The sequence below is a fragment of the Leguminivora glycinivorella genome, chromosome 2 (genome assembly GCF_023078275.1).
Source record: "Leguminivora glycinivorella isolate SPB_JAAS2020 chromosome 2, LegGlyc_1.1, whole genome shotgun sequence".
NCBI lineage: Eukaryota > Metazoa > Arthropoda > Insecta > Lepidoptera > Tortricidae > Leguminivora > Leguminivora glycinivorella.
This window is the reverse complement of record NC_062972.1, coordinates 21,826,711-21,970,889: the sequence shown is the minus strand read 5'-3', so window position 1 is coordinate 21,970,889 and position 144,179 is coordinate 21,826,711. Positions and strand designations below refer to the sequence as shown.

Genomic DNA, 144,179 nt, shown 5'->3' with positions numbered 1-144,179 from the left:
TTGCCCTTGCGTGTTATACAATATTATTATTAGACAACGTCCAAAAAAAATCAAGACAATTCAACTTCAATAGTTTACGACATATCGTAAGGACGTTTTAAATCAGGAAACCGCGATGTAGCAAATGAGCGTTCAACGTACAGTGACATCTATTGGCAACTTAAGTTAACTAATGTGCGAGAGCTTAAAGTATGGAAGATGATTTTTAAGGGATAATAGGCTAGTTTCCTACTAGTCAAATCAGCTTCTTTTTAAGAACTGTCAAAACGATTTGCTAATAAGGAATTAGGTATTTATGAAATACTGAGGAGTGACGTCACGGGAGGGGGTAGAGCAGGGAGAATTTTCAGAATCTGTCAAATTACCCCATTACACACACAAACACCCTTCACTCACACTACCTCAATTTACTGTGAAAGGTCAGTGACCCTTAATTTTTTTCAAGAGTGTTATTTTGAGTTTGTAGTCAACTACTGACCTCCTTTGAGAAATTAAAACTGTAAAAAGGGTAGCATACAAGAAGACAGAGAAAAAATACACGTCATCTAGCTTTCCTTCTCTGTTCATGTCTCATGTGACTTAAATTTACCTAAATATGTAGATAACGTTCCTTACTCAGTTGATTGTTTATCTAGGTGTATTTCAAATTACTTTGCACTTCATTCTGCGTTACTTTTCTATAAGTACTTAGATTAAAAATCATCAGCCTGCCTATCCTCGCAAACATTATTCAAAGTCGTCTGTGAAGGCCGATACCTCCAGGCAGACAATTATGGTCGCGTGATAAATGATAAAACATCAGGCTGTCCCTATCGCACTATTTGTAAGTACGATAGGGACGGCCCGATGTTTTATCATTTATCGCGCGACCATGATTGCCCTGCAGGTCTTCAGAGGCCTGTGCTGCGCATTACGTATATACGGGTTGTATTAAAGACTATCAAATATTTTCTTTATTCTTTTTGGTCGTTAGGTTTTTTTTATCATTTATTTTAATACAAAAATAAAGTATGTGTATAAAATAAAAAACCTAATGAATAGAGTACAGAGCTAGCAGCAGTCAAGTCAGAGACACAAAGATAGACAGGGAATATCGACGCATATCTTATCAAATACCGCCATTGCCATCTGCATCAGACTCTTGATCTTACCCAATTTCCGAGTCTCTTCTCTTAATTTCAGTTCCTTGAGTTGAAAATGTTGAAACTCATACTTAGTATTAAATAAAACACAAATACATATAAAAATCACAATATAATTTTAAATTATGGCTTAGGCCCTGTACCAGTTGCAGTCGCCACGTCTGTAAAGCACCTTGTAGTTTCTTTTAAATGGCTAAATCCCTAGATGTCATGTCATAAACATCTGTGATGTAACTGAAAATTAAAAAACATCGCTCAAAGATAAGGTTCAAATTAGCATGGCAAAAAATACAGTGCAGTCAAAATACCATCAAAATACGAAAAAGCATATATTATGTCAATGTCAATATCACTGCCGTACACCTGCCGTATGCCGTATTTCAGGCCATAAGGGCTGTTTTCTTAAATATGAAAAAATCTCAAAAGCAGAACTTTAAAAAGACTTTCTTGGAAAATTATTTTGAACTTGATAGGTAGAACAATTTTTAAAAGTTGTACAAAAAAAATCTGAACTAAGTTTGTAACTATATGAAAAGCATTTTTTATCTTAGATTGCATATTTTAGTATCGTAACGAATTTTCTTTCAAATAAAAAGAGAATTATTAGAATAGGTTGACTGTGTCTACCGTAAACTGGGGTTACATTGACCAATTTGGGAATTTAAACTTCTCTAGCTTCTACATTTAATGGGTATTTTTACCTATTAAATGTAGGAGTTAGAGAAGTATAAATTCCAAAATTGGTCAACGTAACGTAAGTAAGAAAGAAAAAATTGGGACCATCAACTTTTTAAGTCTTTTCCTGCTAAAAATCTAAAAAGGTAACAAAATAAGTGATATCAGGATTATTGTTTTCTGTCACGATGCCTGCACGTATCAAATGTTTCTTTTTAACCCAGTGGTTGACTGGTAGAGAATGCCTTAAGGCATTATGTCCACTGTTTGTACTTATTTTTTTATGTGTAATAAAGCATAAATAAATAAATAAAATGTACGCAAAAAAAAAACGATGTAATCAAACTTAAACTGACATTGGGGTTACTTTGATACACTATTTTTTTTGTAACGATAATCGAATGTAATCCCTTACAAAAGTATTTTATCTCAAGAAAAAAAAAATGGTTCGCAGAGTCAAATATTACAACTCTTTAACGCTATTTTGGGGTTACTTTGATCAAGAATAAAAATTACCATCTTCGAAAAACCAACTTTATTTTCAATTGTTTCAATATTTATTACAAGAAGAGATCAAATTATCAGCCTCAACAAGTACCGTGACATAATCAACTATGTGTCATTATGGTCAATGTTACCCCATGCAAGTGATCAAAGACACCCCAAAGAGTAAATCATTAGTAGTAAATACCTAGTTTGACTTTATGATACAAAATTCAATACAATGGTATAGCTAAACACATTTCTGGCGAGCTAATATTCACTGTGAACCTTTTACTTTAATACCCACTACGTTAGTTTAGAAGTTTAGTTAAACATGAAAAATAGCAACAAACTATGCTTTTATTTTGACACGTTATCCGCACTGCCCAAGACCATACTTACTTATTCACCGCGTCAGAGCACCATCTAACTATAAAGGTTGGTTAAGGGTTATTATATGTGTAGATTTCATTACCGACTACTCATACATAACATATTAAATCCTTATTTTTTTGGTCAAATAAATATAATATGCTCGTGACAGGTCATATTTTGTTCGCAATCCGAAAGAGTCAACCCTAGCACTTTTCCCTATTCACCCCCTTCCCGACCCTATTCACCCCAACGTTAGAGTGAGCAAAAATTACTAAATGAAACGACATATTTTCAAAGACAAACCGAAGTTCACACTGCCAGAAGATTTTTTGTGTAAAAAATTTGCACGGCATATATAAAAAAACTGCTATCGACGTTCAAAAGTCGGTTTTGGCTCTATTCACCATAAATTACGTTAGTTTATACCCGTTCCGACCCCATGAACCCAAAATCTTTAGAAAACGATGTACTATGTAGCCCAATTTTATTTGGTATTTTGGAGGTAACTAGTAAAAATAATTTAGTTTTACAATTGTGCGAAAATAGATTCTCATTTGGCCGGTTTTTTTTACCTGGTCTGGTGGCCTAGTGGTAATAACGTTAGCTGCGTAAGCTGAAGACCCGTGTATGATATCTATTTCAATATATGTATAAATGTATGTGGACAGTTGGACACTTTATTGTACATAAGACAAGTTAGGACATAAAAATACAGTATAGTTATGATGTACAAAGGCGACCTTATCCCTATAAGGGATCTCTTCCAACCTTTGAGCGAATTGAAAATTTATTATTCATATAAACTTGAAAAGGAACAAATCAAAAATTATTTAATAAAATAATTTTATTTCTTCCCTAGTTGTATAGTTTCATACTTATGATTTTTATTTTAAAGTAATCCGTTTATATTATAGCAACCATGGATGATTTTTGCGGACAAGTAGAAACGTAGAGGTTGACAGAAGTGTGATTAATATTTCTAAGTGTTAATTTCTTGTATCTAGTCTAACTACGAAGCAATACATTGACGTATAAATTGCGTCCATATACAGAGAGGTCAATCATAAAAATATCACTTTAGGTAAGTTATATATCTTTTATACAATGTGACAAGCATTGACCACACATCCCAATTCACCCTCTTCCGACCCTAATCACCCCCTTCGTAAACCTATTCACCCCTTTGCGACCCAATTTCCCCCATTCCTGATCCCATTCACCCCTCAGGCCGCGGATATTTATTCATCCCGTAAAAATTCCCTAACACAGTTGCATCGCTTTCTTCATGAAAACCATTATAAAAATGAAAATATGTCTTATGATTTTCTGTTATACATAAACTTTAGAAGTGTATACACATTCAAAAGGATAATGAACGATTAAAATGAGTAAAAATCCAATAAATTTGAACGTCAACTTTGACAGACATGAAACTGTAAATATATTATTTTCCTACTTTGATTGCGGAAAATAGAAGGAATATGTCAAGAAATATAATAACATTATATACCCCGGAACCGTTTTCACCCCAAATGACGGTATTTATTAAATTGTCATTATGTATAATGTCGGGAAATACGGAACCCTACACTGACGCGCTCTTGGTCGGTTTTTCTTCTTAATGCTATTTAAGAGATAATAAAAAATTACACCTCCCAATTTATACTTAATAAGTTTTTTATGCAAAAATTTCATTTTTGGCACAAGCTATTATCGCCGACTGTACCTTTCTTTCAACAATCATCTATTGCTCTCCGAGACATTTCTAAAAACCCCTGACTCAATGGGGATACGACGTTTCATAACAGAGTTCCTATGATCACCTTTCTGCTTCATCATCAGATTAGCTCCATGATACCATAATATTACATTGTCACTTGATTTACATATGTGTGCAAAATTTCAGCTCAATCGGAAACCAGAAAGTGGGTCAAATTTAGCTTCTACGTTTTGACTCAAACTAACATACCTAGTAACAAGGCAAGTTGAATAAAAGCTTGTATAAAGGCTTCTGATACTAGATTTGCAATAAGTTTACTTGTCATAATTTAAGAACAAATGAGACAGACATCCAATGAAAAGTCTACACCGTTTTCGTGAACTGTCAAATCACCTCATACAATTTACGGCTGTAAGGCAACCAGGCCCCGTAGCCGAATGGCATTTCTCCGACGCCAAACGAAAGCGATACGCCGCTGGCTCTGTCGCGCCAATACGCAAGCGCGATAGAGATAGATATCTACTAGCGCTTCGTTTCGTGAGCGTTTCGTGAGCGATTGTGCCATTCGGCTAGCCACCCAGGTAGGGTTTGTTATTGCACTTTAATTACATATTAATGATTTCTAGCCCGTAAGATATATATTTGCTTTAACAATGGATAGATATTTATGCGGGTGAGAGTGTAATTTAGGTTTTTATAAGGAATCAAATATTTTTAAGCGACCCGATCAGATATTTATGCGGATAAGGACTCTCCCACATCTACCGTCTTGCGATCGTAGTGTCGGGCCAACTGTATGGCTAAGCCGCGCTGACGCGGCGTCTTTTTCCATACAGTTGGCCCGAAACTACGCTCGCGAGACGCTAGAAAGAGAGACGATGTTTTTGCCGGTCACGGAGCATCACAAATTTTTGCCGGGAACATCTAAATATATAAAAGAAGAAGCTGACTGACTGACTGACTGACTGACTGACTGACATATCAACGCACAGCCGAAACCGCTGGTCCTAGAGATTTCAAATTTGGCACGTAGGTTCCTTATATAGTCTAGAGGAGCACTAAGAAAGGATTTTCCAAAATTCACCTCCTAAGGGGGTCAAATGGGGGTTCAAAGTTTGTATGGGGAAACAAGATTAGTTTGACTATTTTATTCGAAACTTCACAGAAAGATTCCTTAAGACATATGACTGAATACGTGTTTCAGGTTTTTTGAAAATTCAACCCCTAAAAGGGTGAAAAGGGGGTGATAAAGTCAAAAAAAACCGGCCAAGAGCGTGTCGGGCCACGCTCAGTGTAGGGTTCCGTAGTTTTCCGTAATTTACTCAAAAACTACTGAACCTATCAAGTTCAAAACAATTTTCCTAGAAAGTCTTTATAAAGTTCTACTTTTGTGATTTTTTCCATATTTTTTAAATATATGGTTCAAAAGTTAGAGGGGGGGGGACGCCCTTTTTTTTCCTTTAGGAGCGATTATTTCCGAAAGTACTAATATTATCAAAAAATGATCTTAGTAAACCCTTATTTATTTTTAAATACCTATCCAACAATATATCACACGTTGGGGTTGGAATGAAAAAAAAAATCAGCCTCCACTTTACATGTAGGGGGGGTACCCTAATAAAACATTTTTTCCATTTTTTATTTTTGCACTTTGTTGGCGTGATTGATATACATATTGGTACTAAATTTCAGCTTTCTAGTGCTTACGGTTACTGAGATTATCCGCGGACGGACGGACGGACGGACGGACGGACGGACGGACGGACGGACGGACGGACGGACGGACGGACGGACAGACAGACATGGCGAAACTATAAGGGTTCCTAGTTGACTACGGAACCCTAAAAATCAATATGGGTATCGTTTTTATGGTTTATCGGGTCGCTGATCACGATAAATACAACGTTTTAAAAATCTAACGAGGCGGAAGTTAAATACCTTCTCCCCTGTTGTGGTGCAATGGGGTTTAAATATCAAAAAAATATATAAAAGAAGATATTGACTGACTTACTGACATATCAACGCACAGCCGAAACCGCTGGTCCTAGAGATGTCAAATTTGGCATGTAGGTTCCTTATATAGTGTAGAGGAGCATTAAGAAAGGATTTTTCAAAATTCGCCTCCTAAGGGGGTCAAATGGGGGTTCAAAGTTTGTATGGGGAAACAATGTTAGATTCACTGTTTTATTCGAAACTTCACAGGAGGGATCCTAAAAATATATGACTAAAGACGTGTTTCAGGTTTTTTGAAAATGTAACCCCTAAACGGGTGAAAAGGGGGTGATAAAGTCAAAAAACTATTATGGGTATCGTTTTTACGGTTTATTGGGTCGCTGATCACGATAAATACAACGTTTTTAAAATCTAACGAGGCGGAAGTGAAATACCTTCTCCCCTGTTGTAGTGCAATGGGGTTTAAATATCAAAAACTATATAAAAGAAGAAACTGACTAACTGACATAATATATCAACGCACAGCCGAAACCGCTGGTCCTAGAGATTTCAAATTTGGCACATAGGTTCCTTATAGGGCGTAGAGGTGCTCCTCTACGCCAAGGATTTTTCAAAATTCACCTCTTAAAAGGGTGAAATGGGGGTTCAAAGTTTGTATGGGGAAACAAGATTAGTTTGACTATTTTATTCGAAACTTTACAGGAGGATTCCTAAAGACATAGGACTAAATATATGTTTCAGGTTTTTGAAAAAATTTGACCCCTAAAGGGGTCCAAAGGGGGTAAAGTCAAAAACACAATATGGGTATCGTTTTTATGGTTTATCGGGTCCCTGATCACGATAAATACAACGATTCTAAAATCTAATGAGGTGGAAATGAAATTTTCTCCCCTGTTGTTGTGCAATGGGGTTAAAATATCCAAAATAGCCATGTATAGGTTTAGTTTTTATCTTTACTTGTGGTTCAAAAGATTTAAAATTGACACGGCAGTGAACAGGAACGGGATAGGGATAGGGATAGGGATAGGGATAGGGATAGGGATAGGGATAGGGATAGGGATAGGGATAGGGATAGGGATAGGGATAGGGATAGGGATAGGGATAGGGATAGGGATAGGGATAGGGATAGGGATAGGGATAGGGATAGGGATAGGGATAGGGATAGGGGATAGGGATAGGGATAGGGATAGGGATAGGGATAGGGATAGGGATAGGGATAGGGATAGGGATAGGGATAGGGATAGGGATAGGGATAGGGATAGGGATAGGGATAGGGATAGGGATAGGGATAGGGACGGGACGGGACGGGGACGGGGACAACGATAGAGATAGGGACGGGGATAAGAATAGGGATTGGGGTCGGAATAATCGGTCGGCAATCGATATCTAGGCAGTGTAAAATGCAGGTGGCTCAGTGGGAAGGGATTAGTAAGTAGGAATCGGCGAGTATCCTGCATCCGTAATAACTTTTACATTCAATGTGCTGTAAGAAGATCGTTGTTTGCTTGCCTTTTATATGTTTACGTTTGCAATAAGTATAAGCAAAATGGAAAAAATTGTAAGCGATAATGCAAGGAAGTACTTTTTACCTTACCGACCATAGCGTCGAGATACTGGCTATGTGGGTTGTATGAAGTTTCCCAGTATAAATATTTATATAGGTAAATTACAAACATATTCGTACCTACTACCTAAGCTGTGGTCGCTGTGTAACAATTCTACAATCCTTGCAAGAATTTCTTTTAAAACAATAGTAATATGTGTAAGGTACAGTCAGCCAAAAAAGTGGTTTACCACTTTTCGATCAATAGAGTCGAAAAGTGGTAAATCACTTTCTTGGCTGACCGTACAGCAAATAGATCAGTTACAATGGCCCCCCAGTCGAGAATTGCCCCGCTTTACCTTAATCGAAATAATCGCGGACAGATGTACTTACAAAGAAACCTACGGATCCAAATGAAAATCTTATTTTTTGTAAACGTTTCAATAAGAATACTTTTATTACGCGGGCGAAGCCGCGGGTAAAAGCTAGTGTCGTCATATACCTACTTATGGCCCCCTATAGAAAATCAGATATTTTTGCACGGCCGTTCATAGACATTTATGCTGGTCACCAGCTGGTATTCCATGAATATTTGGTCTAGTTGAGTGGAGAAGTACCATTCAAAACAAGCGCTTTCTAAACAACGATGTATTTTCGTAGTTTATAATTATTATTGTTTTCAACTTACGATTACGTGTTCGCGGTATGCACAGAGTAAATCTTTAATGAGATTGAGACATTTTTTTATATATACAATTAAATTTGAACCAGAAGCACTATACCTATACCCGTTCGCATTCCCCTTTTTTCTATTCTAAGTAAGAATCGATTAATAAGTATCTGAATATGTATGGATAAATTAAATTGTAATTGTTTACATAGAACCTGTGAAGTTTGGTTGACAACATTTGACGTAGGTGCTGTCATATATATTTTTAAAATGACGTACTGTTAATACCAGCGTAATGAAAATGTATTCCAATGAGTAAAAGAAAACATGAAACTTTTTTCAATTTAACCGAACTAGAATGAAATAATTTATACTCATTCGGTTGTGTTCGTTATTTTCTTTAATAATGTGATATATTTTTATTTATTTTTTATGCACAAGCCATGCACCTTTAAACTTTAAATGAGATTGGATCTCCACCTGACATATTTGATTTACCCTATTTATTTTGAGCACAGTTTTACACTGGTATGGTTTTTCGTGTACGTACACTATTTTCTGTCAAAATATTTGTCAAATTTAATTGTCAACGCGGAGCGACCGGCGACACGTCTGCCTCCGATGAGCCGCTCACGGCATCTAATCGAAAGGAGAATTCTGACAGCAATGGCGAATGTATGGAAATTTTACGATAGTTTAAATTTAAGGTAAAATTTCTTTGTTGCCTTTGAGAGGAAAAATATAAAAAACGTCAAAACTTCTAGTCCATTTATCTGGCTTTTAGAATCACTTAATGTTATAACTAAAGTATTGAATTTTTTTAACAAAGTTTACTAAACGGCAACATACGTTTTTCTCATTTTAGGTCAACTTTGCGTGGGTTTATTTATTATACCTTTAATAATTAGAGATTCTGAATAGTCAAAAGTTGTAGACACACTCTTTAAGATAATAACTACATTTATTTTATTTCATTTAATTTAGAAATGTGAGCAGCATTTGTTAAACGCCGAATGCACTTTTCGAGGATTTCGTACGACCCCCTCTTAAATAGAAATTATGTTTAAACGTAACTACTGTCCTGTGTGGTGACGGGTTAAGAATTTCACCATCCCATTTCTTCCCGTGGGTGTCGTAGAAGGCGACTATGGGATATGGGTTAAATTGTGGCGTAGGCGAGAGGCTGGCAACCTGTCACTGCAATGTCACAGTTTCGTTTTCTTTCAACCCCCTTATTTGCCAGGAGTGGCACTGAAGCTTTGGTAGTTTCGTGTGCTCTGCCTACCCCTTTATGGGATACAGGCGTGATTGTATATATGTATGATTGTATGTAACTACTGTCAAAATTTTTCTTCTAATTATGTGGTGCTTTATTTCGTGCAGAAACTAGCCTATTATTTAAGTATTGCTTAAACGGATTTTATCCACTTTTCCCTTATTTGAAAGCAAGTATTTTCATTGTTATTTAGAAAATACAGGTACAATGAACATCCGCAAGGGTGGTAAAATTAATAAGAATGTAAATCTGAAAGGTTTTTTTATAAATAAAAAAAAGTTTTCAAAGTGCGTGTACGATTTTATTTTCCTGTAATATTTATTATAATACACTTGTTTGGTAAAAAGATTCGAAAATTTTCAATTTTCGGCTTTTTCTAACGATACCCCCCTTGACCCAGTCATTTGACATTTACAGTTTGCCCCCCTTTCATTTACACCATTTTCTATAATGAATATTAAAAAATTAGAAAAAAAATCTCAATTTGTAGAGGTTAACGATGTTCATAACTATTCCAAATTTCTAAGTGATAGCATATTTAGTAGTTTTTGAGATATTTTGTAATGTGACAGACAGACAGACGGACAGCGTCGCATCATCATAGTCATAAGTAGTGTAATTTTTATCACACTATATTAATTATGTAAATATGTTCATGTAAATAAAGACTTTGAACCAATTTTTATTATGAAATAAAGTAATCTAAGCGTTCCTTTTGTACCTTTTTGGTACGCAACCCTAAAAATACACGATGTTCACGTAAAAAAAAATATTGTCTAAAATACGTGTACCTATATTATTTAATGTTGGCAAATAATAGTATCCGCAATTCGGACCAAGCGTTTTTGAAAAAAGTTTAACGGTCGAACTGTCCATTGAGGATACTTTCAAATAATATCTGTAAAATTTTCTGCGTTACGTATGCGTGGTGTGTTAATAAATATTTGTTGTTAAGTGTTAATAAATGAGTTATGAAACTTATGAAGAAGGATTATACTTTTCCTCCTAATATGTTCTCACTGCTGAGGTCAAAAATTATATGTGCTACTCGACAGTCTCGAGGCCAAGCAGGCAAACATGGTCGCATAAGCGATATAACGTAATGTAAAATACCCTATAATGGACGGTGATGCCATTATGGACAAAATAAACACAAATCCTTAAAAATAAGTATCTAAAATTAATTTCTAAAAACTGACGACATTGTACCATAAACAAGAGTCTTATAAGTAGAGCTGCTTAATTTTGAAGTTTCATTTAATTCGGTTATTTCTGAAGGATTTGGCAGCAAGATAAAAGTCATCAGTTTACTGAAAAAAATATCACGACGAATTCTTAGTAATGTTGCTAAGAGAATTGAGTTCATGTACTTATAAAATAATGAAAAAATAATACTCGGTGTAAACTTGAATGAGTTTTACTTACTGCATTAACCATGAGATGGTAAAAAACATACTAGTTTGTTACTCCAAAGATGTAAAGATAGTGTTATTTTGCGAGTATCCATAACTGGAACCGGAAAACTGCCTACTTCCTATGATGGTCAAGGAACAATTTACGAAACCAAAATTTACAAGAAACAATACTATGTTAAAATAACCCAAACTAATTTTATTTGGGGTATATAAAATTGACTAATTAAGTAACAGTTGGCTTTAAAAATAAAATTTTAAACTTATTTCACTGTCCATAATGGGGCATCCATTACTGGAGAACTGCCGTCCATGATTGGCGAAAAAACAGCTCATTTTAAGTAGTTATCTATGAAGAAACCAATAGGAGTATCTATTCTGCAATATGCTTAAAATGTAAAAGAAGGATAAGACATTCAAGTTTTAACACGCTTAGCGGTAAAATTTATACATGTATCAGTGAAATATCAAAAATAGGTAAAATTTTATCTTAAACTGTCCATGATTGGGTCCGTTACCTTATGGCGTCCTTTTTGCACTATTTGTAAGTGCCATAGGGACGCACCGATGTCATAAAGTTTATCCAACTAATGTGCTACGCCCGCAAGTTTCGTGACTTTAGAGCCTCTTTACGCTCGTGATTCTATTATGGAATCTTTCGCTTCCTCCCGACTCATACTTGTCACTTAATGCAAATATTAACTTTGTTTGCTTGATGCTCAAAAAACAAAAAATATGCTTTAATTAAGTAGTTGGACCTCTACGATTCTTTTAGGCAAAAAATGCGGTAGTCTTTATTCAAACCACATCGGTAAGAATAAATCAATAAACCTATCGTATTAAAGTAGATATACACCCGCTTGCTTTCTAAAGACTTCAATAAACATAATAATTAAGTGACTTACTAGATAGGTAGGTAATAAATATCTATTCGTAACTTTTAGTGCAAAATAAGGTCATTTTATCAATATTATTCACTTTAATGTTGTGTTATTTTTAGTACCTTATGATAGTGAGCCATCTTAAGCTTAAAGTCAATATTGATAACATACAGACAAAGGTAAAAAAAATCTATATTCTCATAGAGATTTTAGCTCTCAACCGTAAGTAGACCTACTTATAATTTGTACTTGAGTAGGTATGTAGTTGTAGGTAGGTACTATTATAGTTATAGATTATAGTGTTGTGTTGCTTAACGGGGCTGTACTAAGAAACGCTATTGAATCCTTAACAATAATAAGTGAATTTGATTTTAAAATATTACACTTATAAATAGTGAACTAGGGCCTTTCAACCCAGAGTGCAGAGGTAGGGCTCGAACCCCAGCTCGGATCAATGAGTTCTTCGGTCATTTGAAATATTTTGAAAGTCGCTTTTCAGGATACCGGACTAAACCGAACAAGACCTACCTACGCGGGATTTGTTCGTTAATTCTGGGGATCATAGTTGCCAAAGCGGAAAGCGGACCCATTCCATTAAGCTGTATAATGGAATAACACAAGGAAGACGATGATGACAAACATAAATTCTACAGTAAAAATATTTGTAAAATTAAATTCCGATGTCGACTAAGTATTACATGTGTATCTATTTAGGTACCCAGGTTTTTTCCTCGTGTATGGTGCTTAAATTTTTGTTCCTCTATAAAGCAATAAAGTACATTATTATGCATCGTAATGAGCAGTATGTTTGCTCTGCCGATAATGTCTGAAGCACATTTACTTATTTGTGCTGCACTTGATATCGTATCTCCGTCCGGGTCACAGACGAGCGGCCAAAGATCACACTTTTCTCTCATGGAAAAAATATTCATAGTTAAGCTTTAGGATTAGTTATAACTAGCAATAATTATACATATAAAATGTAGTTTGTGTGTAGTTTAATTATACATATAAATTGTAGTTGCAGAACATTCTCAAAATTTCCGACTTTCTTCACTTCTCAAGTAATTATCACAGTAACTCACGGACACGACGGTCTTAAGAGGGCTCTCGTGTGAAAAACAGTGAAATCGCAACCGAGCGCTTGATCATACCGTGTGTGGTATCAAATTAAAGGGCTTTGCGAGTATCTTACAAATTTATATCACATTATAGGACTTTTCACCACACCAACTGATAAATGCTTACTTTGCTATTCGAAAACAGATAGCAAAATTGCATTTTATCCACAAGAGTGCAAAGTAATTTCATACAAATTTTTACTTGGTGTCTTTAGCTAAATATTGAATAGATTGATGGATTTGATTTAATTTGATGTTTTATAGTCAGTATTTTGTTCGTGTTGGTGTGGTGAAAAATTTTGTGTTTCACTAGGTGGCAAAGTTGTTTAACCTTCGTGCTTTGAAACCCTCGCAACGATCAAGATTCCACTTTTTGAACCACTCGCTACGCTAGCGATTCAATATTGGAATCTTTCGCTTGCTCGGGTATCAATATTGGCACGTGCGGTTAAACAACAACTTTTCCCCCTTGTAAAACAAATAACTATGTTCTACTTGGTCTAACAAAATATGAGAAAATGTCCAAAAGTGGTAATAATTGTACCGGTGAAGGCTCGTTTTCAAAAAACCGGCCAAGTGCGAGTCGGACTCGCCCACCGAGGGTTCCGTACAAACTTTCAATGGTTAAAATAATCATACTACACTCATACTCATATTCATTTATTCATATTTGTAACGCCATTTTACACGTCAAGATTTGATTTAAAAAAATAATATTCATACAACAATAATACTTATTAGAGAATAAATAGACAGAAGATTGAAATTACAAAAAGTTAGGCAATATTCACATAAAAAATGCACAAAAATATTTTTCTAATTAGGTAATAAAAGTATTGTCATAAGTGTAGAACGGGTGCTCGACCAGCCAATTTTTTTAAGCGATAGGTACTTAAAGTTCGACATACTAGGCGCTTCAACCACATATTGCGGCAATTTATTATAGACGGCAGGGTCCATCACATGTGTTAATTTGACCGTAAATTGGATTTCGCCAATTTACGGTCGATACCTACTAACTTTCCGGCATTTCGAATGTTGTACTTGGAACATATGTTGTTAGTTTTGTCACAGAATATATGTATGTTCACAAAATGACGCCATTCTAAATTCTTACCTACATTAACAAACGGACCTCACTAGCTCAGTAACACGTGTTTTGTCCTTTAATACCAGCGGGTAAAAACGCATTTTATCCACTAGTGGGTAAAGTGATTTGACCTTGAATAAAGTCAAATTAATTGCTTTAAAATTGATAAAAGTAGGTGAATCTAGTAATAAAGATCATTTACCACCTGTGCAACTACTGGAAGCAGTGATAAACGTATTTTTTGCGTTATAGTTTCCTCGCTACAGTGAGGGGAAAAGTTTTGTGTTACACTCGGGTGCAAATAATGTATTTTACTTCTCGTGTGTTAAAAAACTCGCAAGTTCAGGATTCTATAAATAACTCGCAAGTTCATGATTCTATAAATAACTATTAGGCCGTTTTCACATTATCCGATCCGACATCGGGTGTCGGACCGACATCCTACACCCGATAAACGCTTCCGATAGCGTCGGATGTCGGTCCGATAAAACGCATTGTTCCAAATCAATGAAGTATATTTTACATTTAACTATATCTACTAAAACATGAAAAAATTAGTATCCGCAATTCGGACCGAATGAATTACAATCTTTTTTTTCAACAGAAATTCATCATTAACAGCTGTTTAATAGACGCCATTTTTGTCACGCACACTACTACAAACGTATACCTACATTATATACGCACACATACAAATATTATCGGCCGACAGCTGGCGGGGGGTCCGGCATGCCAAAAATGTCAGAAGCGTCCTGCCGATATCGGCACTTCGATGGTGCCTCGGACAAAAACTGTTGTACGAAAGTGCCATCTGCATTAAATCCGCAATTTTTGCGTTTTATATCGTTTTTTAGTAATAATGATCTATCAAATACATAAATAAAAACCTGGAAGCGCATAAATCTTACATTTTACATCCTACCTACATCCGATATCGGATCGGATAATGTGAAAACGGCCTTATACAAATAACTATTATTGCGCCGCGCGAAGGTCGTCGCCAATGAATGGGCCGCGAACTCGCGGCCGCTGACATGTACTTGTAGCGCGGCGATAGAATCGCGGAGTGAGCCGCCCCTGGTTTTGTATGCTGCCAAGTTATCTCTTACATAAATGGCTACCTGCATGATAACTATTGCAGGCAGTGTAATGAGTGTAAGGATTCTTATTTTTTAAAGAGTTATTTGGCCGGAGTGTCTACTGTCTACAGGTACCTGAGCAACGAAATAGCATGTCCGGGCTACTTCTGGAGCCACAGACTTTGCAACTCGACCTAAGGCAAAGCACGCACTGCCCCGACTACCACACGGTTTATCTACTTGCTGGTCCCATTTTAAGCCCTGATCAATCTTTAAACCTAGGAAAGTAGTCGTGGATGCCTTTCAAGTATTTTCCCATTAATTATGAACTATCAACGGCGTGGTCATGCGGCCCGAAAGATTAAAATGCACAAAGTGAGTCTTTTTGAGATTTAAAGCTAAGCCATTCCATGCGAACCATTGAGACAGCTGAGTTGTCGTTTCATTCAAGGCTCGCTGAAGACTTTCAGACGTTGGTGCAGTAACTATGGCAGCAACATCATCGGCGTACATTAAAATGTTGGCAGCCTGTATCGCAACCGGTAGGTCGTTAAGGAGAAGTGAAAAAAGTATGTTAAATACTGACGATTCTTGCGCTACGCCCATATTAGTTGCCTCTGAGGGATCTGATCTTATTTTTTCACTATCCCCTACCACAATTGGTACTCATATAAGACTTGTCTAGAAGCACAGTATAATAAAGAGTACTATCGTACAGTATGGCCACCCCCACTCCCCGCTGAAAGTGCCGCCAACCCCCTCTCGGCTACCTCACAGTTACCGCCTGTCAATAACACGAACAGTCGACCTGTCATATTAAATTTCACGCATACAAGCATAGTACGTTCACCTACACGATCTAAGACTGTGTGCTAGGAATGCGCCTCTTTCAAATATTTGATCCCCAGTGTCCGAGGTGTGCTAAGAAGCAAAGAAGATCGAGTATTATAGAGTTAGAATCAAAGTAAAATGTGTAATCCCAGTGCATAGACTGCCATCTCTCGACGTAGGCTTAAGACTTTTGAACCTCAGTTTTGACAATTTGGCCCATATTGTTAGCTTAATATGTTTTAAAATTTCAAATATTAATATTAGCGCCATCTAGCTGAGCCCTTCTTCTGTGTGGTACTGAGGTAAGTAAGTTTTATTCTTAGACTTTATCTGTCTATACGGAGTTATATATGTCTTTGACTAGAAGTATAGGTACTCTAATGAGTATTATTGTATTTAGCGCCGTCTCTCGGCAAAATTTACTAAGTAATTTACGCGACTTGAGACTTGTGCGAACCTTTAGGCATGGAAAGTCACATGAAAAGTTGTCGAAACTAATAATAGATGGCGCTGCATTTGAATTTCTTGACTGATAACTCTAATACTAAATTGAATATACTCTAAGGTAGAGCAGAGTCTAACTGGGGAATTACCTCCGCTTTACAAAAGACCGCAGTCAAGTAGCACTAGACTTTACTCATTGTTGTAGTCCTGCCGGTGAGTAAGGCAGCCAGAGCTCAACGAGGGTGCGGTATGCTGACGACTGGAGGACCTACGGAAGTAATTAGGACAAAAGATCCTTCCTCCTCCTTCCTTCGGTCCTTTGAGTCGTCAGCACCCAGGCCCCTTCTAAGTACAGGTTTGTACAAGTTTCTAATGAGTTGAGTCGGCAACGCACATGTGCCACTCCTTGAGTGGCAGGCGTCCATATGTAACAGTGACCGCTTTCCATCAGGCGGACCGTATGCATGTTTGCCACCTACGTGGTACAAAAAAAACTCTCGACGAATTCACCTTAAACATTAAAAACTAAATCAAAATCGATTGATTCGTTCGGGAGTATGATGCCAGACAGACATGTCAAGCGTCAAACCTATTATTATTATAACACTCCGTCGTTTTTGCGTTGGTAGTTAAAAACATGAAACCTCCTTCAAAACTATAATAAAACACAACTTTCTATGCTTCTTGTCAAGTGCGAGTCGGATTTCGACATTTCCATACAAAAAGGTCATGAGCGCCTGACGACATGTGATAGCAACGTACACTAGATTTGTACTTTCAAAAATTTGCGTACATTTTGGAAACTATAAGAGATAGAGCAAATAGACTTCAGATTTTGGTTGTCGGTGGCACAATTTTTTTGTTTTGGTATATATACACCATTTTTTGGACCTATTAGGGCAATATTATGGTCAGTGCAATTCTAAACAGTCTTAAGCGCCTCTTTTTTAGTAGGAACTTAAGTCATTTTGGCAAATGATTAAAATTTTTAACAATTTCTAAACAGAAATGAATTTCTTTCTATCTGTCCATGGCGCTCACAAAATTTCAAAACATTTAGTATGTACTTGCAGCGGCAGTGAGTGAAATCTCAATTTGAGTTTTTTTCTCTTAAGTCCGACTTACGCTTGACTGTAGATTTCTAATAGGTTTTCCTGTAATCTACAGGTAGAGGGCTATCTCGTGTATTTTTTTGAAAATTTTACGCTAAGTAGTTTCGGAGATAAGGGGGGGGGAATGGTCATTTTTTGCTTATTTTCTTAAATTACTTCTAAATTACCAAAATAAAAACTATAAAAAAAATATATTTGAGATGCTTATAAAATGCTCTTTCATTTGATATGTAACACAATATAGTTCTAATAACTTTGATTTTTAATTTTCAATTTTACCCCCCAAAAGTGCCCCCTATGATTTAATTTTGTTTAATTTCATTTAATTATATTACATGTCCGTCTTTGGGCCACAGGTTTACATGCGTGTGCCAAATTTCAAGTAAATCGGTCTAGTAGTTTCGGAGAAATCGGCTGTGACAGAGGGACAGACAGACACGCGAGTGATCCTATAAGGGTTCCGTTTTTCCTCTGAGGTACGGAACCCTAATATAAGGGTTCCGTTTTTCCTCTGAGGTACGGAACCCTAAAAATTGCCAAAAATAAATAGTAACAATTTATAATCACTGAGGCATAACAGCAATTTAAGTAAACGTTGCAGTTCAAAGAAATTGTCACTTAATTTTAGGTAATTTCTGAAAAAAATTGAATTCGTCTTAGCCTCGATTACTCTTTTTCAAAACCTTATAATAAATATGTAGTCTGAGAAGATTGTAGTACAGGATATACGAATTATAAATTTACCTGTTTTAGTATTCTAAATTGTCCAAATTTTACAAATAAGATCGACTAATTCAGCTCTATGTACGTGAGTTTTTCTAAACGTGCATTAGAAAAAAATTCATAATTAATTTAGTGAGTTAGTTTTCAAAAATCCAGTCTTATAAAAATCAAGATAATAAGATCTTCTAACTGAAACATGAATTAAATAAATCTATTGGATAACGGAAAGTGTAGTATTTCACCGACTAAAACTATCACTTTTACATTCTTTTGACGTTTTTTTTTAAAGCACCCTTAAGAGTGATATACGTTTGTTGTATTTATTTTATGGCAATTTTCGCATTTTGAAAATTTTGCGTAAACTGGGTCGACAAAAAAATGTCAAAACAGACTCACGAAATTCGCCGTTCGAAAGTCTGCGGAAAACAACGTAATGCTATTTTTGAAAAAAAGACTGCTAGTAATGTTAAATCTAGTGGTAATGACCACTCGTTTTTGATCCCATTAGTAGAATTTAAATCGCTAGTAGTGGAGATATTATTGAACGAAATTCACGAAATCGAATAGTCGACATTCAAAAATCGGCCCCCAGTTCGATCTAAAAAAGCTGTTTCGATTTTGGTCATGCACCAATACATATTGTGCAAAACTCAAATCAATACTATGATTCCGCAAAAATTTGAAACTCCGCGGACAGGACTCGAGCCTGTCGGTACTTTTTCGAATAATGGTCAAATTGATTCTGCCGACGGGGCCTTTCGTTTCCTTTAATTTAAAGATATATTTATATACGTAATATGGAACGTAGACGTTTATATTTTAAAAAAATCAAGTAGGTAAGTACCTACCTTAGTATTTATTTAAGCTCAATCTTTGTTAAAACAAAGTGCACAGGTGCAACAATATGTAGATGCCTGTTTACATAACCCCAAGTCGAGTTGCCCTTGCCTTATCAAGAAATAATCAGTTCGGGAGCAAATTCCACGTTTTTGCAGAATAGTAAGATGTAGGTAATATCCGGTAGCCTCACCTTTGGCCCAGTCCTCAAGTCTGCGTTATTATTTGCTGGGCCCGTCTAGACGATAGGGGACGGCGAAGTAGCAATGATACCAAGAATTGCGCGTTGTTGTTTTAAAATTGAGTTAAAGTCTGCCAATATGGCTAGCATTAGCACTAATAAGTTAAAGTCCGCCTTAAGTCTGATTATGATAGCAGTGCCTTACTGCGAGCATCCCTTTATCCGTGATTAGTTTGTGCTTAGCTACAATAGTATATTATACCTAGGTCATACTAATATTATTTCGTATTCTAATGTTACAATAAACTGAAATCTAAGGATATTAAATCTTTGTTTAAGGTACCACAGCACACTATTTTTCACTTTAATCTAGTGTTAGTGTCCGCGACTGATGCATTTTATCCCCGAATTAATACCTAGGGAGGGAGACCCCTACAAAAATACAATGGCGGCCGATGGAACTAGATTCCATATGATTTGAAATAGAACAGTGTCACCAAGCAAAGCAGGAAGTGGTTTGAGTTTAGAAATTAATATAATTAAGAGTTAATTTTATTTACCAATACATATTTGTATATTTTACTGTTTAAATTCAATAACTGATTATTAAGTAAATATTGCTTAATCTTATAGATAATACAATCGTCAGATCTTAAATAATGTAACATACCTAATTCGCCTTGATAAGTGATCACATTTTACCGCATTAGATTTACAGGAAACAATATGTATTAAATAACTGTTCAACATACCTTTAGGTAATCGATGGTGATAAGGCCACGGCGCAGTTTTAGCCCAGACAGCCCTTTGAAGGTCGCGATAAACATGATATACCTATCTAATAATATTCCGATTTCCGATGTGCCCTTACGTATTATAAATAAATAAATAAATAAATATTATAGGACATTCTTACACAGATTGGCTGAGGTATTGTCATTATATAAGTACGTATACTTTAGTATCTAGTTCAACTAAGGACTAGGTCTGCGGAAAGATACCGTGACCAAGGATAAATAGGGATAAGACATATACCTAAATAAATTAATATTATGTGCCATTTTTACTCAGATTGACAGCTCGTTTTTAGGATAGCGGTTCCGTCATATAATTAATCGATTGTTGTATCCAAATATTGGGTTAACACATGTTAACTTAACTTCCATGGATCCCCTCGCGATTGATCAAATGTTTCCGGGGGCCGATTTTTGAGTCTCACGGCGTTCGAATTCAGAAAATTGACCACCAGTAATCCGAAATCTTCATCATTTATTACTGGTACTTTATTTTAAGATAATCCGCATAATAACATTCATTGAGCGAAATAAAGCATAAAGAAATGATTTGAAAACTTGTTTGAAAACATCAATTGACAGTTCACCGTCAAATTTTTTTAACCGTCGCCTCATATCTCTCAAGAAGGACGGTTATCAAGTCGTCTGTATGTTTTTTATTTTTTTTTATTTTTTATGTTTGTTCCTCGATATCTCCGTCGTTACTGGACCGATTTTGAAATTTTTTTTTGAATGTATATGCATACAGATTGGTCCCATTTTTCTCAGAACCCAGTTCTGATGATGGGATTCTCGAGAAATCGAGGGAACTCCTCAAATCTGAAAGGTAAACATATGGTGATTTTTGTGTTTTTAAAGGAACAGCATGCATTTAGGTACGGAACAGTGACATTTGGTGCAGTGGAACTGCTGATGATGGCCAGAACGGAACTCTTCAAATCTGAACGGCACGCTTATAGTGACTTTGGTATTTTTATAAGAACAGCATGCACTTTCGTCCAGAACAGTGACATTTGGTGCAGTGGAATTGCTGATGATGGTCAGAACCGAACTCCTCAAATCTGACCGGCACGCTTATAGTGACTTTGGTATTTTTATAAGAACAGCATGCACTTTCGTCCAGAACAATGACATTTGGTGCAGTGGAACTGCTGATGATGGCCAGAACCAAACTCCTCAAATCTGAACGGCACGCTTATAGTGACTTTGGTATTTTTATAAGAACAGCATGAACTTACGTCCAGAACAGTGACATTTGGTGCAGTGGAACTGCTGATGATGGCCAGAACCAAACTCCTCAAATCTGAACGGCACACTCATACTGACTTTGGTATTTTTGTAAGAAAAGCATGCATTTAAGTTCAGAACAGTGACATTTATTTAGTTATGTTTGTTGAGCATACTGAGTTTTCAAGTGAAAGTTTGTCAAGCTTCGATTTCTTATAATATAATCGGATTCATGAGGAATTGAGGAAACTCCTCGAACCTTAACGCTATACGTAACATATTCATTTGTGTTGCCATCTAATAATTAAAGCATTAAAAGCAGTTTAAAAAAATACTTACACATTTCTACATAATCCAACATTCGCAAGTAGCTTTCACCAGAACCCGAAAGCCGACCGTTTTTTTTTCTTAAAAATTATTCTAAATAATTTTTAAGAAAAAAAAAACCGCCTTCCTTTGGGGTTCTGGTGATAAATACTTTCAAATGTTGAATTATGTTATCAATTCGTCTGTATATTTTTTAAAGTTAATTTTCGATATCTCCGTCATTTTCTGAACCAATTTTGAAATTTGGTTTGATTCTGAAGTACTTACAGATGAGAATGGTTATCAGAACGGAACTCTAACCAGGGGCGGCTCACTCTTCATCAGCAGTTCCACTGCACCAAACGTCACTGTTCTGGACGTAAGTGCATGCTGTTCTTATAAAAATACCAAAGTCACTATAAGTGTACCGTTCAGATTTGAGGAGTTCCGTTCTAACCATCATCAGCAGTTCCACTGCACCAAATGTCACTGTTCTGGACGTAAGTGTATGCTGTTCTTATAAAAATACCAAAGTCACTATAAGTGTGCCGTTCAGATTTGAGGAGTTCCATTCTGACCATCATCAGGAGTTCCACTGCACCAAATGTCACTGTTCCGTACGTAAATGCATGCTGTTCCTTTAAAAACACAAAAATCACTATATGTATGCCTTTCAGATTTGAGGAGTTCCCTCGATTTCTCCAGGATCCCACCACCAGAACTGGGTTCTGAGAAAAATGGGACCAATCTGTATGCATATACATTCAATCAAAAAAAAAATCAAAATCGGTCCAGTAACGACGGAGATATCGAGGAACAAACATAAAAAAAAAACATACAGACGAATTGAGAAATTGAGAACCCCTTACCTTGACATTTGGAAGGCGGTTAAAAAAGAAAGCGTTTTTTTTTATTATTCATAATAATTAACACAGCATTACAGATAAACCAAAGCACTGTGAAAATACATATATGATCCCTATATGTACATAACGGGAAAAAGTTAACATACAATAAACACTAATAAGGCACAGAAGAAGGACGAACATCCATCATCTCGCTGAACCTCAGACATTCATCACGTACAACCATCCATCTACTAGCAAACACATCACATTCAGGCGCTGATGCGAGGAGTAAATTCAAGCTGTGTAATGCTCGAACAAAAGGAGAGTTCCTTCTCAACACTGTTCGGGAACTTGGCACTGACAGAAGACAGCGGTTTCGAGGCCGAAACTCAAATTTAGACGGTATCGGGACAAGCAGCCGTACTACTTGTGGTGTCAATTCGACACAGTCAGAGTCACCGCGTAGGATGGTACAAATTGCAGTGAGAAGTGCCGAACTACGTCTTACCTCGAGTGAGTTATATCCCAGCATTCCTAACAAAAATTGGGTGGCATAGAGAAATGGGTAATACCCGTACAATTTCCTGTATAGGAAGCGCAAGAAAACTTTCTGCACTTTTTCAAGTTGCAAGACATATGTTGTCTCGTAGGGACTCCAAACGACAGAGGCCGTCTCAAGTTTACTCCTCACTAAGGCGTTGTAGAGCAGCTTTATTGTATGTGTGTCAGTAAAATCCTTGGCACTTCGAATGACAAATCCTAACCTCCTGTAACAATTACGGGTCAATGCATTCAAGTGCTCATGGAAATTGAGACGAGAGTCCACGATGACACCGAGATCACGAATAGAGCTAACCCGAACTAAATTGTTTGAACCTAAAGTATATTCGTACATCAGTGGATTCCGAGCTCTACTAAAACTTATAACCGTGCATTTGGAGACATTAAATGAAAGTATATTTCTTACGCTCCACTCGTGCAGCAGATCAAGATCCTTTTGAAGAGATTCACAGTCTGAGATTTCTTGCACGCCATAAATCAACTTTAAGTCATCGGTATAAAGAAGGCATCTAGCGAATCTCGGAACGGATGCCAGGTCATTAATCATTATACCGAAGAGCAAAGGACCCAGCACCGATCCTTGACTGACTCCATGCAGATCTAGTGTGGTAAGTGTTCGATATAAAGCAGCCGTGTTGCACATATTGGCTCCTATCGCGAAGATAACTAGCGAAGAAAAGGAGCAGTTGCGGGGAAAAGCCTATATCGCACAACTTGCTCAATAGCACATCGTTATCCACGCGATCAAATGCTTTTTGAAAATCGAAGTACAACACGGCCGCTTGTATACCCCTGTCCATATACCGTTGTTTTGATACGTAGGTACGTATGGTCCGAATTCCGGATAGGTACCTACCACTATTTGCCAAAGTATTGTTTTTGTATTACAATCTTCGTATTGTTTAGTTCATTATTTAGTAACGTCTTACAATAAATTAAGTTAATAAAAAAAAACTATTTGTTACAAATGCATCCTTCATGTTGTGTTTTCGAACATTTTACCTATATACCATGTGAACTTAGAATAGAACATGTCAAAAAATGACAAACAGCTTACAAATAGTTTAACGATTTTTCGTTAATTTTAAATAAATCGAATAACAAGAAATACTATTTCAAGAGTAATGTTGATAGATTGACAGATTGTATCCATATATAATAATAGTGAAAATCAGTTTTCAAAGCAATACTCACGGTATAAACTTCCAACACCCCAGATTACAGAAAAGGCAATATTTGGTGCTGGCAGGAGTGGCAGGGCATAAGCAATGATAAGAGAACATAGGAGTAACGTAAGAATTTCTACGACTAAGTGATATCGGATTCGACAAACCTCCGTGCCATTAATGCCATATAAAACAAGTTTAAACGTAAGTAGTTTATTTATTTAATCTTTATTGAACAAAAGAAACACAATATACAATAGCGAACTTAATGCCACATGGCATTATTTACCAGTCAAGTGGCTTTACTATTAGTTGGTGTGGTGAAAATTATAATATATGTCTCTGTTTCTTTGGTACCTTACAAAACTGCTTGTTACTAGTAGGTACCTATTAAAAATGAGAAATTAATTTAAAAAATAACGATGAGCCAATTTAGGCGCCGGTACTTTTTACATAGGTAAGTACATATATGCACTTAATGCACTTTCTGTACATCACTTAAAAATAACAGATAATAAAAGCATGCTCTTATTTCGTGACAGGTGATTCTAGAGTCTCGACAAAACAACAGATAAGAAAGACCTGATACTGGTCAAATCAGGTTTGTGCCAAGGCAACCCAAAATCCACAAAGTGTTTTGATATTATATGACTAATCTAGAGCGCTCTGTCGGCATATTATGGTTATGCACAGTCCTGGTTAAGCTATGGGCTGTTTTGGGGTCATACTCGTAGCAGCGATGCAAATGAGTTCTTGAGAACACAAAAAACATCTGTATTTTTACTAATATTTCTTGTCCTTACAGCTGTAAACCAGCTTTTCAGAACCTACACACACCCTTCCTTCTCCGTACCATATTAGAAATAACTTCATTAGTCAAAGATAACTCAACTACATCTGTTCGAATTTAAAAATAGCAATTATCCAATACCCATAGAGTAAATAACTAATTCAAAACTTTGTCTGTCCCCGCCCCGTTTGAAGAAATGATGGTGTTTATAGTCTAGCCACATTATGTTTGGTGATAAAACAGAGGTGCTCTTTGCTGTGCGTCATCTTGGTGAATCAAATAGGCGCCAAGTTTGGTTGAATCGATTCTAATTAAGTCCCATCCTTCTCTTATCTCTCTGGAATATACCGCTCGTGTTTTACGTAATTACAAATACGAAGTTGCTATGAAACCAGACTGTAGGTGCGTGGACGGAGTCAATGCCACCAGACGTTCAAAGTTCTGGGCGCAGACAGACCGACCTACATTATTGATTGCACACTAATAAACATTAACAATTAACGTTTCACTAATGAGTAAACAGGATAATAGAGAGGGATAGTTAATGAGAGGTCTTGTGACATTTAGTTCATTTTTATCATGTCTAGACTGTTGAAGTATTGTTATAAAAATTATCAATCACTCAGGTATAATTACGTAGGTACCTTCACAACAATGTAGTTTCTTGATATTTGCTAGGTATTTTTATTTACTAATAATAAGCTTTATAAGTCCTTCAAATATCTCACCTGCCTAAGAGATCTGCCAGTCAAAAAATTTAGGGGACAACTATTTAGTTGGCTAGTCCAGAAATGTTTTTATAGTATCACCGAATATTTTAATAATGTAAGTAAGTAGCTTTAGTTAAGTAGTTAGTATTAGCAAGTAAGCTAAAAAATGTAAAATTTGCATGACTTATTTAAGTCTAGATATATGAAACTATATGTTTGACTAAGATCTATAAACACTATATCTATCGCAAATAAAGAATTATGAAGAATTATGAATTATGAATTATGCATCGGAGCAGTTCAAAGGATTATTACTCCGGTTTTGTACATCTTTGACACACTCTTGCCTAGTTTACCTAGCTCATGGAGGAAAAGTGATGGCACAGTATATAAAGAGTACTATCGTACAGTATGGCCACTCCCGCTCCCCGCCGAAAGTGACGCCCACCCCCTCTCGGTTACCTCACAGTTACCGCCTGCCAAAAACGCGAACAGATGACCTGTCATATTTCACTCGTACAAGCATAGTACGCGTTCACCTACACGAGCTTAGACTGTGTGCTAGGAACGCGCCTCTTTCATATAATTGATCGCCAGTGTCCGAGGTGTGGTGATGGTCACCACAAAATAAATAATAGATATTTAAGTAACGAACCCAATCATGGACAGTTTAAGAAAAAATTTCGTCTGTTTTGATATTTCACTGATAAGTGTAAAAATTCTACCGCTAAGCGTGTTAAATCTTGAATGTCCTATCCTTCTTTCACATTTCAAGCGTATTGCAGAATAGATTTTCCTATTGGTTTCTTCATAGTTAACAAATTAAAACTAGGTGTTTTTTCTCCAATTATGGACGGCAGTTCTCCAGTAATATATCCCCCATTATGGACAGTGAAATAAGTTTAAAATTTTACTTTTAAAGCCAATTGATACTCAATGAGTCAATTTTATATACCATAAATAAGATTAGTTTGGGTTATTTTAACATAGGATTGTTTCTTTTAAATTTTGGTTTTGTAAATTGTTCCTTATCCATCATAGGAGGTAGGCAGTTTTTCGGGTCCAGTAATGGACACTCGCAAAATAACGTCATTTCTTTATATCTTTGGAGCAACAAACTAGTATGTTTTATACCTTATCTCATGCTTAATGCAACAAGTAAAACTCATTCAAGTTTACACCGAGTATTATTTTTTTATTATTTTATACATGAACTCAACTCCCTTAGCAACATTACTAAGAATTCGTCTTGATATTTTTTTTCAGTAAACGGTGAATTTTATCTTGTCGCCAAATCCTTCAGAAATAACCGAATTGATTGAAACTTCAAAATTAAACAGCTCTATAACTCTAGTTTATGGTACATAGCCGTCAGTTTTTAGAAACTAATTTTAGATACTTATTTTTAAGGATTTGTGTTTTTTTGTCCATAATGGCATCACCGTCCATTATGGGGTATTTTATATTTAATGCATTGTAGGTACTATCTCTTCGAATATCTTTCACAAATCCAGTAATTAAGTATCTAAGTGGCAGCGCATCGCAATGGGACGTCAAGTTGCGCCAACTCTTAATAATTGCTAATTAGGTACGTAGTAAAAACGAGCTGAACGGATCCGGAATCGGGACATTCGAGACAGGACAGGACAGGGTGCCTTATAGGCTGCCAAGAAAGGAAATGATTGGACTTTGCTTCACCGATAACAGCGCATCTTTTAAATATCTGATCATGAACAACTAAACTAAACCAACTCGAAGTGAATCACTGATAGTTACTAATATAATTAAGTAAATTATCGACAGTAATGTGTCCGATCCAAAGATCGAAAATTAATACCTAGGTTAGTCACAGAAATACAGCTACATATAATTTACGATGTGGGCGTATTAATTCTGAAAGTTGATGCCCAAAGTTCGAAATAATTTTACTAGCATGCGATACATACCTACTTATGCTTTTTACATCAAGTATGAGGACATTATTATTTAGTTAGTCACCTACACCAATAACATTAAATGCAAAAAAATTAGTGTCCTAGAACTGAAAAGTGTTACTTTGATTACTCTTAACAGGGAGAAAAAGTGCTACTTTATTCTCTCCTAGCGGGAAAGAAAAGGCTGCTTTCTGAAATATAAACTAAAATATTTTAACGTAACTATTAGCACGCAGGTGCGAATAAACAAGATTTAGTACCTTTTCTAGGTCTAACCAAGAATTTCGTAGCAGCTACGACTACGACGTAGCAAGAACGAAACGAAGCTACGCTATTTTTGTTTACATTCCGATTGTATGTATTTACAGCAATATTTTCGAAATGAATATACTATAGTCTGGCCAAGGTATGTTGGCAGCTCACATCTAGATTGCGATTAGACACCACAGGCAGTCGTATTAGCCGAAACAAGTGAATCATCAGTCAATCAGGATATAAAAAAAAAATAAAAAAAAATATTATAGGACATTAATACACAGATTAACTGAGGCCCACGGTAAGCTCAAGAAGGCTTGTGTTGTGGGTACTCAGACAACGATATATATAATATATAAATACTTATATACATATACAACATCCATGTCTGTGCTCATCACACAAATAAATGCCCTTACCGGGATTCGAACCCAGGACCGCGGCGCAGCAGGCAGGGTCACTACTGACTGCGCCAGACCGGTCGTCAAACCACCATACCATTACCATAATATCACTGATAAAATGATGATGATTTTCGGATGCTACAGTAAGGCGTGGTAATCATAAATTATGCTAGTTTTTTCTTGAAATTGGCATATTTCTAAATTCATATTTTTATTTAAGTATAAACGTATTCTAAAGTTATCAAGCCGTATCAAGATACAGTTCGCTTGTCCTTTTATATCACACCAATACGTCGGAAAGGGACAATTGGGACAAACGAACTTTATGGGCTTGATAACTTTAGAGTATACGTTAATGAATAAGGGGGATTTCTATTGTCACTTGTCATGAATTTTGCACATATTGCAAGTAAACTTGTATTTTAGTTTTTATTATAAATTATGTAAAAAAAATGTTAAAAAACTTCATTAAAAATAAGAATTAAAATTAACTTAAAATTACTTACGAAAAATAGGTATATGTCAAAAATCACGCATTCCCGAGCTTGATTACGAAGTTATTTGTCCCTTTCATATTATACCTTACATGTAACATTACACTAATTACTCGTATAAAAATATTTTGGTTGTAATGCAGACTACCAGATGGTTGAAAATACAAATTTGTATGCACACCACTACACCACTTCATCTGCCAAATTTAAATACCTGCCCAATTATAACATGACTTATTCTCCCTGAAATCTGCTTCTTGCAATATTAATCCATGTTTCCGATAACCCTCGCTCACGGAACTTAATTCCATAATATTGCATCATTATTTAGGTCGTAAGCTGTAAATCAGGCATCGATAACACATGGGTTAATTAGGTTTACTTATTATGTGCAGATAAGGTGATGACCTGAGGTGTCTGAAATTAAATGAGCGCTTTGATTGGCTAATTAAGAGTGTATAATAATGTTGTGGCGCCTCGGGTCTATGCGCATAGGCTTGGTAATTACCTACGTAGATCTACCAACTGTTGCCAGGGGCTTTATTCGACATGTGAAAACTTATCAAGCGTTTATGGAAAGTGACTTCGTCTACCGTCGTAAATTTAAATGGTTTTAACGGTATCAACTACCTCAGAAAATATACGTAAATAAATGACGGTGTCTCAAAGGAAGCAGGAACCTTGTGTTTTGCAATGAAAACTCATAAATACATGCCTTTAATGACTTGCAGGTCACACTGCCCTACTGATAGAAAATAGACACAAAGGCTATTGTACATTTACCTTCTATTTTTCACCCGAGCAAACCTATTTCAAATTGTAAGACGATTTCGTTAAATAGAAATTTATCATTCTATCTCTTTTACTTTATGGGGAAAAATAGAGGTAGGTATACCACATATTTCTATGGGGAAAACTTGTAAATAGCTACCATATGACTTGCATTTCAGTGTCGCTTTAATGTACCTAGCAAAAATAAAATTAGTTGTACAAAACGCGTCATAGTGAGAGGATGGTTTCAAATGAGTCTAAAACATGAGACCTTTCTTCGGTTTAAATCAAGATGCAAGTACCAAAGAGTCCGCTTTCAGCCAGGTCGAGGGCCCCCATTGACACGGCGGGGGTGAAGTGGTGGGATCGTTTTGGAAGCACAGACCAGGCTTCTGTTTCATTTGAATATCAGCCTTTAGAGAAAAATGACGGGGAAAGTAAGAAGAAGTTTCTTACCGATAAATCTACTGGTACCGATGAAACTGGTGTAAAAGGTATGTACCTACTACGTTTTGTTGTTTGGGAAATGACTGAGATTCGAGTAGGTACTGTATGCGTAATCGTGTTGATGTCGTTTTTTGCACCGATGAATGAGATGATGAGATCTTTATCCTGTAACCCAGTACTTAGTAACTTATTCCACCACATTCACTCGATACCTACTAATTTCAATTAGATTCCACAAAATTCCAAGTCTTTACAGTCTCGGCCTACATGTCAGGCCACAAGTACTAAAATGGCATCTACGTGTTGGCTTTGGCTCCACACTCGTCCCTTAAAGGTCCGAAAAATCGTCGTTGTCAAAATACAAATTACTAATTTTATTTGACATAATATTACAGAAGTCCGACTTCCCAAGGACAAGATTCTCAAAAAATGGCGTGAAGCACAATCCCGGGCTAAATTCGAGGCCGCCCGCGCCGCCATCATCAATTCCCTGAAAAACAAATTCGGCCCAGAAACTAACACTAATGTCAAAGTAATTCCTACAATTATTACCGAAGACAATGCTGAAACATCAAATCTGAATGTAAATCGTGATAACGCGACGCAGACGACTTTGAGACTTGTGAGTATGGTTGAATGGTAGATTTTTGGGTTCGGAAGGCTATTGAGGGTTGAAGTCACGCGAGGAGGCTTCGGACCAGGTGGTGAGCTGGCACAGTGGCGGCTCGGGCACGCTGGCAGTACGAGTAGGGCGGCGGGCGCGGAGGGCACACTACGCGGGCTTCGAAGACATGCCGGTAAGTCTAGCTTATATATATATACGTACTTTATCTAAACTATTAGGATTCAGATGAAGGTCACAATAGATAAGATCTTTAGAGATGTCTTCAGTCTACTTAAGATATGTGTGATTTACGTGCATTCCACACAACCATAATTATATTTCACTTGGCTGCTTCATTAACTCTTACGTTAAGTACGAGTATGATGTAGGTACTATTGTAAGCTATAATTGCTAATGGTAGAATATGCCTATATCTATCAGAACTTAATGAAACGTCAATACGTTCTAACGTGACTTTGGTGACTCCTCAATATCCTTTTTTTAAAGATAACGAGAAATTTACATAATATCCATATCTTGGCATCTCAGAATTTACTTACCTACATACCGAAATACATTAATAACTTTGGAACTAAAGTTACCTAGTACTTATATTTTGTCATATAATATCTTTCGATTTAGGAAAACTAGGATTGTTTTTAAAATAGACAGCTAGACCTAGAGACAATAGTAGAATTTGACCTATTTTCCTAGTTTTGGCAATTAAAGTTGCGATAGTTATTTGAGCCGGGATATGCGAAATGGTACGGTGCGTTTGGCACCGCATCTAATGTTGTCTTGACACGGCAGCGCTGGGAAGTGAACAACCTGTCATATCATATCTATGCCGTAATGCCTATTACAGCACAAGGGCGGGTTCAGTGGAGAAGGGAGGGCTAAAAAACGCCTAAGAATTAAGCCCCATGCGTTATTACTTTGAAACACAGCTTTTCACTCTTCTTTATTATCGAGAAGAAATATATTAAAAACAATGTATTCCTTATATAAAGCAAGCGAGTAAAATAACGTACCTATACCTACCAAAAACTGCTTATTCTGCGTCTTTCTACAAGGGACCCCCTTGTTATATTTCCATAAGTTATATGCATTTATTCGTCTTTACTATAAATAGAGTAATTATGTTCCATTAATGTTCTACACGGAAACTATAGAGGCAAGATTTTGTCAAGCGGTGACTGTTTTCGTTAATCATGTCACGCGAATTTTGGCTCTACCCCACTTTTTTTGCAGTTAGGTAAGATATAGGGGAGACCGGGGCTAGTTGACTATAGGGGTAGGTTAACTAACTATTAAAAACCGGCCAAGAGCGTGTCGGGCCACGCTCAGTGTAGGGTTCCGTAGTTTTCCGTATTTTTCTCAAAAACTACTGAACCTATCAAGTTCAAAACAATTTTCCTAGAAAGTCTTTATAAAGTTCTACTTTTGTGATTTTTTTCATATTTTTTAAACATATGGTTCAAAAGTTAGAGGGGGGGGGACGCACTTTTTTTTCCTTTAGGAGCGATTATTTCCAAAAATATTAATATTTTCAAAAAACGATCTTAGTAAACCCTTATTCATTTCTAAATACCTATCCAACAATATATCACACGTTGGGGTTGGAATGAAAAAAAAAATCAACCCCCACTTTACATGTAGGGGGAGTACCCTAATAAAACATTTTTTTCCATTTTTTATTTTTGCACTTTGTTGGCGTGATTGATATACATATTGGTACCAAATTTCAGCTTTCTAGTGCTAACGGTTACTGAGATTATCCGCGGACGGACGGACGGACGGACGGACGGACGGACGGACGGACGGACGGACGGACAGACAGACATGGCGAAACTATAAGGGTTCCTAGTTGACTACGGAACCCTAAAAACCGGCCAAGAGCGTGTCGGGCCACGCTCAGTGTAGGGTTCCGTAGTTTTCTGTATTTTTCTCAAAAACTACGGAACCTATCAAGTTCAAAACAATTTTCCTAGAAAGACTTTATAAAGTTCTACTTTTGTGATTTTTTTCATATTTTTTAAACATACGGTTCAAAAGTTAGAGGGGGGGGACGCACTTTTTTTTCCTTTAGGAGCGATTATTTCCGAAAATACTAATATTATCAAAAAATCATCTTAGTAAACCCTTATTCATTTTTAAATACCTATCCAACAATATATCACACGTTGGGATTGGAATGAAAACAAAATTCAGCCCCCACTTTACATGTAGGGGGAGTACCCTAATAAAACATTTTTTTCCATTTTTAGGGTTCAGTAGTCAACTAGGAACCCTTATAGTTTCGCCATGTCTGTCTGTCTGTCCGTCCGTCCGTCCGTCCGTCCATCCGTCCGTCCGTCCGTCCGTCCGTCCGTCCGTCCGTCCGTCCGTCCGCGGATAATCTCAGTAACCATTAGCACTAGAAAGCTGAAATTTGGTACCAATATGTATATTAATCATGCCAACAAAGTGCAAAAATAAAAAATGGAAAAAATGTTTTATTAGGGTACCCCCCCTACATGTAAAGTGGGGGCTGATATTTTTTTTCATTCCAACCCCAACGTGTGATATATTGTTGGATAGGTATTTGAAAATGAATAAGGGTTTACTAAGATTGTTTTTTGATAATATTAATATTTTCGGAAATAATCGCTCCTAAAGGAAAAAAAGTGCGTCCCCCCCCCTCTAACTTTTGAACCATATGTTTAAAAAATATGAAAAAAATCACAAAAGTAGAACTTTATAAAGACTTTCTAGGAAAATTGTTTTGAACTTGATAGGTTCAGTAGTTTTTGAGAAAAATACGGAAAACTACGGAACCCTACACTGAGCGTGGCCCGACACGCTCTTGGCCGGTTTTTATTTTTGCACTTTGTCGGCGTGATTGAAATACATATTGGTTCCAAATTTCAGCTTTCTAGTGCTAACGGTTACTGAGATTATCCGCGGACGGACGGACGGACGGACGGACGGACGGACGGACGGACGGACAGACAGACATGGCGAAACTATAAGGGTTCCTAGTTGACTACGGAACCCTAAAAATTGAGCCATAAATCAAACTTGAGCCAACCAGTGATATGATATGAGGTACTGTAACAGAACAAGCGTCTATGACAAGGAAGTGGACTCGTTATTACATATAAAACTTACGGCGAATCAACTTTTCCTTGACCAACTTTTTGGTGCATATTTCCTTCGGGATTTCATTGAATATTTTAACAAATAATATCTTTGATGGTTTATCACATGTTTAGTCACGTCTTCACTGATAAAATTCACTATTATTAAATGTAAAACAGGTTGGAAAAACGTATTTATCAACAAACTACGTTCACATGGACGAAATACTGACACTGACAGTTGTCAGCTGCGTAACGTTCCGATATTATGTCTGGATTTCATTTACAAGTCAAAGAAATAATAATGACTAATATTGGTTATTATGCTTCCTGAGTATATCATTCAATGTAACATTTAGTAACAGATAAAATATTTCATTGCGAAATTACTTACAAAATAAATAAGAATGTTCCACAAAATAATATTTACGTAAAAATATTTGCGAATCGCTCCACTATTGGACTACATAGGTATCAATATCAATAGCTCTGTCTCTCTCTAAAACACGTGTACTCGGCACGTGTTGATAAGCAAACATCCGTGTGTTAATCGTGAACTCTAATGCATAGGGCATAAGACTTAGTAAACAAAGCACACGATTGAGTAGCCATCTTGTCGGAAGTCCGATGTCAGAAGTCGGAAGTCGAATGTCAGAAGTCGGAAGTCGAATGTCAGAAGTCGGAAGTCGGATGTCAGAAGTCGGAAGTCGAATGTCAGAAGTCGGAAGTCGAATGTCAGAAGTCGGAAGTCGGATGTCGGAAGTCGGAAGTCGGAGATAGAATCTATAAAAGGGTCGGAGCGAGCCGACGCGCGTCATTCTTAAAATATCTACAAGACTAACAGTGTCTCTGGCTTTCGTGTGTTATACTGGTGAGTGAAGTTGTTCTGCTATTATTTCTCTGTTTGTTTTTACTTGGAAATTATTCTAAGTGATTGTAAACTTTGAAATTGTGTCTCTGTTTGGTTGTGCGGGGACAATATCGTCGTACAGTTGAACTTAGACCTGTGGTGGAATTGCTTTACTGTCAGTTGTGGGGTTAATTTAGTGTTCTATTTATAGTGTAGTGTTATATTTAAATTGTTGGGTATAGTGAAGTTTTCTGTGCTTTGTTTCATGAGTGCCGTCAAGCAATACAAAGACTGGGTCGATGTATGGCTGGTGCTTGGAGATAAGTCTGTGTTTGGTTTTGTAGGGAGTAATTCTTGCAAAACTAAGTGTAGATCATAGCACGTAAAGGAAACTTCATTCGTTTGTTTAGTTGATCAGTAAAATTGAACTTAGTAATTTTCTATGGGGTTATTTTGTGAAAGTTATAAGCCAGATCATTGTTTGTGACAGACTGTTGTCCGGCTAAGCGCTTTATACCTCGCGGTGTTAAACATAAGGCGTTTAGGGGTCTTTTTGTTCCAAGTGGAGGCTTGGGCGTCTTTATTTACTTACAAAAGGCGTATTTTCTCACCGGTCTCAAAGAGTCCAACTGTTAGATGAAAGTGAGGACTTTCACGATTGACGAAAGGCATTAGGAGTAATCCTTGCTCACTGAAGTCGGCAGTATTTGAGGCTGGGGTCCTATATATATATATATTTATTTACTCGGTGCTCTAGTCCATGCTGGCGTTGGTCGCTGGGGATTTCGGTTGTGATCGATCCACATCTAAGTAAAGTTGATCTCAGCTGGGTTTCCCATGTGGCTGGTACTGGTGTGTCCTAGAATACTGGATATATACACGGATAGGGCGATCTACTCTCTGCTACCCTAGCCCGCGGGCAAGAGCAGAGGGGGGGATAAGAACACAAGCCTATAGGTTGCCTATCTCAGCTTCGCTGGCTGAACTGTACAGCTTATGGTAGGGATACACTTGTGCATATTCTGAACATTAGATCTATGGTAAGTGATGGTCTGTGTTTCAGATATGCTAGAGTAGGGAAAACGATAGGACTAGGGTAAAGACACACACTATTTCTATGAACGTAGAGTTCTTTTATGATTGGTCTTGGAATATAATTGGTCAACGTGTATTGTGGAGAAATAATTTAACTACTACTATTTATATGGTTTAAATGGTCTTTAAATGTAGTGTTTACTATCTTAAAATATGTGGTAAAACTGGTAATTATAAAAACTCTTATTACTTAATTTATTTGAGTGAAATTAATAATTGTGGTAGCAATTTCTGATTCTTCGTGTAGCATCGAGCCAGTGAGTGTTGCTAACTAGTTTTTCAAGGTAAATTCTATCAAGTTGGTTAGGGAAACAAACTATTCTTTGGAATAAAAGCATAGGTTTGTTATAGGGCCCAGTGGCATGCGAGCGCCGTCCACTGATGACAAGTCAAAAGCTTCAAGGAGTTACTAGACTTATTTACTTCGTTCTCAGTGGTAGCAACTACTCGGAGCCTTGATGATACATTAGAAGGATCGAGAAGTTATGGTCTATTAGCAGTATTGGGGAAAAGGGGGGTTTAGCTAGGGGAAAAGAAACAAAATAAAAGGGGGGGTTAGTTAGTAGATAGATAGCCCTTCTGGCTTGGCATAGGACTCTCAATAAAGCAGTTTGATTGAGATTAAGGATCCTATTCCGCAACGCAAGTTCGTACCCAAGCCAGGATCACTAATAGAGCGTAGCGGTTGTTTTCCAAAATAATTTTTAATATTTATTTCATGTATGTTTCACTCACTAACTTTTATTTTAAAATTTCTTCATTACGTCATTAATTTTCTCACATATAACTTTCTAGGCCTAAATCTGATAAAATACTCTTCTATAACACTATATTATTATGCTACAATAACCTTTATTCTTCTTTAAAATATAAATAAATAAAATTTTAGTAAATTAGTCAAAAATACAGCTGATACTCATTAAAGGATCTAGGTTATCGCGGTTCACGTCGAAGGGTTCTACTTATTCACGCTAGACGATCACAAGGCCAAATTTACGGGGTATTTTTAAAGGGGGGTTAGTTATACTAATGGTTAGTCAAGTAAGTAAGTAAATAAGTAAGGTGAGCGGAGGTTTTAGTTACATTTGGTGCCGTGACCAGGATCTAAGATGTGCTCTGTAGAACACATCTTGGATACCAAGGTTTACAAATAAATAATAGCCTTACCAGGCTACATTTGTTGTTGTGAAGACGAGTGGGTGTGCTGTATTTCTGACTTATTTCATCTCTAAATAAAACTCATATACCTAATATTTTTATTCAATCGCTATTTCATAAAAACAAAAATAACTTTATTGTTAATAAACACGTCTGTAGTATTTTCTTTCATTGTTAATTCTTGCCGCGTTCCGGGCGAGGTCGTGCATCAGTACAGAATCAATTATATTTTCGTCTTCCTCTGGTATCTGTAAAAATAAAATAATAAAATTAAAGTAGCGTAGTAAACTTAGACAAAATCTATTTCTAGGAAATTAGCTCATAATCGTAGTGGTTGAACTAAATATCGTCCCGATTAGGCAATTCGGGTTGCACTGCTACGTAGCAATTGTTGGCGTTGGTGCATCTTGACGTTCCCTTGCGCCTGTGCGTAGTACTATTATTTATTCTGTGTCTTAATGTATGTTTTATGGCTGTTGTATAGGCAGGGCTAGTACGTAAAATACTAGGTACTTATAGAAAAATACCCATGTATCTAAAATAATAGGAGGTGCGGAGCTGTAGCACTTTAGAAGAGTTTGCCACCTAGTGACCGGAATTGGAAACATAAGTGTGTACACTATGTACAATAGCAATAGAATTTCATGTTAAAACAAATAGTTCTCTATATGTCTAGTACATTTTCATAGCAGGCTCTGCCATCTTCAGGGCTATTTTGAAATCTCACATCACGTTTGCACTTCACACCGGAGATCGGATAGCTTCGATGCTGTGTTATATAGTCTAGGAACACTCTGATGATATACATATTCCTAGCAGGCTTGTTATACAGAATTTCATTCATAGGCAGGATAACTACAGTCTAGATGTAAGGTTATTTTCCTAAAATAATCTAGGATACCTAAGCCCTAGATTTAAGACCTAGTAATACAAGAAGATAGGCTCTAGTCTAATGGCTATGGGGGCGCGATTATTCATTGTCGCGCTGAAGTACAATATTATATGGGGCGTCCCGCCATTTTTCTATGAATACTGAATAGCTACACGCATGTTATACTATGACAGTACCTCCTTCGATGGATGGTTTGTTTGCATTTCAGTTGTAACTCTATAATATATGTATTGTCTCACAGGATTTCATACATCATACAATAAATTGACAAAGTCTTTATACTGAATATTTTCACTATGAGAACAAATGTCTGTCTGTTAGGTTATACGTATTAATCATGTTAGGACTAATTTAGTTCATTAGCTTATAAGTCATCATATATTTTCATATTACATCCGTAGTAAACAAGCATACGTCCCTCTTGATGGTGAGAGGTCACCGTAGTCTATATCTGCCAATTATTTCAATAAATTAAATGCACTGTACGAATTTCAACTTTCTATACGTATATATTTTTACTGTAGTAATACAAATAAGTATGTATGTATAAACAAGATTTTCAATAGCTTCATATGACATGAGTTCGTTATCTTACATGATAAGCTGTAGGCTAGTCTAAAATAGTAAGTGTAAAACCATACAATTATTATGTTCGGTAGATTGTGTACACAGCTTTTATACAATATTTCACAAGTCAGGAGTATGCCAACATACTGTACTTCATTACAACCATGTCAAACATATCCTACGAAATATTAGCATTACCAGCATCTGGGAGGTCGTACCTTGCCATACCTTAACTCCACCACTGCTTGATCATTGTCACAATTGCTCAAATAATTTTATGAAAATTGATTGAAACTTGTAATATTCCTGTTAAGTAGGCATACTCGTAGATAATAAGCACTATTATCATTATAAAACCATATTTTACTGAGGTTCAGAAATAGTATGTGGTATGTGGTACGCAGTAGGTATGTAAACTTACCTGATATGACCGGGTCCAGTCTGATTGTCGGATTACTTTGTAGTTCAGTAACGTTGAACATGAGCTGGTTGTGCAGATCAGCGAGACTGAAAAGAAATAGTCAGACATTAGAAATGTTCATATATTATAAGAAATAAAAGGGTTTAGTTTTAGAGTTAGGTTCTGCCAAATTGGGTTCAATATTATTTCATTTATCTACTCACGGGGGCGCGTCGCTTAATTCTGGAACTAAGACACGCCCGTGAGAAATATTGTGTCAGAAAAAACAACGCATACTACAAAATTTACAAAAGGAAAAAAAAATATTAAAAAGTTTGAGAACCTCTGCTTTGCAGTTCATATCTACATGAGTTAGTACATAAATAAGTTAATAATGAGTTTACTTAGCCAATAAAGTAAGTATAAGTTTAATTTTCACTTCATCGCTATAGTCATCACTATCCCTCGCAACTAAATTTTCTAAATATAATATTATTAATGCCATGAGCTGTTCACTTTTAAATTTAATAATTAGAACATGTTATTATAATAAAACATAAGTACCTTTCATTTATATGAAGTCAGTAGATATATGGAAGACGGTCCAACCTGAAGCATGGCCTCTCGGGTAAAACCTGAAATTGTATATATGAAAAAAAAATTAGTTAAAAAAAGGGTGTATGTATGTTTAAGGAATCTTATTTATAAATACGTATCATTAAGATTGTTTATATTTATCTAGGCCATTCATGGTTAAGAAAAAAAAAAAGAAGAAGAACAACCATATCCATGTTTCTATGTAAAATTTCCTGCCGAGTCGTTTTACTCACTAAGTAGAGTTAATTAAGTTAAAAAGTAGCTGTTTAGTGGCAATGATTTTTTGTACTTACTTGGGAATTGTGCTAAGACGGAGTACAGTCCATAAAAAGACACACCGGAAAATTCCTCAGTCCACCTGCACATTGCCGACAGCTGGTTGATGTTCTTCAATGATGATAATCCATTTCATATACTGAAAATTGATACATACACTATTTAAACTCATTGTAACACAAACAAAATTTATGCTAAGTCTGGATTTTTAGTCTACATAATTTTATTTAAGTATCAGACGTCAAGTTTTATCTTTGAAAAATACAAAATTAAAGTTTGGACAAGATTCAATGCCTATTTTTAAATGCCATGACATTCGTTTGAGGTCCTACAAATATTATTTTCCATAGCCCATAAGCCAGCGCTTCAGAAAAATAATTGAGAAGTTTATATGTTGGTACGGAAACAACGTTACAATTTCCAAGAACAGTTAGGTAGCCTAGATCAAATAAATTAGTCGAACATATTTTTAATGCTTACCGTTTAACCAAGGTATGTTCAGTTTCTATAAATATTGATTTCCATAAATTTGTGGCAGATGTGTAGAAATATCGGGCATTGTAAACTTTCCAGAGAAATTCCAATTAGATGTTGAAACTGAAAAATCGAACAACCATGTAAACCTCATTGAAAGTAACAAATATATTTTGTTAGTTAGGCCTATTTCACGTACATTTAGATCCTCTTAGGGAATGTGAAAGTCAGAAATTAACGTGGGAAATTTACTATCAATAACTTATCTGACGATAAAACAACGAAATAAGCAACATTTCACCATATAAATTTGGCCTAGTCATTGTAGTTCGCAAGTATGTTCTGCTGGGTTTCGAAAACAACGACTTGTTTGAAAACACATCAAATAATAAAACAAAAGCTTACCTTTCTTGCAAAACTGCTTTTGAAGTAGGCAATTAGTTCACTTTATCAATTGAGGCATAGCCCGATAAGACATCCTTTGCATGGGCTGTTTGCTCATTAGATCATGAGTATGAGCACTAGATTCTTCTATTATCTTGATGAGAAACACAACAAAACACATGTCCATTGCATTCACTAAATGTCATGTCAATTTCATAATTTCACTTTCGCTATCGGAAAATTACATTGCAATTGCAGTTCGGAGTTCAATTTGATAAAACAGGTTCACTTTGTCGACAAAATTATTTAGAAGTAACGCGTGTTTAGGGCAAATAATGTTTTGTTTGCATTTTCTTAGTTTGCTAAATGACAAAATGGCGAATATGGACGGCACATGACCGGCGTCGGCGCAGAATTGCCTGTCGTTTGTTTAAGCCGAGTAAAATAAAGCGAATATTTAAATAATTCTAGTTGTAGATCACGTAATTAATAATGAGCTAAAGAAAACAAAAACGGATCTGCCATTTTTTCGCGAACAAGCGGATTAGCGGTAAGCATGACATAGATTAGAGAAAATAATTTAACCACAGATAACATATATCTTCGCCAAAAGGTGTTCTATCGGTGACATTACACAAACTATCATTGTTTTTAAGTTGGTACGCTTGATCGGTCATAGAATTTTCGACAAAAGATATTCAGTAATTCAGTAATTTATTGTCCGGTGTTGTCATTTACAAAACTTTACTTCATTTTTCTCTACTTCATTATAGTAAAATTAATACAATAGATGTATTTAAATACAAAAGATTTTGTTAATTTAATTTTCTATTGCTTAAATCACATCAAACTATTCAAGTTGTGTAGATTTTGAACGGTATTTTGTAAATAGGGCCTAACACATGTCCCCTTACAAGTGCGGTCCGATCGTCTGTTAGATCCTTAAAGAATCTCACAATATATTTTTAATGTGGTCACACTTTTGTAAACCGATGCGCACACGCGATTTCCTATGCATTGACAAATTTACACGATAGTTTTCGTTCGATTTCATTAAATTATGAAAAAAAAAATCAATTATATATTTCTAATAACTAGTCAAATATTTGAACATTATGATAGGCTAAATTTATGATATCAAATAATTGTTTTGTTGATTTAATGTTTGTGACTACACAAAACACTTTAGTGTGTTTACAATGAAAATACGCCCATGAGGACAATTGTAAAAGAAAAAAAAAACGGTTAAGGATGACAATATTGACAGTGACAGTTCTTTACGAAACTCGAAGCGCGAGATTATTAAAAATTTTTAGAAAACCGATTTCACTGAAATTATAGTGTTATGTAGCGTCAAATAATTAGTATAGTTGATTGTGTAGAAGCACGTGTAATTTTTAGTGACGTCTTATTATCAGACGAAGAGAAATGTGAACTACGGTTTGAAACGAAGAGCTCTGTTAGTGAAAACATAGTAATTTCAATTAGTTTTAGGCTATAATTAGTCAGTTAAAAAAGGTGTTAGTGCAACAGTGCATGACTTGAGTACATGGAAATAGAGTTAACAACAAATTGGACGCAACAAACATGAAGTGAACATTGAGATATTTCGTGGGACGTTCGAGTTGAAGTACCCGGCTTTTGATGTCAACTAACGGAGGAGTAAGAGTTTTTGAGCCTGGTCTCATACCTGCTCATAGGACCAATGTGTTACTGAAGATTTTCAATATGATTATGTTGTTAGTGGTGCCATATTATGCCACACTAAACAGAAGAATGGAACAGAAAATGCCGATCAAGAAAAATACATATATGTAAGTGTTCAAAACCCCAGTTAATTTACCCTATTCTAGTTTTATTGAGCAAACAAGACGGAGTTTTATAGTCTGCAGTAATTTTTGAGTTAGAAAAATTAAAGTCACTTAGTGATCAGACATCATACTTGAGGAAAAAAAAAAAATAATAATAATAATTGTAGGTGAACGTAAATGAGACGTACGTCTCATATGGTTAAAGTACCTAGATGGTCCTGCAACCTTAGTTGGCATATTTTTTTTTGGAAAATATTTTAACGCTTGTGATTTTTATTTTATCTTTCCCTCTGTTTATTGGAAGTCTTTAACTTTAGTTTTAACCTAAGATAGATTCTTACCACAGCAGTGTTCTGTCATTGAACATAGTGGATCAGCGAGGACGGTGGAAACATGCGGTGAAAACTTCAGTGTGTGTTTAAGTGCATGCTTAGTAACGCTAGTGAAATAACAAGTGTTTATGATATTCGATTTATGCAATATTTTATTTTTTGACCAATGATTGGACAAATAAGGACTAGCCAACTTTAGAGATGAAGAAATATTCATTGGTTTCAAGTTACTTGCTGTGTTCAAAAATAAGTAACTGGATCTTTTGCGGTTATGCTGATTGTGATCAAGTGTGCAACGTGTCTTCGGAAGAGGTTTCATGGTGTCCTGGGTTATGACACCGACTGAGAAGAGAATAGTTTGGAAAATTTTGAAATATTACCAGGAGGCCAGCAGGATCTAATCATCATCATTAGCTACTCAAGAACTCATCATAGAACTAGCCAAGTATGAAGGAGAAAAAAGGAAGAGAGACACCATGACCAAGTTTCTCAGCCCATTGTCGTGTTTGTTAACAATTTTCTAAGTTTGCTGCAGCTGCAAATGCCATGAAGAAGGAATAAATTGTCTGAGGTTACAGAAGACTGTCGGGGCATGTTTTACAATATTGAAGACACGGACATAGAATAGGACAATACAAGTTTTAAGCTCGTTTCAAGAAAAATTCATTATTTTGTTATATTATTATCCAATCAAATAAAAGTATTTTGAACCTATTTATGACATCATTTTGTATTTTATCATAAGGCAATTAAAACCAAAATAAAATTTTGCAGATAGTTTGAAAAAAAAAAGGGAATATATTTTATCAAAACCACATCAAATTTGACGTTACATTATATTTTACAAAAAATATCAAAACCATATCAAAATTAAGGATACATCATATTTTGCGGGAAAAAATTGAAAATATGAAAACCACTTCAAAACTGCAATTACTTTTTTTTGCAAAATTGTATTATGCGTTTATTATGAACATTACATGATGTGTAATGTAAATTTTATGAGTACATTGGTTACAAGTCAATGACTTCTTAGTAAAGAATGTTTATTTATTGCGACATACTTATGTGGAACATTATTATTTTTCTTTCTTATCATCATCATCATTATCATTATTTTAAACGTGTCATGAGTTCTTCAAAATTTTATTGAGATGCAGTGTTATTATTATAGGGGTGGTAGAAGTCAAAATTTTGACTAAAATTAAATTTATTTCTATAGTGATCTGTGTGATAAAGGGCTTTATTGGCTAGCACATCGTATAATTTCTCTGTCATTTAGTAGTTTCGTTCCTAGGATTATAAAATGGTGTATGGTGGATGTAAATTTATAATACGGATTTTTTTTATTATCTAGATAAAGAAGTCGGTTCATTATATGGACAACAATTTTTTTTAAAAAATCTTTATTTTGTAAGAAGAATGTATTGGATATACATTGTATGGTTAGATTATTTTAATATAACAATAACTGGACATCATAGTAGCTAGTCTGCCTGGGGTAGACGTTAGGAAAATCGAGATCGGTGGAAAAGCTATTTTTCATTTTAGTTATTACAGTTAGCAGTGATATTTATTATTTATGCGTTATCGGTTTTACATTATATAGGGTGGTATACTGTACGATGTTGGTTGGCATCAGTGCAAATCCTCGTTTCTAAGCATAACGATTTTATCAGACAAAGATCAGAGTAGGGAGGGCCACTATTTTTTTTTTTTTTGCTTACTTACTTTTATAATTTTTTGCATTTTATGCTATCAATTTTGCATTATGAACTGTAAAAAAAAAAAAAACAACAACAACAAAGACAGGAAAATTGAAAGTAGGGTAGTGTCCTTACAGTAATTGACTCTAATTAAAATGTGAACATAAAATGTAACGTTTTCTTCGTACGAACATTTTATTTTTAGTATGTGCATCAAACAATTTTCACACATTGTCAAATTGTTTGCGGTTAGTAATTATTTTATAAAATGAAATATAGATGTATAAAATGAAACCTATTATAAATAAATTGAAATTTTCTTTGCCTTCGAGTCAGGGTAGAGTGGAGTAAAATGGGATACGTAAATTTTTGAAGTTATTATAGAATTTTATTTTCATTTTTATTATTTATTTTGATTACTTTTAAAAGCGTTGGCTTTCTGTAAACAATCGAGTGAAAGCGTAATTGAGGAGGAATGAACGAGTGTATGTGTATAATTTAGAGGTGATGAATGCTTATAGATGTATGAATGTTTTGATAGATTGAATGGCTGGATATGATGGATGTAAGATATGAAGGTTGTCTCGAATGTTTTTTTTTATGGAATGAGTGGATTGATACAGACAGACAGTGCTGGAAAGTGGTCAAAACTAGTTTGGTCGGAATTTGCGGGAACAAACAAGGGGGGAATTTTGGGAACACATTAGTCATAAAATTCTTATTGGTTAGGTTAAAATCCAATGGATTCGACCCATTTCAAGGGTAGTTTTTTATGATTACTACTACACAAGGTAATAAGACCCATACGAAAACCACACACCTCATCTTGAATGGGATGTATTTGACAATCGACATATTTAAGGGCCGATATCGTCTAGTGAGAACGAGGCTCTTTTCAATAATTGTTTCCTTGTTATGTTTTCCAATATGTGGAGTTTAGTATCATCAAATCATTTCTTCATTTGATCATGATATGGTACCAAGTTGAGGTACATGCTTATGTCATTTAAGGTTTGTTTTATAAAAAAAAAAAACACATCCAAACAAATCTTAAGTCAGTATATTTTATTCAAGTATGAGACATGCGCCAAAACATGTGGCTGGAGTGATTAGGTAGAAAAATTGGTTTGAGTTCCGACAATGGAGATTGAAGGCTCTGGACTTATAATGAGAGCTCTAAAGGTTTCTTCGTAATTGCGTGGGAAGTTATTGTGAACTCGTTGAAATTATTACGATAATTATTCCGGTCCAACAGTGTGGATGGAATGAATATTCGCCGCGACCGGGGAACGAGCTAGCAAGAACGGGTTAATAGGACCTATCAGATTCACAACCTGGTATCCCTGGCGATGCGTGGACTCTGAGAAAGGGGTTATCATGGTTCATTGTCGAGATTCTGATGAGCTGATTTCAAAACTAAGTCACTAGCAGTTGCATAGTATTGGAATACACACCACACGATTAGAAATGGGGGGATATTTCCGACTGATCTAGAGATATTTTTCTTTTCTTCAGTTTTATTGCTTCTTTTGCTAAATAAGATTGAAATTTTTTACAAACTACTTTGTATTTTGTAAAAGAATTCCAATCTGGGGGCGAGTTGTAACAGAACAAGCGTCTATGACAAGGAAGTGGACTCGTTATTACATATAAAACTTACGGCGAATCAACTTTTCCTTGACCAACTTTTTGGTGCATATTTCCTTCGGGATTTCATTGAATATTTTAACAAATAATATCTTTGATGGTTTATCACATGTTTAGTCACGTCTTCACTGATAAAATTCACTATTATTAAATGTAAAACAGGTTGGAAAAACGTATTTATCAACAAACTACGTTCACATGGACGAAATACTGACACTGACAGTTGTCAGCTGCGTAACGTTCCGATATTATGTCTGGATTTCATTTACAAGTCAAAGAAATAATAATGACTAATATTGGTTATTATGCTTCCTGAGTATATCATTCAATGTAACATTTAGTAACAGATAAAATATTTCATTGCGAAATTACTTACAAAATAAATAAGAATGTTCCACAAAATAATATTTACGTAAAAATATTTGCGAATCGCTCCACTATTGGACTACATAGGTATCAATATCAATAGCTCTGTCTCTCTCTAAAACACGTGTACTCGGCACGTGTTGATAAGCAAACATCCGTGTGTTAATCGTGAACTCTAATGCATAGGGCATAAGACTTAGTAAACAAAGCACACGATTGAGTAGCCATCTTGTCGGAAGTCCGATGTCAGAAGTCGGAAGTCGAATGTCAGAAGTCGGAAGTCGAATGTCAGAAGTCGGAAGTCGGATGTCAGAAGTCGGAAGTCGAATGTCAGAAGTCGGAAGTCGAATGTCAGAAGTCGGAAGTCGGATGTCGGAAGTCGGAAGTCGGAGATAGAATCTATAAAAGGGTCGGAGCGAGCCGACGCGCGTCATTCTTAAAATATCTACAAGACTAACAGTGTCTCTGGCTTTCGTGTGTTATACTGGTGAGTGAAGTTGTTCTGCTATTATTTCTCTGTTTGTTTTTACTTGGAAATTATTCTAAGTGATTGTAAACTTTGAAATTGTGTCTCTGTTTGGTTGTGCGGGGACAATATCGTCGTACAGTTGAACTTAGACCTGTGGTGGAATTGCTTTACTGTCAGTTGTGGGGTTAATTTAGTGTTCTATTTATAGTGTAGTGTTATATTTAAATTGTTGGGTATAGTGAAGTTTTCTGTGCTTTGTTTCATGAGTGCCGTCAAGCAATACAAAGACTGGGTCGATGTATGGCTGGTGCTTGGAGATAAGTCTGTGTTTGGTTTTGTAGGGAGTAATTCTTGCAAAACTAAGTGTAGATCATAGCACGTAAAGGAAACTTCATTCGTTTGTTTAGTTGATCAGTAAAATTGAACTTAGTAATTTTCTATGGGGTTATTTTGTGAAAGTTATAAGCCAGATCATTGTTTGTGACAGACTGTTGTCCGGCTAAGCGCTTTATACCTCGCGGTGTTAAACATAAGGCGTTTAGGGGTCTTTTTGTTCCAAGTGGAGGCTTGGGCGTCTTTATTTACTTACAAAAGGCGTATTTTCTCACCGGTCTCAAAGAGTCCAACTGTTAGATGAAAGTGAGGACTTTCACGATTGACGAAAGGCATTAGGAGTAATCCTTGCTCACTGAAGTCGGCAGTATTTGAGGCTGGGGTCCTATATATATATATATTTATTTACTCGGTGCTCTAGTCCATGCTGGCGTTGGTCGCTGGGGATTTCGGTTGTGATCGATCCACATCTAAGTAAAGTTGATCTCAGCTGGGTTTCCCATGTGGCTGGTACTGGTGTGTCCTAGAATACTGGATATATACACGGATAGGGCGATCTACTCTCTGCTACCCTAGCCCGCGGGCAAGAGCAGAGGGGGGGATAAGAACACAAGCCTATAGGTTGCCTATCTCAGCTTCGCTGGCTGAACTGTACAGCTTATGGTAGGGATACACTTGTGCATATTCTGAACATTAGATCTATGGTAAGTGATGGTCTGTGTTTCAGATATGCTAGAGTAGGGAAAACGATAGGACTAGGGTAAAGACACACACTATTTCTATGAAAGTAGAGTTCTTTTATGATTGGTCTTGGAATATAATTGGTCAACGTGTATTGTGGAGAAATAATTTAACTACTACTATTTATATGGTTTAAATGGTCTTTAAATGTAGTGTTTACTATCTTAAAATATGTGGTAAAACTGGTAATTATAAAAACTCTTATTACTTAATTTATTTGAGTGAAATTAATAATTGTGGTAGCAATTTCTGATTCTTCGTGTAGCATCGAGCCAGTGAGTGTTGCTAACTAGTTTTTCAAGGTAAATTCTATCAAGTTGGTTAGGGAAACAAACTATTCTTTGGAATAAAAGCATAGGTTTGTTATAGGGCCCAGTGGCATGCGAGCGCCGTCCACTGATGACAAGTCAAAAGCTTCAAGGAGTTACTAGACTTATTTACTTCGTTCTCAGTGGTAGCAACTACTCGGAGCCTTGATGATACATTAGAAGGATCGAGAAGTTATGGTCTATTAGCAGTATTGGGGAAAGGGGGGTTTAGCTAGGGGAAAAGAAACAAAATAAAAGGGGGGTTAGTTAGTAGATAGATAGCCCTTCTGGCTTGGCATAGGACTCTCAATAAAGCAGTTTGATTGAGATTAAGGATCCTATTCCGCAACGCAAGTTCGTACCCAAGCCAGGATCACTAATAGAGCGTAGCGGTTGTTTTCCAAAATAATTTTTAATATTTATTTCATGTATGTTTCACTCACTAACTTTTATTTTAAAATTTCTTCATTACGTCATTAATTTTCTCACATATAACTTTCTAGGCCTAAATCTGATAAAATACTCTTCTATAACACTATATTATTATGCTACAATAACCTTTATTCTTCTTTAAAATATAAATAAATAAAATTTTAGTAAATTAGTCAAAAATACAGCTGATACTCATTAAAGGATCTAGGTTATCGCGGTTCACGTCGAAGGGTTCTACTTATTCACGCTAGACGATCACAAGGCCAAATTTACGGGGTATTTTTAAAGGGGGGTTAGTTATACTAATGGTTAGTCAAGTAAGTAAGTAAATAAGTAAGGTGAGCGGAGGTTTTAGTTACAGTACGAGAGGCTCACCGGTGACTGAGCGAGGGGAGGTGACGGAATTTCGTACCTCACTGGTTGGCTCAAGTTTGATTTGTGGCTCAATTTTTTAATAGTTAGTCAACCTACCCCTATAGTCAACTAGCCCCGGTCTCCCCTACTTTAACATTGGTGCGTGGTAGTCCATCATCTAAAATACCAATACTACATGGGGGTCTGATTTGGGTGGACAGTTGATAGACAGTACATAAACAATTTAAGGAAAGATGCCTACCATTAATTTACCAAATTTTCTTAAGTTTTTGATTTTTTGAGTAACATGACTATTATTTTGTTTTACCCTCACTAGCTCGGAAACACGTGTTTTGTCCTTTAATACCAGCGGGTAAAAACTAGCATTTTATCTACTAGTGGGTAAAGTAATTTGACCTTGAATAAAGTCAAATTAACTGCTTTAAAATTGATAAAAGTAAATGAATCTAGTAATAAAGATGATTTACCACCTGTGGAACTACTGGAAGCAGTGATAAACGCATTTTTTGCGTTGTAGTTTCCTCGCTATAGTGAGGAGAAAAGTTTTGTGTTACACTCGGGTGCAAATGTATTTTACTTCTCGTGTGTTAAAAAACTCGCAAGTTCTGGATTCTATTCTCGAACCACTCGCTTCGCTCGTGTTTTAACTATAGAATCCTTTCACTTGCTCGTTTTTCAATTCCACACTCGGCGTTAAAATACAACTTTGCCCCCTTGTATAACAAATAACTATTTCCTACTAAATAAATCACCGCATTCTCATATCGTCACTACTTTTAAAAACACTTGTATCTTCGTCTGTCAATGTCCTCTTCCCCTCGGACCACCGTAAGGTGCACAAGTGTACACAGTATTTATTTATGTGATTTAATTAAATTTATACGCAAATAAATTACATCTAAAAAAATAGGAGTGCATAAACTGTAGACGTTCGTTCTAAGTGATCCCTATAAAACTTAAACTTTCTGATCTCCTGGTACATCGTACGCGTAAAATTAGAATACTCAATGAAGTCTTATCAGTGACTGTACCGCTCGCGCGCCGCTATTGGTCCAGTAAAAACTACGATTCCCACCACAGCGCTACACGGCGACGTACCGGTATCGCACTCAAAACTGGTTCTTACAACTCCACAGCTAGCCTCTAATTGCCTAGTATGGAAGGTTTGGGAGAACGCGCGTTATCGGAGGCCGATCTGAGCCGGGCAGAAAAAATGATTACGCCGCCGAACAATAATAGCAGAGTCATTAAAAGAAAACGGGAAGATGAAATGGCTGGCGATTTTTCTATATTTAAAGAGGAAATGAGGGCTATGATGACTGAAATGATGGCTACACAGCTGGCGGAAATTATGAAAAACAACACCACCACTTTAAGTGAGGTCCAGCAATCAAATAAACATATTGAGACCTCCGTCGCAAACCTCTCGTCGCAGTTTGAAGAATTTCAGCATAAAATAACTGGTCTTGAAAATCAAATTGCCGAGGATAGGTCTTATGTACAACAATTAGAACATAAAATAGAGGACCTGCAACGTGAAAGTCGCAAAACAAACCTGGAAATTAAAAATGTCCCAAGATTGCCGAATGAGACTAAGGAAGACCTAGTGAACATGATTATATCGTTATCTAATACCGTGAGCTGCCCAATAACCAAAAATGATATTAAAGACATATACAGGTTGCGCCCCAAAGAGAAACACGTCAACAATACTCCTATAATAGTGGAAACAGCATCAACTTTTATAAAAAATGACATTGTAAAAATGTGTAAAGCCCATAATACTAGGAATAAAATGAACTTAAGTGCCAAACACCTGGGCTTGCGAACCTCTGTGGACTCCCCTGTGTTTGTAGCTGAACAGCTGACTGTACGCGCGTCTCGCTTATATTTTTTGGCACGTGAGCTCAAAAGGCGAAAGCTTTATAAACACTGTTGGACCAGCTACGGAAGAGTGTACGTACGTAAAGATGATGACTCTCAAATTATTCAAATATATAATGAAATCCAAATAGAGAGATTAAGTAAGGAAAACCTAGGTAATACGCAAAATATTGCTACATCTCACAACGACAAGAGGACTAGCAGTGTGCATGTTTCTTCGCCTACTCTGAACCCCGCTGCACCTGCCGCGACCTCTGGCGCGTGGCCGGGCAACTCGAACCTCACCACTGCACTACTGACCAGGACCTCAGAGACCGGAGCGCTGCCGAGTGTACAAAACATCTGACTAGATTTATATTTCTGGATGGTAACTGTTATCTCAATTGTTTATTCAACGTTGCTTGTGAATTTAATTTCCCATATGTTTCATAATGATTTAAACCAATCCTACCACTATACTACACATAATATAATTAAAGTAATGAGTGTAATTTTCACCTCGTATGTGCATGATTGCTCTCAAACGTTAACTAATCTACACACAATATACACATCCTACTTGAATAATAAATATGTGCGCTACTGTCACTGCTACGCTGCCTTTTTGTTAAATAAAAAAACATACACGTGTACTAGCTTGAAAATTTCTAGTATATTGTTACTGCATAGATATGAGTAGTAATTTAAATACCTTAGCTGACCTAGATCGTATCGAGACAGCGACTTCAATTATGTGTGACATTCAGGATTTGCATAAAAATATACCAATGACTAAAAATGACAATATAACAGTTATCTCACAAAACATGCGGAGCATTTATAAAAATTTCGATGACCTACAATTAACCTTAAGTAACATTAATTATAACATAAATATTTTGATTTTATCAGAATGTAGACTTAATCATTTCAAACCTTTACCTGTTATTCAAAATTATAACTCTTTAGCTACTGCTAATAATCTCAACCAAAATGATGGAGTCGTATGCTACACAAGTTCATACCTAAATGCTACGTCTAAAGAGGTTAAACTCGATCACGCATCTTGCATACAAATAAAAGTAAATAATCTGTTGATATTGGGTATTTATCGTTCACCGTCGAATAACAATGCCTCCGTTTTTATAAATTCGCTCTGCGCTTATCTCGAAACAATTAAATCTTATACTAACATAATTATTACCGGCGATATAAACATCAATCTCAGTCCACGAGAAAATGAACCGTCTCATGAAATATCAAATAGAAATAGCTACCTTAATATGCTCTCCTCTTTTGGGTTTCTTCCTGGACATATTATACCAACACGAGAAAGTAGCTGTCTAGACCATTACATGTTAAAACTAGACATTTGTAATCTAACCGCTCGTATCGCAGTCTTAAACACCTCGATAACTGATCATCATATGATATTCTTAGCACTTTCTTCTAGTACTTCAAAAGTCAGCTGCCCAAAATCAGTAGAAAAAATTGATTACGAAAAAGCACTACTACACCTACGCCATAATAATGTCGACTCATTACTTTTAAGTAATGACCCTGAATATATTGTTGAACAACTTATTCATAAAATCAAAACATCTTTAATTGATAGTAAAGTGGTAAAACAAATTCCTAAAAAACGACGTTCTATCAAACCCTGGATTACACCAGGCATACTTAGATGCATTAACAATAGAAATAGGATGCAATTAAAACTACGCCGTAACCCTGATAACGATGTCCTGAGGATCACATATAAGCGATACCGTAATTATTGTACTAATCTGATAAAAAAACTTAAGAATAAATATGAGAGAGACCTATTGACTAAATCAGCGGGAGATTCAAAATCACTGTGGAAGACCATAAGAAACATAACTTATTATAAAACATCAAATAATCAGACATCGGCGCTCTTCAATTCAGACCAAACCCCCTTGGGTGTTGTCAACAATTTAAATGAGTTTTTTTCTAACATGGGTAAAAACCTCGCGGAGAAAATTTTAACAAATCCAGCTCAGAATGATACTCCTAACATAACACACAACTTTAATCCGTCTTCTTTCGTTTGGCTTGATACTGATGAATCCGAAGTAGATAGTATACTTATGAATTTAAAATCGAATAGTGCTTCTGGATGGGATGATATTCCTACTCGCTTTTTAAAGCTGGCTAGAAACATTGTTGTCCCGATTATAAGCAGGCTTGCAAATCTTAGCTTCGCTCAGGGAGTATTTCCACGACTACTTAAGCAAGCTATTGTTGTTCCTGTGCACAAGGGTGGGGAGAGGGATGATGTCAATAACTTCCGGCCCATTTCTATACTTCCAGCTATTTCAAAAATAATCGAAAAATTAATAAACACGCGACTTACTAATTATTTTAACAAATTTGAAATTTTATCTAAAAATCAGTTTGGGTTTCGACAAGGCAAATCTACGGAGGATGCGGTTATGACGTTAACGACGATGATAACGGAAACTGTTGATAAAAATCGTAAATGCTTAACTATTTTCCTTGATTTAAAAAAGGCATTTGACACCGTCTCTCTCCCCACTCTCGTTCGCAAGCTTGAGCTCATGGGAATCAGGGGAAAACCACTTGACCTATTAAATAGCTATCTCAATGGTCGTACCCAGAAAGTCAAGATTAGTCCTTACCTTAGTGATGAGAAGTCTATTTCGTATGGAGTTCCTCAGGGAAGTGTTCTTGGTCCCACATTATTTTTGGCATACATCAATGACTTAACCAATCTTGAAATTGATGGAGGTAGCATAATTTCATATGCAGATGACACTGTTGTTGTTTTTAGTGGAGTCACTTGGGACACAGTGTATGCAAAGGCAGAAAAAGGACTACATAAGATAAATACTTGGCTAAGATCTAATTTACTTACACTAAATGAATCTAAAACGAAATATATGTGCTTCACTAAATACAATAACACGCAACCATCTAACAACTTAGTACTAAGAGTTCACGAATGTAACCTAACGGATACTCAACCTTGTCACTGTAATAGCATTGAAAAGGTTGAATCCATTAAATATCTTGGAGTTATTCTAGATCAGCGTCTCTCATGGTATGGCCACGTGGAATATGTTAACGGTAGAATAAGAAAATTAACCTGGTTATTTAAGAAATTAAAACAAATCGCGTCTCATAAATTATTAAAACAAATATACATATATTACTTTAGCAGAATCTATTATGACATACTGTATTACTACCTGGGGAGGTTCATGTAAAACTAAATTCATTAACGTCGAACGAGGACAAAGGTGTTTACTTAAAGTCATGTACTCAAAACCATACAGATTTCCCACTTCTGAGCTTTATCAAATATCAAATCTTCTTTCTATGCGCAAATTGTATATATTAAATACCATATTGAAATTACACAAATCTCTCAAATTCAAACCACCTAAAACAACACGTAGGAGAAAACCCAAAGTTGCCCCCATTCCTAAGCTAAACTCGGTGTTCGCAAAGCGGCAATATATTGCACAAGCAGCTCACTTGTATAACGTAGTTGATGCCAAACTTTCTATCCATCCACTTACAACAGTGAAATGTAAAAAAATTGTTCGGGATTGGATACATAATTTAGACTATGAGCAAACAGAGTCATTATTAAATTGCTGTACTAGGTAATCATCATATATTTTGCTCTAAACTCAATCTGTATCGCATGAATGCACAAACACACATACATACAAACACACACACACACACACACACACACACACACACACACACACACACACACACGCACGCACGCACGCACACATACACACACACATAATATATCTAATACACACTACTTATACACTTATAATTTGTTCCTAATATTATATACACATGTAAATAGCCATTTTTGTTTTTCCTATGTTTAAGTATTAGTTATTACCAACATGTAGTAAGAAAGTTATTTCGCCTAGACTTTAGACTGTCTCACTATTGAGAAATATTATACTTTTAACGCTTTTAACTTAATTTTTCTGTACCTAACGTAATTTAACGAGTTTTGTATTGGTTTGTAGACCCCTACCTTGCCGCTGGAAGAGCGGGGTCTCCTGCTACAAGTATTGATATACTTAATAGGAGGTCCCAACCCTTTCTTACCTTGTAACACAATATCTGTGACCAATAAACGATTTTTCATTTTTTCATTTTTCATTTTCAATGAAAAGAAAATTGTAGTAAGTATGTATGGAATGCATATAGACTTACTGCGTTTTAACTTTGAGAAACAGCGTGAGATACGAGATTTTTTAAAAGTAGTGACGATATGCCACCGGCCGTAGGTAGCGTATTAAAGGTACAGTCATGACTCAGGTCAGGTATCAGTCATGCTGATCTACAAAGATTAAAATACAATCAATAAAGTATTAGCTTGGAATTATCCGCCTACCTTGTAAGGAATGTTTAATGTAACAGATAAGTAATCTCAGACATTGACTAGTCTGGAGTAAACAGATATGTGTTGTCTACGTGACCGCAAACGTGTATTCCCTTGAAATAATTAGGCCAGGTTAAATAATAATTATTCTTTTCGTGTTATTTTAATGAAATATTAAATACTAGGTAAATAAATTTTCTCTTTTTTTTAAATAATTTTACTTAGAATTTTTTTATTATTATAGAAATAGCTTGTCAAAAAAGAGTAGAAATAAAAAATTGGCAACATCGTAGTGTCGTTTTGTTTCCTCAAAAATATTGATGTGAAAGGGTGGAGTAACATAAACATAAATAGTAGAGCGGCGAGAGGGTCTCGGAAAAAGTTGATGTGACTGGAGAGTATACTGCTGACAAGTGGTATCGTTGTGATCGGTAGACTTTACTGAGTACGAAATAATGACTTGTCGCATTCTCAGACTGTGGGGGGGTTAACTATCGCTCCGTCTTGCGTGAGCGACGGGCGACGCGACGCGACGCGACGCGATGCGACGACGATGGCTCAAGGTCATCGCGTATCCATCGCGCGAAACTTCGGCACTAGCATTTTGGTGATTAGAATCACAAGATTCGCCGTCTTTCACAATGTGCAAATGGTCTAGCGGGTTTGACTTCTAGGTGGAATCGTTTGAGCCATGAGTGTCGTGAGTTCGAATCTCGGCTCACGCAATCTTTTTGCATTTTTATTTACTTTTTTTCTTTTATGTTCTACTAGCTTTTGCCCGCGGCTTCTCTTGAAAGACGGACAAACAAATAGACACACACACACTTTCCAGTTTAATCAGTATGGATTATTTGATTTTGTTTACCTGCTTATTTCTTTCTCTAAGATTCTACTTTCTTATTTTTTTTAAGAACTTTGGGTTTTATACTAACAAGGAAAGTTTTAAGTAGCACACAATAATACTGCATTTTGTTTTTATTAACTTAATGTTTATTTTAATCCATACCAATATTATAAACGGGAAAGTGTGTGTGTGTCTATTTATTTGTCCGTCCTTCACGGCAAAACTGAGCGACGAATTAACGTATACTATTTACTTATAACGAATGCTATTTACTTAATGTTGAAATGAAAAAATGTCATACAGTGTAACCCAGTGTTTTTTAATGCTGCCATCTAGTGTCGACTGGCATAACCACTACACTAAGAGCCCTTATTCCTTAGAGCGTTCATCAATTTCGTGAAATAGCCATTGATAGATGGCGTTGGCGCTCGGTACGCGAGCCACCGGTAACGCAACACACAGGCAAGAATGATCTTGATAGTTTTGAATTTAATTGCTAGTAACAATTCTTTTGGTTTCATGTGTTAACTTTTTTGTAAAGTTTACAAGAGATAAGAATATATTATTATTATATGGTACCTACTAATTGTAAGTAACTTAAAATAAACAGTTTCAAAGAGCTGAGCTGTGTGCATAAAATTACATGTGTTATTGGCCCGGCTAATGAGATCAAACATGGTCGAGTTACGATAAGTAGAATAGCAGTTCTGTTATTCATTTCCTGACTCGATCATGTGACCTTGGACATCATCGAGATCGACGCTGCTCATCAGCCCAAATGTAATAAGCCCAAACATAGTGGAGTTATTATGAGTAAAATAGCAGTTTTGTTGACCATATCCTGACTCCACCATGAAAACCAGAACCTCATCCTGGGGGCCGGTTTTTGAATCTCACATATGGGATTTGTCACTAAAATACCGGTTGAAAACAGTGAATTGCTTAGTATTTTCAGTGACAATTTTCTGAATTCGAACGCGTGAGACTCAAAAATCGGTCCCCTGGTCCCGAAATATAATAATAATTCAAACTCTCATCAGATTTCAAGTAAAATTTCTTGGATAAAATTGCATGTGTAAAAATCAGGCGGACCGTATGCCTGTTTGCCACCAACAGGATCAAGATTTGTTAAGTCGCAGTACCTATACAGCACTTCTCAGAACTATCTAGCTGCTTACGCTTACGAGAGCACGGTGCGCCGGACTATCGAACGTAGGTCCACTGTCTATGAGCGCTGGGCGCAGACTGAACTGAGCAGTGAGCGGGCCCATGTCAGCAGTGTATTTTATTCGAATTTTATGTGCTTTAAAATAGTAATTTACGATACAAGTGCGTAAAAAAGGAAGTTCGAAACGAGTGGCGATAAATTAAAACACGACCGAAGGGAGTGTTTTAAATCGACACGAGTTACGAATTTCCTTTTCGCACGAGTATCGTACGACGTTTTTCAGTACAGATGGCCATCCGAAGTTTCGACCTGGCATATAATGAACCACTTCTCGCACTAGTCCGTAAAAAAAAAACACTATCTGTACTGAAAAATATCTATCGACACAAAGGTATGTCTTATATGTATTTTTTTTTATATGGCAACAAGAAGTTCTGGTTTAGGATAATATTATTATTTAAGAGTTACAATAAATGCAGGAATCGCAGGAATTACAATGAACGCCCCTTAAAGAGTAGTCTAATTATATTTTTTTTGTATGGGTACCTTTCCTTGTTAGTATAAAAGCCGGAGTTATTAAAAATAAAATAAAAATAAGAATGAAGATTCTTACAGAAAGAAAAAAGTAAACAATCAAATAATAGAAAATAAAAGAAACAAAAATAAAACTGCAAAAGCACGCCTCAGCCGAGGTTCGAACTCACACCGCTGGCGCGGCGTCCAGACGTCGAAACCGCTAGGCTACGAGCCCGTTGTAATAACTAGTTAATTTTGTGATCCTACTCACCAAAGTCAAGTGCTAGTACATATATCGTAAGGTCATCGCACTAGTGTTTCATATTTTTAGTTCACACTTAAATTTTAATAATTTACGCAGACAATCTCGTATCACCGTGCACATAATCAAAGGCTGTCAATACAAGTTACAAAAGTTGTAATTTCCTTACTTTTTAGGCACATTACTCCTTTGGTCAACTTATGTTAATTTGAATACTTATTTTGAATTTTTATTATAAGAAAATATAAAGAATGAAATGTGAGACTAGTAATCAATCGTTATTTCTCTAGTCCGACCTCTCTACGTATTGAATTTGCTTCTAAAAATCAAATAGCTTGATCGCGCGCCCATCGCCATCGCATCGCGTCGCATCGCCGTCGCGGGCCGTCGCGGGCGGTCGCTTACGCAAGACACTCCCATATGAACACAGCGGTTTGATCGCATCGCGTCGCTTAACATTCGCATGTTCATCGCTAGTTCGTCGCGTCGCATCGCCGTCGCGTTCCGTCGCCCACCTAAGACAAGTCCATAGAGATAGAAGGTTTGATTTCGTCGCATCGCATCGCATCGCATCGCCGTCGCGGGTTCGTCGCTCACGCAAGACGCGGCGTATGACGTCACAAAGATCGCGGTCCCGGGATTCAATTTTTTGTCAATTTGTCTAGAACCCCTTATCCAATTTTGAAAAATGGGGTGTCGATTGAAAGCGTATAACATGCTGATTAAGATTTCTTATATGTGAAAAGTATAGTTTTGTTAGTTATTTTTTAATTAACAATAATGCAATAAATACTTTTTTTTTACTCTCTCTTTTGATTTTTATGACTCAAAAAGGCAATGAAAACGGCCACTTAGCTAAAAAATATGTTATGTAAATCATTTAGCTACATTATTAAGCTATCTGTTGCTTTTGAAATTTCTACGATCGGATAATAAATAATCAAACTACAAGAACATACCTGTAGGCGGGGAGTACCGCTTGACACGCGTTCCCAACTTCCCATACATTCGGCGTCTACCAAATTACACCTCGCGCAAAATTCGTTTCAAGCAGATATACCTCTAATCTTATTCATCGTAACCTATCAATATTGGTATCATTTGAAAGTACAATTAAAGACCTTTAAAACAATGTCAACCATTTTCTTAAAATCAATAATCGCCAGTCTACGGTGGTTACAAAGAAAAAAAGCGGGGATGCAATTTGACTGGTTCCCTAGGTTTGATACCCTAGACGAGTTTAAAAGGGGAGGTAAAGGTGACATATGGGTTGTTCTCTGGCCTGAAAGCTACACAGGGGGCCAGAGGAGGAAAAACTAGGGTTTAAGTTTAGTTTTAAGTTAGTTTTTCTTTTATTTGTTGATTTTATTGTGTTTAATATTTTTGTAATTTTATCAAGAATACACGCTGGTTTTTTTTTGTCAAAATGCCCTTTTTTATGAGAAATGCGATGAATTTCATGGCATTTTCCGATAGAGACTAAAATTTACTTTCAAATAAGGTCACATAGTCATACTTTTACTTATATAATATTAAGGGTAATAGCCCCGGCGGAGTAGTGCAAGCGGGACAGCAGTGTAGCAATCCACTGGTTCCTCAGTGCCACACATAGTCTTACGAGGGGCCCTGAGCGCCTTGCTCTCTAATATGTGGGTCAATCAAATACTGCTTCAACGCAAACGATTGAGATGTGTGATTTTTTTGACACTGAGTGTATTTGCAGGAGCTGCATGTACTTAACAAGTGTACCCCAACAACTATTTCATATTTATAACGCATTATTAATAATAAATATGCTCTTAATGTTATCTTGACTTCTGTTGAATAATTATGTTTTGAGAAAAGTGGCTAAAAGTGATGATTATAATTACTAAAACATTATAGGTAACTTCATTTTAGTGATTTAATGTGTATAACGACCGAAGTCCAATCGTTTTGATTTTACGATTTCTTTTTAATACCTACTGGGTCAAAAAACCGCACCTTTAAGTCGTTTTTCAAATGGTATTACTTGGTATTACCCTTAATATTATATAAGTAAAAGTATGACTATGTGGCCTTATTTGAAAGTTAATTTTAGTCTCTATCGGAAAATGCCATGAAATTCATCACATTTCTCATAAAAAAGGGAATTTTCAGCAAAAGAAACCAACGTGTAACCTTGATAAAATTACAAAAAAAATAAACACAATAAAATCAACAAATAAAAGAAAAAATAACTTAAAACTAAACTTAAACCCTAGTTTTTTCTCCCCTGACCTTCTGTGTAGCTTTTAGGCCAGAGAACAACCCATATGTCACCTTTACTTCCCCTTTTAAACTCGTCTAGGATATCAAACCTAGGAAACCAGTAAAATTGCATACCCACTTTTTTCCTTTGTAACCACCGCAGACTGGCGATTATTGATTTTAAGAAAATGATTGACATTATTTCTTAAAGTACTTTAATTGTACTTTCAAATGATACTAATATTGATAGGTTACGATGAATAAGATTAGAGGTATATCTGCTTGAAACGAATTTTGTGCGAGGTGTAATTTGGTAGACGCCGAATGAAGGGGACCGGTGGCAAGCGGTACTCCCCGCCTACAGGTATGTGCCTGTAGTTTGCTTATTTATTATCCGATCGTAGAAATTTTAAAAGCAACAGATAGCTTAATAATGTAGTTAAATGATTTATATAACATATTTTTTAGCTAAGTGGCCGTTTTCATTGCCTTTTTGAGTCACAAAAATCAAAAAAGAGAGTAAAAAAAAAAGTATTTTTTGCATTATTGTTAATTAAAAAATAACTAACAAAACTATACTTTTCACATATAAGAAATCTTAATCAGCATGTTATACGCTTTCAATCGACACCTCATTTTTCAAAATTGGATAAGGGGTTCTAGACAAATTGACAAAAAATTGAATCCCGGGACCGCGATCTTTGTGACGTCATAGTTAACCCCCCCACAGTCTGAGAATGCGACAAGTCATTATTTCGTACTCAGTAAAGTCTACCGATCACAACGATACCACTTGTCAGCAGTATACTCTCCAGTCACATCAACTTCAAAACTAGACGACTTTTTTCAATTCCGCCGCCTTACTAAAAACATAAAAGACATTCATGACGATCACATAACATGTACGGACATGTACATACATCAAACATAAAACAGCAAAAAACAAAATGACATAAAAGTGTTCATCACGAAACAATGTTGCTACTTTTTTAATTTCTACTATTTTTTGCCAGACTGTACCTACAAACAAAGAATAGTTATTTGTTATACAAGGGAGCAAAGTTGTATTTTAACAGAGTGTGGAATTGCAACACGAACTAGCGAATGGATTCTAGGGTTGAACTACGAGCTAGCGAATGGATTCTATGGTTGAACGAGCGAAGCGAGTGGTTCGAAAATAGAATCCTGAGCGAAGCGAGTAGTTCAAAAATAGAATCCTGAGCGCAGAGAGTGTTGCCAATACACACGAGGTAAAATAACTTTGCATCCCGTGTGTAACACATAACTTTTCACCTCACTAAAACGAGGAAACACGCAATAAAAACAACTGGAAATATGTCAATTTGCGTTTATTACAATTTCCACGATGCTCCGACCGACACCACAAAAGTTTCAAATTAAGAATCAAGAAGAAAAATCTATTTGGGTGCGTTCCGTTTCACGCGTTTTGAGATTGCAATGTTACTTAAGGTGCGTTCTGAATAAATTAATGGAAGAGTCAAAAATACAATTTTTTGTACAATTTCAAGTGTTTTATGGTAAAATCATGTTATAAAATTGTTTGAATTTTATGTTTTTTGTCGGATACAATTCGATATGAAATTATTTTTACGTTCGCATCACATGATTTATTAAGACAATTTAAGCACAGGGAGAAAATTGTCCTGTCTGGGACATTTGCCTTTACAAGAAATTATATTTATAATGGCCCCTGTACACAAATGGCCAACGGTTTCACCAACCCCCTTGGCCAAGCGTGTAGAGGGCTACTTGGCCGTAAGTTGGCAGTTGGCGCTTGCGCTTGCCGGCCAACCGATTGGTGTCGGCTTTTTGTCCACACATCAAAGGATCTTGGCGCCAATGGCCAACTGCGTTTACACGTTGGCGCTTCATTCAGTTGGTCGTCAGCCGTCAGAGAGGACAGTAGTGAAATATTTACGAAAATAATAAGTTTATCTATGCCAATAATAGTGTAGATTTTAGGAAATAAAATAACCTTGCAAATATTTAATGTATTTCCTAAAAAAGATAAATGTTCTCAGAATATTCAAAAAAATGTTAATATTTCAAATAATTTAATTTTACTACGGGGTTATTATTTTTTAATCAAATTTTTCTGACAACGTCTATGACCTAGAATTTTCTAGACTTTTCCATTCCACGTCCATCTTTCATGAAGAGCCAATGCCAAGTGATTGGTTCGCCAATGTGTAAACAGCGGCTCTTATCTTGGCCAAGGGGTTTCACAAAGGGCTGGTGGAACCGTTGGCCATATGTGTACAGCGGCCATAAAAGTAACTAATGACACGTTCGAATTTCAAATATTCTTTGCACTCTTGTGATAAAATGCGATTTTGATATCTGTTTTTAAAGAATAAAAATGTCCTTTCCGAGCTAGTGAGGTGAAAAATCTTTTTCACATGAAATACATTTAAATTGTTTCAATAAAAGTTAGTACCTATCTGTAATTAAAATAACTTAAATAACTAATCGTACGGAAATAAACGAAACAGATATCGCATCCGGGTCGCAAGTCTTAACCTTGATATCATATAATTCCTACATAATAATGTATTATTGTTTACAAGATCTGTGATATTAAGTTATAAACTTGGATCTTGAATGTAAAATGATAATTATGATTATTTTTTAATGAGTTTTCTTAAAGTTAATAGTGAAATTCTAATAAATAGGTTGAGATGAAATTCTAATAAAGGGCAAATGAAAAAGGTTAAGGTTTAGTGATTACTAACTGCTTGTACTTGTGTTACTTAGTAGGTACCCAAATTATTACTATGTTACCTACTTTTGATCACCGTACATGTTCTACCAAAAATAATTTATGTTCCTGAATGTTCCACATAGTTACTGAAGTGAACCTATGTAACTTGGTGCATAAGCGACAACCAAATAGTCTAAAGTTCAACTAACAGTACAAACTGGTCATTACTCCGAAATTGTCTACAAAGCTATGTAAATATAGGAACATCCTATCCTAGTGGCATTTATCAAAAACATGATACAACGCAAATCATATCCTACTCGTCTGTAATAAGAGTCGCGACACTGGTAAATAAATTTAAGATAACGTTGCATGCGATTTCCCTTTTAATCAGTTATCGACGGATGTAAGGGAATATTTTTAGAATACAATCAGGGACATAGCACCGAAATATAAGGCCAGTCAGGGAAAATAAAAACAATAGTGTCAACGGTTAGATACTCAGACTATACAGTATACATACGCCGCGTTATGAAGCGTTTTTTTGTGGGATAGGAGTCAAACGAGCAGACAGGTCGTCTGATGGCAAGCGATCACTGCCGCCCATGGACACCCAAAACACCAGAGCGCGTGGTCACTAGATATTATGTACATATTTACAGGTAAAATACCACGCAGCGCAGTTGAGTAGCATTTTACACTATTACATAAGTAGTATTACAGCCCAGGTTCAGGAAGGTTCAACAATAAAACTTATTTTCTCAAACATGGTATGAAATATTGATGTTATGTGCCTTATAATTGGCAGCGAAGTATGACGTTGCAGGTGCGGCTAGGACGATTGATAGATAATGGAATTTCATACAAACCTTGCAGGCCAAGGCCGGCAAAGTCTTCTTTTTAACCGACTTCAAAAAAGGAGGAGGTTCTCAATTCGACTGAATTTTTTTTTTATTTTTTTTTTGTATGTATGTTACTCGATATCTCCGAGAATCGTGGACCGATTTTCAAAATTTTTTTTTTGATCGAACCGGTATAACCCCGAGATGGTCCCATTGGCACCAAGTCAGGGTCTGATGATGGGATCCTGGAGAAATCGAGGGAACTCTACAAATGTTATAGGCACATGTAATGTTTTTAGTCTATTTTTCAAAGGTACACCAGTATTTACGTCTGATGGTAATAATTTTATGTGGCTGAGCTGATGATGGAAGGTCAACTCCTCAATGGTTAGGAGTTAAAGGATAATTCTTTCACTACTGTACATGTATTCGGACTGATACATATAATATCACTAGGAACCACTAAAAATCAACTGAGCTGATGATGGAAGGTCAAGTCCTCAATGGTTAGGAGTTAAAGGATAATTCTTTCACTACTGTACATGTATTCGGACTGATACATGTAATATCACTAGGAACCACTAAAAATCAACAAATAAATAAACTTTTTAACAAAAAATAAAACCGCCTTCAAAAATAAGCGCGTTACAAAACACGGAGAAACTAAAAAGCCAAAAATAATAAACCTTTCAATTCAGATTTCTTATCGTATTGCAATAAGCTAAACATCCAAATTAAGGACTGTATCGTTAAGTATAAGGACAAAACAAACCTCGTCTAAATGTTGACATGTGCATAATTTTGTATTATTATGTTCCGAGAGTATGATCTTAAGGTAAGGTGAAATACCCCATAATGGACGGTTATGCCATTATGGACAAAAAAACACAAATCCTTAAAAATAAGTATCTAAAATTAGTTTCTAAAAACTGACGGCTATGTACCATAAACTAGAGTTGTAGAGTTGTCTAATTTTGAAGTTTCAATTAATTCGGTTATTTCTGAAGGATTTGGCGACAAGATAAAATTCATCAGTTTACTGAAAAAAATATCAAGACGAATTCTTAGTAATGTTGCTAAGAGAGTTGAGTTCATGTATAAAATAATAAAAAAATAATACTCGGTGTAAACTTTAATGCGTTTTACTTACTGCATTAAGCATGAGATAAGGTATAAAACATACGAGTTTGTTGCTCCAAAGATATAAAGAAATGGCGTTATTTTGCAAGTGTCCATTACTGGAACCGAAAAACTGCCTACCTCCTATGATGGACAAGGAACAATTTACAAAACCAAAATTTACAAGAAACAATCCTATGTTAAAATAACTCAAACTAATTGTATTTATGGTATATAAAATTGACTCATTGAGTATCAGTTGGCTTTAAAAGTAAAATTTTAAACTTATTTCACTGTCCATAATGGGGGATCCATTACTGGAGAACTGCCGTCCATAATTGGAGAAAAAACACCTAGTTTTAATTTGTTAAGTATGAAGAAACTAATAGGGGTATCCATTCTGCAATACGCTTGAAATGTAAAAGAAGGATAGGACATTCAAGATTTAACACGCTTAGCGGTAGAATTTTTACATTTATGAGTGAAATATCAAAAACAGGCGAAATTTTTTCTTAAACTGTCCATGATTGGGTCCGTTACCTTATTGGTAAGTACTATTTGATATAAGAAGGTCTGATATTTTTTTATTTTAGGGACTTTATGGTACTTTCATTAAGGTCTAGCAAATAAATTTCGGACAACCCCTATCTGGCTTAATTTGAGAATATTTCAATGACTCTTTGTACGATTTCAACAAACAAAGGTTAATATGCTGCCAAAATATATTCTTTAAGAGTCCTCTTCATGGTTTTTCCAATTGGGTACTTGTAGAATAAATGCGGCGAATTTATATAATTTAAAAAAACGCAATTTTGAGCAACGTTCCGGATTGCCGTAAATTTTTGATGCTAGCAGGATGAGAGAAACAGATAAAAAAATTAGCCATAGGCCAAAGTCTAATTGACATTCATGGTGTTTGAACAGTGCTTAAACCAGATCGATATAAATAATGTATGATAGTCAAATTCGACATCAAAGTCGGAGTTAGAGTAAGCACCGTGCCACATTCTCTAAACGGTGTGATACTATACAGCACGACCACGGATGATTTTATTAATTCTGATGCGGTACAAATTCACGAAAAAAAATGTACTTTTTTGTACTGACGTTTAAAAAAAATGTACCCTTATGATTTTGGAGTTTCGACATAGGGCCCGTGGTCGTGCTAGGTAGGTACTCCCTGGCACGACCACACTATATTTAATGAGATTTTAAATTTCTGTTGCAGTACAAATTCACGAAAAAAAATGTACTTTTTTGTACTTACCTTTAAAAAAAAAATACCCTCATGGTTTCGGAGTTTTGACATGGGGTGTGGTCGTGCTAGATAGGTGGTACTTCCTGGCACGACCACACTATATTTAATGATTTTTTAAATTTCTGTAGTGGTACAAATTCACGAAAAAAAATGTACTTTTCTGTACTTACCTTTTTATAAAAAGTACCCTCATGGTTTCGGAGTTTCGACATGGGTTGTGGTCGTGCTAGATAGGTACTCCTGGCACGACCGCACTAAGTTTTTGAAGTAATTTACATAGTACAATATCAAAACACTTGTTTAGTATTCATTTGACCATCAAATTAAACATAAATATAGTGTGGTCGGGCCAGGAAGTACCACCTATCTAGCACGACCACACCCCATGTCAAAACTCCGAAACCATGAGGGTATTTTTTTTAAGGGGTAAGTACAAAAAAGTACATTTTTTTTCGTGAATTTGTACTGCAACAGAAATTTAAAATCTCATTAAATATAGTGTGGTCGTGCCAGGGAGTACCTACCTAGCACGACCACGGGCCCTATGTCGAAACTCCAAAATCATAAGGGTACATTTTTTTTAAACGTCAGTACAAAAAAGTACATTTTTTTTCGTGAATTTGTACCGCATTAGAATTAATGAAATCATCCGTGGTCGTGCTGTATAGTATCACACTCTAAACGGCCGCCATACACAGATCCTGAACTATATTTTTTTTAAATAACAGTGGCTAGACTATGTCCAGATATTCTGCTTTGTGGATCATGTGTCGTTAAGGTTCGCACCATACAATTTTTTTTCGCAATCGTATCGTCTTTTACGCACTTTGTGAATTTTCTAGTAGCATTTGTCCGGAATCGTAATTGGTACTCGGGAGGATTAAGTCAATACTGTCTAAACCATATGCTTTACGTCGAGTTTCTAGGACAAAATGTGTACCTTATTATGTGCCTTATTAAGCCCATGGCTTGTTATAAGAAAAAAATATAATAGCAAATAAATACGGCTACTCAAAGTTGTCTTCATACTTAACGATACAGTCTTTATAAACAAATCAATTATTTTTGGAGTCGGTACCAGCCTGTGTATGGTTGGGTGGGGCAAACAGGCAATAGCAAGGCGACGAACAGGTCTGGTACCGACTACAAAAATAATTGATTTGTTTATAATTTGGATGTTTAGCTTATTGCAATACGATAAGAAATCTGAATTGAAAGGTTTATTATTTTTGGCTTTTTAGTTTCTCCGTGTTTTGTAACGCGCTTATTTTTGAAGGCGGTTTTATTTAATTTCCAAACACAGATAATTGTGACATAACATCCAGGTATTTAGCCAATTAAAAAAAAAACTATAAGGGGCTTTATAGACGTGCCGACTGCAACTGGTACGGGCCCTAGACAATATTTGATTTTGGGTGCGTTTTCATACAAAAAAAAATTTTTTCGTTTTTTTTTGAATTTTTTTTAACTTTTTGTTTTTTTATAAGCGTATACGGGGTATCAAAGGGGAACGAAAATTCGATTATTTTTGCGCTACGACGCACCGTTTAGGAGATACAGCCATCCAAAGTTACTATTTTCAGTAGACTTTATTTATTTCATACCATGTTTGAGAAAAGCACTATACATACCTCGCTTCGCTTCGCTCGGCCGTCTATATGTCTTCGGCCGGCAACCCCCTTTGTCCCGGAATCAGAATCAGAATCAGAATCAGAATGCTTTATTTGTAAAACATAGGTACATAATTAGGTCTTAGGTCTATGAATGGTCTGAACAAACTATGTTTTGCCGGTTGGCATACAAATGTCAAAAAGGACGAGAGGCACGAGAGCAAATAAATAATATAAAATTAATAAATTACAATTAGTCAGAATTAAAATTACAATTCAAATAAATATGCCGGCCTCTGTAGTAATGTACTATTATTTTAATAATTAAATATTCCAAAATTACACGAGTGCTGGTTGTGAACGTTGGTCAACACAACTCTCGGACGCAACTAGATCAAGCGGTTGCGATCCCATACTAAATTACTACAAGATAACATATCGATACCTCTGGGTTCAATTGGCGTAAAGGACATTTTGGCGAAAATGAGTTATATATACAGTTTTGTTCAGAATTTCAAGCGCTATCGATCTGTGTAGTTAAAATTTCGATATCTCTTAAAAAGTTGCCTTTACGACCAAGATTTTCTACTATGGACTTGCAAAAATAGCTTTTCTGAAGGGGCGTAAATATCAAGTCATTAATTATAAATTATTATTTGTGTCGTAAAGGAAATTTACAAATAAAAATATAGTCGTAAGTCACCTTGATATATATTGTTGCCCTTTAAGCCCTTACTTTTTAAGGATCACTTTCTATAGTAGTGTGGTAAAGTTGGGCGTAAGGGACAAGTTTTTTTGTTCTTCGTCCTTTACGACCAGCACTAAAAATATTTTATCCGCAACTGTAATCGATATCTTTGGGTTCAATTGTCGTAAAGGACATATAATGCAGGTTTCCAAGAGAAAGATAAACCCACTTTTTTTGTTTTTTTGACCTATATTTGTGACGTGTATAAGAAAAATATGCAGATTACGAGTATCTTTAACCTAGTGTAGCAACCGTATTGATAAACTAAACGATTTAGAAGATAGATGGTTGTAAAGGACACGTCAAAATGCTATAACGTCCTTTACACCCATGATTTGATAGGGTCGTAAATGACAGTCTTAGATGATTTTTATACAAAGTCGGGGCGTAATTGTAACCGAAATGGTACTACAAATGTTGTGCTAAGTTTACAATTAAAAACTGGAAAAATGTATCAAAACGTACTTAATATGGCATAGAATAGCTACATTAGTTTAATGCAGTGTATTATTTATCTAAGCTATCTTAGCAACAAAAAAGAACAAGACTATTTTATATCCAGTTTTGTAATAAAGAAACAATATTTGCTTAAAAACTATCTAATACTTTGGCAACAAATTCAAAGTTATTTTTTTAGTATTCGCCGCTGTCTGAATAGTCAGTAGGTTACGCATTCAGCCTTTAATTCTAGCAGGGAAACGCTTTCGTAGTATTATTATACTGCGGCGAGATGTAGGTAATAAAAAAAAAACACTATGGTAATCAGGGTACGTACCCAAATGCACAAACGCTCACGATAATATCTATTTCGTAGCTATATATCTTTATCGCTTTTGCGTATTGCACCAGATTGCATTTTTGTCGGCGGCTGGCGTCGACGATTGCCATTCAGCTACGCCAGCAGTAAACTTTAACAGTAGACTATACTAACATTTAGTGCGACAATAACAGGTGCGTTTCGCTAGCGAATGAGCGTTAGCGTTTGGTGACTAGGCTATGTACCCAGGTACTTAAAGCATTGACTATAATATTTCTAGGATTGAACTCATAATTAAGATTATTCTTATTTAACAGGTTTTAGACTAAATAACAATCTTCTGTTTTAAAATTATCAAAAATATGAATAAACATAGTAGAATCGTCCCACGATAAGTCTGCATAGATTTTAATAGCCCGGCCTCTGCAAGGGTTAAGTAAACGTCATAATTTCATCAAATTTTGACGTTTAAAATAACATCTGCACTGGCGAGGCAGTGAAAATCGTTGCAAACTTATCGTGGGATGATTCTAGGTAGTCTTGACTACAGTTACTATTATTTATTAGTTGGTCACAGTTTGTATACGCGTCCTAACTTGCGTTTATAAATAGGTACTTAACTCTTTAGTTATTCTTAGAACTTCTTTCTACTTTAGACTTAAAATTACTGTCGTATTAATATAGTCTACTGTTCACAGTTGCTGATTAAAGTTTACGTGATTACCATTAGTGTTTTTATATTTACTTAAACTACGAAAGCGTTTCCCTGCTAGAATTAAATACTGAATGCGTAACTTACTGAGACAGCGGCGAGTCCTAAAATAATAACTTTCCAAAATATTAGATAGTTTTTAAGCAAATGTTGTTTCTTTATTGCAAAACTGGATATAAAATATTCTTGTTCTTTGTCTTTGCTAAATATTTAGATAAATATACACTGTAACACTATTGTGGCTATTCTATGCCATATTAACTACGTTTTGATACATTTTTCAAGTTTCTCAATTGTAAACTAAGCTGAAAGCAGTTGCCATTTGTACCATTCCGGTTACATTTACGCCCCGAATTTGTATAAAAATCATCTAAGACCGTCATTTACGACCCTATCAACTCTAATTGTTCAAAAAAATCGTGGGTGTAAAGGACGTTCATAGCATTTTGACGTGTCCTTTACAACCATCTAACTTCTAAACCGTTTAGATTATCACTACGGTTGCTACACTAAGTTAAGGATACTAAAAATCTACATATTTTTCTATATACGTCACAAATATAGGTCAAAAAACAAAAAAGATATAAACATTTTTCTAAAAAAAAAGTAGTTTTTTGCTTCTCCTGAAAACCTGCATTTTGTCCTTTACGCCAATTGAACCCAAAGGTATCGATATATGGTGACTTTGAATTGGCTTGAATACTCTGCAGTCTGTGGTTAGATAATACTAGAACAGAACGGAACATTTTTTCTCTGATTACAGTTATTAGTTGTAACACTTGTAACTAGCTCAAAATCGTTTCTTCATCAAGGAACACTATCTTCGAGTCACAAACGATATTAAACACGACACTCATAAATTTCATTCGTTATCTTTTGTTTGTGATATCGTGTTAATTAATGCTCCTAAAATACTGTTAGACTAGTTAATATTTATTACTACCAACTATTTTTTTTATTACGGCAATGTTAAAAGAGTGATAGAAAGATTTAATTAATTGTGTCTAATGAAATTATTGTTGTACTGTCAACATCAAATTGTTAACACAGCCCTAAATTAGTAACCATTAATATGTTTACCATACATTTGTTATAGTACAATAAGGAATGCAAATGCATTTCAACCGATATTTTTCTCATGCTGGCTGTACTTAATCAAAGCACCTCTGATTTAAAATCAATATAAACAAATTTTATTTCTTGCAATAGTACCTAAATACATTGTAAGACCATCATGTCAAAGTTGTACTATGAGACATAGGTATTTATTCATGACACAGTGATCTGTTCCCTAATTAAAGCCAGTGATAAGCCGGGCCAAAGTGCTCAATAATTAGTGATTGCCAGTTAACGTGACTTTGACACGAGACCGTGGCACGGTGATGCTGCGTGACAACTCGCCGGAGATCCCGGATTTATAGTAAGGGCAATACGAACTCGCAGATAAGAACTGTTTCGCAATTTGACTTTAATAGGTATTGAGGTAGGCATACGGTTAATATGATTTTATGAAACTATTACGTAAAGTTTAAAGATGGGTATTTAGGCCCAATTATAAAACGTCGAGTATTACCTATTCATAGTTGTGTGATTTGTTGTACATAAATTTGTCCTTTTGACACTGAAATATCTGACTAATTATTTGACATACCGTCATGTTTGAATTGGGTCGTGACAAGTTAGGAAATTAAATTGTTGGGGGAGTATTAGAGAGCATCGTATATAGTACACTATATCATTATTTGCATTTTCGTACTGATTGTTTCATATTTCGGGAAAGGAAAAGTAATAAATGTTGTAATCAGGCTTATAACTTTTCAAATGAGCAAGCAGGCTTATGCGTGTCTGGGCAAATAACCTGCCGTTCCAACGGAAACAAGTCCATGGAATACAAAATTGGTACTAGCGTAATTTCATGTAAAATTTTGACATAAGTAAACCGATCCTAATGTAGTTTTAATAATTATAATCATGTGATAATGATGATATTTGGACGTAAATAGGAGTGAGTTTCGATAATACAATACTTAACTATCTAAAGTTTACGCTACACGTAGGTATTATACAATGATAAACTTTGTTAATATCAAACTTTCATGTGTTTCATTTTATTTTTATATAAGTAAGGTACAGCGGGGCAAATCTCGACTGGGGGACAAATGTAACTGGTCCATTTTCTCCATGTTTTACAATGTTTGCATTATTAAATAGAGTGTCCACTGGTTATATATACTTAGTAGGCGTGTTCATTGGATACATGTAGAACTCAACATATTAGTGTAATAATGGAAATAATGGATCAGTTACAGTTGCCTCTCAGTCGAGATTTGCCCCGATGTACGTGCATGTCACATGTTAAAACAGCCATTCAAAGTTATAGATAAATCATCTTTTTAGGGTTCCGTAGTCAACTAGGAACCCTTATAGTTTCGCCATGTCTGTCTGTCCGTCCGTCCGTCCGTCCGTCCGTCCGTCCGTCCGTCCGTCCGCGGATAATCTCAGTAACCGTTAGCACTAGAAAGCTGAAATTTGGTACCAATATGTATATCAATCACGCCAACAAAGTGCAAAAATAAAAAATGAAAAAAAATGTTTTATTAGGGTACCCCCCCTAGATGTAAAGTGGGGGCTGATATTTTTTTCATTCCAACCCCAACGTGTGATATATTGTTGGATAGGTATTTAAAAATGAACAAGGGTTTACTAAGATCGTTTTTTGATAATATTAATATTTTCGGAAATAATCGCTCCTAAAGGAAAAAAAAAGTGCGTCCCCCCCCCTCTAACTTTTGAACCATATGTTTAAAAAATATGAAAAAAATCACAAAAGTAGAACTTTATAAAGACTTTCTAGGAAAATTGTTTTGAACTTGATAGGTTCAGTAGTTTTTGAGAAAAATACGGAAAACTACGGAACCCTACACTGAGCGTGGCCCGACACGCTCTTGGCCGGTTTTTTTAACACGCTTTTATTAGGTCGACCTGTATGTAACTATGTAATGGAATTTAATTTAACCATCTTCCAAGGATCGTAGAGTAATGAAAATTGGCAGGTGTATGTAGTTCTGCCAGGCAAGTATGGCCGCGCGATAAATGATAAAACATCTGGCCGTCCCTATCGCAATAACAAATAGTGCGATAGGGACGGCCTGATGTTTTATCATTTATCGGGCCACATTTATGCTTGCCTGCCTGATGACAATACAATAATATGGCACTGTCGAACTGATCTGACGGTGGAGCTGGAAGATAAGGACCGGAAGTTTATAATGGAACATTGTTTTATAGCTGTTTTTGGATTTCTTAGAAAAGTTCTAGGTAAAGCGTGTTTTTCTAGTGTTTTTAAACTAGGTACTAATTTATTTTACGGGGAGTTCAAATGGCATTTGCAATTGATTAGAATACTGCATGCTGTTAGCGTTCGTAGAAGCCTACGCAAGAGCTCTACGACCTACGACGTAGCACCTGCGCCTGCGCATCGTCCTGCGTCTGAGATAAAAATCGATAAATCATTTTATCTTTTCAGAGGAGAAATATGTATGTGCAACAACGTTCAATAGTATATTGTGCAACAAGGGAGGTAAGGGGGATTTTGTGTGAGTTTGTGTGAGTGTTAATAACTCGCGACAGCCGCAGGCTGGAGAGAGTTATAGACACGAGTTTGCAAAATCCTTACCTCCTGAGTTACACACAATATTTTTCATCACATTTGAGAGGAAAGCACAGAGAAAAAAATCATAAGGCAAAACCTTCAATGAATAGAGCGGTGTTGTACTGCTCGTTGCTATGGCAACGCAGTCAAGCGCAAATCGAGATGGCCGTCACAATTTCCTGCCAGATTGCAAATAATAATGAATTTTTACGTGAAATTTATAAAATAAATGTAAAACACTGAAATAATTGTAAAACATAAATAAAATGCATTTTTCATACCGTATTATATTTTTTTATAGCTTAATAGTAAAGTTTTAGTTGTGCAAATAAAATCCTTGGCTGATTGAAACATCCTTTGCCTGAAGTATTGTACGGATTGTATTAATTTTTAAAACTAAATCCATTACTCCCTTGGGAATAAAATAGTACATTATTCTTCAGTACACGTACACGCAATGAGACCTTTAAACAGCAAATGTGATGAAAAAGCCTTTGCATCACTCGTTGATAATATAATAAGTATATCTTTATAGAATGATTAAATAGATTAATTAACTTCTAAAATATATTTTTTACATCTAATCTGGAGTTATTTCAATTAATATACCTAACGAAAACTGATACAAATTATACACTTCTTGCGGTGAAATAGATAGGAAGGAAGCTTTGAATTTCTGTAACCAGTAATTTGCAAGCCATTAAAGAACAAAACCTATTGAAGGAACATGCAGCTGAAGTTTCAATTCGCTTTACGAAATAACCGTACAATACAAGTAGCAATCACTCGATTCGTACCGATTGCAGACGAATCGAGATCGGAGGTAAGCACCAGTTGGCACAATCAATATGAAGACAAGCACTCCCATTTTTATAAAGCCTATACACGAAATTTTGCCAGTCCAAAAACTTGGTCACGCGATCTTGAACTTTGCGTCTTGAAAGGTAACGTGCTTGATTCTGGGATGGGTAATAGTGGTGGCAAACGTATGTTGGTTAAAATTTACCGGTAAACCAAGATGGCCGTTTAGACACGTGACATAAAACGGTTATTTACGAGCGGCAAGTTCGCGGGATGACATGCGAGAATGTCACGAACCGCGGAAATATGGCATCGTAACGATTTCGATTCATGAAAATGTATTAAAAAGGATTCGACTTATCGATATCGAGCTTACTTAAACAGCTAATTTGTAATCTTTCTTATGACGCACGTTATTCTTACATATTGGTAAGTTGGCGTGAAATGTTGTAACATAATATCTGTAAGTGCGTGCGTACTTTCCTTTTTATTTGTTTTTAGAGATAAGAAACTATCTACTACTATTGGCTTCGTGCGAAGTGCATGGAGGGGGTAAGCAAAGCGATCGCAGTGCTTGCGGTGGTCAAAATCGACACTGATTGTGGTTGTCATCTATCAAAACTCATAAAATATAATACAATGTAATGTTTGATATGGGGCATCAATGTTGTTTCGTTGTTAATTGTAAAAATAATGGCATAAATAGTCGTTGCATGTTCTATGCGTTTCTTAGAGCAAACTGAAAATTGGATCAAAGAACTAAATGGATAGCTACGGTGAAAAGAAAACGTAAGTGACATGTCAAAACAAACCATTGTAATAAATTATATTTAAGCTTTGTTTACCTAATATTGTTCAATACGCTGTTAGTATTTTTCCTTCCGTAAAAGATTATGCTTAAAGATTCAGGCCTAGCCTGGGAATAGGCCCGTGTCGGATATTTCTGCGGCCGCGGACATGACTAGGTACTTACGTTTAGATTTGTTTTATATGGCATTAACGGGACGGAAGTTTAGCGAATACCATATCACTAGCTCGAAGAACTTGTACCATTACTCCTATGTTCTTCAAGATTCCTTATATGCCCTGCCAGCACCAATTTATTGACTCTTTCTGTAGTCTGGGGTTGGAAGTTTATATACCGTGAGTAATGCTTTGGAAACTGATTTTTGGTATTATATCCATGTCTTTATAATCTATCTACCTAAATTACACTTGAAATAGTAGCTCTTGTTATTCGATTTATTTAAAATTAACGAAAAATCGTTAAAATATAATGTTTGTTTACATGTCATTTTTTTACATTTTCCACTTCAAGTTCACATGGTAGTGGGCGTAATTGTCGTGCACGTAGCCAATAAAAAAATGTAATATTTCGCTCGTTTATCATTTCGATAAAAGCTAAAGAGGTCGAATTAATGATAAATAGAAACTTGGTGATTGAGTTGTTTATTTATTAAGTTGTCCTTGACTGTTGTAGTCAACTAGCAAAGAATAGGGAGATGTACTAATGTACTCGTTGGATGTTCATGGCAACGGTATTATTTTATTTGGCATACTTATCCGTTGCATTGCATATCCTGTTAAATTCAACATTTAATAGTACATTACGATACAAGTGCGTAAAAAAGGAAGTTCGAAACGAGTGGCGATAGATTAAAACACGACCGAAGAGAGTGTTTTAAATCGACACGAGTTACGAATTTCCTTTTCGCACGTGTATCGTACGACGTTTTTCAGTACAGATGAGCCTCCGAAGTTTCGACCTGGCAGATAATGAACCACTTCTCGCACTAGTGCGTAAAAAAAACGCCATCTGTACTGAAAAATATGTATAAGCACTGCTTAAGTTATGGTTTTTAGTTATACACTGAAACTAAATACTTTTAATAACATTTCATAATTGAAGCTTATGTGCAAAAATTAATAAGAGTAAAGGTTTCGCATCGCTGAAGCAACTAAAAAAGGGCCTCAAAATTGATAAAAAATGTTTGGCAACACCGTCGCCGGATCGCATAATAAAATACAAGCTAATACTTTTAGTGGACTTATAAACACATTTTACCTAATACTACCTTTAGGTACCTACAACCTAATATGTAACCTAAAATCGTTACAACTAAAAAAGTAATAAATTCTAAAAGAGTACAATATTTTCTTATAGCATCGGTTAGTGAAAACATTTAACAAATGAACGATCGTCTTAAATTCGGCTTATCTTCCGCATCAGGAAGTTAGACACTAATGAGCCCAAGTTCGCCACTTGGAAACTTGCCAAAGCTTCTAAACGCCAGCTTACCATTTGACGGTTATTACGAAAATGAAATGATGCCGTAGAAGGTATAGTTGAGTGGGCCAAGTAAAATAGAATAGTACATTTCGTAGCTAGTGCGGAAAATATGTCATTACTTCACGAGTCCCGAGATATCTTGCCACGAGCCGCAGGCGAGGGACAAGACACGGGAGGAGTAATAGTACCCATTCTATTTGTTGGCAAACAGAAAAATTAAATTATATGAAAGTATTAAATATCAAACAACTAGCTTTTGCCCGCGGCTTTGCTCGTGTTAGAAAGAGACAAAAAGTAGCCTTAAGTATGTCACTTTCCATCCCTTCAACTATCTCCACTTAAAAAATCACGACAATTCGTCGCTCCGTTTTGCCGTGAAGGACGGACAAACAAACAGACACACACACTTTCTCATTTAATATTAGTATGGATATACCTATATAGTTATATAGTGGCCCACCAATCACACCATCCATATTGGAAATGATAAAAAAGTCTCATCCCTTTATTTGGAAGGTTACCATTATTTCCATAGTCTTGAAAATGGCCCATCATTAAAAACGTACGTTCTGGTGACCCAGTTCTGACTGAACACGCACTTGCCAAGAAACCTCATAAATATATTATAGTAGATAGTTTTTCGCAAGGCTGTAAACCGACTTTTAAATGTTTGATAATATAGGTACGTAACCTACGAACGCAAAGTTCTAGGACCTCTTTTATTATAGGTACATTTGAACCCACATAATATCCGATTCAATTTTAGAATTTCTTTCTTAACTTTTGTGAAACAGTATATTTTGTAATTAGGTATATTATAAATATACTTACATACTGTCCACGTGGCTCTATAGATGGATAGTATGGGAAAGTATGAAACTAAAAGACCTACGTAAATCTGTTTTTAGAATTGAGAAGATTTTTTTTATTATATTATATTTTTTATTATATATATTTTATTTAAAAAAATAATCCTCTTGGCGTTGCCATTCGGCTACGGGGCCTTTATTATTTTTTATTTTTATATATATTTGGGGCATCAACAGCGATACAAACAAACAAATGCTTAACATATTAGAATACAATACAGTAAGCCAATGAAAGATGTCCACAAGAATATAGTGAATACTTAATACTAGGTGGAAGGAAAAGTAAATATAACAATATATTTAACCATAAACAGCAAGAGAAGCTAAAACCAAAAACTGACGACTAGCACGCGCAAAAAGGTGAGAGTGTGTTGAATGTGTGAGAGGTATTCATGTGTCATGTGTGTTTATGTGTGTGTGTGAGTAAGTGGATGAAGGGTAGGTATATAAATGTGTAATAATGCATAAATATATATTAGTTACTTAGCTGTCTTGCATTAATAAAAGTCGCATACGGTTCTTTAGTGTGCACTTTGTGCAGTCGAACAGATCTATACTAGTAAATTTAGTATTATAAAGCTTTAACATACGATTTATTGGTGAGTTTTGAGCATATTTAGTGTGAACTTTATTCAGACTGAAGAGCCAGCGTTCTGAGTGACGGGTTCTGATTGATGGTACCGAGAGTTTTATTTCCGCCAAAAGTAAAGAGCTATCTAAACGTGCTGAAATAATATCAAATAGTACAGAGATATCCAGTAAAAGTCGTCTGTCTTCAAGACTTAACATGCGGTAACGATTGCACCTACTTCTATAATCTGTGTCCCAACTCTTAGTGCGAAAGTTAAGATGTCGAAGGAAAGAACGCTGAATTTTTTCAATTTTTTCCTTATATATTAAGTGGGGGGACCAAATAGAATTAGCATACTCAAGGATACTTCGGACATACGCAAAATACACAACTTTTATGCACATAGCATCACTGAACTGATTGCAAACGCGGAACAAAAAGCCTAAATTCTTGTAAGCGCGGTTAACGATGTCAGATACATGTTCATCGTAGGACAGTTTTGAGTCCAGCGTCACACCCAGATCCCGTATTGAGCATACACGTTCGATCGCCTCGCCACCTATATAATACTGATTTTACTCACACAACTTAAAAAAAGTGTACCTACTTATTTTTTTAATAATGTGTCTATTAATCCGGCAATATTGGTTAACATATACTTATATGCCTAAGAATCCTAAGATATGCGAAAATATAGGAAGAGTTCAAAAGGTACGTAGGTACCTTCCTAATAAAGTAGTAAGTACCAACCTATAATAGTATTTTATACAATACAATGATATAATACAAAGCTTTTCAGTCGAGTACCATGTTTAGGCCACGAAGCTTGCTGAGTGGCCTAATAGTACGGTACGAGAGTGAAAAGCTTAATTATATCACTATTGTATACAATACTTTTTCTACGAGTCATCATCTTCATCATCAATGGACGGAAATATCATCATTCATGCAAGTTAAAATTAATGTTAATAGAGTCGTTCACCGTTGTATCAACATTGAATTACCTAGCAACCAATTGTTTGTAATAACCGTCTCTGATTGGCCGATAGATTAGATTAGATTTCTTTATTTCATGATAAAAATTACACTATAAATTTGCTACATGTCAAAATTATGTTTATCTTCTCATCATGATCGTCAAAAATTACATAATAAATTCCAAATAAAAATAATTGTGTCTCCCAAATGAGGATCGTCATTTACAAAGAAAGAAAATACACATGCCAAGCTAAATAAAATTGATAACGCGACAGATAAAAAAAAATGTGTTTCAGATGCAGGAAAATTTACCAGGTATCGCAAATTAGTATAGAAATTGTATGAAGTTCTATTTTTGAAATTATTACAGTTAACTAAAGTCAACTATAATGAGCTTATTATAATTGAGTCGGAACTGCCATAGAGTATCCAACACTGAAAAGTTAGCACTTACAGTTTAGTCTGTGGTGTCCTAATTGACAGATTACAGTCGACAAGTAGTAATAGTATTTTATGCAACAGGCGTTTAAAGGAGGTCAAAAAAGACGAGTGGCGTGGGTAACAATTTGAGGCGAAGCCGAAAATTGTTATTAAGACGCCACGAGTATTTTTTGACTCAGTTAAACACCGTTGCATACAATACTTTTTCTACGACCATGCACATACTTTTGAATAGTTTTCTAGAATAACTTTCGTGAAATTCGCACTGTTTCCTACAAGTATTTTGACTTGTCCTCTGCAATGTTTCTGCACTCACCCTGTCGCTCGCACTCCCCCGCGCCGCCGCCCGCCCCCGGCCGGCGCCCCGCGGCCCGCTATATCCCTTAACGGCTACCTAACAATGCTGTAAGAGCTATATCGTATGCGTGGGTACGCGGGGCGCCGGCCGGGGGCGGGCATCTTTTATGTAGGGTTTTAACGATCTATGCACGACACGGTAAATGACGAATAACAACACGGGAGTAGAAAAAATATAAAATAATTTTCCAAACTAGATTATTAGAGCCATATTATATGGTGCGAGAATCGCATGGGAATTTAATTACATTGATGTAATTAATTGGTGTAGGCACTGAATATATACCTACCTAACTTTTACTGAAATAATTGAATAACTGAAAACTAATAAAATAAAATAAAATAAAAATGTAATAAAAAATAACAACCTTTATGCGAGAAACTATTCTCCTGCATATTTTTTATCTAAGTAAGGTGCCTACCCATCAATATCTTTTAAAACCTTAAATTATTGATCAATGATCAGCTTAACCTTAAACTTCATTATTCATGAAGGTTACCGTCGAATAAAGTATAATAATGAACAATGGTTAAACCAAAACAATGAGATAAAAGTGCAGCTTTAAACTAGGTACGTAGTTACCGTAGTAGTATCGTTGTCTGAGTACCCACAACACAAGCCTTCTTGAGCTTACCGTGGGCCTCAGTCAATCTGTGTAAGAATGTCCTATAATATTTATTTATTTATTTTTTATTTTTATTATCATTTTATATGGAATTTGACAGAGGACAGCCCACTAACCCTGAGTTAAGTGGTTGGTGCAAGTGGGCCTAAGGTATGCAACCACTTCATGTGACCTTACGAGTAGGTACCTACTAGGTAGTACGATTTCATTTGCAAATAGCCAATAAAAATTGCAAATTTCCAATAATATCAAGTCTTTAGTGTTCTTTACATATCCCGCACCTTTTTTTGGTCTTCTCTGTTTGGCCTAAAGGTTGACTGGTAGAATGCCATGTAGCATTAAGTTCGCCTTTTGTAACTGTATATTTTTACTGTGCAATAAAGTTTAAATAAATAAATAGACGGTGTGGGCTCATGCTTACGTTTCATAATCCTGACTATTATGCCTATCTGATAATTAAAAATTTCTCGAAGATTAAAGACTTTAAGTGATAATTTTATTCATATTCATATTCATTCATTTATTTGCATAAAAACACATCGACATGCATGCAAATACAATATTTACACTACAGCTAAAAATATGACAAAACAAATTTTACAAGAATTAAAATCAGAATGAAATACATAAAATAAAATAAAAAATCTTAGTTGAATATCAGGTACATTAGTGAAATACAATTTTAACCAGTAAACAAATAATTTAAAATAAGACAGTAATAATTAATATAAAGAATTAAAGATCAAGAATAAAGTCATAATAAGAGTCCAGTAAAGTATATAAAAAAGGAAGGAAAATCTTATCTTATCTTTCTTTCTAGCTACTTAATTTTCCACTTGTAAACAACAAAATGAAAGTAAATGTAAAGTAGCCAGAGCCAGTCGTTATTAATTACCTATCTAAAACTATCATACATTGATTCTTATAAAGGTTCAATTTATCTTAACACTGTTTAAGGCTCACTTGCACAACCACTCAGGGTTAGTGGGCTGTCAACTGTCAAATTCCATATAAAATGGTGGGTTAACCTTAACCCTCCATTTTCGTTGGTGCAAGTGGCTCTAAGCGGTTAACTCCAGGATTCGAGCGTAAGTGCGTTTTCACATTATCCGATCCGATATCGGATGTCGGACCGATATCCCATACATTACAGGCGCCATCTTGGATTTTTTCCATTGAAATCCTTCCGACATCCGATATCGAATCGGGTAATGTGAAAACGCATTCACAATCTTACAATGTTACATCGTCTATTCCTCTATTCAGAAGGGTAGAAAAGTACCACAAGAAAACTAACTCTTCAAATAAGTAAACCCTATTAACACGTTCACTACGGCATCGGGTCGAATGTAACCGTTGTAGAACTTTCCTTCGGTGCGAGAGAGAATTTGCTGTTCCGTACGCTGGTGCGGGATAGATATCTCTGGATGTAGCAAGAGTAAAAAAAGGATAGGTAGTGTTTTGACAATGTCTACTGGAATGTAAGCAATATAGGTAATAAAATACGTATCGGTTACTTTCGACCCCATGCCGACCAGGGCGAAAAATTTTTTCATCTGGTACGGCCATCGGGTCGTCAAGATCCGATGCCCGATGACCCGATAGCCGTACTAGATGAAAGTCTAGTTGAGCTAGTGCAGTCCAAGTGTGTGGGTGCTTGCAGTGACAATTAGTGAATTATCGATTATGAAGCGATCGAGAAAACTTTGTTTTTTAGTGAAAAACAAGAAAACGAACATGAAACGGTTAAAAAGAAAAAAGAGGATGTAACTGCCAGGAGGATAATTATTGGTAAGCGTAACATATCTGCCAATAATATTTACACATGCCCATCAACCGGGCAGACGTTGCAAGTACTGCAAAATGCAGCGCCTGCGACTGCATCTACCAGCAACCCTGCCAATCGGCTTGTGCAAATATTAGAAGATACGATTATTCAACCCGCAATCATTATTACTCCAGACAAATAATGGTCGATTACGTTTCATTACATACCTACTCTTCTTATTCTAAAAAAACGGACATTATAAAAAAAAATGAATATTGTGTAAAACTAAAATTACTTTAAATAAAAAAAATAAATTTATAACATATTTTAAGTAGTGTTACTACTTGTTCACCAGTTGCAATATTGTCTTTAGTAGGTATCGCATAAGTCTGTCACCATATTAAAATCAATGTTTTTCGATATCGATATTTTATTTCTACCCCCAACACTACAAAAATATCGACAACCTAAACAGCCAGTGCGGATATCGGGTGTAAGAGATCCGACAAATTGTTTTTTGTCCAGCAATTTCATTTTAAAATGAATCTACCTACGAATCGAATAGTGACTAGGTTGACTATTAAAGAATATGTTATTTAAAAAATATATGCATAATTCATCGTAAAAACGTAGATAATAACAATTAATTAAGAGAATACCCAACGGTTATTATCGACCCGTTAACGCCATAGAATAAAGTCATGCATCGGATCTAACAGACCCTGTGCCGTGCCCAGGGAAAGTCTTAAAAATTCTTTGCCGTTGCGAACGTGTTAGTAGGTAGAGCTATCATTAGCAGCCGGTAAACACGAAACGCTTCCAAATGATCCTTAGAAAATAAATACTATACTAATACGCGAGATAACCAACTTATCAGCCGTCACTAACACCGCTGTTGTGTGCAACGGTTACAGGGCCACGACTTGCAATCTCCATTTTAAATCTGACCTACGGTTTCGTAAACCAGTTACAAATATCAGGGGCAAGTTATGTTGGAAATTTGCTTCGTGAATTAGGTATCAATTTCAAAGTGCTTATCATGAATACTGCAATCGGTCAACGACACGATTCGTTTGACGCAAGCGACTTTGTTGAGGTCTCAATAAATACCGATTGAAGATTTGCTGTCTTCGGTGGGAGTGAAGAGGTGTGTCTGCCAATATGCCGGCACGCTTATAGTGACTTTGGTATTTTTATAAGAACAGCATGCACTTACGTCCAGAACAGCGACATTTGGTGCAGTGGAAGTGCTGATGATGGTCAGAACCGAACTCCTCAAATCTGAACGGCACGTTTATAGTGACTTTGGTATTTTTATAAGAACAGCATGCACTTACGTCCAGAATAGTGACATTTGGTGCAGTGGAACTGTTGGTGATGGTCAGAACCGAAATACGTAATCCAACATTCGCAAGTAGCTTTCACCAGAACCCCAAAGGCGGCGGTTTTTTTTTCTTAAAAATTATTATTTTACCACTTTGTCGACGTGGTACCAAATTTCAGCTTTCTAGTGCTAACGGTCACTGAGATTATCCGCGGACGGACGGACAGACATATTATATGGCGAAACTATAAGGGTTCCTAGTTGACTACGGAACCCTAAAAACCCCAGAAACAATCAAGATGCTTTGTTTTATCATAGAGGTCATATGTCCACCTTTTACCGCCATCATTTTATTATGATGTGGTAAGACAATTTTCTGCTTCATACACCGGCCAGACGGGGGTAATTTAGAGTTTGCCAATAGTGCAAAGGCTAATTAATGAAAAGTTGCCAAATTAAATAAATACGAATAAGTATATTATTTACATCATATTTCGGAAATGTCAAGTTTAAATTGCCCCCGTCCATCCGGTGTATGTTCATGATGTTCATTTATAGGTAACAGGTGTTAGATCTTTGTTAAATTATAGACTATAAGTATCAAAGATTGGTGTAGTTGCAGGTTTGACAGCCTACAATTTATATTCTCAGAAGTCGTAAAGTGAGACACATTCATATATAGCTCTTTGTCATTAAAACACATGCAATGCTCCTAAAGAATTATCATATTGTTGTTATTGTTTAAATGTTTTATAAAAGTAAATATAAACACTATTATAAACATTGTTCTAAAATATAGTATATGATTTGTATTATAACTTCCCAAAGTAACATATCATAGTATAGTTAACCATAGAGAAAAACGCTTCTTAAGAGTAATGAACAACAAAACGCCTATGTCAAGGTCTTGATTTTTAATATGGAGAATGAAAAACAACGCTTTTGCTAATTATTGATAAAAATAAACCGAATCCAGCTGTAAAACGTGTTTCCATTCCGGCTACCACCTGAAGCTTTTATCAGAAGTGGTCAGGACATTAAAAAGAATGAAGAAAAAACGAGATCGTAAGCGGCGTCATCGTGAGCGTCGTCGCACCAGATCTAGGTCTGAGATCTCCAATACCAATGAAAATGTGCCTTTCTCGCGAAGAAGTCGTTCGCGCCAGCGGACTACATCTAAAAGGTATCGGAGGAATACTTCGGAAAGTCGAAATTCTCGTAAAAGATATTTAACTAGTTCCGATACGGATTCATCAACAGATGTATATAGGAGCAAGAGGCTTCGTAAAAACACGCCACACCATCGAAGAAATAGTGATATCAGGAATAGATGTGAGACACCCCAAAGGCACCAAAGCTTGAAATCTTCACACACGCCTACTCGAAGTCCTCCCAGACGTGCAACCGTTCAAGTGCAGGTTCATAGAGAAGATACACATGTTAGAGAAGTGACAACGCCAAGTTTGGAGCAACGAGATGCTAGAAATGTTCAGTTGACATCAACTAATAACTGCAGCTACACTACAGGACCTGAATTAAGGACAGAACTCTGTCAGAGTCACACGATAGATGACACATCTATGCCTAGACAAGCCACATCGGTAGTGCAATATACATATCCAGAGGAAACATCAATGCATACAGGCATGGAGGTTGGGTCAGGTATGCAATCATCAACTACAGGTCACACAATGCAGCTTGTGGAAAGTGGTGCATCAGCGGGGCCTATTGTACCAGCGTGGCCAGTTAGTATATCCGAACACCAGGACCAAGCTGTTCAGGATAATACAAGTAACATTGCAGAGCAAAGTGTGCCAAATGCATCAGGTCAGTTTACTTTTCAAGATTTTATGAACTTTATGAGTAGATATATTAAACCTGAACAAAACAAAATTCAATGTGATAAAAATATAGTGCCTGAATTTAACCCTGCTATAAAAAGTCATAAAATAGAAACGTGGATTTCTAAGGTTAATGAATGTGCACTGATTTATGGTTGGTCTGATAGGCAAACTTCCTTTTATGCATTGCCCAGGTTAGTGGGACATGCTAAGCTTTGGTATGAGACTTTATTAACAGTAAATTATACTTGGCCAGAGTGGCAACAACAATTAAAAAACGCATTCCCATCTGATGTAAATTATGGTTCTTTATTGAGTGAAATGTTGGACAGAAGGCTCAAGGCAACTGAAACATTAGATGATTATTACTATTCGAAAATGGCTTTATTAAATGCATGTGAAATTACAAATAAGAAGGCTGTAGATTGTTTGATTCATGGACTTGACGATAGGACCATTCGGGCTAGTGCTACTTCAGCTAGGTTTACACAACCCGAACAGTTGTTAAAGTATTTGAAAGAAATGAATCGTGATAGTAAAGAGTCAAGGTTATTCAAAAATAAATCTGTTCCGACTAGTAATAATAACGTTCCATGTACATCTTGTAACCTAGTAGGTCACCATGCAAGTCAGTGTAAAAAGAAGTCGAGATGTTTCAATTGCAAAGAGCCTGGGCATATAGTAGTAAACTGTCCAAAGACACTGATTAAATGTGAAAAATGCAGTAAAATTGGTCATAAAACTGAAGATTGTTTTTTAGGTAAAAATACAAAAAATGCTACAAATACAGACAAGCGTGTGTGTGCAGTCGAGTCGACAAACCCTTCTCATAGTAGTTCCAAATATTATAAATTAGCACACATTAACAATTCTACTAGCGGTACTCTGTGTTTTATTGATTTAGGCAGTGAATGTACACTAATAAGAGAAGACTTTGTTGACTCACACAATCTGGCTGTTGAAAAAGATTGCATACCGAGTTTAAAATGGGTTGATGAGTCCCGGCTAACACTAACTGGTAAAACTAAGATCTTATTAAGAATTAATCAAGTTGAAGCATTAATTACGGCTTATGTGGTGCCTTTAAGTCAGTTACATGTACCCATTTTAGTTGGACACGATTTTACGGAATTACCACATGTGTTAATCATAAAATCCAGCACATCCCTGGAATTATTAAATCGTGATATTCCATCAGACTTCTCCAAGATTGATCATGAAATAAATTGCGTCGTAAAGTTGTATGCAAATGATGACATTACATTGAATGAGACTGGTAACCTCAAATGTCATACACAGGATCTGACAGAAGGTGATTTATTTGTGTCAGGGCGTTATCGTTATAACGGCCCGGGGAGTGAATATTACATACATGAGGGTGTTTATAAAGTACTTAACAATCAATGCAATATATTAATAACTCCTACCACTAAAACTTTTCCTGTGAAGAAAGGGTCTCTTTTGGCTCGAGCTGAGTTATGTAAAAGTGAGATGCCAAAAGATACTGAGATTGTAAAGTGTTGCAGAGTCAGAGTTGATTCCAAACAGATCGAACGCGATGAAATAAATGTTAATACGGATCTAGATGACACACAAATAAATCAACTTCATGATCTTATAAAGAAATACCGTGGTACCTTTGCTCAGAACCTTTCTGAATTAGGTTGTACAAATTTAACTGAAATGGATATCAAGCTTGTTGACAATACTCCGGTAGTATACAGACCATATAGGTTGAGCTGCGCACAACGTGAAACAGTACAAACCATAGTTAATGAACTCATTCAAAACGATATTGTCGAAGAATCTATTTCAGATTATGCAAGCCCCATATTATTAGTGTCAAAAAAAACGGGTGGGCACCGTCTTTGTGTTGATTACCGAGCCTTGAACAAACGTACTGTAAAGGACCATTATCCATTACCACTCATCGAAGATCAAATCGATCAATTAAGTGGTAGTCGATATTTTTGTACCTTGGATCTGGTTAGCGGATACTATCAGATACCTATTAAACCTGACTGTAGACATTTAACAGCATTTGTTACTCCTGACGGACTCTTTCAGTTTAAAAGAATGCCCTTTGGCCTAGCCAACGCGCCATCCGTTTTCCAACCGACTATGTCCAAAGCGTTAGCGCTGCCTGGTACTAGCAGTAGACTTGGTAACAAACCAGCAATAGCATACATGGATGATGTCATAATAGTTTCAAAAAATTTTGAGGAGGGAATCGATAAACTGGAGTCCACATTTGAACTAATGGACGAAGCTAATTTCACATTAAATATAAAGAAATGCTCCTTCTTTCAAACGACTATAGAGTATCTAGGTTACGAAATCTCTAGTGAGGGTGTCAGACCAGGCAAATCCAAAATTCAGGCAGTAGAAAATTTTCCAACCCCTCAAAATGTTCACGAAGTTCGACAGTTTATAGGTTTAGCTAGTTATTTCAGGAAATTCATAAAAGACTTTTCATTGATAGCTAAACCGCTGACAGATTTGACAAAAAAAGATTGTGCGTGGATGTGGTCTGCACTTCAAAATGATGCTTTTAACGCATTAAAAAAGAAGCTAATAGAACGACCAATTTTGGCCATTTATAATCCAAAAAGTGAGACTCAGTTACACACAGATGCTAGTAAAAGCGGATTGGCAGGAATTTTGTTTCAAAAGGAATCTGATGACTCTTCTTTTAAACCAGTAGCATATTACAGCAGAAAAACTACAATAGATGAACAAAAATTTCATGCCTATGACCTCGAAACACTAGCTGTGGTAACATCACTAAGTAGGTTCAGAGTTTATCTTCTTGGGACTAAATTTACTATAGTCACGGATTGCAATGCGTTAAGAGCAACATTTTCAAAGCGTGATATCTTGCCACGTATAGCTCGTTGGTGGCTAACTCTTCAAGAGTATGATTGTGACATCATCTATCGACCTAATCATTCAATGGCTCATGTCGATGCACTTAGTCGAAATCCTATTGACATGGATCCTTCTTCTGACGGTTCATGCGAGGTTCCTCGAGTTTTGTTTATTTCTACCGAGGATTGGCTTTTAAGTTTACAATTAACAGATCCGAAAATCTGTCACATTCGTGAAGTTTTAGAAGATGAAAAATATAATGACATTGTTGACATTAAGCAAAACTTCATCGTCAAAGATAACAAATTATATAGGAAGGTTGGTGACAATGAATTGAAATGGGTAGTCCCAAAAGGAGCTCGGTGGCAAATATGTAAACAAAACCATGATGAAATAGGTCACTTTTCTGTGGAAAAAACATTATCAAAAATTAAAAAGGACTTTTGGTTTCCGAAAATGAAAAGGTTCGTGTCAAAATATGTGAAATCTTGTGTTGCGTGTGCTTATGGAAAAGCTCCATCAGGAAAAAAAGAGGGATATCTTCATCCTATCCCCAAAGTTGAAAAACCTTTCCATACAGTGCACATAGATCATTTAGGCCCATTTGTAAAAAGTACACGCGGGTATTGCTATTTACTTTTGGTCGTTGACGGATTTACTAAATATTGTTTCCTGAAACCCTTGCGTAATCTCAAATCGACACCTACTATTATCGCCTTGCAGGACATATTCACAACCTTTTGTTTCCCTAAAAGGCTGATATCAGACAGAGGAACTTCCTTCACCTCTGAAGAATTTAGAAAGTTTTGTGCAAAGGAAAATATAAAGCACATATTAAACGCTGTCGCGTCACCTCGTGCTAATGGGCAGGTCGAGCGATACAATCGCACTGTGTTAGGTTCGCTTTGTGCGTATACAGAGGTTCATGGTGAGAACAAATGGGATATAGAACTAGGTAAGATTCAATGGGGTCTTAACAATACTTTAAATAAGGGTATTGGCAGGACTCCAGCAGAGGCTCTTTTTGGACAAAATATGTTTCATGGCGGTGAGAATATGTTTGTGGATGTGTTTGAAAATACTAGAACGCAAAGTAACGATATTGAAGGAGGTAGGGTAGATATGAGCAAGCATATACAGAAAGATCAAGAACAACAAAAGAAAAGGTTTGACAAGATTCGTAAAGAACCAAATACATATGCTGTAGGTGATCTAGTCAAAATAAGGAAACAAGTCACACAAAGTGAAGGCCAAAGTAAAAAACTCTTACCTCTGTTTTCAGGTCCCTATCGAGTAACTAAAGTTCTTGAAAATGATAGGTATGAAGTGTCTAGTATTCCTGGGTCAACTATAGGTAAAAAGAATTACTGTAATGTGTGGGCAGTTGATCAGATCCAGCCCTGGATCAGTGCACATATACAAAATGCCAGTTCTGAGACTGATAGTGATAATGATAAAAAATAATTGTTGTGATAAAGTTATTCAACTTGTTGACTTTAATTGTAAAAGTTCTATTCAGTTGAATATTGTGAATTTTAAATGTGTTCAAATGTGATACTTAGGTATATTTTATAGTTGTAAAAGGTGATATTATTAATATAAAAGAAAAGTGTTATTGCTATGTGCTACTCTTATGACATTCTGGTGAAGTCCACGGTGCAGTAAAGGCTGGAAGTCGTTGGGTGGCCAGATCAATTGTGAACTGGTGAAGTCCACGGTGCAGCTGGAGCTGGAAGTCGTTGGGTGATCAGATGTAAATGCAAAGTAATATTAATGTTATTAATTTGATATGTAGTTTATGGTTTCTGGTGAAGTCCACGGTGTAGTTAAGCTGTTAGCCGCTGGGTGGCCAGATCAATTGTGAACTGGTGAAGTCCACGGTGCAGCTGAAGCTAGAAGTCGGTGGATGGCTGGAACCATTAGTGAAGTCTACAGTACAATATTACTAATTATTATCGAATTTGGAATTGTGTCTGGTTAGGGTTATGATTACATTCTAAGTCATGTGGAAGTTGTTTAATATTTGTGAAACTAAATCCATAAGGTCAGTATCTACTGATAATTATTTAACATTTCGTGTTTTGTTTAGGGACAAACAAATTTTTATCAGGAAGGCCGACTGTTAGATCTTTGTTAAATTATAGACTATAAGTATCAAAGATTGGTGTAGTTGCAGGTTTGACAGCCTACAATTTATATTCTCAGAAGTCGTAAAGTGAGACACATTCATATATAGCTCTTTGTCATTAAAACACATGCAATGCTCCTAAAGAATTATCATATTGTTGTTATTGTTTAAATGTTTTATAAAAGTAAATATAAACACTATTATAAACATTGTTCTAAAATATAGTATATGATTTGTATTATAACTTCCCAAAGTAACATATCATAGTATAGTTAACCATAGAGAAAAACGCTTCTTAAGAGTAATGAACAACAAAACGCCTATGTCAAGGTCTTGATTTTTAATATGGAGAATGAAAAACAACGCTTTTGCTAATTATTGATAAAAATAAACCGAATCCAGCTGTAAAACGTGTTTCCATTCCGGCTACCACCTGAAGCTTTTACAGGAAAAAGGTCAAAAGACCATGATCAACTTTTATGGAGCGTGCATGGTCCAAAAACAAACAAGGTCTGTGGCCATGACATAGGCATATTTTTGTTTGATTAAACTTAATGTAAATTGTAATTGTTTTAAAAACTTTATTGCTGCTTATGTAATCAGCGAAGTAATAAACATGCAAAGATGACTTTATTGAGTGTGTTGACTGTTGATGTTGTACTTTGATCAAAACGTAAATGGAAATAGATTAGGGCTATAAGTATATTAGGAAGCAGATAACCGTTGTACACTTAACTGCCAGTTATCTATTTCATAAATGATAACCAAGTATTATGAAACAAAACAGGCGGTTAAGAGGTTTAAAACAGATAGGTAGGTACCTACCTATTTGACGATCGGTCTGGCCTAGTGGATAGTGAAAATTAATATTTGCTCAGCCTGTGGTTCTTAGGTTTCAATCCCGATAAGGTCATTTATTTTTGTGATGAACACCATGAACACAGACATTTGTTTCTTAGTCATGGATGGTTTCTATGTTTCTAATAAGTACTTAATAATCCATAATCATCCAAAGGGGTAATGCCATACGTATTATGGGTACTTTTGCGCCAGAAACGATAAGGAGCGGGGTTTAATAGTTAGTTTATTTGTAAATATTTATTTTAAGTTACCTTTTATTAAAATGTTTTATGTTTGTCTTAATACATATTTCATACCTAACCTAATATCGTTGTCTAGTACCTACCTTAGAGGAATAAGTATCTAAGGGAAGAGTTGTAACTCTATACATCAGTAAATGCGGGTTATGTGTAGTGACATCTAACGACAATCACGCGTCAAATAGCGTAAATGTAAATTATCAGTACTGCTACTTGTCAATAGATGTCGCGACGAATGAAGAGTCTAAAGCTCATCAATTTTTAGCTAATATTACAATAGTATTAATCAGTATTCTGTTTTCAATTCCTTCTGCTTTTATTATAAGTTGTAAACTAAGCTAATATATATAATTTTTTTGGCAGACGAGACACTGTTGACACCTAGTGTCGAGTAATGGTACTTATAATTTACGCTATTTGACGCGTGATTGATTCGTGATTGTCGCTAGATGTCACTACAAATAATCCGCATTTACTGATGTATGGAGTTACAATCAATCAATCAATCAATTCTTTATTTTGTTAAACATAGGTTACAGAAAAGGTGATAAATACATTAATGGCAGCGCTATTCTATGTTTTACCCACTATACAACTCTTCCTTTACTTATTCCTCTATATCTAGTACGCGCAAAATAAGCGTTCTATAGCTATGGATATTTATTTAATGCTTTAATGCCCTTTATATAATTCATTCACCTCCGAGAGCCACTTGCGCATTCCAGGGTTAGTAGCCGCTAGGGCACAGACCGCACAGATTTAGATAGGTCTTTATACGACGTCATGTGATCTAATTTAGAAAATAAGCTGCATGTGCCTTGAACGATATCGAGTACTTGCATGAGGTGTACTAGAAATCCGTAATCCTCAACCGTTGTGCTACTTAAGTGTGACGGGATGCCCAAGAGCTCTGATAATGGTACCTACTGATTGTCTAGCCAGTCTAGATGTCCCGTACTTCCAAATTAATTTGAACTCCTTTTACTCCTTCTTGGCGATTAATAATGCTAAGTATCACGTGCTAAACGTCTTGCAAAGCTGCCCTGCGGGAGTATACTGGGGACGCTATTGCACAACACCCTGCATTTTATGATTAAGCACTGAGACTTGGCACAGGTTGTTCCTTGGGTGGCCCTGAGTAGATAAAGATCGGAAGGCATCGAGATGCCCCCTTAATTTAGGAGGGAAGAGGGGGGGAAGGCTGGCGCCGCCGCGCTTCCTTTGAAACCATATTTCTCTAATACTATACAAAATAGGGCATGCGGTATATCATTTTCGGATAAATGAAGGACGAGGAATTCATTTTTGGAACAAAAAAAATGTATTTTAGAACAAAAATACAAAATAAAATGGGAAAATCTGAAAACGAGATTTTTTTTATACATATTATTGCACGTTTTATGAAAACTGTAATGGTTTTTTCTAAATAAAAAATATTATTTAATAGCTACATTTATCTAGTTTTAGAAAATGTATAATTTGTTATATAAATATATTATAGAACGAGTGATAAAAAATAATTTACATCGCCCGATAGGGTGATTTGAATGCTCATTTCAATAAGTTTTGTCAATGATTTCAGGTATAATCACTATTTTTAACACACGAAAGCCGTAATCATTGTAGTTTATGGCTATTTAGTGATTAATGTACTTAAAATAAAAAAAAATACAAAAATTTTAAAAAATATTAAAAATGTGATATATTTTTTTTTACATTATCCTATTTTTTTCTTTCTACAGAATATATATCTAAAAGCAATAAATATTAATAAAAAGCCACATTTATACAGTTTATAAAAATATATAGTTTGTTATATAAATATATTACGAAACGCGAGAAAAAAAATAATGAAAATGAAAATTTTAATGTTCGGGTCAGCTTGCACTATTCGATGAGGTGAGGTAAAGGTACTACCCGCTATGCAGTGGAGTTCGTCTAGTAATACAGAAATATACTTATTCTAATAATGTTTACACATGTAGGTATATCACGACATTCACGACCCAGTACAGAAAATTGTAAAACTCCTATAATATAGTTTATTTTGATTGTAAAATAAAATTGCATGTGACTTATATTGCAAAAAAAATGTCTTAATCACGTTCTCCTCTCCTAAAGCAGTTCTGCATGCATAGGCTTGAAGATTTTTTAGTTTACTAGCAGAATTTAGTTACTTCCTTTGGGCCCCCTTAAATCGGTTATCTATCTATCTATAGCAGCCTCTAAAGCGCCCGTCTTCGGACATAGGCCTCCTCTCCATTCCTCCACGCTTGTCGGTCCATTGCCATCCGCATCCAGTTATCGCCAGCTAGTTGACAGATGTCGTCTCTCCATCTAAGGGGGGGCTTGCCGCGACCGCGGGTGTTAGCGGGCTTCCACACCATAGTTCGTCTCGCCCAGCGACTATGGTCCATCCAATAAATCGGTTATATGGTCGGTATTATGGTAAATCGGTTATACCCATCCATAAAAGATAAAATAAAAATCGTCATATTCTTCCTTTCAGTATCAATGAAATATAAAATAAACTAGATTCGTATTAGCATTAAACATTAATGATTTTTGAACTAAGACATTGCTTTTGTACAAAGGAGAACCTCAAAAAATGGTCTGACGAAAACATTTGTATCGGGGCTAGTACTCAAGGCTCTCAAAAAGTGTAGCTATTTTGAGTTATTCAAATAAAACAACATGAATAGTCTGAATTTAATTATGTATATATCACAACATCCACTGCATAAGCACATCAGCTCCGAACATTTAATTTAAAAAGTCTTTTTTTACGGTTGCACCTTACGCAGCACTGTTTTTTATTACACCTGCATCCGACAATTTCGAGGCATGTTTCTGCAGCAACAGGCAACGTTGCGGGCAAGTAGGCTCCCAAATCCCAATTGTTACAGACTTTCGTCCAGCCACAAGTAGCAAATAATAGCAAATTTAGAATTGGGTTTAGTTGACCCCATAAATGGACACCTTGATATACCTATAACCCTTACAAAAATGGTGCAAGGCAGCTTTTGTCGGTGAAATGCTGTTAATTTGGCGGTCTTTTTTGGTTAATAACTATTTTCGGCACTCGTTAACCAAAGTACAGGACGCAGATCTGGAATAATAAATATGTCAAGTAAGAATTATCCATAAATTATGCAAATACTACTATTTCACAAGATGTATTAGGATCAGATGTATATATCTGACCTATCATATCAATCGATCATTTCATGTAAAATAAATTAAATTCAGACTATATAGGAGTATGTTGTTTAATTTGAAGTACTCTAAATAACTACACTTTTTGAGAGCTTTGAGTACCTTTACCTCACCTCATCGAATCATACAAGCTGACCCGTACCGTACATCAAGATCGCCCTGCCACGTCACTTTCATTATTTTTTATCTCGCGTTTCGTAATATATTTATGTAACAAACTATATATTTTTATAAACTACATAAATGTGGTTTTTTATTCATATTTATTGCTTTTAGATATATATTGTATAGAAAGAACAAAATAGGATAATTTTATAAAAAAGTTATCACATTTTTATTTTTTTTAATTTTTGTATTTTTTTTATTTTAAGTACATTAATCACTAAAATAGCCATAAACTACAATGATTACGGCTTTCGTGTGTTAAAAATAGTGATTATACCTGAAATCATTGACAAAACTTATTGAAATGAGCATTCAAATCACCCTATCGGGCGATGTAAATTATTTTTTATCACTCGTCCTATAATATATTTATATAACAAATTATACATTTTCTAAAACTAGATAAATGTAGCTATTAAATAATATTTTTTATTTAGAAAAAACCATTACAGTTTTCATAAAACGTGCAATAATATGTATAAAAAAAAATCTCGTTTTCAGATTTTCCCATTTTATTTTGTATTTTTGTTCTAAAATACATTTTTTTTGTTCCAAAAATGAATTCCTCGTCCTTCATTTATCCGAAAATGATATATCGCATGCCCAATTTTGTATAGTTTTAGAGAAATATGGTTTCGAAGGAAGCGCGAAGGCGCCAGCCTTCCCCCCCACCTCCCTCCTAAATTAAGGGGGGCTCTCGATGCCTCCCGATCTTTATCTACTCAAGGCCACCCAATGAATAACTGTGCCAAGTCTCAGTGCTTAATCATAAAATGCAGGGTTCCCATACAAGACATAGCAATAGCGTCCCCAGTAGTAATGGCAATGGCAGCATGTTGTGTGTGCTCACTCAAAAATCATGAGCAATTTTCAGTTGTTACCTCAACGGTAGTAAAAACTTATTGTGTAGTGGAAATAATTAACCCGGAGGTGCTGGTATTAACGCGTTTTAATTAGCCGATTTAATTTTACTTATCTTCTTTATTTTATTACTTATCTTATTGATAAGGGCATGGGTAGGCTACTTAATTTATAGAATTCGTGAAACAAACATGATAAGATCCACGTGTTTGATCGTCTATAAAATATTGGGAATAGGATTGTGATACAGCGTTAGCTAATTATACATTTTAAACGTGACACTGAAATAGTTGTCAAAAGCGGACCCCAGGCTCCCAAATGCTGTGGCAAATTATGTCGGGAGTCGGGATAATGGAAGGAAGATTATGATGACGACCTATTTATTCCTTGTAGTCTTACCGCGTAGTTTTACCAGTTGAACCATTGGGAATTTTCTTCCCAAGACTTACAAACCAGACGCGACAACTGTTACGACGGAGCCCCGCTGCGCGGGGACCCTATTTCTAGATTGTTAGCCCTTCGGGCATCTATACTACCTAACAAACCTAACCTACCTATTGCCTAGCCCTTACTATCAGTAAGTCTATTGGGAAGAAAATTCCCAGTGGTTCAACTGGTAAAACTACGCGGTAAGACTAGAGGGAATAGCCTATGATGACCCTGAAATATTTTATACATTAGGTACCTAGTGTAGACTGTAGGTACCTACCTAATGTACCTACCTACCTATTAATTATTAATCATACGCCACATCATACGCACACCCCGCAGACTCCTCACCAAATTTTCCCCTACAAAGTTAAAAAAAAAAACAATGGCATCATGAATTGCATAAGACTGATGGTTTGTTAAATCAATAAAAACTACTGATATTGTTATCAGCATATTGCAATCGTTATAGGGTGACCGCTGAAGCGAAACGGTGGCACCCCTCATCACAGTCACTAAATATTTAATCAGTACGGTTCTTTACCCCGCAGGTATCATACACGGGAGTGTGCTTTAAAATGTGTTCAGTTACTTGAAAAATGTAACAGACTTATTTAGTCTAGGTACCAATAAAGCTGCTGTATGTATAGTACCTACGACCACTCGTATCGGAGTAACAAGATCACCAATTAAAATTACACTTATTGCCATTTTTGACAATTGTTGATAATAAAATTGTCATGTAATAAGTTGGCGTTTAACAAGTCGAATGAGGCTCCTCAAGCAGGGATAGTGATGATGTTAACTGATGACATAAAATATAATGTTTTCAAGTGTTTCAAGCAACTTTGGTATAATTTTATATACACGTTAAATGTATTATATTAATATAATATCGCATTGTGAAACCTGTGAAATAGTACGATGAACGTTCAAGGAGCACTGTTGTTAGGGACAACGCCACGCTGATTGCGTTGCTAGGCAACCGCGTAGTGTTGGGTGAATCATTGTGGACAACACTAAACAAGTGAGTTAGCAAAATAAACTGTAGCAAATTAACTGCTTTTCATGTAATCATTCTATACGATTAAATAAAGGTAGATGCTGAACTATTTATTTGCATAAATTTCGTAGATAAAAAATAACTCATACCTTTTTTGGAACCGGAACTATGATGTCGATTGTACAATTTTCACAATAATAATGTGTTGATGGAAAATAGAAAATAAATAATCATATTTTTATACTGATTTACGAAAGGTACGTTAAAGGCAATTGGACAAAATGTTTTTTTTTTTTAATTTCTATTGCACTACTAATTAAGAGAATATACGTGGTGTTTCTGAAGTCGTCTGCAATAATTTACGGAAGTTGTTTTTTCCCGATTTCGGAAGTAAAAACCGAGTGTGGCATGTGACACGAGCATCAGCGCCTGAATGTGATGTGTTTGCTAGTAGATGGATGGTTGTACGTGATGAATGTCTGAGGTTCAGCGAGATGATGGATGTTCGTCCTTCTTCTGTGCCTTATTAGTGTTTATTGTATGTCAACTTTTTCCCGTTATGTATATATAGGGATCATATATGTATTTTCACAGTGCGGGATACCCCCATTTGCCAGAATTTCATTTGCCATAATTTTATTTGCCACCATATTCAATAATCATAATATTGTTTCTCATAACATCTTATGCCATAATCATTGTTTACTATATTAATCAAGTGCCAGAAACTTTGTTTCCCATAAAGTCAGTTTCCATAATGTCATTTGTCAGAATCATCGAAATCAGTAATTACCACATTCCATACCATCATTTGTCATCCAAATTAGCGACCAGAAAAGTCAATTTCCATAATGTGATTTGGCAGAATCATCAATATGAATCATAAATTCGTAATTATCACAGAGACGACACTACTAGAAGCACTAGAGAATGAAACTGCTATCAGAAAGTAGGTTAAGTTAGGTTAGAACTGTGACCCCTGGAAAATAAAACTGCTATCAGAAAGTAGGTTAGGTTAGGTTAGAACTGTGACCCCTGGAAAATGAAACTGCTTGAAAAGTAGGTTAGGTTAGGTTAGAACTGTGACCCCTGGAAAATGAAACTGCTATCAGAAAGTAGGTTAGGTTAGGTTAGAACTGTGACCCCCTGGAAAATAAAACTGCTATCAGAAAGTAGGTTAGGTTAGGTTAGGTTAGAACTGTGACCCCTGGAAAATGAAACTGCTATCAGAAAGTAGGTTAGGTTAGGTTAGAACTGTGACCCCCTGGAAAATGAAACTGCTTGAAAAGTAGGTTAGGTTAGGTTAGAACTATGACCCCCTGGAAAATTAAACTGCTATCAGAAAGTAGGTTAGGTTAGAACTGTGACCCCCTGGAAAATGAAAATGCTTGAAAAGTAGGTTAGGTTAGGTTAGAACTGTGACCCCCTGGAAAATGAAACTGCTATCAGAAAGGTTAGGTAATAATATGGGCAGCAATTAATATGGCAATAATTTCTTATGGCGTTTGAATATTATATTAAACCATATTATTGCACTTAATAATATGGCTAACAAATAGTATGGCATTGTATGATTATGGAAGGTAATGTTCGGATAAACAACCAGTATGTCATACAATTTTTATGGTAAACAAATCATTCGGGCAAATGAAATTCAGGCAAGTTAGATTCGGGCATATGAATATTATGTTAAATGACTGTCGGGCAAACAATAGACAACCGTAATGATGTGTTAATTATTATGAATAAAAATAAAAATAAATAAATAAATAAATAAAATATATTTTAAACATAGGTACATATAGATTGTACTCTGAAAACGATTAATCAATTGTGTTTAATAACTTTTAAAAATTATGAGATATGATTATATTTTCATACAAATTAAATATTACCATCAAATGGTTCACTGTCATCAGTTTAATTTGCTTCTCATGTCACGCTATTACATAACAAAATTCGCAGTAGGTACCTACATACTAGTAGTACAGCTATGTTAAAATAAGCTTTACATTAGATATGCCAAAACTTGAAATACTACTTATTCATAAAACTAGCTGAACTCCTGAACGAATGTTGGTCAGTACAAGCTATAGCTTAATTTGTTGTCTCGTATTAAAGGCCACAGCCTGTAAACATATTCTCCTGTTTCAACGGGATGTTATAAGTTTGAAGTGTTTGTCTGTCTGTCTGTCTGTTTGTTGGTCTGTCTGTGTGTGTGTGTGTCTGTCTGTGGCATCGTAGCTCCCGAACGAATGAACCAATTTACATCTAGTTTTTTTTAGTCTGGAAGCTGAGTTAGTCGGAAGTGTTTTTAGCCATGTTTCATGAAAATCGGTCTACTATGCCGCGGTCGGGGGTTTTTTCAAAATTTTAATTTTATAATATATTAAATATATATTAACCTAGCCTAACCAGGGTATGGTTTTTATGCCGCGGTCGGGGGTTTTTTCAAAATTTTAATTTTATAATATATTATTATATAATATATTAAATATATATTAACCTAGCCTAACCAGGTTATGGTTTAAAGGTGTCGGAATTCAATCAAATCTAAGTACCTACTTAATAGACAAGTCGTGTATAAATATGCAGTCAGATAAATTCTTTGTTAATTGAGGTAAATATTTAGTTCCATCTTTAATTAGCGTATCTGGTTATTACCTGTCTTATTACCTATGCCGTTAGGTACAGTTGTATTGACCTCCATTAGCATATCGTGTCGAGCAAGGTTAAGACAATTGCATTCACCCAGTCTATAGTATTTTGCTGGGTAATTGACCTGTTACGTAAATGACGTTGTTTACGAAGTCAAAAGCCGCCTAACGTGCCCTCATTTCACTTGTTTACAATCAGAGAACTAAGTTGATTCTAATTTGTTCTAATGATACTCTTAATTCGAGATAAATCAATCACATTAATTTATGTGGTGTATATTGAGTTATTTGGGTTGATGAGTGTATTTCCAAACCCCTTCAAGCTATCATGTCTGGCTAGCTAGAGCTCGCCATTAGCTCTTGAGTTTGACAATGACATAGCCCCGATCTCGTTACGCCATTGACCACCTGATTAAGTCCTGATTACTTTCTATTGGATTGGCGTCAAAATATATATTACTAGCTTTTTTCCGGGGCTTCGCTCGCATTATAAAGAGACAAAAAGTAGCCTATGTCACTCTCCATCCTTTCAACTATCTCCACCTAAAAATCACGTCAATTTGTCACTCCGTTTTGCCGTGAAAGACGTAGGTACAAACAGACACACACTTTCCCATTTAAAATATTAGTATGGATTTACATTAAAGGCCGTCGTCACGTATCACCCGGTATAGGTACAGTACCATAGCTTAACTGTAGTTACCTACTGAAAAGAATGATGTAAAGTTGGTAAGGTACAGCGGGGCAAATCTTGACTGGGAGCAAAATTTAACTAGTCCATTTATTTCATGTTTTACAATGTTTGCATTATTAAATAAGAGTGTCCACCGGTTATTTATGGAAGGCGCGTTCAGTGGATACATGTAGAACTCAACATCATAGTGTATTAATGGAAAAAATGGATTAGTTACTTTTGTCCCCCAGTCGAGATTTGCCCCGCTGTACCTTACCTACAATTTTTCAAGTCAAAGCAGGTGAATTTGACGAACTTCATACGTAACTAAGTTATTTATAACAGGCGTCATATTGCAATCGTACCTAACAAGTAGGTACCGTCTCTGCGTGTTAAAGTAGTGATTTATTCCGTGTTGAAGAGAGACAGGTTTATTCACCTTATGCCGGTATGAAGTATGGGGTTTACCAACGTGTAACTGCAGTGGGCGGGCAGTAATTAGATGCCTGGCCCGATAGCCGCGGCGACCGCCTTACGAACCCCTGCTTACTACCGGGATACCGCATTTACAGACCAAGGCTCCATCATAACGCCATGAAAAACGTTCGCTGAAAACATTTCTTACCTTAAAATGTCTTACGAGTTTAAATCGCGGCATTTGTTTTTTGAAATAAAACACAAAAGGAAGATAAAAAAGAAAGTGACGTTTTTGGTAGTAAAACGCCTTTTAGTTTGGAATAAAGGTAGGATTAGACACGCGATGGTAATGAAGGTTGTGTTGTTTCTTTTCAGTTGCCAGCTAGGGAAGGTTTGACTACGCCGCGGAGCGCTCGTGCTCCTGTGGCGAGGAGGACTGGGACGCTTCCACATCAGCGATTGAAAAGGGAGGTGAGAAATAAAATGTTTTCTGAGATATTTTATTAATGAGGCAGTTAAAATAATCTGGTTCGGGTATGTATGAAGCATGCCTATGATATTCATTGCTTTCACATTGCTTTCATAAATTTCGTAAGAATACTTACAATGGTTGCTATTATTTTACCGCAGGCGTTATTATGTTTTGTTTAGAAATCGCTGGAGAGTCCACCGGAGATGGATTCCCCAGGCGGCAGCGTGAGCAGTGACTTACGGCGGCAGAATGACGAGCTTCGCGCTCGTTTGGCCGGTGAAGCGGCTGATCATAGGCGCAGGCTTGATGCATACCGCCGCGCGCAGCAAGGGCAGGCAGCGTTGGTGTCGAGACTCCAAGCAAAGGTATTATATTTAATAAAGAATTGCTGAATCAAAAGTTTGTAAGAAATCTTAATACCCGAAAATGATTATTAAAATCTTATTTCCATTTTTTTTGTTTGAGTTTTTAATATTTCCTAATGTTATGTTTATTTCCGAACATATCCTCTTGACAGTTATAATGTCAATGTCACATTGACAGTGGCAATGGCAATAGTGACAGAGCTAAGATTGTTTTGATTCTAAAAACGTGAATTATTTAGAGAATTTCCTTTATATCATTATGAGGTACTTTGTGATTATTCATTTAACAACTGTGCTTAATAATTTACATCACACTGATGCTAAAATCAAGTACTTAAGTGTTGAATTTACTGAACTATTTCATGTTTACTGTACCGTCTATCTGTGCCGTTGCTTTTTGGTCCTAATGGTTAATTTGGACACCGACGACAATATTTTCTATATTATTTACAGGTGCTGCAATACAAGCAGCGCTGCTCAGAGCTGGAGCAGCAAATGCAGGAGACGACGCCGCGGAGCGACAGCTACCGCGCGAAGCCTGCGTCGGCCATCGCTCTGCCGTCGCCGGCCGCTCTGCCGTCCGCCTCCAGCGTAGACACTCGTCGGGACGAACGCATCGCTGATCTGGAAACGGCGTTGAGGCGTTTGGACGAAGAGAAACGCAAGTAAGTTTGTAGGGGATTCCAGTGAGAAGGCGTGAGCAGCAGATTCAGGAGATTCGCTGAGACAGCTACCGTGCGAAGTCTGCGTCGGCTATCAACCCCAATGGAAAGAGCTAGAGGAAGCCTTTGCCAACACAACTTAACTACACTATTTCATCTAAATAAAGAACCAAAAAAATACCCACAACAAACAACACCCAACAATAGAGGGATAAACTTATTAAAAACTGATGATTAATATTGTCCGATGAATTTCATAATTTAAATTTCCATATTTTTTAAATGACTTGATATCCTATGCATGAGATGTACCTGTTACTTGTTTTAAAAAATTACAAATTATCAGTACACAATTAAGCTTCACATGTTTAGGTGCGAGAAGTTGGTGAATCAGAACAACCTGCTCCGCGAGCAACTGGAGGAGTCCCACCAGCTGAATGAGGCGCTGACCAATGACTTGCAGAAGCTCACCAACGACTGGGAGGCACTCCGAGACGAGATGACTGTCAAGGAGGATGAGTGGAAGGATGAGGAACAGGTTAGTCTAACAGCTGGTGAGCCAGAACAACCTGCTCCGCAACCAGCTGAAGAAGTCGCTGACCAATGACTTGCAGACGCTCACCAATGACTAGGAGGCGCTCTGAGACGAGATGACTGTTTACATACTTATTACATACACAGGGCGGCCTTAGCCTTTTGGGTGACAAATTTTGAGAAGGCCCCATGCTAGGACTTTGTTAGGCCCCCACAAGCGCGAAACCAAGGCCTGTTGCCCCGTTCGCCAGCCAAACAGGCAACAATTATGTGCGCCTCACAAATGTTATGAGCGATTTCGCAAGTTGTTATTGGTACTTATAGCATTATAAAACACCCTGTTAACCCATTTCAGGCTTTCAACGACTACTACACCAGCGAGCACAACCGCCTGCTGAGCCTCTGGCGCGAGGTGGTCTCTGTGAAGCGATTCTTCTCCGAATTGCAATCAACTACGGAACGCGATCTGTATCGAGTGAAGAACGACTTCGAATCGGCCACGCGCGAGCTTGTGGGCACGCTCAGTGGATACGCTATTAATGCGTATGCACAGGGAGTGAGGGTAAATATCTCTTTCTAATTATCTGTTTCGCATATCAAGCTGCCCAGGACCAGACTGAATGGAGTGTTATGATGAGCCATTCACCCCAGCAGTAGGTAACATGATCTTTTGAAGTTTCGAGATGAGGAAAGAAATGATCGGCCTGCGTGGAGAGCACTGCAACGTACAGCGACTTATGGTGGTCACGACCCTCAGTCATGAGGTTTCGACGAAGAAGAGAAGATAACATGATTAAAAAGAGAAGATGAAGTAGTAATAGATGTAGTAGTTGAAGTAGTAGTGTTCAGGATCCTGGCAGGGCCGCCATGAAATATGAGAGTTGGCTGAACACTGAAATGATTTTTAGTGTAGAATTAGGGTTTTTCTTACTAAATAACTTTGATCTTTTCATGTTTTAATAATTAAAGGTATTTTATTTTTTCTGTTCATGTGACATGTAATACAATTACATTTTCTGTATAGCCTCAAACAGATCACCACTCTACGCCAGGTGTGACGTCCACTCCGAACATAACCGTGGAGACTTTGCGAATAGACCTCCGCGAAATGACGTCACAGCGTGACGCGGCGCAGGCCGAGCTGCGTGAGCGAGACGCCCGCATACAACGTCTGCTGGGAGAGCTGCAGGGATTGGTGAGTGACAAGGATAGCTATAGGTTGGACAAGACCTACGCGAAGTAACGTCACAGTGCGACTTTGCGCATGCCAGATACCGGATCACACAGATGCAGTCCAGGGGTTTTGGTGTTCGTTGGTACAGTCAACCAAATGAAAACTTAGGCCACTCTACAACCATGTCAAAATGACAAGCAGTAAGAGATTTCTTATAATCTAATTTTTATAAATTAGATTATAAGAAATCTAGATTATAAGAAAATTGAACGTTATCGTCACTGTGACATAATTCTACAGTGGTTTCAATTGGTTGATTGTACAAATCAGTTTCTGGGGCCTGGAGGCTGATTCCCAAGGGTGATATCTCGCACATGCCCTTAGATCTTGCTACATAGGCATACATACAGCACGATACCTATTGGAGTGATGGAATTCATATGTGGGTCTATTCACAGGAGGAACGTTACGAAGTCGCGGAAGCAATGTGCTCGGAGTCGAACGCCATGCGGTCCGCGCTAGAAGAAGTGGCTCGAGCTCTCATACAAGACTCCGAGGCTGACGTCCCGTCACAGCATCTGCATATGGCCGACAGGTACCTATGTTGACTTAACTATAGGAAGTTTATGGGAAGTAGTGGAAGCGATGTGCTTGCTCTGAGGTGAACGCCATGTGGTCCGCGCTGGTAGAAGTGGCCCGAGCGCTGATTCAGGACTTTGAGGCTGATGTACCGTCGCAACATCGGCATATGGTATCGGTATTTTTTACGACCGGTCTGGCGTAGTCGGTAGTGACCCTGCCTGCAAAGCCGCGGTCCCGGGTTCGAATCCCGGTAAGGGCATTTATTTGTGTAATGAGCACGGATATTTGTTCCTGAGTCATGGATGTTTTCTATGTAGATAAGTATTTGTATATTATATATATCGTTGTCTGAGTACCCACAACTCAAGCCTTCATGGGCTTACCGTGGGACTCAGTCAATTTATGTAATAATGTCTTTATAATATTTATATATTTATTTTTTAATATTTATATGGCAGACAGGTATCTATCTAAATATCGATGATTCCTGATCCTGGCAGGATCGCCATGTAATAACAAGATAGTGTTATTACGGATGAGGATGGACAGCGTCACGGGATGAGATGTATTCAAATGATACAAGTACAAGTAGTAGGTAAAGCGTAAAGTAATGAATCCATTTATTGTATAAAGGTATGCCTATATATACATGGTTGTCGCTGACCAAGCAATATGCATTACACTCCTTTTTGCTGTGTATTTAACACAGCAAAAGAGAGTATACAAGTTTCTAATGGGTTGGCAACGCGCATGTGACACTCCTTGAGTTGCAGGCGGCCATAGGTTACGGTGATCGCTTTCCATTGTTTGCCACCGACGTAGTATACAAAAATGGTTAAGTATTGCCGGTCATTATAAACTGAGTTGAGAGTGAATTGAAATAAAGGAAAATGTATAAATATAATTTATTTTAAATAGTTATTTTAAACCCAATATTTATAATTACAGTAGCAGGTCTCCTCGTCGCGGCGTATCGCAAGCAGCCAACGCGACAGCCTTCGCGGAGAGCACCATATCTGCCGTGCAGGCCGCACTGCACAAGTACCAGATACAGATACACGAACTGCAGGTATACACTAGAGATGCACCGAATATTCGGTTACTATTCGGTATCCGGCCTATTCGGCCCTTATTTTAATATTCGGCCGGATACCGAATAGGGACGTACTATCCGGCCGGATACCGGATGTGCTATTTTTGATGAACGATTTTGGGGTAAACAAATTAAATGTAAAAAAACAGTTACGGTTATCTAATATCATACTTATAATCATAGCCCTTTATTATTAAAAAAATAAAACATTTAAACAAAAACGGACTCCGCGCGAAGTTCACTAAACAAGTCAAAACTTGCACGCCGCGCCCGCTCCCTGCTTAAATTGTACGTATTGTAGGTAAAATTCTGCTGTTCGAATATTCGGTATCCGGCCAAACAACTATTCGTTGCATCTCTAGTATACACCATACTTTATAAACTAGGTTACCATTGGGCTGTGCTATTGATATTGTAGAAGTAGGTCCCGAGCCGATATATAGTAAAAATTCGTGGCACTTTATCAGAGGGCCCTGTCTGCTACAACCACAAGGCGCGCTTGGTTGCCGATACTTGCATCATACATTACAAGGTGTCTTGCTGTGCGACTAAGGGCCAGTTGCATCAACCACATTTGACAGACACATCATCGTCACGCAACAGACGTCTATGGAACTTCCCATACGATACAATTTTACGATTGATTTAACGGTGACATACGGTTCGGTGCAACCGGCCCTAAGAAAATATAATGACACGACATGTTCTTCTCAGGTTAAACTCCAAAACACTCGGGAGCAGTTGTCGACGAGTCGCAAGCACTGCGAGGCCGCTGACTCCAATATACTGACGCTGGAGAACAAAGTGCAGGATCTGCAAGGTATTGTAAAAAATATTAAAAAAAAAACAATGAGACAAGAAAAACAGTACAACTACAAAACTGCTTGTGCTACTAACCTGCTTAGATTACACATTAAATCGAACATATTAAAGGATTTTATATTTTATTTACATATTTGAGTGTGTTTAGTAAAACTTCCCACTTTGTCGGTTACCATTAAGGCGAGATTTACTTGTATCAATATATGAATAAACTGACAAAGCGGCTTTATAGCAATCGACAAAGTGGGACGTTTTCCCGTGCGCACTCACATATATAGTTAATAGATAACAAAACATAGGAGTCTGTCTAATACCTCATTCATCTCTCCATTCGCTCAAACAAGTTTCATACTAGCAATCAATTTGTCAGAAATTGTCTCGAGTTCGTTTTACCATATGATTAATTGATAATATTTCGGCAGCTAAACTGGATCAGTCGAACGCGGACCTCAACCAGCTGGTACAAGACAAAGACTCGCTACAAAAGTCTGTGGAGTCGCTGCGCATAGACAAGAACAACCTCGAAAGGAACCGCGTCGAGATTAACGCTATGGTACTTTTTTTTTGTAAACAGTATTAATAATTAACACTTTAGCAACCAAGAACCCGCGGTTAACTTTGCTTAGATGTCAGACAACCCGCTAGGTGGGTTCTCGCCATACAAGCGGGCGGTAATTGATAACGACCGCTTTCTGACGTCGTGTGCCATTTTTTTTGTCTGGTAAGGACAATACGAGTAAGTGTGTCATAAGGAAAACTGTGTCTGGCCTTCACATTTGACCTTTTTACTCATAGTCAGAGGTGTTTTTGCGAGTTCATACTTATGCTACTTGCTAGTCACGATTAGGACGAAATGTGAAGGCCAGACACACTTCCCCTTATCACACACTTACCCGTATTGACCTTAGTAAATGTGTTAATGATCCCATCCCAACGTTATGTCGGCATTTTGGTCGCATCTCAATGGCTAAGTTTGAGGCGATTAAAAGTCCCATAATATCATGTAAAAACCCACAAATTCCTGACGAGTCAGTGGTTCATGTCGTCTTGTGTCAGGGGTTACATAATTTTTACTCAAAATATTTTGTTTAATTGTAAAGGTGGAGTCATTGACATCAGACTACGAGAAGCTTCAAAAGATCAACGCACGTTTAGAGAAGACGATCGAAGCGCTCGAGACAGACAAGCGGAATCTCAACTCGGAAGTGGACCATCTACATCGCGAGTCTACCAACCGGGAGTCTATACTAAGGTTAGACGAAATATTTGTTTGTTTTGGGGTAATCCTCATTGAATACTACCCGCCGGGTATTTTGACTACTGATGTGCCAACGGCAAGTTTCCAAACTTCTGAAATTTTCACATAGGAAAACTTCGGAAACTTTTCATACTTTTTATGGATGGAAACTTTCCATTTCATAAATTTAAATTCCTTTTATTTTTCTCGAAAGTTTCGTGAATTTAAGATTTTTTTGGAAAGTTTCCGCAACTTGCACATCATTAATTTTGACAGTATGCCCGATTCAGCTGGGCGTGTTCCAGCCGCCGAAGGTCTAAAGCCCTCCACCTTGTTCAGTGTAATGTTTTCGGAAACTCAACGCTGTCGGTATACACTTTGTTTCCGGCTTTGTTTCCTGCCTTCTCACGCACGAGTCTATAATTATTTGATGTATGGAGTCTCGTAAGAACGCAATAAGCAATTATCAGGTTAGCCGACCCAGCCGAATTGACAATCGTTTATGCTCAGAAGCGTATCATAAGTTGTAGTTATCGCTCTATCGTTACGCTTCCTTCTTGGTGCGACAGAGACAGTTGCATTTCATTTTTTTATTGTTTCTTGGGCTACACTTGCAGTTTACGCTGTTTATGTTTAAATAACTCATGACAAAGAGGATCAAGTATTATAGAGTTACTGTCAAAGTAAAATATGTAATCACAGTGCATAGACTGCCATATCTCGACACAGGCTTAAAACTTTTAAACCTCAGTTTTGACAATTTGGCCCATATTCTTAGCTGTGTTATGTGTTATAATGTCAAATATTAGTATTAGCGCCATCTAGCCGAGCAGCCCCAAAGGTGTAACGCCATCTAGCCCACCGTACCTATTTCTCTGGTTCTGATGTACGTTTTTTTCTTAGACTGTAGCTGTCTATGCGGAGTTACATATGTCTTTGCTTATGATAATGATTTTACAGAGCTGAAGAGGAGCGCTCATCTCGTCTTCGTTCAGAGCTGGTGACCGTTCGCGAGGAGCTGAACAAGACTTCGCTGGCGCGCGATTTACTAGAGCAGCAGAAGATAGAGGCAGACTCCATTATGTCGCAAATGGAGAAACACAGAAGTATGAAACCTAACCTCAACTATTACGGCCCAGCCACGACATTGGTCTAAGCGCGACAGCGGTGAGCGGCAGCCATACGTGCGAATGAAGAGTCCCATCGCTGTGTCTCGCTCCAATGTATGGCCGCCGCTCACCGCGGTCGCGCTTAGACCAATGTCGTGGCTGAGCCGTTATATTAGGTCAAAAGGGGTCGTTTATCTAAGTGACGTTCGGAACTGGTGAGTGGTGACCTTCCGGAAGGAACTCAACAAGACCTCGCTAGCGCGCGACCTGTTGCAGCAAAATAGAGGCAGACTCCATCATGTCACAGATGGACAAAACATAGGAGTGAGGAAAATATCCTCAAAGATTGTATAAGGTCGAAAGGGGGCGGTTTTTAGGTGACTTTCCGACCTGGTAATCGTCCATGCCAAAATGGCGCGTGACTTGTTGTAGAAACATAGAAGTAAGAACGAAAAAACTTAAAGTATTGGTTGCTGCAATCACAGTTGACGGACTGATCAACGTCATTTCGCAGTGAACTATGAAACTTCCCGTACCCCATACAATATTTTTTTACGGTTATTATAGTCCCGTGTATTATTGTCCCAGATTTGTAAGTTCACATTTTTGACACATTTGTTTTGAAGTATGTTGCGATGTGGCTAAGACGTATCGTTTGCCAAATCTAACGATTAATTTCGAATTGGTTGAATCGATTAGACCCTATGTACAAGGAGGTGCTTAAACAAATATACGATTTCTATCAACTTACTAAAATGTCATTTGAATCGAAATGACGGACTCTGACACAGCACTAGTTTAAAAATAAAAATGAATAATAAATGACATAATAAGTAAATCCGGCGTGATAAATTAATATCGTAAAATACTCACTAACGAAGATCCGCAAAAATGTAACATGTGTTAGACTATGTTTAAAGTAAGCGAAATATTGCTTTTAAGTACTTGATTTTTTTAAATATTATTACAGGATTTTATTTAAAATTTCATTAGGTTGCGCGAGTTTACGTTTTGTGGACGCTGTCATGTGTCAAAAAGAGGTTCTTACAAATCTGGGACAATATTATATATCTGTAGCCAATCGTGTGCTTTGTGTAACTGCAGCTACTAACTGAAACTACTCGTAAATGATGATTCTTTTTTACACTAGCATTGAAATGACTATAATTGAATGATTGATTTCAGATGACTTGGAAATAGAGCTTGAGAGAACACTATTAGAGAGAGGTGACCTGCAAGATCTGGTAGAAAAGTTGCAAGCGGCTATCAGAAACCTTGAAACCGATAAGAAGAAACTACAAGAAGAAGTTAAACATGTACGTTAAATCTCAAACTATCCTAATTTTTATTGTAGTTTCTCATTTCAAACCAAAAATTTTCAGTTTTGTTTCGTTTCATCTGATCTGGCTTTAATTTACGTGACTTGGAATTTCATTGTCATACTAAAAACGAGCAAATTATTTCACGTGAGTATCTGCAGGGGCGGCTCACTCCGCGATTCTATCGCCGCGCTACAAGTACATGCAAGCGGCCGCGAGTTCGCGGCATATTCAGTGGTGACGACCTTCGAGTGGCGCAATAGAATTCAATGTCAGCTGCTAGCGTGCGGGCTGTTTGTTAATGTAGGCAAAAACTTAGAATGGCGACATTTTGGGAGCATCAAAGAAGTGAGCCTTCTGTACTTGTACTATTATAAATTCTGTGGTATCTGTGAAAGAAAAGACAAAGTCTGTAATATTTTTGTAACACACAATACATGTTTATAAATAAAATAAATAAATAAATAATAAATAAATAAATAAATATTATAGGACATTCTTACACAGATTGACTGAGGCCCACGGTAAGCTCAAGAAGGCTTGTGTTGTGGGTACTCAAACAACGATGTATATAATATATACATACTTATATACATAGAAAACATCCACGACTCAAATATAAATGTTTATAAATGTTTTATATGTGTTTTTGCACATACAAATTACCACTTAATTTAAATAACGGATTTGTGTGAACCCAACATGACCATCATGCAGAGTTTAATCTTGTCCTTATATTTTACGCAGCTGGAAGACGAAAAGTCTTCCCTATCCAATCAGTCATCTGAACAACTAGGCGACCTGAACTCACTACGCAAAGAACTTCTTGCGGCCGAGCAGACTCGCATGGAACTTGAAGCTGACAAGTCTTCCTTGCATGAGAAGATTAAGTTCTTGGACCAGGATAGAGAGAAGGTTGAGCTGGAACTGCGTCAAGTGGTCAGGTAAGTCACCTTATTGAATTGGTCCTTGGAAAAACTGGGTGACCTGAACCACATCTCGGACACTGGCGATCAAATACATATATGAAAGAGGCGCGTTCTTAGCACACATTCTAAGCTCGTGTAGGTGAAGGCGTATCATGCTTGTATGAGTGAGATATGACAGGTCGACTGTTCGCGTTTTTGACAGGCGGTAACTGTGAGGTAACCGACACCGCTCTCGTGGGCGGCACTTTTAGCGGGGAACGGGAGTGGCCATAGTACTCTTTATTATACTGTTCCTGAACTCACTGCGTATAGAGCTTCTTGTGGCCGAGCAGACGCGTATGGAACTCGAAACGGATAAGCCATCCTTGCACGAGACGATCAAGTTCTTGGACTAGGACAGGGAGAAGGTGGAACTGGAACTGCGGCAGGTGGTCAGGCAAGAATTCCATACTTACTCGTACATTGAAATCACATCCTGCTGAGGCGCTGTGCGCGTAAGCTCTAAAAGGAACTTGCATCCAGTGCTGGTAGAAGCGAAGTGCCAATCGTTTCCACAACTTTATTTTTTCAATTCAGGCTATACGGTGACTATTAATCTAGTATACTTAACGAATTGTCTGATATTGTGTATCTCATATAAACCTTTTCCCAACACAGAGAACGCGGCGAGCTTAGCTCACAGCTGACAGCCATGGTGCGCAAGAAGGATTCTCTCAACGAGGAAATCATGCGGCTGCAACAGCGTCTCGAACAAGCCAGCGAGACTGTCGGGCGACTCAATCGTACTCTGGAGGACCACGTTAAGGATGCAGAGGAGAAACAGGTGATAAAGCGAACTTGTTAACAAGGTTTTGCGACTACAGATAGTACTACTGCTAAACTTTATTCCCACAGAAGAACTTTACAATGATGTCGTTCTTACAAAGAGAAGATGTCAGATTATTTAGACCCCATAATACGGATAGTATAGTACCAGATCAGCACCGATAACATGTTCGCGCGATAAACGATAAAACATCAGGCCGTCCCTGTGCGAAAGGGACGGCCTAATGTTAAGTATATCATTTATCGCGTGACCATGCTTGCCTGCCTGTTTCGTTGCTCTTAGTATCTTGTATTTGATCTTATTTTCGGGGATCAAATATTGATGTAAGTTACTTATCTATCCTTACATTGTTTTATTTAATTGGCAGATACTGATAGACAGTCTGGACAAGGACAAGCAACACCTACAAGAGCAGTTAGCCAGCGTCCGCGCCGAGAAAGACGCGCTGGAGGCCGTGCTGTTCGACACGGCGAATATGTTGGACGACGCCGAGGCCCGGCGTGCTAAACTGGATCGTGAACTGCAAGATGCCATGGTTCAGCAGGAGAACCACAAAGGTTGGTGTAGAAATATGGGCATTTTCAGAATTGGGGGGAATAAGCAAAAATTGTTAACAAAAATTAACTCACTGTCAGTTTTGTGACGACCATTAAGCATAAAATCTGTCTGAAAATTTCCTTTATTTACATTCTGAATGTAGATTATCGCTAGTTTATGTAATTAATACAAACACAATATTTTGATTGAAATTTCATGCTTAATTATCGTCACAAAACTGGCAGTGAGTTAATTTTTCTTAACAACTTTCGCTAATTGGGGGGTCCCAATTTTTGAAAATGCCCATATGTGATAGGTATATGCTCATAATTTAACTTCGAGATAATTATGTCACATATATGGCACTTGCGGTGAAGTCTCCACAAATAGCCATAAATAGTCGGAGCGCGAACGATCGTTTTAATTGATTCCTTGTTTCGATCTGTATGATCAAACCGTACCGGATGAACAAAAGTATGTTGATCATTACTTTATCATTGATCGATAGTTTTTATAAATCTTTTTTTTACATTATTTCCTTCATCCTACCTCAGTTAAAATAATAAAGGATAATATTAATTACATTCTGTTTTGAGCATGAAAAGCAAAATGTTAATATTATGTTGGCACTACTTGGAACATAAATAATGAGCGTAATGATAAAAGTTTCCTAGTTCTTCAAGAAGAGTCTTTTGGTACGCGATGAACGGTCGATGGAATATAAATAGAGAGCGGCGCTTAGGTTGGGTTAGTTAGGTTATGTTATTGAGAAATAAATAATGTAAGTTATAAATATAATTATGGTATTTTTGAATTTGTCATAATCACTGAGTATTTATGTGCCAACCTAATATTTCCTTCTTACTATAGGTCAAATAGCTCGCCTCACCAAAGAACTGGAGAGCAGCGAGCGCAAGCTCCGCGAAACGAAGAACTCCATGCAGCAGTCATCTGGTAAAAAGGAAGCCGAGTACCAGAGCATCATCACCAACATCAACCGCACCACGGCCGAGAACATCACCAAGCTTAAGGAGGAGAAGGTGACTATGCTTCATAGGGAGTTGGTGCGCAACGATTCATGCCATCCCAGTAGGTCGTTCAGTGGGTGGGTCGCCGAAAACAGTTATAAAGAAACAATCCTGAGCAAAGGGGTCCGTTATCTCCAAGGAATAAAGAGGCGTAGAACTAAAGCAACGTCGCCAACCGAAGGAAGAAAAGGTGACTATAAGAACAAAGGCAACAACAATTCATGCCATTCCACCGTATCTTTTAGCGGGTCAATCGACAAATATATGAGGTGGTGTGCACAGATAGTTCTATGTATCAGTCTTTGAGGTAGAAAGAGGTGGAATAAATTAGGATCATCACCAAATGTCGCTAGGGGTGCGTTATGGATAAGATATTTTCTCTATTGGATGGCACCATTGGTAGCTCAGATGAGAGAGCGCTGGGCTAACCATCCAGTGTTCGTGGGTTCAAGACAGTAAATTTCCACTTATAATGTAGGTATTTCAAAGCTTAATGGCATTTCATCAATTTCGTTACGTTTACAGGAACAACTCCGCCTAACTCTCGAGCAAAAGCTATCGCAAACGATAGCAGCGCTGACGAGCGAGAAGGAAACTGGTGATGCGAGTGCGCGCGAGCGAGAGAAGAAACTCCTGGCGCAACGCGACCAGCTCATACTCCAGCACGATGAGGCGATGTTGCGAGCGGAGAGCGACAAGCAACAGGCGTTGATCATGGGTTAGTAACATGGCCTAGATCAGTGGATTAAAATTTGGAGGCTAAATTTACACCAAAAATGCATTCTTACTACAGAGCTGGCTCACACACAATTTGAAGGATAGACGGAGGGCCGGATAACATCCTTTCATCGCCTGTTTTGGCAGTTTGAGTTGAATTTTGATCCTTTTGCAAAAAAGGTTGCTTCAGGTGGACTAATCTTGCATCAAATCCAGCAGAAAAAGTGCAGTTGTGTTATAATAAATGCGTTACGACGATCTCATTGTCTTCGGTATGCCATTGCAGTGCCCTGCAGCCAGCAGCAGTGATGCCAGAGATAGGTTAGCACGATTTTATTTAATAAATGTCATCTATTCCAGCTCACCAAGAGCAACAAGCGCTGTTAGAACGCCTAGAGGAAGCGAAGCGCGTTCTAGATTGTTCTCAGAACAAATTAGAACGCGTGAAGCGTGACGCCGCCGCACGTTCAGATCAGGACCGCGGGCACATCAACCAGTTGAAGGACGAACTAGCTGCGTTGAAGACTCGCCTTGAGGAAGCCAAGTGAGTTGTAGAGATATGTTAAGCTTGAAGAGTTCTAGAATGTTATTAGAACAAATTAGAATGCGTGAAGCGTGCCGCCGCCGCGCGTTCAGATCAGGACCGCGTTCACATCAACCAATTGAAGGACGAACTGGCTGCTTTGAAAACTCGCCTGGAGGAGGCCAAGTAAGTTATAGAAGCATTAGGGTAAGCGAAGCGCATTCTAGATTGTTCTCAGAACAAATCGAGGGTTTACTGGTGAAACCCGATAAGTTGAGCAAACTGGTTTTTGAAATGTGGTATTTTCACAATGCTGTTATTTCAAGGACAAATTATTTCGATTTATCGGGTTACCAGTAAACCCTCGAAATTAGAACGCGTGAAACGTGACGCCGCTGCAACCAGTTGAAGGATGAACTAGCTACCTTGAAGAGTCGCCTTGACGAAACTAATTAAGTTCTAGAACTAACGAGATAAAATGTTAAGTGTAACGAGTTCTAGAATGTTCTAAGAACAATTTAGAACGCGTGAACCGTGACGCCGCGCCGACAGCGGACATATCAATTCAGTTCAGTTTCTTTATTGGTAAAAATAAAACATTTTATGTCAGGTTATCACAGAAATAGAAAGAAAGAAAGTTAAAAGGTACACGATAAAATAATAAATTACTTACATTAATTACTTGAAGGATGAACTAGCTGCGTTGAAGACTCGTCTTGAAGAAGCCAAGTAAGTTTGTGAGAAGTATGATAGAAACTGGGTTAGCGCAGCGTATTCTACATTGTATTTATATTAGAAAGCATGAAGCCAAGTATGATGTAGAAATAGAAACGTATGTGAAAAGAGTTCTAAAATGTTCCCAAAACTAATGAGGAGGCACACTCAAAGGTACAGATGAGCCATGATGAGGTACAGATGATGTGATGAGGAGGCACAGATGGCGCGACCCTATTAGTCCATTGCACTTGCATTGCACAGATAGAGAATTTCATACGTGAGAGCGAGAAGATGATATATTTATTCTCTCTCTCACATATGCATGACAGTGACATGCCTTGACACTTGCACAGGCGCCGCCTGGTGGGATAAAATGTCAGTGTGCGTCCTCATTAGAGCGCCTGAAGAGCGCTTCAACCGCGCGCTCTGACTAGGACATTAAAACGTATACGAAAATGCGTTCTAAAATATTTCATTGCTTCAGGGCGGCAGCAGAGGACGACTGCGCCCGTTTCGAGAACCGCATCAAAGAACTTCACCTAGAGAAGGAGGCGAGCAACCGCGAATGCCAGGAGGTTCGCGCGCAACTCTCGCTGGCCGAGGACAAGTATGACAACGCCTACACGCAGCTGCAGGATACTATCAGGAAGCTGAAAGAACGTGAGTTTGCGAGCATAACCCCTCGTATGCGGCCTGTCTATTTTGATCTTTGAAAAAATGACCTTGACATTTAAGACAATAGATTAAAATTCCCACACACGGATCCGTGTCTAAGCATATGAGGGGATAAATCATACGGGGCTTCCAACAAAACACAGTGTGCTTTGGCAGAATGTATTAGTTATAAGCAAGGAATAGTTATATAGGATTTCCATTATGAAACTAAGAATCGTGCCTCGAGTTTTTAGCGCCACCTATTAAATACTCTCATATCTACACTGATGATGCCTACAATTTTTTTTTCAAAATGTGTATTAACGTGATATCATGATTTTAAAATGAAGAAATATGTCATTTGTTCTTATAAAAAATAAAAACACGCAAAAATATCTAGGGAAAATATGATTTTGGCCACTTCCAGGCTGTTAACAGCGCCATCTAGTTTTAAGACTAAAAGGCCCATACATTTCGGCGGTACGCTTTTTTGTATGGGCTTTGGCAGTCCAGTATTAATCGTTCTTGGTTTTAAGCATTACATTCCGAATAAACTTTTTTTTTGCCAAGAGTACAGTCAGTAGCGTATTGTAGTTATCTCTCTCTATTGCTCTTCAGTATTGGCGCGACATAGACAGTTTCGTATCGTTCGCCTCGGCGTGTCATTGTACATTGTACTCTTGGCGAAAGGCCCTGATCTTTGTATGCATATTTCCAAGCAAAATGCGCCACTTTCTTACTTGTTATGGAAGCTTTGACAAATTATACAAAAAAAAATTCTACTAGGATCAGAATTGCGACAAAATTGACTAGACTGTCGACACGTATTTTGAAGGTCTGTAAAAATATAGTGTGTTTATACTTCAGTGGAGAATGAGTCGGAAAGTCTCCGCAAGGAGCTGACGGACGTTCGCCGGCAGCTCAGCAACTGCGCGGCCGAGCGCGACAAGTACAACAGCAGCTGCCGCGAGCTACGAGAACACGTGAAGCGCGCCGAGCACGAGCGGCGCGAGGCGGCGCGCGCGCGCGACGAGGCCGTGCACAGCGTGGCCAGTGAGTGCTGTCTCTCTCTAGCATAGCCAGGCCTCTCTCTCTAGCGCGACGAGTACAACAGCAGCTGCCGCGAGCTATAGCGTGGGCACCATTGGCTTCACCACTTTTTTTTACTGTAATTTATCGCCGTATTGTATCATATTTTCCATACTTATTTCCAATAGTGGATTACTCGTGTCATCTTTTGACCTTAACTGTAGAATAGACGATATTTACCTTTTTAGGGTTCCGTAGTCAACTAGGAACCCTTATAGTTTCGCCATGTCTGTCTGTCCGTCCGTCCGTCCGTCCGTCCGTCCGTCCGTCCGTCCGTCCGCGGATAATCTCAGTAACCATTAGCACTAGAAAGCTGAAATTTGGCTAAAAGCTGAAAAAAATGTATATCAATCACGGCAACAAAGTGCAAAAATAAAAAATGGAAAAAAATGTTTTATTAGGGTACCCCCCCTACATGTAAAGTGGGGGCTGATATATTTTTTCATTCCAACCCCAACGTGTGATATATTGTTGGATAGGTATTGAAAAATGAATAAGGGTTTACTAAGATCGTTTTTTGAAAATATTAATATTTTCGGAAATAATCGCTCCTAAAGGAAAAAAAAGTGCGTCCCCCCCCCTCTAACTTTTGAACCATATGTTTAAAAAATATGAAAAAAATCACAAAAGTAGAACTTTATAAAGACTTTCTAGGAAAATTATTTTGAACTATAGGTTCAGTAGTTTTTGAGAAAAATACGGAAAACTACGGAACCCTACACTGAGCGTGGCCCGACACGCTCTTGTTTACGTTATCCATCATCAAGCGAGTACACCCAGAGCTAACTTTTCACTTATTCTTTGCTCTCCAGCGCTCGAAGAAAACCGCTCATCATTGGAGCTAGAGCTCTCCCGCCTTCAGAACATGCTGAAGGAATCAGAGACGGGCGGCGAACACGTGACGCGAGAGCTGCGAGCTACAGAAGCGCAGCTGAAGAGAGAACGCGCCGCCCTGGAGCAAGCCAACCATGACATCAAGGAGCTTCAGTCCAGGTAAATACTGTTTAATTTAATTGTTTATTCATCTTGACTTGTAGCTACATATCTCGAGATCTGACGACCGGTCTGGCCTAGCGCGTAGTGACCGTGCCTGCTACGCCGCGGTCCCGGGTTCGAATCCCGGTAAGGGCATTTATTTGTGTGATGAGCACATATATTTGTTCCTGAGTCATGGATGTTGTCTATGTATATAAGTATTTGTATATTATATATATCGTTGTCTGAGTACCTGCAACACAAGCCTTCTTAAGCTTACCGTGGGACTCTGTCAATATGTGTAAGAATGTCCTATAATATTTATTTATTTATTATTATTTATCTATTATCTGAGAGATTGTGAGATTGATGACCAAAAATTATTAACATTTTTAGTACACTTCATGTAAACTACGTTTTTAATCGACTGTTTTATATCCCTCTAGACTTCAGAACGAGTGCGAAGAACGAGAAAGGACAGCCAACGAGGCGGCTGCGGCGCGCCGACACGGCGCCGAGCTAGAAGCTTTATTAGGCGCCGCCCGCGCCGACCTCGCCGCCAGTCGTCAGCGCGGCGCAGAGCTGGAAGAGGCTTGCCGTGCTCGCGACCAGGTACTGACACAGTTGTACCTAGAGGATTGTTAAAGTGGCAGCCATATTCCATCTTCCGTGCTTCTCGTTGCGCGGACGGTCAACGAGACGAGGCCGCGCTGATCTGGTGCCGAGCTAAATGCAACGCTTGTAACGCGGCACCGAGCTGGTATAGACTGCTGAAATGATCTAAGATTTCTCATATTTTTTTGAAAGAAATATATTTTTTAAGCATTTCGACAACGGCAATTTCCTTTAGTTCTGTAAACTTGTTACTAAGTTAATTTCTAATATTATCTGATTGTTTCTAGGAGTTGGTTCTACGTCTGGAAGATTGCCGTTCCAAGGAGCGTCGTCTCGAGGAACTCAAGCATAATCTCGAAGTGTGTCTAGCCGACGCTACACAGCAGATTCAAGAGTTGAAGGTATCCCTGTCCTATAGTTGTTTTTAATACTTTAAGTACCAAATCTATTGAGTACTTTAACAGACTCATCGTAACACTAAGGGCCAATTGCACCAACCACAGTTGACAAACACATCATCGTCACGCAGCAGAAGTCCATGTAAATTCCCAATATTCCCATACAAAAAATTGAAAACGCTAAATCCAGTGACAGACGGTTTGGTGCAACCGACCTTCTAGAGCACGTTCAGATGACAAGCGCGGAGCGCGCGTTGAATGCGCGCAAAATTTTTTTTTTTTTTTTATTTTATTTATTTAGTGAGCTTCTGTGTCCATTTCGGACGAGTTCTGGATGACCCTCATACGTCTATCCGCGTCGAAAACGCGCGCTCAACTGAACAGCAACACAGGAAACCAATGATCTCAAAGCGCACATTGACGCGCGCTGTCAACTGCCGGGTGTTAGTGCAGCTTTCAACGCGCGTATTTTTAAAACGCGCGTTAGCATGTGTACAGCCTGAATATAAACTTATGTAGTTGTAAACGCGCGTTCAACGCTTGTCATCTGAACCTACCCTAAGCCTGAAAGCTAGTTTGTATCTCACGTGTCCAGGCCCGTCTCGGCGGCAGCGAAGGGCGCTGCCGCGCGCTGGAGGCGTCGCTGACGCAGTGCGAGCACGGCAAGCGCGAGGCCGAGGCCAAGCTGTCTTCCATCGCGCACACGCTGCGGCGCGTGTGCGGCGTGCAGCCCGACGGCTCCGTGCACGCCGCCGCGCGCAGGCGGCTCGCCAGCCCGGCGCGCCGCTACAGCCCGCACCGAGGTACTGTACCACGCTGTCGCCCGTCGCGCACACGCTGCGGCGCGTGTGCGGCGTGCAGCCCGACGGCTCCGTGCACGCCGCCGCGCGCAGGCGGCTCGCCAGCCCGGCGCGCCGCTACAGCCCGCACCGAGGTACTGTACCACGCTGTCGCCCGTCGCGCACACGCTGCGGCGCGTGTGCGGCGTGCAGCCCGACGGCTCCGTGCACGCCGCCGCGCGCAGGCGGCTCGCCAGCCCGGCGCGCCGCTACAGCCCGCACCGAGGTACTGTACCACGCTGTCGCCCGTCGCGCACACGCTGCGGCGCGTGTGCGGCGTGCAGCCCGACGGCTCCGTGCACGCCGCCGCGCGCAGGCGGCTCGCCAGCCCGGCGCGCCGCTACAGCCCGCACCGAGGTACTGTACCACGCTGTCGCCCGTCGCGCACACGCTGCGGCGCGTGTGCGGCGTGCAGCCCGACGGCTCCGTGCACGCCGCCGCGCGCAGGCGGCTCGCCAGCCCGGCGCGCCGCTACAGCCCGCACCGAGGTACTGTACCACGCTGTCGCCCGTCGCGCACACGCTGCGGCGCGTGTGCGGCGTGCAGCCCGACGGCTCCGTGCACGCCGCCGCGCGCAGGCGGCTCGCCAGCCCGGCGCGCCGCTACAGCCCGCACCGAGGTACTGTACCACGCTGTCGTCCGTCGCGCACACGCTGCGGCGCGTGTGCGGCGTGCAGCCCGACGGCTCCGTGCACGCCGCCGCGCGCAGGCGGCTCGCCAGCCCGGCGCGCCGCTACAGCCCGCACCGAGGTACTGTACCACGCTGTCGTCCGTCGCGCACACGCTGCGGCGCGTGTGCGGCGTGCAGCCCGACGGCTCCGTGCACGCCGCCGCGCGCAGGCGGCTCGCCAGCCCGGCGCGCCGCTACAGCCCGCACCGAGGTACTGTACCACGCTGTCGTCCGTCGCGCACACGCTGCGGCGCGTGTGCGGCGTGCAGCCCGACGGCTCCGTGCACGCCGCCGCGCGCAGGCGGCTCGCCAGCCCGGCGCGCCGCTACAGCCCGCACCGAGGTACTGTACCACGCTGTCGCCCGTCGCGCACACGCTGCGGCGCGTGTGCGGCGTGCAGCCCGACGGCTCCGTGCACGCCGCCGCGCGCAGGCGGCTCGCCAGCCCGGCGCGCCGCTACAGCCCGCACCGAGGTACTGTACCACGCTGTCGCCCGTCGCGCACACGCTGCGGCGCGTGTGCGGCGTGCAGCCCGACGGCTCCGTGCACGCCGCCGCGCGCAGGCGGCTCGCCAGCCCGGCGCGCCGCTACAGCCCGCACCGAGGTACTGTACCACGCTGTCGCCCGTCGCGCACACGCTGCGGCGCGTGTGCGGCGTGCAGCCCGACGGCTCCGTGCACGCCGCCGCGCGCAGGCGGCTCGCCAGCCCGGCGCGCCGCTACAGCCCGCACCGAGGTACTGTACCACGCTGTCGCCCGTCGCGCACACGCTGCGGCGCGTGTGCGGCGTGCAGCCCGACGGCTCCGTGCACGCCGCCGCGCGCAGGCGGCTCGCCAGCCCGGCGCGCCGCTACAGCCCGCACCGAGGTACTGTACCACGCTGTCGCCCGTCGCGCACACGCTGCGGCGCGTGTGCGGCGTGCAGCCCGACGGCTCCGTGCACGCCGCCGCGCGCAGGCGGCTCGCCAGCCCGGCGCGCCGCTACAGCCCGCACCGAGGTACTGTACCACGCTGTCGCCCGTCGCGCACACGCTGCGGCGCGTGTGCGGCGTGCAGCCCGACGGCTCCGTGCACGCCGCCGCGCGCAGGCGGCTCGCCAGCCCGGCGCGCCGCTACAGCCCGCACCGAGGTACTGTACCACGCTGTCGTCCGTCGCGCACACGCTGCGGCGCGTGTGCGGCGTGCAGCCCGACGGCTCCGTGCACGCCGCCGCGCGCAGGCGGCTCGCCAGCCCGGCGCGCCGCTACAGCCCGCACCGAGGTACTGTACCACGCTGTCGTCCGTCGCGCACACGCTGCGGCGCGTGTGCGGCGTGCAGCCCGACGGCTCCGTGCACGCCGCCGCGCGCAGGCGGCTCGCCAGCCCGGCGCGCCGCTACAGCCCGCACCGAGGTACTGTACCACGCTGTCGTCCGTCGCGCACACGCTGCGGCGCGTGTGCGGCGTGCAGCCCGACGGCTCCGTGCACGCCGCCGCGCGCAGGCGGCTCGCCAGCCCGGCGCGCCGCTACAGCCCGCACCGAGGTACTGTACCACGCTGTCGCCCGTCGCGCACACGCTGCGGCGCGTGTGCGGCGTGCAGCCCGACGGCTCCGTGCACGCCGCCGCGCGCAGGCGGCTCGCCAGCCCGGCGCGCCGCTACAGCCCGCACCGAGGTACTGTACCACGCTGTCGCCCGTCGCGCACACGCTGCGGCGCGTGTGCGGCGTGCAGCCCGACGGCTCCGTGCACGCCGCCGCGCGCAGGCGGCTCGCCAGCCCGGCGCGCCGCTACAGCCCGCACCGAGGTACTGTACCACGCTGTCGCCCGTCGCGCACACGCTGCGGCGCGTGTGCGGCGTGCAGCCCGACGGCTCCGTGCACGCCGCCGCGCGCAGGCGGCTCGCCAGCCCGGCGCGCCGCTACAGCCCGCACCGAGGTACTGTACCACGCTGTCGCCCGTCGCGCACACGCTGCGGCGCGTGTGCGGCGTGCAGCCCGACGGCTCCGTGCACGCCGCCGCGCGCAGGCGGCTCGCCAGCCCGGCGCGCCGCTACAGCCCGCACCGAGGTACTGTACCACGCTGTCGCCCGTCGCGCACACGCTGCGGCGCGTGTGCGGCGTGCAGCCCGACGGCTCCGTGCACGCCGCCGCGCGCAGGCGGCTCGCCAGCCCGGCGCGCCGCTACAGCCCGCACCGAGGTACTGTACCACGCTGTCGCCCGTCGCGCACACGCTGCGGCGCGTGTGCGGCGTGCAGCCCGACGGCTCCGTGCACGCCGCCGCGCGCAGGCGGCTCGCCAGCCCGGCGCGCCGCTACAGCCCGCACCGAGGTACTGTACCACGCTGTCGCCCGTCGCGCACACGCTGCGGCGCGTGTGCGGCGTGCAGCCCGACGGCTCCGTGCACGCCGCCGCGCGCAGGCGGCTCGCCAGCCCGGCGCGCCGCTACAGCCCGCACCGAGGTACTGTACCACGCTGTCGCCCGTCGCGCACACGCTGCGGCGCGTGTGCGGCGTGCAGCCCGACGGCTCCGTGCACGCCGCCGCGCGCAGGCGGCTCGCCAGCCCGGCGCGCCGCTACAGCCCGCACCGAGGTACTGTACCACGCTGTCGCCCGTCGCGCACACGCTGCGGCGCGTGTGCGGCGTGCAGCCCGACGGCTCCGTGCACGCCGCCGCGCGCAGGCGGCTCGCCAGCCCGGCGCGCCGCTACAGCCCGCACCGAGGTACTGTACCACGCTGTCGCCCGTCGCGCACACGCTGCGGCGCGTGTGCGGCGTGCAGCCCGACGGCTCCGTGCACGCCGCCGCGCGCAGGCGGCTCGCCAGCCCGGCGCGCCGCTACAGCCCGCACCGAGGTACTGTATCCGAGGTTTTAGAGCGTGCGCAGACAGAGAGCGGTCTGTTTTCTGTTAGAGTTCCGCGTTCTGGTGACCGTTGACCGCTCAAGAGTTCCAACGCACACAGGCGGCGTTCTGCGTTCTGAACGCAGAACGCAGAACTCCAGACCGCGCTCAATCTGCGCTGCGTAGCTGCGCACGCTCTTACAAGTTAGGAGCGACCGCTCGGTAGGCTTGTGTCGTTCACGAACTATGAACTGTTAGGAATAAAATCCCATCAATGACCGAAATGAACTGAATCTTTCCGTGGTCTGAGAATCGGTCTTTGCTCATTTAGTTCAGTATAGGATTGGCGAGCGCGAGCGGTTTGGATCGAGAACGAATGTGTGACTGCGCCGACCGAGAGCGAGAGCTTACTTAGCAGAGCAACAAAAAAAGTCAAGTTTTCATATTAAACTTCGGTTACTTACAACCTTTCGGCCCGGAATGTTACTATCTGTGGACTATTCGTATCATTTTGACACTATTCGGTCCCATTCGTTCTGATCTTTCCGACCGCAGTGGTCGCTGGTCTGGCTGAACTAAATGAGCAAAAGACCTAAAAGAGCGAACTAGTTCGTGGGAGCGATTGAACGAGATCGGAGCGCTCCGATCAATGAACGAAACGGCACAAGCCTACCGCTCGGTGTTTTAATACTAAACACATCAAGACGCGGACGACCGACACACCGGCTGTATTTTATCAGCAATTCCCGTCAACTTTGTACAATGCCACGTCAGCAAATTTTAATTGATCCTATTTTGTTACCAACATTTAGTAATATAATTCGACTTTCGTAAGATATATACAGGATAATTGTTATAATTAAGAAAATATAGATACTAGAGAACCTTAATGACGAAATAAAACTTAATAAAATCTCAATTCATCAACAAAATCTTGGTAACAAAATAGGAATTAATAAAAACAAATTTAACTTTTCCCTTAATTTTTGTACAAAGTTGACGGGAATTGCTGTTATAAACGTGCAGCAGAAACGCTAGTGTGTACGTGCCCATATGTTTTGGATTTATTGGCTAATGTTTTTTTAATTTGATGTAAAATAACAGCTTGTGAAGTCATAAACAGGGTTCGGAAATTCGGGAGCTAAGCTGAGCAAGTATGGAGTCGGCTTCTTAAAAATAATATTATTTATGATTTAAATCCCGGGATCCCGGGATTGTATGCAACATCAGAAAATTGTTAATGTGTATCAATTGTCGTTAGGTTTTATGCCTTTTTTAGCGAATTTCGTCAACATATGTACAAGCCGTTTTAACGATATGTCGGCAGCATGTACAAAAAGGACACGTGTTAATCCATTTAAGGCCTTAATTTAGATATTGGTATTACGGGAAGTCCCGGGAAATTTATTAGTAAAACCAAATTGAGTCCGCCTCCATACTAGTCAACATCACGCAAAACAAAAGACTGAGGTCGAAGTTTAGGTATAGAAGCTCCCGAATTTCCGATCACTGGTCATAAATGATAGCGAAGTATTATTATAACAAATCCAAATAGTTTATTTATATTCAAACCCCCTTATTCATAAACGCTCACTAAAGTTATGAAGCCGATAAAGTTCGTTTGTTCCTTTCCGAAGTATTGGTGTGATAGAAAGGGACAAACGAACTGTATCGGCTTGATAACTTTAGTGAACGTTTATGGACAAATTCTTATGAGTATTTATAGACGAGCGTACGATTAGCAGGTCGTGATCACTCGGAAGATCGCAACGAAATCATCGATGTGGATCCCGAGCTCATCAAGAAGGGCGTTCGCAACCTGATGCACGAAGTCTGCCAGATCGAAAGGGAAAAGGTTCGTCACACAACATTCAGTTTTTTTATGTTAAATAATATTATGCAATTTAATATTGTGCAATTTGTATAGGCAAAACTACTAAACGAAGTAGAAACACAAGACCCCCCTTAGTATGCACAGGGTTTTCGCAGTAACTACGGTTAGGCTGTCTCTCACTTAAATTATTTTGGACTTTGTTGCTAGTTCGACATTGAATTAACATTTAAATGTGTAAGGCACTGGTCCCACCGCGAGCTAGTAAGCTATGAGCTATAAAAACGAACAAAAGATAAGCACTCACGTGCGAATAAAAGAGACACGGCGATTTTGATAGCTCACCGCTGGGCGAGTAACTATAAGCATAGTTAAAAATAATAGGGACACGAAAACATACACCCATAGACTTGTAGAATACTAGTAAATAATAAATAAATAAATATTGGTAACACCTTACACAGATCGACTTAGCCCCAAACTAAGCAAAGCTTGTACTATGGTTCATAGGTAACATACTTAGTTTTAAAACGATTATAAAACATCTGTTGTTTTTGTAACAGGATGACTTCAAAACTCAAATAGCCGTCCTGAAGAAACAGCTGAAAGACGCGAGCGAGCAGCAAGGCAAGGGCGACAACAAGTTACAGTCCATCACTTCCAACCTCCGCTCCGCGCAGGAAGAGAAGGCTCGCTTACAGAACGCACTTGGGCAGAAGGACGCGCAGCTTACTGGACTGGTAAACCTATTAGAACACTATAGATAAAACCAAAGACATATATAACTCCGTTCAGATAAAGTCTAAGAAAAAGACGTACCTCAGTACCATCAAAGGGGATCGAGTGTTATAGAGAGTTGCTGTCAAAGTAAAATGTGTAATCACAGTGCATAGACTGCCATCTCACGACACAGGCTTAAAACTTTTGAACCTCAGTTTTGACGATTTGGCCCATATTCTTAGCTTGATATGTGTTAAAATATTAATACTAGCGCCATCTAGCCGAGCGTTCCTCAAAGGTGTAACGCCATCTTGGCCGCCGTACCTTTTTCTCTATGGCTTTGAGGTACGTTTTTTTCTTAGACCTTGGCCGTCTATACGAAGTTATATAGGTCTTTGGTACCATACAGAAAAAGGTACGTTGGCCTAGATGGCATTACACTTTTGGGGTACGCTCAGCTAGATGGCGCTAATATTAATATTTGACTAACACATATCAAGCTAAGAATATGGGCCAAATTGTCAAAACTGAGGTTCAAAAGTTTTAAGCCTGTGTCAAGAGATGGCAGTTTATGCATTGTGATTACACATTTTACTTCGACAGTAACTCTATAATACTCGATCCTCTTTGATAAAGCTAATCTTTATTTAGTGCCACGTGGACCGACCGCGCGGAGCGACAGCACCGGACTAATATGTAGTAAGGGAGAGTTTTAGAGTAAAGCGGACGGGTCCGCGTGGACGACAACATCAATTTCAATAAGAGTTTTGAATGATTCACGGTTATTGTCATTAGACTTATATTGACCGGGATATAGACCGTGATTACCTTTTTGATTTTTGTCGAGCTCCCGATATTTCGACGCAGTTGCATGCATCATGATCACGGAAACGGGAAACTCAAAATCAAAAAGGTAATCACGGTCTATATCGCGGTCAATACAAGTCTAACATCAATTTCATACAAATTAGTCGTGCGGATCGCTCCACGCGGTCGGCCCGCGTAAGACAAAAACCAGCCTAACTACCTATCAACAGAATTTTTCCATATTTCAATTAAAGTCGACCGAAGTTTGTTGACTTATCGCTAATATGATTTTTATGTCAAACATACTGATAAATCGAAAATGTTATTTTCAGAATGAATCAGTCCAGTCTAAGACTGTGGAGATTAGCAACCTACGAGATAAGATCACAAGCCTGGAAGCCACACTTAGCTCAGTTACCGAGGAAAAGGTTCAGAACGAGGTAAGTCTTGAGTAGCTCCGAGAAGAACCAGTTAATTAGTATGAATGGTGTCTTTTTTGAGAAACTTCCTGTAGGTATGTTTTGTTGTAATTGGTAATTATAACAAGAAGTTACATTTTAAAAATCTCTGACACTTGATGAAAGTAAGATCGATTGAATAAAATGTGAAAGAGATTCCGGATTTGTTTAAAATTCAAATTCGATAAAGTTCAAGGTAATGCGCCTCGCACGATAGGCGTAAAGGCCTTGGCTTGTTAAATTCTAGTATATTGTTGAATAAATTCATAATTTGAATGTTTTTTCTAGAACAAGGGAGAGAATTTGCGAGTGCAGCTGGCGGAGCGCGTACAAGAAGTCGGTCAACTGAGGGAGGCGCTAGCTGCGGCGGAAGGTATTCTTACTATTCCACCGTTAAAAAACTCTTCTCTACTTGATAGCATAGCTGGGCACCGTTAATCAAATAGTTAACTTCGTTAATCGCTAATCCGTTACTAAAAAAGTTAACTTCGTTAATCGTTAAAGCGATACATTTCGACAAATTTAACGTAAGTTAAAGTTAATCGTTAACCCGTTAACACGTGAAAAAAAAAGAACTTTTCTTTAAATATTTAGTTGCATCAGTATCCACTATAACGTATTATATTTCTGTAAAAGGCCGAAGTACAGCTAGCCTATTGAACTCTAGGCTGCACGTGGAAGGCAGTGATCGCCTGAGCTACTGCCAAGAGCTGTGTCAGGAGAGATACTGGCGGTGACGGGACTATTGTGCCACTTTGGGCGGTGGAGGCTAGGGAAGCGAATGTGGTCGTAAATAGGGCTCGAATTTGCTGTCACTACAACAGTCGCCATGGTAAAGCTTAGGATTCACCGAATCAAAGTTAGTAAAAGCAAATCCACGTGAAGAATACTTTTTTAGGTAATATTTCGGACTTTTAGCAATCGACATCGGTAAAACCTAGGATTCACCGGCAAATCATAGGATTTGCCGTACTTCGGGCTTTTATAGTAGCGTTCAGAACGTGTTTTTCGCAGCGCAGATGGCGCCTGTGCCCTACTAGATTAACGATTAACGGACTCGGAGAAATTTAACGGAAGTTAACGAGTCCGTTAACATTTTTTCAAGTTAACTTAAAAGTTAATCCGTTAATCAAAATGTTAACTTCGTTAATTAACGATTAACGGATTAACGAGTTAATGCCCAGCTATGCTTGATAGAGACAACTCCTTTTTTGCAACACGAACCGAAGATTGTAGATCTCTGGATTAGTACATAATTTAACGAAACATGATAAATGGGGTATAAAATAATGGTGGTATGTTATTGACAGGGCGCGCGGCGCGGTTGGACGTACGGCGCGCGCAATTGGAAGGCGATGTGCAGCGGGCTGCCGTCGCGGCTAGGGATCGCGATCAAGCGCTAAAGGTAATTAATTACATTCCTCGAACATAGATTAAAATGATGTTTATTATTTATAGGTATAGGCTGTGAATTTACAAAATTGTGGGACTTGAAGCTGAATGTGGCACTTGAGTATGGCGACTAGGTATTCTTATCCACTTTGAATCTGTATCCGTTTTCCAGAAACTGCAAGAGCGTTGTGAGGGTTACGCTCGCACCATAGCCTCACTAGAGGACCGGTGCACGTCACTCAAGGGCACAGTCGAGCAACTCTCAACGTCGCTTCAAAAGGCCGCCTCTGCCGAGAGCGAGCTTAGAGCGGAGCTCAGCAAGACTCAGCGTATGCTCAACGAGGCGAAGAACAACGAGCAAAATGCGTTGGATAAATTGAGACAAATTCAGAAGAGCATCGGTAAGATTTCTTTTGTTTTTTAGTTCAGATTGCTGTGTTACTCAAGGGCACAGTCGAGCAACTCTTGACCTCGCTTCAAAAGGCCGCCTCTGCCGAGAGCGAGATTAGAGCGGAGCTCAGTAAGACTCAGCGTATGCTCAACGAAGCGAAGAACAATGAGCAAAATGCGTTAGATAAATTGAGACAGATTCAGAAAAGCATAGGTAAGTTCTTGAGACTGGGTACTTCAGCTGAAAGTGAACTCGTGGAAAAACTAAGCAATCCTCTTTAAAAAATTGGGAAATGAGTAGGGTAACTGTATGCAATAGATCTTGATTGAGAGTGTAACGTCGCAGTCAACCGATAGATGCCACTATCGCCAGTGTAATTACTCCACACACCAATGTGACGACTTGACTTCCTAAGCCACGGAGATCCAGCAGCTATTAATACAAGTGTAACGTATACATAATTTGTTTCAGCCAACTGCGAGAACGAGCGACGCGTACTGAGTGAGAAGTTAGAAAGCGCGAAGTCAGCGCTCGGCGAGCTGAAGAGATTGAACTGCACGCTGGAAGACCAAGTGCACCGGCTTACTACGCAACTCGCCAACGTGGAAGTGCAAAGGTATTTCCTATACTCTTGATTTTCTGTTTTGAGATGCCTAAAGTCATAAAGAAAATGAACGCGTTATGGGCTACTTGCTTTGCTAGGGAAAACAGAAACGTCGCTAGGAATTTTACCTTTACCACACCTCGGACACTGGCGATCAAATATATTGAAAGAGGCCCATTCCTAGCACACAGTCTTAGCTCGTGTAGGTGAACGCGTACTATGCTTGTATGAGTGAAATGTGACAGGTCGACTGTTCGTGTTTTTGACAGGCGGTAACTGTGAGTTAACCGAGAGGGGGTGGGCGGCACTTTCAGCGGGGAGTGGGAGTGGCCATACTGTACGATAGTACTCTTTATTATACTGTGCCTTTACTCTCAAATACAGGTCAATTCACAAGAGTTGTCACGAATAGAATGAATGAGTGAATGAAAATATCTATGTGTGTGACAGATTAACTAATAAAATAGTGGCTCTTGACAGTTACATAATAAAAGTTTACTTCGTCCCAGCTTTCGTGAATGAACCTGTAGTATGGGTAGTAAATAAGGATGAATTTCAAGTGTCTGTATTTTGTGAGCAGATCAGGTTTGGAGTCTCAGCTTCGTATGACGACTTGGGACGGCAAAGAGAGCGCCGATAGCGAGCTAGAGCGGGAACTGCATGCGCTGCAACGTGAGCGTAACGAACTCAAGGCTAAGGTAAGTGTATATTGTCAAGTACGTCCTTATGAGAAGCCAAGTTATTCTGCTACAGTCGCACATAAGAACAAGGATAATTGTGTCACTAAACTTCAAACTTTGGTAATCCATTCTGCTATAAAGTTGATTATCTTTCAGATCATTTTTTTTTATAATCAACCTTAAAGCAGAATGGATTTACCCAAGTTTGAAGTTAAGCTGCGCACAACTGATAAAGTGAAACATACCGTGTGGTGACGGGTTAAGAATTTCACCACCCCCTTTCTTCCTGTGGGTGTCGTAGAAGACGACTGTGGGATAAAGTAAAAAATTACATTTTTTTTCTAAAAAAATACTTTTTTGCAACGAGTCACTAGTTACTTTTTGGTATCTATCAACGAGGATAGTTAGGTTATGTCCGACAACGGCATCATCGCCATCAAATTAACGTTTTGTTCTGAGAAATAATAAGTAATTGTTATTTCTTTAAATGCTTATAATTCTGAAAGTAGGCGAAACCCAGAAAAGTTTATATGACATTTTACTCTTCTAATATTGAAATTTATTGAAATTAATTTTCATAGAGTACCTACCTAGTCTGTTGACATTTTTTATTTGATGAATACTTTTGCATGTTAAATTGTATCTTGTTATTTAATGCATGTTAATTATAAGATGTAATGTTTTGAAAAGAAATGGCCCGCCGAGTTTCTTGCCGGTCCCATAGTGGATATCCCCCTCCCAACTGAGGGAGGACTGAAATCTTCTCGAGGCTGAGGCGTAGGGTTAGAGCCGGCTCTACGTAGCTTTATTTGACGTTCATATGCGCATTGTAATATGCCTGCTTGAAAAATAAATATTTCATTTTTCATATGATGAGGAATACGCTGTTAAAATTATTCGGTTTCCTTATGTTACACCGTGTATATTGCACTATATTTTAAATTATCTCTTGTTATTCAGAACGATGCGCTCCAAGAGTCACTCCGTAAGGTGGAGGCAGATCGCCGTCTGAACCGGACTTCGGCTCTTCGCAGCAAAAGCCACGACAGGACCGAGAAGACAGTTTATTACTCAGATTTGGATTCCGGTAATTATAAACATTATCCCCCTTATTCATAAACGTTCACTAAAGTTATCACGCCGATAAAGTTCGTTTGTCCCTTTCCGACGTATTGGTGTGATAGAAAGGGACAAACGAATTTTATCGGCGTGATAACTTTTGTGAACGTTTATGAATATACTTATTTAAGTTGAACACATTTTTTAAGAAGCGCTGGTGGCCTAGCGGTAAGAGCGTGCGACTTTCAATCCAGAGGTCGCGGGTTCGAACCCAGCTCGTACCACTGAGTTTTTCTGAACTTATGTGCTAAATGTCATTTGATATTTGTTAGTCGCTTTTCGGTGAAGGAAAACATCGTGAGAAAACCGAACTAATTCCAATAAGGCCTAGTTCACCCTTCGGGTTGGAAGGTCAGATGGCAGTCGCTTTCGTAAAACTAGTGCCTACGCCAAATCTTGGGATTAGTTGTCAATGCGGACCCCAGGCTGCCATGAGCCGTGGCAGATGCCGGGGTAACAATGCAAGCAATGCAAGGAGGGTGATAATAAGTTGAATACATTTTTATTAGTCTTTAAGCTATTGACCGCCACAATCGGCTGTGGCAGCCATTGAAAACTCTTGCATTGGATCCGTAGTTAAATTTCTTTTAAATAATCGCGATGTTCTAACGTACGGGGCATGGAACTTTCCTTTGTATTCTGAGGTAAGTTTTACCTTCTCATCTGAAAGCTAATGCAATGGATACCAGAAAGGACTCGTGTCGTGGGTCCGGGCGCCCTGTACCCTCTTGACAACAGTCCATCGAGTCAAGCGGTCGGGTCGTTCAAGAAAATAAAGCGGGTCGCGAGCTTGTCTCTGGGATGCCTTAGGACAACATCAAAAATCTACACTCTTCGCGTTACTGGTCGAGTTCTGAAACTAATAGAGCTAAAATTTCAACGGCTCCCTAATCTCCCTACGCTTACCTAGTTACTTTAATGTTTGTCTATTACCTACTTTAATGTTCCTCTCATCTAATCTAAGGCTAGTTGGAAGAGATCCCTTATATGTATAAGTTCGCCTTTGTACCTCTGTTCCAGTAAACTGTATATTATAAATCTGTTGTTCACAATAAAGTGATTGCTACTACTACTACAGCTTACTTATCTTATTTTGGTAACAAAGTGATATCATCATCCCAAGACAGGGCAGTTAAAGGTGAAAACATAAGAAAGTCACCTGTTGTATGTGTGAGTGACGTGTTCGAATAGGCGTTTGTTTTGTTTGTGTTACTAATTTTAAATACGTGTTCTCTATTCGAACACGTCACTCACACATACAACAGGTGACTTTCTTAAGTTTTTCACCTATTGTCCCAGATTTGTAAGTTCACATTTTTGACACATTTGTTTTGAAGTATGTTGCGATGTGGCTAAGACGTATCGTTTGCCAAATCTAACGATTAATTTCGAATTGTTTGAATCGATTAGGCCCTATGTACAAGGAGGTGCTTAAACAAATATACGATTTCTATCAACTTAGTGAAATGTCATTGAATCGAAATGACAGACTCTGCCACAGCACTAGTTTAAAAATAAAAATGAATGATAAATGAAATAATAAGTAAATCCTGTGTGATAAATTAATATCGTAAAATACTCACTAACGAAGGTCCGCAAAAATGTAACATGTGTTATATTATGTTTAAAGTAAGCGAAATATTGTTTTTAAGTTCTTGATTTTTTTTAAATATTTATATTAATATTTTTAATATTATTACAGGATTTCATTTAAAGTTTCATTAGGTTGCTCGAGTTTACGTTTTGTGGTCGCTGTCATGTGTCAAAAAGAGGTTCTTACAAATCTGGGACAATATATCATTCTTGACATTGATGTAACATTCTAAACTTTTAGGTCCCGATTCAACTAAAGACTCGATGCGCTACAAGGACTCGAATCTGAGCGCGGGATGTGACAACAAGAGTTTCCGCGACGACCTCACCTTGCTGGAGCTTGAGAACAGAGAGCTCAAGATGAAGATACGCCGCATGGAGAAGGAGCTAGCTGATAAGGTGAGTCCATGCCAGAAATATTCTTTAGGACTCCATTCAGCTAAAGTCAATGCGTAAAGGAATAAGTGAGGAGGGTTGTAACTCCATACATCAGTAAAGGCGGGTTATTTGTATAGGCGTAGTTAAGTGACATCTAGCGATAATCACGCGTCAACTAGCTTAAATTATCAGTACTGCTACTTGTCAATAGATGTCGTGACGAACGAAAAGTCTAATGCTCACCAATTTTTAGCTAATATTATAATAGTATTAATCGGTATTCTGTTTTCAATTCCTTCTGCTTGTAATATAAGTTGTAAACTGTTCTAATATTAAATTTTTGGCAGACGAGACGCAGTTGCCACCTAGTATCGAGTAGTGGAACTGATAATTCACGCTGTTTGACGCGTGATTGTTGCTAGATGTCACTTAACTATGCCTATACAAATAACCCGCATTTACTGATGTATATAGTTACAATTCTTCCCTTACTTATTCCTCTATGGTCAAATTGGTCAATGCGACAAGGTTTTAAATCTGAGCGCGGGATGTGACAACAAGAGTTTCCGCGCCTACCTCACCTTGCTGGAGCTAGAGAACAGAGAGCTCAAGATGAAGATACGCCGCATGGAGAAGGAGCTAGCTGATAAGGTGAGTCCGTGCTAGAAATATTCCTGATCAGTTCTCTATTTAACAAGACTCGATTCGAAAAGGACTCGAATCTGAGCGAGGAATGCGACAAGGGTTTCCGTGCTGACCTCACCTTATTGGAGCTTGACAACAGGGAGCTCAAGATGCAGGTACGACGCATATAAGATTTTTAATTAGGACTCGATTAAACTAGAATGTAGTTCAGGGTGCTCACTTGGTTGCAGATTTAGAGCAGAAAACGAAGAAGATAAGACAGAAAATGATTGTGAATAATAGGCAAAAAGTTGGTCCCAACTAGACTTGAATTTATTTTTATTTCATTTCTATATTACATACTTTACTTTACTTATAGTACATACTTTAAGACTTGAAGCACAAGAAGAATTCAAATCTATGCGCTAACGGCGATTTTCCGCTCAATTCTGTGAATTTTGTAATCGAATACAATGAAAAGTTTTTGTTGTAAGTAATTGAAACTTTTATCAATATTTACAATGTTTTTTTTACTGAACCTTGATTCGATCATATTTTAGGAGGCAGAACTCAAACTGACCCGAACTCGCTACCTCAGTGATCTGTCCACAACATCTCCAAGCCGTCGTGAAGACATCGAACACTATCGCCAGGCCGCCCTACAAGCTGAGCGCCTACTGGAGGCTAGAGAGGCCAGTCACCGGCAGCAGATCATCAGGCTTGAGAACCAGGTACATTCATAAATACCTTCAATACAGACTGACCAACTGGCTACCTAAGGGCCACTTGCACCAACGAAAATGTAGGGTTAACCCACCATTTCATATGGAATTTGAGATTTGACAGCCCACTAACCCTGACTTAAGTGGTTCGTGCAAGTAGGCCTGGAAGAACTGTTTACGAAGACATGGAACACTATCGCCAAGCTGCCCTACAAGCAGAGCGTCTATTGGAGGCTAGAGAGGCCAGTCACCGGCAGCAGATCATCAGACTTGAGAACTAGGTACATATTCACACTATTTAGTATTATTCACAAAAGGAATTACAATAAACTGGCTACCTCAAGGGATTGTCTACGGCAAGGCTAAGCCGACACGAAGACATTGAGCACTACCGCCAGGCTGCCCTGCAAGCCGCGCGACTACTGGGGCCCATTTCTCGAAAGTTATTAGCCTAATAATATTCGTGTGTTGTCATGGCAACCCATACGATTTGACAGTTCGTGGACTAATATTATTAGTCCAATATCGTTCGAGAAATGGGCCCCTGGAGGCTAGGGAGGCAAGTCATCGGTAAATAAGTTCTATTGTTGAACCTGCCTATCGTCAGGCTCGAGAACCAGGTACTTTCACAATGTCTCCGAAGCAGACTGACAAACTGGCTACGTCAGGGAACTGTCTACGGCATTGCCAAGCCAAAAACAAGAAAATCCAGCAGCATATTCAACAAATCACGTTCCTCTTACCATAAATATCCGACAAACGTTTACTATTAGGCACTGGTCCCACCGCGAGATAGTAAGCTAGCTAGCTATAAAAACGAGTAACTATGAACATCGCCGTGTCTCTTTTATTTACACGGGAGTGCTTATCTTATTTTCGTTTTTATAGCCGATAGCTCATAGCTTACTAGCTCGCGGTTAGACCAGTGCCTTAGCTCTAATCTAAGTAGGTAGGTAATTTCGCTTTAAGATTATTAAACAATACGCAGCAGCGTCATCGAAATGATTAGGATTAGGACTTATACAATCACTACTCTATTGTTTTCTGAACGTGACCTATGTCATTAAAACCAACAGGCGTGGAATTCCCAGTCCCAATGCACTTTGTATTTACGTTAACTCAGATCTTTGACGCATTAGCGGAGGAATTCCTATTATTGTTAGGTACCTACAGGAAATCATCATTTTAAGGAAATATACAGATTACAGACTTCTGATAAAATACATCGTTCAAATGAGTAGGCACACTCAAAGGTTATGACAGATGGCGCCACCTTATTAGTCCATTGCACAGATAAAGAATTTCATACGTGAGAGTGAGAATTTGATTTTTTTTTCCTCTTGCATATATGAATGACAGTGACATGCCTAGGCCAGAGTTGTATAATATATACAATATATATAATTATATGGTCTAAGCACTTGCACAGGCGCCGCCTGGCGGGATAAAGTGTCAGTGTGCCTCCTCATTGTAGCCGTACCTCACTTTAATAAAAATAGATCGTTCAAATTGTTGGCATATTATCGTTCTTTATATAGTCTGTATCTTTAGGCATTTAAAAAAGTGTTAACAAAATCAACCCTCAATAGCCCGTTGAGGGTAAATTAAAACATTACCCGACCAAATAAGAAAGTTAAAGACAGGTTGCTGTGATATATCTGCTTGGGTTTTGTATCTGGTTGGTTAACCGACAAATGTAACTACAAATTATTTGTTTGCGTTCCTTTTAATACCTAAAAGTACAGAGTATAGTTATAAAGTTATAATCCATACTAATATTATAAATGGGAAAGTGTGTGTGTCTGTTTGTTTGTCTGCCCTTCACGGCAAAACGGAGCGACGAATTGTCATGATTTTTTAAGTGGAGATAGTTGAAGGGATGGAGAGTGACATAGGCTACTTTTTGTCTCTTTCTAACGCGAGCGAAGCCGCGGGCAAAAGCTAGTCAAGAATAATGTTTGAAATCTTCAAAAAACAGTTTACGTACTATGCGCTTATTTTTTTTTTACTGTAAGTCTATTTTTAAGTATGGTTCATGAATTGAGTTTGTTTTACTGTATTGTTATCAGGCGTCACAGCTCCGCAGTCAGCTGTCTGCGGAGATTCGGCGGCGGCAGAGCTACGTGGCCCGCAGCGGGCGCGCCGCAAGAGACGTGCAGCGCCTGCGATCCGCGCTAGGCGACTCACTGCGAACCGTGTCACAGGTAACTAGACTCTAGTCATAGGCTACTAGACTCATCAAAATAGGCACAATAAATTATTATTTTCTACAGAATTTGACTTAAGAAACCAATATTTATAAGTTTGAGGTTTTTTTTTTATTTTTATTTTATTATTCACAAAAAATAAACTTATAATTAACAGTTTACAGGAATCCTCGCCAAACTGTAACGTTTGATGGCGAGAGGCGCTCATTGTTTTAGACATTAGTTACTTAAATACAGTTTTGATATAAAACAGAAACGTAACTTAATACTCTAAGATTAATATTTAACGTTTGTAACTTAATACTAATTTAAACCCTTTTTTGTTTTTCTTTTTTTTTTTTACTTTTAACTATCGAAATTATTACAACTCCTGGTTGTCCTCTGATAGATAGGACTTAAGTTTAGTTTTTAACATAGTTTTTGACATTTTTGGAGTATGTCTTAAAAAATTAATTTTATTATAAATTCTTGGCACTATATATGAGGAGTATGAGGACATTCTTTCACCGTAGTAGTTTTTAGCACTTTTTTGTACTAATCGCTTCTCTCTTACACTTCTGGTATTATACATATTTTTAACAGTTAATTTATACATATCTTTGTAGTAATACTCAATGGCTATTAGGTACTTTACCTGTTTGTCTATCGGTAATATTTAATAGGTAATAAAAGTGCATGATGAATTGTATTTTTGACTAAAATGATTATGATTTTATTTTTAGTTTTGGACACCGAAAACGCTGTCAGCGATGTAGTGACGTCATAGGACTCATAACATTCTTTTTGCCGTTTTCAAGTCGTAATAAAATATGGCAATATTATTTTTCGGTTAATTGAACAGTAATAAAATAAATAATATAAGAGAGACTTTAAAAAGGGTCATGTAGCCTATACTACGATAGATATCTTATTGTGTCAGGCGCCCCTCTCAGTCAGCTGAATCACGATTTATGGGGTTAACCCTAATACCTCTGCCACACTATGCTCCTCGCGCTGCCGCGATGTTGCCTCCTCCGGCCACACACGCTGCCCTACTCGCGCGATTAATCGCACTAAGTTGTAGCCGGCCCGTTGACTCGCGCCAAAAAACCGACAAAATAGGGAGTGGTAGGCATGACAAGTAGCGCGGCCACACTATGCCTCTGCCTACTTCCCACGCCGCTCGTCGAGTGTGTGGCAGAGGTATAAAAAGGCAGAGTTAGCGGTAGGTAATTACCGTTTTTCCTGTAGTCAAGTGTCACTGGGTAACAACGTCGAATCTTATATCGCCCACTTGAGCGGCATCTGGATCCGCATGTAAAGACTGTCTGAGCTGCTGGCAGTTTTAACTGGAATTAAACGTAACACCGTTACGTACCATAACGTAATGAAAAAAGTTGTGTAAAGTATTATCTGGTAACCTGCATGTCGTCTGGCAACTGCCAATCTAATATTATACTTTAGAAGTGACACGAAATGCAAAAAAGGTGTTGGAGTTCGATTCTTCATGCCTCGCTTTTTACTTACAATGCTGGGTTGCTATCTAAGATCTACAGCAATTCATTGGCTATACAGTATATTCGTAATTTGTTCCACAGGACCCAGCACTAGACTCGTACACGCTGGAGCACGAGGCACGCAAGCTGGACAGCACGCTGGCGCACAGCCTCCCGCCGCTCAACGACAGCTATGACAGCTCCAAATAAAACTATACCCTATGTCACTAAGGCTGGAAACTGTCTGTCGCCGTTCAATTGTTTCCTAATTGTAGAAAATGCCCTACTGATATGACCTTGATAAGTCTATCCAATGGTGCAGCTGGCGCTAAGAGATCCTTTCTAGGTTAGCCACAACTCCCGCCAGTTACCAAAATTTTTTTTGTATGAATATGAATCTAATCTAGAGATACACGCGTTTTGCTTACGGATGAATGTTCCGTTCCGAAGCAAATAACTACATTGTTTACAGTGATATATTATATAGTTTCAACATTTATACCTAGGATTATTTTAACAAATAGGTATGTCTAATCACTAAAGGGATTCGTGATGACTGATGACAGCATTTTAATCCTTTTATAAATTGTGAAAATGTATTGGAACGTACCTATCTGTAACGTATCATTTAAGTTTATGGTTCTGTTAATTTTCTTTTCTGAAGAAAATTTTGACTATTTAAAAATTTTGCAGATGTAAGATAAGTACCTAATTGAAAGTGAGATAGTAAATAACAGTATTATGAAGCAATTTATCTAGTCAATATTATAAAAGCAGTGTATAAAATTTGTTTAGTTAAATCCACTAGTCAATCATGGTGTCATGGAGTGATGTGTGAATAATTGAATATTGGGAATTTCTGGCTCAAGAAATTGGTGCCAATGTCAAGCTATAAGTACCTAGAGGTCTACCTACTGTTAGGTCCATTAATACTTACAAGAGTCTGTTACTGATAATTGCAGCGATGTTTTCACACCTAGTTATCGTTAAGAGGGGGTAGAGCAGGGAGAATTTTCAGAATCTGTCAAATTACCCCATTACACACACAAACACCCTTCACTCACACTACCTCAATTTACTGTGAAAGGTCAGTGACCCTTAATTTTTTTCAAGAGTGTTATTTTGAGTTTGTAGTCAACTACTGACCTCCTTTGAGAAATTAAAACTGTAAAAAAGGTAGCATACAAGAAGACAGAGAAAAAATACGCATCATCTAGCTTTCCTTCTCTGTTCATGTCTCATGTGACTTAAATTTACCTAAATATGTAGATAACGTTCCTTAATACAATTGATTGTTTATCTAGGTGTATTTCAAATTACTTTGCACTTCATTTTGCGTTACTTTTCTATACTTAGATTAAAAATCGTCAGCCTGCCTATCCCCGCAAACATTATTCAAAGACGTGTGTGAAGGGCTAAAGGCCGATACCTCCAGGCAGACAAATTATGGTCGCGTGATAAATGATAAAACATCAGCCCTATCACACTATTTGTAAGTGCGATAGGGACAGCCCGATGTTATACCATTTATCGCGCGACCATGATTGCCCTGCCGGTCTTCGGAGGCCTGTGCTGTGCATTACGTATATGCGGGGTGTATTAAAGACTAACAGATAGGTACTTTATTCTTTTTGGTCGTTAGGTTTTTTATCAATTTATCATTTATTTTGATACAAAAATAAAGTATGTGTATAAAATAAAAACCTAATGAATAAAGTACACCTAACAGCAGTCATGTCAGAGACACAAAGAAAGACAGGGAATATCGACGCATATCTTATCTTATCAAATACTGCCATCGGCATCTGCATCAGACTCTTGATCTTACCCAATTTCCGAGTCCCTTCTCTTAATTTCAGTTCCTTGAGTTGAAAATGTTGAAACTCATACTTAGTATTAAATAAACCACAAATACATATAAAAATCACAATATAATTTTAAATTATGGTTTAGGCCCTGTACCAGTTGCAGTCGCCACGTCTGTAAAGCCCCTTGTAGTTTCTTTTAAATGGCTAAATACCTAGATGTCATGTCATACACATCTGTGATGTACCTAACTGAAAATTAAAAAACATCGCTCAGAGATAAGGTTCAAATTAGCATGGAAAAAATACAGTGCAGTCAAAATACCATCAAAATACGAAAAAGCATATGTCAATGTCAATATCACTGCCGTATGCCGTATTTCAGGCCATAAGGGCTGTTTTCTCAAATATGAAAAAATCTCAAAAGCAGAACTTTAAATAGTATTTTATGCAACAGGCGTTTAAAGGAGATCAAAAAAGACGAGTGGCGTGGGTAACAATTTGAGGCGAAGCCGACAATTGTTATTAAGACGGCACGAGTATTTTTTGACTCAGTTAAACACCGTTGCATACAATACCTTTTCTACGACCATGCACTTAGTTTTTAATAGGTTTCTTGAATAACTTTCGTGAAATTCACACTGTTTCCTGTATTTTGACGCAAAGGTTTGCACTGTCAGCTCAGCTGCCCAAAGCCTTCCCGCGCACGCGCGCCGTATCGTTATAAGGCGTTGCCATGGTTACAGAGCCAAACAATGCGTTTTCAGTTTTTTCGATAGTGCGCATGCGCGGAAAGCCGGCGGACACTGGCTTTGGGGAATAGACTTTTATGTAGGATTTTAAAGATCTATGCACGACCCTGTAAATGACGAATAATAGTTCGGGAGTAGAAAAAAGACTTTCTAGGAAAATTATTTTGAACTTGATAGGTAGAACAATTTTTAAAAGTTGTACAAAAAAATCTGAACTAAGTTTGTAACTATATAGTTCATATGAAAAGCATTTTTTATCTTAGATTGCATATTTTATATGCATATTATCGTAACGAATTTTCTTTCAAATAAAAAGAGAATTATTAGAATAGGTTGACGGTGTCTACCGTAAACTGGGGTTACATTGACCAATTTGGGAATTTAAACTTCTCTAGCTTCTACATTTAATGGGTATTTTTACCCATTAAATGTAGGAGTTAGAGAAGTATAAATTCCAAAATTGGTCAACGTAACGTAACTAAGGAAGAAAAAAAATGGGACTTTTTCAGTCTTTTCCTGCTAAAAATCTAAAAAGGTAACAAAATAAGTGATATCAGGATTATTGTTTTCTGTCACGATGCCTGCACGTATGAAATGTTTCTTTTTAACCCAGTGGTTGACTGGTAGAGAATGCCTTAAGGCATTATGTCCACCATTTGTACTTATTTTTTTATGTGCAATAAGGAATAAATAAATAAATAAATAAAATAATGTACGCAGAAAAAAACGATGTGATCAAACATAAACTGACATTGGGGTTACTTTGATACACTATATATTTTTTTTAATGATAATCGAATGCAATCCCTTACAAAAGTATTTTATGTCAAGAAAAGATAAAAAAAAATGGTTCGCAGTCAAATATTACAACTCTTTAACGCTATTTTGGGGTTACTTTGATCAAGAATAAAAATTAACATCTTCGAAAAACCAACTTTATTTGCAATTATTTCAATATTTATCACAAGAAGCGATCAAATTATCAGCCTCAACAAGTACCGTGACAAAATCAGACAATAATTAACTATGTGTCATTATGGTCAATGTTACCCCATGCAAGTGATCAAAGACACCCCACAGAGTAAATCATTAGTAGTAAAGACCTAGTTTGACTTTATGATACAAAATTCAATACAATGGTATAGCTAAACACATTTCTGGCAACCTAATATTCACTGTGAACCTTTTACTTTAATACCCACTACGTTAGTTTAGAAGTTTATTTAAACATGAAAAATAGCAACAAACTATGCTTATATTTTGACACGTTATCCGCACTGCCCACGACCATACTTACTTATTCACCTCGTCAGAGCACCATCTAACTATAAAGGTTGGTTAAGGGTTATCATAATATGTGTAGATTTCATTACCGACCACTCATAACATATTAAATCCTTATTTTTTGGTAAAATAAATATAATACGCTCGTGACAGGTCATATTTTGTTCGCAATCCGAAAGAGTCAACCCTTTTCCCTATTCACCCCTTCCCGACCCTATTCACTCCAACGTTAGGGTGAGCGAAAATTACTAAATAAAACGACATATTTTCAAAGACAAACCGAAGTTCACACTGCCGGAAGATTTTTTGTGCAAAAAATTAGCATGGCACATATAAAAAAACTGCTACCGACGTTCAAAAGTCGGTTTTGGCCCTATTCACCATAAATTACGTTAGTTATACCCGTTCCGACCCCATGAACCCAAAATCTTCAGAAAACGATGTACTATGTAGCCCAATTTTATTTGGTATTTTGGAGGTAACTAGTAAAAATAATTTAGTTTTACAATTGTGCGAAAATAGATTCTCATTTTGCCGGTTTTTTTAACCTGGCCTGGTGGCCTAGTGGTAATAACGTTAGCTGCGTAAGCTGAAGACCCGGGTTCGATTCCCGGCTCAGCCACCGTGGGCCTTGTCGTTTTTTCTTTCGTGTATGATATCTATTTCAATATTATGTATGTATACTATGTATGTGAACACTTTATTGTACATAAGACAAGTTAGGACATAAAAATACAGTAAATCTGATAAATTATTGTAATTAATATCAACGCATTTTTTCCAAGCTATACAAACTCAAACGTTAATATCGATAGTTCATAACGATAAGTTGTCATCTCAACATTACGACTATTACGAGTCATAAACAATCTAGACTTATCATTAAAAATAAAAAACATGTTACACATCACTTTACAAAATGCATCCACAGCGCAGGCTTCGTCAAAGTATGCTATATTATGTAATTTATGTCAAAAGGGTCATCAATACAAATCAAGTAGGTCATAAACGTTATTATAACTAAAATATTCCTCCCTGGACCGTACCTGGCTCAAAAGTCCCCATTATTCCCGCTGCATTACCCCGCTGGACGGCAATGGAGACCTGTTGGACCAGATACGACCCAGAACGAGGATCGCAGCCCCTCTCCCGCAACCGACGCCCTAACTCTTTGAAAAAGGAGCGAGCCTCCGAGCCCCAAGGCCCCGCCGTCTCAATCGCCACCGGCACAAAGTCGTAAGCCGATTCCAACGCGGAGTACTTTGCGTGCTTAGCCTTTGCCGCGGACTCCGCTGCCGAGCCAGCACAACCTATAGTCTGCCTCAAATGGGATGCAGCGTAAGTGCTGACA

At 38.2% G+C, this 144,179-nt stretch overlaps 1 protein-coding gene across 1 annotated transcript; it reads left to right on the top strand.

Annotated features, from left to right (window-relative positions):
- Positions 1-30,987: 30,987 nt before the first annotated feature.
- Positions 30,988-139,971, top strand: LOC125242317 (rootletin). Its single transcript, XM_048151090.1, has 39 exons — positions 30,988-31,052; positions 101,657-101,752; positions 101,933-102,118; positions 102,572-102,783; positions 103,153-103,318; positions 103,670-103,876; positions 104,339-104,509; positions 104,947-105,083; positions 106,019-106,139; positions 106,878-106,983; positions 107,408-107,538; positions 108,086-108,237; positions 109,183-109,328; positions 110,517-110,647; positions 111,398-111,594; positions 112,237-112,402; positions 112,773-112,962; positions 113,813-113,982; positions 114,496-114,688; positions 115,048-115,231; positions 116,412-116,587; positions 117,449-117,634; positions 118,483-118,663; positions 119,092-119,257; positions 119,548-119,661; positions 120,254-120,461; positions 125,732-125,841; positions 126,381-126,557; positions 127,677-127,784; positions 128,091-128,175; positions 129,113-129,207; positions 129,367-129,595; positions 130,057-130,201; positions 130,770-130,887; positions 131,830-131,956; positions 133,823-133,980; positions 135,144-135,314; positions 137,375-137,509; positions 139,090-139,971. Exons 1-39 carry the CDS (start codon positions 31,047-31,049, stop codon positions 139,195-139,197), a joined length of 5,865 nt encoding a protein of 1,954 aa, XP_048007047.1. The 5' UTR covers positions 30,988-31,046; the 3' UTR covers positions 139,198-139,971.
- Positions 139,972-144,179: the final 4,208 nt, after the last annotated feature.

Excerpts from the sequence above, each read along its gene's own strand:
- LOC125242317 (XM_048151090.1), top strand. Across the intron at positions 110,648-111,397 it reads TACAAGAAGAAGTTAAACAT|CTGGAAGACGAAAAGTCTTC; the intron begins GTACGTTAAATC and ends TATTTTACGCAG. Across the intron at positions 126,558-127,676 it reads ACGCGCAGCTTACTGGACTG|AATGAATCAGTCCAGTCTAA; the intron begins GTAAACCTATTA and ends TGTTATTTTCAG.